Source organism: Cucumis melo, chromosome 9, assembly GCF_025177605.1.
Source record: "Cucumis melo cultivar AY chromosome 9, USDA_Cmelo_AY_1.0, whole genome shotgun sequence".
NCBI classification, from domain to species: domain Eukaryota; kingdom Viridiplantae; phylum Streptophyta; class Magnoliopsida; order Cucurbitales; family Cucurbitaceae; genus Cucumis; species Cucumis melo.
Window position 1 is genome coordinate 1181704 of NC_066865.1, and position 142403 is coordinate 1324106.

A 142403-nucleotide genomic window follows, 5' to 3' on the forward strand; every position below is an offset into this window, starting at 1 on the left:
TTTCTTTTTTTACAAACCTAAGGACAGAGCATCCAATGCCCTTTGACATCATATCTTTAATTTTGAACTTGTGATATGTGTGCTTTTCTTTCCCCTTTCTTTAATTTCCCTCAAATTTGGAACTGATTCTATTAATTTAACATTTATATTTCACCAAGCAGTTCTATATCATCGATAGAAGTTTTTTTATGATGATGAAAATTTGAACTCGAGACCTTTAGGTCTTCAAGTACATACAAATAAATGTTAGTTGAGCTAAAGCCCTCAATCACTTCGATTTTGAATTCTGTATCAAAGAGAACATTTAAGTTCGTAGCTAGTATTTGGGTAGTGAAAAAAAAGGTTTTTGTCCATACTAATCTTTCAACCAGCTCAAAAGGGTTAAACAAATAGTCATCAATAAAAGTGACTCTAATACAAAGATAATCAAACTTGTATTTTTTTTACTTGAGGTCGATGGTTCAAATTCTAATATCCACTTAGTTATACAAAAAACAATATGTCAGAAACTTGTATTATCTTCGGAAGGGGTAAAGAATTACAAATACAGTAAATATAGCAATATTCAAAATGAGTATAATTCAATAGTAATTAAGATGTATTTCTTTATTTGAAGTTAAAAGTTTAAAATTAGTAAATTCAACCTATTTTACTAAAAAAACTATGTGATCAAGAAGTTAATAGGACGTAGAATATAATAAAAGCACTTTTTATTATTTCACAAAAGAGAGAACCGAAATGTGGTTTAACATTGAACATTGTCACGGAAAGTATAACTTTGATTCTGTCATTAAAGTTATTGTTCGATGAAGATGGTAGAATCTATCATTCAATAGGAACAATTGCAAATATAGTAATTAGATTCAAAATATTAGTATATATAATAATATTTTTAAAAAAGTGCATCGAGCAAAGTTTATATTATTGATAGGCCATATTTGAGCGATACTATGTCGCTGATAGACTTTGTTATATTTACAATTTGTTTAAAATTTTGTTATAGTTTTTAGTTATTAATTATCTTAAAATTATTATTCATTATAATTACTGCAAAATAAATTAATATTGGATTATCCAAAGTTATAACCAAATGGATGATTTCTATCTAGCACTAAAAGAAATTCTGTATCTCCCAATGCCGTTTTAAACCGTCAGGAGATCTTGCGTTGGGAGATAGGGTCTCTCCCGACGCACAAACTGGTGCTTTAGGGAGGCACTATCTCCCGACGCATTATTTACTGCGTCAAGAGATCTAAGAAAACTCCAGACGCATTGCTATATGTGTTAGGAGTTCCCGGCTCACTCCCAACGTGGTAAGTAATGCGTCGGAAGATCGTGGCTAACTCCCGACACAGTTTTTATGCGTCGAGATTTAGCCTTTAATAAACCCTCATCTCTTCCCAGATCTTCAAGGAAGGGGAAGGGGTCAGATTTATGAAGAGGGGTGCTAGGGTTGCTTTGCTCGCCACCGTCACTGGCTGCTCTACTCGTCCCTGCCACTCCTTCTGTCTTCATCTCTATCTCTTGCTCCGTGGTACTTTTGGAGGTAATTTGAATGCAAATCCCTTTGGCTTCACTAGTTTTACTCATTTTGGAACATTTTCATCTTTTACATCTGTATTTGTTAACGCGCTCCCTTGTCTGTGATCTCTGTGTACTTTTTTTACTTTCTTGATGTCTGATTTATTTTTTAAAGGAAAGGAAGGTTCTCTAGAAAAGAATAAGCGAGTAGTACATAGAACCTGTTTTTGATTTTTTAACCATCAAACTTCTCAAGCAAGATAGATGTAGAGCAGTGAAAAAACTTGGGAAATAAGATGGGAGTTTTGGGTGAGTGCTAGAGAAATTTTAACATATTCGTATTTTATAAAAAAAAAAATAGAAGAACTTCTGATGCATAGAAACGCTTCCTCCCGACGTAGTACACGGCGTCGAGAGATCTTCCATTTCTCCCAATTCTGTATTTTATGCATAGGGAGATCCTCTCCCGACTCATTTTGCCCGACTCCCAACGCACATTTATGTGTTGGGAGATCCTCTCCCGACCCATTTTCGTACATATTCCAATGCTTTTGTACGTCGAAAGATCTGTAGTTTGTTGTAGTGCAGATTGATGATGTCCACATATAAGATACTATTATAACAAATTAGATTCGATGATATCAATAAGTTCAAGGGTAATCGTACTAAGTAACAAATTTAGAGATAATAATTAAAGGTATATCAACAATTTTTTATAAAAAAAATTGCAGATATGCAAAAAAAAATGAAAATATAGCAAAGTATATTGTGTTATATTTGTTTTTTTTTTCCTAAGCATTGTATATGCTAATATTTTGAATTTAATTACTATATTCAATTGTTCGAATGCTTAAAGTTGGAACGAGAGTTACAAATATCCGACTCCCTCAATCTTGAACAGCAAGTGAAAATATCTCCAAACTATGGATCAAAGGTATTAATTAAAATTACTTTGGGTGCTTTAGTAAAGATTAAGGACTAAGCATCCAATACCATTGACATCTTTTTTTTTCTTTTAACATGTGATTAATTATGGCCTATGGTTCCTTTTCTTCCCCCTTTTTTTTATTTTTTTATTCTCTAAATCTCTTTCAAATTTCACTCAATTTCACAAACTACTAAATGGGAGCGTTTGGTTGGCAATAAAAAAGCAGAGAATTGAGTTGTAGTAATTATACTGTATGTTTTGGAATTCTTTTTTAAAGCATAGAAATGGTAAAAAAAAATGTCTTAATTGTTACAAAATGAAAAACAATGAAACAACTAAAGAGAAGAATAGAAAAGAGAAGAGAAGACAACTGTAATATATATACAAATGATCTCTATAACTTCTATTTATAGGGTTGTGAGAATAATTGGTTACAAAATCAAACATAAATAGGGGACATAAATAGGAGACAAGAAAGTTATGAACATTAATGGAGAGGTTAATGGATAAATTTGTGATTTAAGAAGTTTATGGATATCTAATAATATTTAACTTTAATTTAGAATATTTATAATATAATATTAATAAAGTTTTTGTGATTGACAAAATAGAATTAAATTTGTTAAATTCACTTTTAAATAAACATGCTCATTTCACTTCTATTTTTAAAATGAAATCCAACTGACTTTTAGATTCTCCAAAAATCAAATAAAACTTTTAATTGGTATTGTAATTTTCAATTTTATCCTTTAAAAATAAGATTTATTTTCTATATCTTTATATCTATTTTTTCACCTAAATAAAAGTCTATGTTCTAATTTTCATGAGTGGAATGCATTAGTTTTTTAATATATATATATATATATATACCATATTCTTTTATAAAACTATTTTTCCTTAATATTTAAAAATGAATTTAACAAACAAAATATATAATTCTAAACATAACTATTTAAGATTAGGAATTATGAAAAATAAAAAGATAACTTTTCTAGAAACACAATGGTCGATGATTATCTTCAAAGCTATAAAACCTCATACTAAGAGTCCGTTTAGATTGACTTAAGAAAAAATATTTCTAAAAAAATTAATTTCTTTTAAAATAATTTATTTTATAAATTAAACACTTGAAAATGTAATTTAAACATATCATATATCTAAGCTTTATTTAATAGCCATTTAAATTTAAAATAAAAAATAATAATCTCTTTTAATAAATTGAGAAATTATTTAAATCATTGGGACAACTTGGATTTTGGTTAAAGCTATGACATGAGAAAAGCTCAAATGGTAAAGTTGAATTAAAATCGATTGTTTTCAAATATAGCAAAATGAACTAAAATATTTGTAAAATATTGCAAAAAGTTTAAAATATATCAATAATACACACTAATATATATTGAGGCTGCAAAAGTTTAAAATCTATCGATAATAGACACTATATACTGTAATATATTAAAATTAGTTTCTCTAATATATATATATATATATATATATATATATAGACACACTTAAGATTTTCAGCAATTTTGTTACTTACAATAATTTTTCAATTAATCAAAATCACCATTAAAGATAAATGATAAACCAATAGAGTTTTATTAGTGTCTATACATCGACAGAATATTTTCAGCAGCTTTGTCGTTTACAATAATTTTACTTAATTTATCATTATTTTGAATAATATCTTAATTTTTTTTAAGATAATTACTAATATAACATTTAGATTTAAAACATTACCATATATAACAACATTTTAAAATATTGCAAATATAGCAAAATCTTTCAAAATCTATTAACATAATGATAGAAGTCTATCACTATAAACCATGTTATGAATATTGGTCAATTACATATAAATCATAAGAATCTATCAACTACTTTTGTAATTTTTTTTAAAATGTTATCCTACATGGATTCCTAAAATTTGCTACCCATTTTAAATTACTTTTATATATATATATATATATATATATATATATATATATATATATATATATATATATATATATATATATATATATATATATGAAGAGGCAACTTAAGCAATTATAAAATTAGATATTAAAATTAATTTAAACTACCTCATAATAATATATCAAAACCAAACTAATATTTTAATTTAAAAACAAAATTGAGAAAAGAAGAGAAGATAAAAGGTGTTAACTCAAAAGAAAAAAAAAAAAGTACTTTCCCCTTAAGTCGTTTAGTTCAACTGACATCAATTTATATCAATTGACTAAGCAATTTGCGGGTAAAATCAACCTACCTCAAATTGTACTTTTAGAAAAGAAAAAAAAAAGAAAAAAGAAAAAAGAAAAAAAAAAAATAAACTTTTAAGAGTCTAAAATACCCTTCTAGGCAATGTATAAAAGACATAGGAATTCTTTATTTCCACATTATCTCATTTTAGATATCACCTTGAAGCAAACAAAAGGGCTTTCATATACCATTCCTTCTCATCCTCTTAATCCCCACATGGTCTAGTGACAAACCAACAAGAGAAGGTAGTGAAGACACATTTTCTATTTTATTTTTTTTTTCTTCTTTTTCTGAAAGAGCTGCATATATGTCATAATAACATGAAGTGAAGCTAATCGATATCAGTTATCTTTTTTTCATGTTATCGTGGAAGCTCCCGAAAATATTAGAAAATGTTGGAGATGGAACCTCTCGTTGAAGTATTAAGGTAGAAGTGTCTCTCCATTCTCTTGGATAGTACTCTAAAAACAAAACCAACGAGAGAAGATAGTCAAAACATGTTTTCTTCTTCTTACTTCTTCTTCTCTAAGATCTTCCCTAATAACATGAAGGGAAGCTAATTGATCTTCTTTTCATGTTATTGAGGAAGCTCTTGGATATATTAGAAAATGTTAGAGATGGAATCGCGTGGAGGAATTAAGATTGAATCTTAAACTCATATTTTATAATTTGTTTAATTACTAAAATATCTCTCATCTTCATCAAATGATTTGGTTTTCTCGTTGAAAAAAAGATGAAATATATGCAACGTATGTATGAACATATCTTATATCATATTATAATATCCAATTAAATAAAATAGGCTAGTTTGAATGATAACTAAACTCATTCAAACTAAAATGTAAGCATTTACGTTTTAGTTGGAGTGACATTTTGTTTCAATCCTAACATAAAAGTGGATTTTTTCTTTTGAGGAAATTAGGTTTCAAAATGTTAGCTTTGCCCTAAAATTAGAAGGGAAAAAGAGAATTTAGTAAGAACATGTTGGGATGGGTTTGTTTTTAAAATAATTAGATTAATGTTTCCCTTTTCATAAGATTTGGAGCATAGGATAAGGTCTTATATTTAATAATGCAATGGTGAGAAAACAACATTTTGAAAAAGGAATGGTGAGAAAATAACCAATTGAAGTTATTAAAATAACATTTTACCCAAAGTCTTAGGACATAAAACATACCTCAATTTATCAAGGAATATATGGTCTACAAAAAAGTTATAGGACAAATTCCTAGCTACCTTTTCTTTTTTATTTTTTAAAGCAAAAACTTCAAAAGGCTAAACCCTAAACCCTAAATACTCGTTATCGAGTTTCAATAGAGAGGATCATAGACTCAATATCTGGATACAACCAAAATATAAATTTCTATAAATGTCATCGTTAATAGAATATGAAGTTGTTAAATGAATATTTGAGTAAGAAAATATTTATTATTATTTTATTCAAAACTCGTATTTCAAGCAATATGAAACTCTCTTTTGTAAAAACGTACATTCACTCATGGGTTTGACCTCTAAGGGCACCCAAGTTCTGGAAGAGGTGAGGAGATAGGTAAATGTAGATTCACCAATATCTTCACGCACGAGCCGCCGCCGCCCGTCGCGTGTGGAGGGAAGGGGAGGAATAAAATGATAATATATTTTTGCTAAACGTTTTTCTTAATTATTTTTTTCCACAATCGAAACCGTTTCAAAATAAATGATATTTATTTCAAATCTGGGTACAACGATTTTGTTCTCTCCCAAAATTCTTTTCAGAGCATTAGAGTATCTACTTGAGTTTCGTGAATTCCGATTAGTTCCAGTGCAAAACTAATCGAAGAATGAGCTATTTTATCCTTGGGACGATAGGCTAGATAAATTGTTTTGCATAAAGGAGTAGAGTCGCAAAACATCTTAAAGAAAGCGAGATTCGCGACTCAACCATTCCTTAACCTATTTCTGCTTTGAAGTACGCGTTTTGACCACTAGACGTTTTGTCCACAAGGCATCTTGATCAGTCTGACGAGATGATCTATAGGCGAGGTGACAATCAGGTGTTTTGACTAGGCGAGCTGACCAGATCGCGAACTGATTACTAGGCATTTTGACCAAGCTACACAAGGTGATCACTAGGCGTTCTGACCAAGCAAGATACCATTGACCAGGCGAGATACAACTCGAATTGTAACAACCGAAGTTTTGTATATTTTGTTAATGTTTTCTACAATTTTACTATTTACAATAATTATACTTAAAATCAAACTAAATACACTTGGAAATTTGTGCAAGATATAAATAAATGTGAAATAAACTAAATTATATCTCTCTTTCTCAAAATTACAAATTTATCGTTGTCGTCACGTGAAAGTCAGGTGTATTTTCACTATGTCTAGATTTCAAGATCATATATAAAATAGCCCAAAAAAGTTTTCATATTTCACAAACAACACTTTTCTTTTGTCCGATTTTTTTAATAGCAATCTCGGTGCTATCTTTGCTGGGATAGATACGAACCAAAACAATGCAAAAATGTAAACTAGAACTCGGTGAAAATTCGATCCAACATAAGGACCTCCAGGACCAACATAAGAATTTTAGAATATAAGCTTATAAAATTACATTGTTTTCATTTTGTAGGTGTAGAGATTTTAGGGATTTTTCTTCTTTTCTTTTTTTTTTCAAAATTGACCAGAAACCTGATTTGAAATAAAGAATAGAAAAAGAATAAGTCATCTCTCTTCAAGAAGAAAAATTGACCAGCTAGTATGGGCTATTGTTAACTCCAATTAAAGTTGTTAAGTATGTAGTTAGCCATTAGTCTAACTAGTATAAGTTCCTTGGTGAATCTGTACAGTATCAAAGAATATTGTTCAGTAATGAGCTTTGTTTTGGTTTTATTTCAAGTCCTCTATGATACAATACTATTTGCAAGTAACACTTCTTAGGGTCAGTTTGGTTTGAGTGTCAAACTAAAATGAAACAATAACCATGTTATGTTATATTGAGAAATATAGAAAATCGAATCAAATCGTTATGAACACTTAACCGATGATTCAACTTGGGTTTAGTGGTTTTATGTTCGCCTGATGGCAAATAATAATATTGCACCTTGAAACGTTGAAACAATCGGTGGTTATTGGACTACAAAATGAAGGTGGACAATTCTACCATGTAAAATAAAACTTTGTATTTCCCTGAACAACCATATATAGAGAGAAATATAGTAGATCGAACCGAACAGAACCAAACCATTATGAACTCAAGACCAATATGATTTGAACCACTTGACCGATGGTTTAGTCAGTTTGGTTCGGTGGTTAGCTTGATCCAATGACCTCAAGTTTAATAGTTTAGGAAGCAATCCATGCCGATACGGCATCCATAAACAAAACTATCCAAGTACATGACACATTTTCTTCATCATGTGTAACCAATGAAAAGGTTAAAAAAAAAACAACATACGGGTAAAAACAAAGGAAATAACTACGATAAATACATAGTAAAATATTACCCTAACAATTATAAACGCAAGGAAAAAAGTGATTTTTAATGATTTTAAAAATCACTCCCAAACAATGTCGTTATAATACTCATAAAAGTATAACAAGCAAAAACAGACAAGGAGATTATAACAAGCAAAAGGGCTATGTAGAGAGTACCGGACGCGGTTTGTGCGCAATGAATGCTTCACGAAGCTCTTGATAGCCATTCCTGTAGTGCTCCAAAGAGAAACAGAGCTGCCTTATGGCTTCTCTTTTCCCTTCAGCCCCATCCTCTATCATACTCTTTTGCATTTTCACTTCTTCTTCCAATTCTGCGAGTCTCAATTTCAAATCATCAATTTCTTTGTTCTGCCTTTCAGATCCTTCAATCAACCTCGTCTTCTCTACTTGTAAATGTTTCAACTGACCCTCCAATTCATGGACATGAGATTCTCTGGATTCTTTATCAGCTAAAAGTGAAAGAACCACGGCGCTTGCCTCATCTTTCTCAGCCATTACCATATCATACTTTAGTTTTAGTTCGTCGTGGTTCCTATTCAAATCCGCTAAATTTTCGCTTCTTACGGAAAGTTCTTCCTTCAACTGACTAATCTCTCCTTGATACATTGACAATTGAGAGTAGTGGAGAGCTTTCGTTTCAGCTTTCTCAGCTTCAACTTGTCTGAGAATGTCAGTCTCCAACTGTTCTTTCTCAGCATGAAATCGTTCTTGTGAAACTTGAAAAGCAGTTTCTAATTCCTTGATTTGTTTGTGGTGGTCAGATTTTGTGATCTCCAGTTCATGTGTAAGCCTTGTGATCTTGTCATTTGAACTGTTGAGCATTTCTTTGCTGATTTCTAACTCTTTAATCAATCTCTCAATCTTTGAATCAGATAGTAAAATCCGAGTTTCCAATTGCTCAATTTGCTTCTTTTTCACTTGAAGTTCAGCTTCCATTACTTGCTTGTCTTTTTCAGCTGATTCAAGCTGGGCTTGCAATCCTTCCGATAGTAAAATTGCTGTTTCATTCTTCTCAACCTCACTCTTTAATCTTGTTACCTCATTTTCAGATGATTGAAGCTTTGCATTTGAAACTTTAAGTTCTTCCTCCATCTTAGCGATTTTGTCATGTAATTCATCATAATTTACCTTAACTTCCTCACCAACCCAAAATCCCCCTTTAATGTTTGGAAGCTCAGATTCAATTGCAAGAAGTTTTTTCTTCAGACCTTGGCCATCTCTTTCAGCACGTGAAACCACATAGTTATTGTCGACAGATGAGTTGAAAGATTCCGATTCAGAGTCCGATGAAGAAGAAGAAGAAGAAGATTCAGTTCCATCCTTCAGAGAAAGACTGGAGCTGCCACCACCTGAATCAAAAGAGATATCCAAACCTCTATTGCTCGACAAATTGAAACCCTGTTTTTGGTCGGAACTCAACTCCGGTGTGCCTTGAGGAGATCCACAATCAGAATAAACAGGCACCTGCAATTGTAGCTCCGGCGATAATACATTTTCAACCAATGATTGATACAACCGGGAGAACTCCTCAACTTGTGAATCCATATCAGCACTCTTGGGGAAACTATCGCTATTTTCTTTGATCGTCTTCAGCATCTGCTCAACACTCCGATTCATATCTGTATGAGAAAAGGCTTTCTGATTAATTTCATAGAGACTTTTACGTCTTCAAGCCTAAATGATTAATGACCCATCCGAAAACACATAAAAATTTAGCTCTGCTTATCAAAAAAGTATCAAGTGTGATAAAAATGAGAATTAGGAAATGTTAAGAATGTACTGAAAATGTATATAGTGCTTCCTTTTAACACAATAAATATAATAGTAGCTAACACAATGAATCATGTAAATCTATATGTTTCATCGTCCTCTATTTTATATTTTATTTATTCTTTATGTGTCCGTTTTATAACACAACAAATATGATCTTTTATAATTCATGGTCGAAAATGTATAAATATACAGTAGTGCACTTTGACAAAAAAAGAACGTTAGAATTCATTTGATTTTTAGGCGTGTCATTAATCATTTAGAGACTGAGAATGAATCATCCCATCCAATTTCTCAAATTTCATAATTTTGGGAAGTTATGCATGACCCAACTTATTACTTATTACGTTAGGGTTGAACAAGGAATCAGTAAACTCGATCATAAAAATTACTGACCTTCAAGACTATTTGAAAGCCATTTAGATCTGTTCTGAATGCCAGCCTCATCCCAAAATGGTTTCAGCTTCTTCAATTCCGGACTTTCCATTACGAACACGAGCACCGATCCAAAAATCTGCTCCAACGATTTCTTTCTAGATATATAGTCAAGTCAATCAATACAGCTAGAAATTCAGAGGTACTACCACACATCTGAAATGAGTTTCAACAAGAATATCTAAACTAAAAGAAAACTTCGCAGCTTAAAGTATTCACCGAAGCATTTAGTCCAAACCAACACACGAGGCAAACCAATCCTTGAAGCAAAGTATAAAAAAGAAAGCACATCAACAAAACCACACGTCTGAAATGAATTTCATGAAGAAGAACAAAACTAAAAGGAATCTCCAGAGCTTAAAACAATCATCGAAGCATCTACTCGAAAACAACGCACAAGGCAAATCAATCCTCGGAACAAATTATACAGTAGATAAGACAGTAGAATCAAATATGTAGAACCATCAACAGGATCACACATCCGAAATGAATTTCATCAAGAAGATCCAAATCAAAAGAAATTTTCGCAGCTTAAAACAGTTACAGAAGCATTTACTCCAAAAACAACACAGAAGGCGAACCAATCCTTACAAAAAATAGAGCACATCAACAAAACCACAACCTGAAATGAATTTCATCAAGGAAATATCCAAACCGAAAGAAATCTACACAGCTCAAAACCAAAACAACACATAAAACGAAAAAAATCCTTAGAACAAAATGGAGAAAGGGAAAGCAGAAGATGGAGTACCCTGATGTAGTTGGAAGTGGATGGAGGAGGTTCAGAGAGAGATCTGGAGATGAATTGGAAGAGAGAAAAGTTGAAAAGGGCGAGTGATTGATAGGAAGAGAGTGGGGGCAGATTGAGAGGGAAGAAACGTAGAGAGGACAACGAGAAAAGTTTTTGAAAGAGTAAGAACAGTAAAGACAGAGACTAAATGACACTTTTAATAATCAAAATGATAGAAATAACGATAACTACTAAGATTCCATTTTTCAAATTCTGCCTTCTTCTTATCTTGCCGCCCTTTTCCCTCTCTCCATATTCCCCCTCTATATCTACTATTTGTTAAATTAGTCTGAACATCGGTCGGTTGGGGTCGGTCTTCTTCATCAAAGTCAAACCAACACCAACTATGAATGATCGTTGGCTGATCGGTATAGATCGTTTCATATCGGTTTAAGACTTTAACTTTTCTTTAAAAGTATTGTCGGTTTAGATCTTTCTCCAACTGACACCGACAAAACCTCTCTTTATTTTCGATCGATTGTCTTATGTTAAGTCGTTTTTGGTTGGTTGACTCGGTTTTTTGCTCTATCATGCTCACCCCTACGTCAAATTACAAATTCAACAAATTACACAAACTACTCTTAAAGTATTGTGGTGGTTGCAATTACACCATCAAATTTTTAATTATAAAACTTAAACCTTTAAACTTAAATAACTGTTACAATTTCTACCGTTTTAATATTTGTATAAGTTTGAGAGCTCAATTCTTACGATTTAAAGTAAGTTTGAAGATATAACTGCAACTAACAATCTACTTTATGCTTACTATTAACTTTGAAGTTAGAGTTTTAAAATTTTCATTATACTTATCGTTAAAATGAGAAATATTTAATTTTGAATACATTACCAAATTTTTGGATACTAAAGTTTAAAGATAATTACAAATTTTACTATACAAAAGATCCAATTATTACAAATTAGTCTTTTAAAGATTAGACTAATACTATTTTTAGTCAAAGTGTTATTAAACTAATACAAATTAGTTTTTTTTCAAACATTAGATTATTATTTTTAAAGTTAAAAGTGAGATTAACTCAATTATTTTGATATAATTTCTAGTGGATTTTTATTATTACGATGAGTCCAATAAATGGACGTTTAAAACTAATTAATCATTCAATCTTAGATAAATATACTTTTTTTTCAACATAATTAAAAGTAATTACAAATTTGACCAAGCATACTTTATTTTTAGTACAAAAGCATAATGACAAATCATAGAGTAAAATTTTAAGAGATAAATAATTTACTTATTTAAAGAAATCAATAATTTACGATAATTGTTTCTTGTTTTATTTAAATTTGAAAATGAGAGAAATAGTGAAGGTGGGCGGGAAATGGGGTAGTTTTGAAAAAAGAGGGATATATGGGCCATTAATCCTCAATTATTTTACCTATTTTTTGGAGAACTGGGCCCACTCTACGATTTGGATTGGACCGTTTCTTCTTCTTCTTCTTTGTTTTTTCTTTTTCTTTTTCTTTTTCCTTTTTTTTTTTTTTTTTTTGTAAAAATGGACCGTCGACTTTGTTCTCTGCGCTAAAAGTATTTTCAATATTAAAATTTCCTCAACTTTACAAATATATCTTTTCGTAATCTTTAGTTTTACAAAAAAGAAAATGGATAATATCTATGCCTTTGGTGGATCCAATATTAATGAATATTTTATGAGATAGGTGTGTAAATATATCCAAAATTGCGTATCTCTTCACTCGTTCTAAAACTTAGGTGCTCTAAGGGCCCAAACCTATTGATATATAAAGGAACTTCTACGTTCCAAAGTAATCAATGTAAAAGAAATGCTTGAGATAATAAAATAATATTGTTTCACAAAATTTTCGTTCAATATATTTTAATATAGTTTATGTTGGAACTATATACAAAAAAAAAAAAAAGTAATATAGAAGACTAAGTTTATTTGGTTTTCTATAGGCCACTATATGCTACTTTTTTTTTTTTTTTTGGTACAATTTGGGGATGAGGTGATTTGAGTATGAAATCCTTTGTCTTCAAGAATATACATATGTCAATTAAGACGAGCCTCTACTAGCTATATGCTACCTCTATCAAGACTAAAAACTACAAAATTTTATAACCATGGTTGGGAGTGATTTGGTGTTTTGAATTATATAACAAATATTTTTTGTGGGAAAAAAATAACATGTTTGTCCCACACTAATCCATCCAATAGATACGATTGGTAAAAATATAAAGTGAGTTTCGAGTCTAAGCATAATTATCACCTAATGAGGTCATAATAAAAGTTTACAAACTACGAGAGTTAAAAACATGCATTTAATGGCATGAATCACCCTATCCATACTAGAGTCTGTTTGGATTGTCTATTGAAAAAAAATGTTTATTTAAGAATACATTTTTAAAAAAAACTTTTTCATAAAATGAGTTTAACGTCTAAACACTTACATGTTTGGTTTGACTTTTTTATAAACGTTAATATGAAAAATTGTATTTGATTTGTCTTATACTAACAATGTTTCTGCTTAGATCAAATTACCATAAAAGACTAATAAATATTATGAATTAATTTCTTAAAGAAATACACACATTTTGAACCTTTTTTTCATAAATATATTTTAAAATTAATTGTACGTTATCTTGAAATTATTAATTTTTTAGTTACTTGAAAATAAACATTAATTTCATTTTTTTGTATTAATGTTTTTGGACAATTCAATTTTAGAAACACAAATATCTTAAAATGTAAATACATAATCATAAAGAAAAATAATTGATTTCCAACAAGAAAATATAAATAAGATAAAATAATTTTTCCTAGAATATATAATATCAACTAGACAAGAAGATTTGCAATTCAATCACGTTCTTCATTCATCTTCGTTTCACGGACCGAACGATCATGTTCTTCATTGACATTCTTATGATTTCTTTCACAAATGTTTCAATCTCCTCTGTAACCGTATAATTTTAAAACTGACATTCGAGGCTTTGTATATAAACAACTTTAGCAAATCCCTATATTTGTATGTATACGAACACACATTAGAAAATATTCAAAATATTTTTAAAAAAACCAAAAAGAACGACGGAGTGAAAAATAGATAGCAAAAGGAATAAAAAAAATAGAAGAAGAAAAAATAGATATTTAGGAGGGATTTCTCGTTAAACACCAAATAAACATTTGTTATAAAATTTGGTTGAATGTGCTTTCCCTAAAAAGATTTATTTCATAATATCATTTTTCTAAAAATTATTTTAAATCAATGTCAAACACCTCAATTTATCTTAAAATAAATTATTTTAAAAATTAAACACTTTAGAAATCAATACAAACTTACTCTAAAAGATTTTATATTGCTAAAGTTGTTTATATACAAAGCCTCGAATGTCAGTTTTAAAATTATACGGTTACAAAGGAGATTGAAACTTTTCCCACGAGTGTTGCCATCCGTCAAGTTGGGGCGGGCCAAGTTCAAGTATGAAAAGGATATTTTATCTCTTTCTATATCAAAAAATCGATATTTTGACAAAATATATAAATTTAATTCTTCCTCGTCAAGTCCTGTTGTTCTGTTTTTCAAGAAACAACGATTTTCTTACGATTTAATTTTGAGATCGCTCCATTTTTACTTTCAAGATAGTTGAATTCATCGACCACGATGCAAAGATCTATATAATTTGGTCCCGACATCTCTATCTCTTCATTTGCATTTCACTCTTTCAAAACTTTCCTACATTATTCATCTTGGTGTGTCTTTCCTAATTTGTCCAAAGAATGGGAATCCACTCCATAATGACTTTCCATTTAGTCCTAACACCTACACCCCTTCACTTGCATTTGACTTTTACAAAAGTTTATAATTTTATTGTTTTTATAGCTAAAAAATAATAATTAGCCATACACAAACAAATAAAATTCACTCCTTCAAAGCTTTCTTACACCATCTTATGTCTCCCCCCCTAAATGGTTCAAAAATGGGTTAAATAATCTTCAACTTTTAATCAAGAACTCAATTTCTCTTTCCACTTAATCACCAAAACCACAAAACACCACCATTTTCTAGAGTGCACATTGTTTGGCTCACAATAATATAATAACTATACATCAAGTAAAGTGTGGATTGTTTTCCAAAATTTGGTTCATCATCTTCCTCGTCTATTTTTATAGCCTATATTTATTGGTTTAACCAACTAGAGCTAGGTTGCATAAATCTCGAAAAGCACAAAACAAACGGTTAGAAATTTTGTACTGAAATTGCACTAAAATTTACTTTCAAACCAACAGAATCGAACATATTAACTTGGAAGCAGAACACAAGTAATCCAACTCCGATATCAAACGTCTCTTCAATAATTTTGTTACGTTGATAAAAGAAAAGTTTATCGTTAGAAAGAGGAAATCCATTTATATTAAAAGTGAAAACTTTATCACTACACTCCCTACTCCATGACCAAATATGATTAGAATTACTCTACCTTTTAACATATTTTCTAAAAAGAGAGTAGAGGTTTGATGTAGAGAATTGAATAGGAACCCACATAGAGAAAGATACATGCATTACAAGGAAAGAAAGAAAAAAGAAGTTTGAGTGAAAGGAAAGAAAAAAAAAGAAGAATAATATCAAATAGCAAGGATCGGCAAAACTTTCACATAAAAAGAAAGTTTTAATTATTAGAAAATATTTACAAAATATAGCGAATTTTCAAATTCTATCATTTGATAAATATTAACGGACTTCTATCCATATCTATCGATATCACTAATAGAAGTTTATTATGACGAAGAGGTTTGAAATTTTGCTGTATTTAGCAAATGATCAAACTTTTGTTGTCTTTCTTTTTCTTTCTTTCTTTTGAAGGTTACAAGAAAAAGTGGGGGAAGAGATGGTTAAGCAAAGGGCCATGTGTGGAATGCTGCCCACTCATGGAGACAGCCAAACGTGGTCTTGCCAGCTCTCTTCCCTCTATTTCTTTTCTATAAATATGATCCTAATTATTTCCTCTTTTCTCATTTCAATTAATAATATTTGTCAACGATAAATAGAATAAAACTTATCGATGATTAAACTTTATCACGAATATACTTTTAGAGCTAAATCTAAATTTTATATAATATTTTGCATTAATTCTTATATTTGTAACTATTCTTTTAAATAATAAATGTTTTTGAAAAAATTACCTTTTTGATCTTTTACTTTAAATAATAAGTGCGTTTTTTTTTTTTTTTTGTTCTTTAAATTTTAAGAATATATCACTAAGATTTCAAAAGGTAACTTTTAGTTGATATCTTCAAATGTTTAAGAATATATTTTCTTTCTAAAATTTATTTTTTAATTTAAAATGACAACATATACTTGTTTAAAATAATTTAAAATGTTACATAATTCATCTCTTTCATAAAAATCAAACATATGTGTATTCTTCAAATTTTAAAAAATAGAAAATGTAAATTCTAAAACTTTTTTTGTTGGCCAATATGAGACCATCTTCTCTTTTAATCCAACCCAAACAGTTTTTTTTCTGTGTTGTTGGTTTGGATTGATATATATGTGATGTATATATATACTATATGTGGGCTGAGTTTATATTTCTTTTAACTAAATTTTTAATGCAACATCTAAATTAAATGATATAAATTTTTCATTTTCATTTAAAAAACTTCTATATATATATCAAAATTATTTGTTCTACTTTCTTCTTTATCTCGATTAGTACTTTTCTTCCTTTTTAAGTGGAACCATAATAAAGGTCGTTCGATTACGGTTCCCACTATGAGCTAAAATTAACATCTTAGCCACTCGTTCATCTCGTCCTTCTCAAAGTATATCTCGTATGATGTATACCTTTACTCAGCAACTTCTTTTTTTTTTTTTTCTGACAATAATGTAAACTTTAATTTGAAGTAGCTAGATAGGCCTAGCTAGTAATAGAAAAGGCACAAAAATTAGAGACACGAGAACAAGCTTTAGAGAGGTTCATGAAAAATAGCGATTGGATAGAGTTAAGCTATAATCGCAAACAACTCTATGTATAGATTTGAAGGAAATGATATTGGAGCTAAGTAGACTTTAAACAAAGAGGTCGTGACAAAATGAATCCCTAGGTAGCCAAACCAAGCCTAGGAATAAATACAACCTAGGGAAGTTCCATAGCCACACTTTGTGTGCGTCGTAGCGTTTAGGATCACTTTCCATGTTTGCTAGAGTTGGACACACTATACAATCATATGTTGCATGTGTTGTTCTGAATTTTATTTACTTTTTAGATATAAAGCGCGCAACTTTTAGCCAGCTAATGTTAACTTTTAAAACAAAGTTATAATAACTCACAACTAAATTAGTATATCTAATTTAAGCGTGTGGAATATTCATCTTTAAGGATAATTAAGCTCTCTCTATATTTAATTTCTTGGTCTATGAGAGAAATCAAGACTCTTATAGATTAAAAATCATTTGATCGATCATGAATACTTTTGTTATCAATTATCACAGTATATCTTTTTTCAAACGATGGTACATTTAGAAACCTACAAATTAATCAATAATTATAACAAACTCTTGCAGTATCGATCATTAAAAAATTTCAAATATGAACCTCTTCTGAATATACATTAAAGATAAAAGGCAGATATATACACATACCTAGGTATGTAGATGACATTTATATATGATATCTTAATAAATAGAAAGAAAGAAAAAAAAAATAAGTAAATGGCAAAAGGGGGAAAGAATCTACTAAAAGTTAGGACAAAGTATGGTTTTCCTTTGAGGTAGCAAAAGGGCTTAGTTCACTATTGGTATATATGACTTTAAAAGCTCAAGTCATGAGTAGCTATTGGGGAAAACAAAGGCAAAGCTACTTAATTGCATTATAATAATAATACTCCAATTATTGACCCTCCTTCCTCCTTTATATCTTTGCCCAATCCACACATATCCACTACCCTCTTTTTCTCTTCTCCTCACTTTATAATACCTTTCCACTACATTATTTGATCATAGTTTATCATATAATTAACAAATTTTTATTACTTTATCCATTGTCATTGAAATTTTTGTAGTTTAATTATAAGATTACGAAAATACTTGGGTCTATCACGAAAAACATCTATCTTTTGTTAGCCAACTTCAACTACCAACTCTAGCAACAACCATACTCCAGATCCAGACGACAAGTTTTTACATTCGAGATTTTAAATTATTAGTTTATGAAGCAATATAGTTGATCTTCATAGTAATTTGATGTTATAAATAAAAACACGTATAAAGTATTTGAAAAAAAATTAATCGATTTTAAAAATAAAAAATCCAAGTCAAACGAGCCTTGAAATTAATTTTTTTTTTTTTCATTTCTTATGTTTTGTTTAATTAAAATTTGGTTTGTGACATTCAATTTACAATAACTATGGCTTAACATTTACGTATTACATTTGCTTACATCAATGCGTGTGTGTTTTGTACTTTCTTTTGACATCAAAACTATAAATTAATTTATACAAACATTTATAGGTACCTAATGTTTAAAAAACCATAGTTTTTAATATGTATTTATAGAGATTATCTAACTTATATATAATGTTCATCCATGTCAACATAACAAAAAAATTATTATTATTATTATTCATTAGATTCTATTTATGGATTTTTTATAGAAGTTTTTATAATTTTAATTACAAACATAGAAATTAAGGTAAGTTTAAGTTAAACAATAATAGTGCTTAATGTCGAATTTATGCATGAGATCATTTATCCACTTGATAACTTGATCATGCTCGTGTGATAAATTATTAATAATCACAGAGATATTTCATGTTTTCTTAATTATGTTTATGATTAATCTAAGATTTGAGGTTCAAATTTTTGGTTTAATGTTGAAATATATAACTTATTGTAAAATTGATTTTTTCTTTTTTATTGAATCGTGTGCTTATATCACTTTTTTATAGAATATTGGATGCAAATCTATATTTAGAAATGGTTATTAGTTGAGCTATATGTTTATAGATAAAATAATATCGATTTTTTTATGCTTTGACCAAAGTTTATCTAATATAATGTAAGCGTCGTTAGTAAGAATATGACATAATCCAACTAGACTTAGGTCAATCCTACTGAAGAAGGTGTTACAGATGTGTTAAGATTGTTGAAATGCTCTTACCTAGGTCAATCCTAGATAAGTTAGATAATAAACTTATCATGGATCAATTTTAAAGCATGAAAACTCGTAAAGAACAATTATAACACGTATTAAATTAATTAATCTTTGAAGCTATTAATATTTTTTAATGTATTTATTATATGGTGTCCCCACTACACAAAATTTTTTGATCTGTCACTGTCTAAAATGATAAGGCTTTTTAATTATTGAAGAAGTAAGCTCATTTTTATTGTTAATCTCAATCGATCATATTTTGGAAGATCGACTTAAATAATTAATGAAATATACACTTTGTAAATTTGTTTATCTCAATCAATCCTTTTTTAGTTTGACTTATAAAATATGTAACATAATTTTCTATTGTGCAGTTGTATTACTTGTATTAGTCAAATATGAATATCTCTTGTAATATAATATAGTGTAATCCTTTCATTGCAAATGTCAACACTTTATCACAAACATTGATTTATAAGCATATATATATATATATATGGGTTTTTTTTGGGTGAAATTCATTAATTGAAATATTGTAAAGATATATTATATTATCATATTGTTTGAACAATAATAGAACGAATGAGAAGGCACCTTATGCTTTACAGATATTCAGAAATTATTTTTTAAAAAAATTATTATATTTATTCACTTATTATCATTATATATGGAAAATGAAAAAGTATAAAAAATTAAATAGTATCTGTTTTCTTTTTTGTTCTACTATTTAAAAAAATAACAGAAATTGTTGACGTCAAATTTTAACCTAAATTTGAATGGAGATTATATTTTATATTTTTTAAAAAAGAGAGTGCGCCTGCAAAAGAATGGAGAACCACACATCGGTGTGGGATAGGTCATACAAGCTTCGATGCAGGTCAAAAAGAGTTTGAAGGTTCTCAATCTAAGTTTTAGTCGATCATTTAAGCTTTTACCTTGCTTTTCTTCCGTCTCTTCTCGTCCCTTATCTTCTTTCTCTTCCATCTTCTAATTACTCTTTCCTGCTTTTCCTCGATTCGACACATCGGATAAAATTTGTGTGGACACTCAAGCATGTCCCACTCAATACCTCCTCCAAGGTTTGTCTGGGCTTCTTTCCTTACGACCTTAGTACTTTGAGCTTTAGACCAATGGGCTACCCCTAAAGGTTCGACCTTGATCTCATGGCTTAAACGAGATTGACTATGCTCATTTCATTCTCAATCCATATCTTTAATCTTCCCTTCTTTCTTAATTGACGTTTTTTCCCTTGATTCTAGATTTCATGGCAGATGATGGTTGTCAATTTAAGAATCACACCAAATTAGGAATTATTCTCTCATTAGTTGATTTTATAATTAATAAGGAAGAATGTCATTCTCATTCACTTATTTTACTTTATCTATAATGTTTCGTGGTCTTTTCAAATATAATAAAAAATTAGAAATATTTACACAAATAGCATAATATCACTAAAGTCCAAAATGGTTTATACACTTTTTATTTTGTTTGTGTATAAATGTGTTTTTGCCAGTTTTTGAAAATTCCCCAACCTCTAACCCTAAAGTCCTTTTTATTTTTATTATTATTATTGCTAAAAATTATTTTTTTCCAAAAATAAATAACCCATATGAGGTTTCTTTTCTTTTTTCTTTTTCTTATACAACTTTAGAAAAATATTCTAAAAAATAGTAAAATATTAAAACTATTTACAAAATATAACAAAATCAATCAAATTCTCTAAAGTTCTTTTAAATTTTTTTGCTATATTTTATAAATAGTTTTTTTTTTTCAATTCTTAATGATTCTCTTAAAAAAAAAGTTGAAATCACTTTGATTTTTCATACACCTTTCTCATTTTCATGGTTAATAAGTATTTAATTTTTAAAAATTAAGTTTAAGCTAAAATTCCAAAAACTAAGAAAGAAAAAAAAAATACTTAATTAAGTATTGATTTTGGTTTTAATTTTTAAAATTTGAAATTTATATTTACTTTCTCCCTAAACTCAAATATCATTGTAGTTTATTTTGGTTTACCCATAATTCATAAGGATGTGAGAGGAAATAAATACTTATTTCAAAAACCAAAATCTAAAATTTAAGACAATATTAATAATAAGTTCGTTTTTATTATTAAAACGAATAAATACTAACAAACGTTTTGATCTTTTACTTAATATAAAAAATGGAAATAAATAGACGTTTTAACCTCAAAATAAATATAATTGAATTGAAATAAGACTCATATAATTACGTTTAATATTCATTATCTAAATGTATTAAATTGGAATGAATTAATATAAAATAAAATAAAATATATTAGAAAAGGGGTTAGGTGAGAGTGGCAATTAAATTAAAAGATATTTTGTCAACTAATTTTTTAGAAAAATAGATTTTGTTTATCTTTTAATCCAAAATCCTTATCTTTAATACAAACAATAAATAAGACAAAGGAAAGGAAATGAATGGGGATATTGTCGGGGCCTGCAAAGTGGCCATAAACAAACAAAAACAAAACGAAATTTTCTTAAAACATGGGATCCCAATTTATTATTATTTTTTTTCTTTTCTTGAAAGAAAAAACCTTTAAATAATTTTTGCATTTATTTAATATTATTCCGAAAAATATTTATTTGGCTTTTTTTCTTTTCTACTATTTTGCTGATGTGTCTTCCACGTTCAAAATGTCCATATTATCTTATTTGATGAGTGGTTCCAAGAGAGGTGTGAAAGTGGTTTAATTTGGAGTTAGTTATTTTGTGGGGATGAACTCGATAAATGGAAAAACATAGCCAATCTATTAAAAAGAACAGAATCAAAGGAGAGTTCAATAGGTGCCGGGTTGGTTGAAAATACAAACAAACAATCCGATTTATGTATTTTTCTTCATGGTTGGACATCTACCATAGTTGATTTAATGGCAGTTTGGTTAAAAAACTGACTTCGATTAATTGATGTTGTGAAGCTCACGTTCTAAGTAGAGGGGCCGTACGTGGAGAGGGATTTCTAAAAGATGGAAGTTGAAAACTAATTTCAAGTGTAAGGATTAGGTGTTTTGAAGAAGTATGATTTTTGGCTAGGCAATGCAAGGAAGGGTAGTGTTGTGTCTTGAGTTAGGCAAGTTGAGAAGGGAAGATGACAATGAGTATTTAACCAATTTTCAAGTGATGAGCTAGGCAAGGAGGAGGCGATGAAGTGTTAAATCGGAATGATTAGTTAGCTAAATATGTGTTAAGCTTAGTTTAAATATGGATTAAGAAGGATATAAACTACCACGTGTGAGACACTAAGAAGAAGCTGGCAACTAAGATAAGTTTTAGGTTGACTAATTCAGTTTAGGATTAGTATAAATAGACCTTATGGCAACTAAGAAGTGTTAAAACTCTACCAAGAGAATATCAGGCGAGAAGAGGAGAACTTAGGTAATTAAGTTAGGCGTTAAGAAGGAATTATGAGGAAACGTATTTTTGAGTGATCCTTTCGAAGAGAAGGAGTTTTCTAAAGTTTTTCTCAATGTCATGTTATGTTTAGTATAATACATGGTGTAATTTTGTTTATGTTTTATATAAAAAGCATGATTGTTTGAAAGTTTGTCTACAAGTTAACCATGTGTTGAGTGGCGAGTAGGTGACTAGATGCATTGAGTAGTCTGCATTCGAGCTGAACTCCGAAGCAACTAGAATTGGGCTAGGGTCCGTAAAGATGCTGGTGGTGAAAAGAGAATCATCTCAATAGTCTATGCATTGAGAAGGTCCATTGTCTAGGCGAAAGAAATAAGTAGAAGCTAAAGTGGTGTTTATTGTTCTCGGTGTGCTAAGGTGTTTAGTTGTCTCTGTAAAATGATGTTATACATGTACTTGTATACTCCAAAAAGTTTTTCTTAAAATGTCACTCACTAAGCATTAGGCAAAAGATTTAAGTTCCCTTTCTTCAAGTACAGCAAAGCAATAAAGCCACTTAGAGAAGGCGAGCCAACTAACATAACGCTTGTACTATTAAAATAATTGTATTTTCCATTTCACTATATATATTTTTTAATAAATAAATAATAGAAAAAAGAAAAAAAAAATTATTATGAATAGTATAAAAATGAAACTGTCTAAAAAATGTAATAAAAAAATTTAAATGAATCATACAGAATTTAATGAATTTTATTATATTTTTGTAAATAAATTTTATATTTTACTATTTTTAGAAAGGATCACAACAGAATAAGTGGAATAATTAGAATTTCATACTATTTAGGAATTACAAGTCCTAATATTGCAAATCTGGATCTAAGATTGGTTTGTCCCAATTAAGTAATTCTGTTTTCACACAACTTTTCCAATGATAGAATTAAGTTAATAATAAATTAATTGATTTTTTTATTAAGAAAGAAAGGATGTTTTGTAATCATATTGTTATATGTTACATAGATCTTAATTTAATTTATATTTATTCTTTTCTTTTAGGATCAATTAAAGACAAGAAAGTTGGTAACTTAGTTTGGTGAAATCTACCTACATTTAGGTATAGTATACAATATAGGTATTTACCTGCAATACATGACTCACGTAGAACTTTAACTCACTAATCACCTAGACGTTTCTTAGATGTGAGACTTCTTCTTAAATGTACTTAGGTTTTATCTAAGTTCGATAATATTAGTGTTCTACACTTCGACTTTCGACAGTGTGTGAAACTCCTCTAGACGTTGTTATCTTCTCTCTTGAAGTCGGCGAACTTCCTCATTGATGAATTTTAGTACTATCCCTTGAGATGGAGAACTCTTTCTCTATAACTGAATCGTATGCTCCCCTTAAGATTGCGATTATCTTAAACATGTTGCACTCAAGGGATGAAGAACTCCGACAGTAGATTATAGTGACCAAAGAGAAAAAACATAATGATGAACAATTCGATCACAAAGTAGAAAATGCCTTGCTCAAATAACAAAAGCAATAATCTTAAAATATCACCATAATTCTCCTTTTAAAACTAAATTCGAGAAAGAAAACAAAATCCTCATTCAAATAAGACAAGTCACAACTCAATAAAGGAAAATATTGGATGAAATAAGAAAACTGACAGACCCAAGTAAGAAAATAAATTATTCTTAAAAAGAATAAACACTCGTCAAAAATAGATATCAAAACTATATTTAAGACATCTTCAAAACTATCACAAATGTTGATAAAAAATTATAAAAAGTTACAATCAAATCTTTTCAAAAAAAAATTATTAGTTTCTATTATTAAATTTAATATACAATTCAAACATTATACTTTTAAAAAAAATATATTTTTTAAAATTAAAAAGAAAATGAATTATTAGGACAACAAATCTTCCAAATATCTCTACAATGGTATAATATTGTCCATTTAAATACATTACATTTTGCTGGTAGTACCATCCCATCAGACTTAATATAAATAGAGATAGTTATCCTCACTTATATACCCAACATATTCTCATTATCTAACCGAAGTAGAACTTTGGTTTCACTACATAAACGATTACCAATAGCTCGATTTTCAATTAGAAAAAAAAAACTAAGACTTTGGCAATCAAATTCTTTAAACAAAATTACATCATCATTGGGATGAAATAACTCTCTTTCCTTTTCTTTAAAGGAAAAATTAATACAAATAACTCATCACTTCATTCAGTTGCATTAAATAATTTTTAACAACAGATTCTAGAATATTTTCCCCTGCAGCTGCACACACCGTAGACTCAAATACAAGCGACACTGATTGGTTTGGATGATTAAAATCTCAACCGTCCAATCCATCAAAGCCAAAGCAAAGACCGTCTAGTGTTTTCAACCATAGTGGAACTGAAAGTAAGAATAAAATATAAAGAATTAAATCTTGTAAGGTCCGACGAAACAAAAACACACAAAAACATTATAATGATTTCAAGGACTACTTCAACTACACACCCTCTCTCTCTCTCTCTCTCTCTCTATATATATATATATGTATATATAATACACTTTTACAATCATTACTTCCAATTCGTAAATATTTGAAGAACCGCCATGGGAGAGAAAGAAAACCTGGCGCCAAGTTCAGTGAACTCTGTTTCACTGCACAATCCGCCGCACTTCGTTCTCGTTCATGGCATAGGTGGAGGAGGTTGGTGCTGGTACAAAATCAGATGTTTAATGGAGAATTCTGGCTTTAAAGTCACTTGTATTGATCTCAAAGGCGCCGGAATCGATCTCTCCGATCCCAATTCCGTCATTAATTTCGATGATTACAATCAGCCTCTGCTCGATTTCATTTCTAGTTTGCCGGAAAACGAACAGGTAATTAATATTTTTATTATACGTTCGTCGTTTTTTATTCTTTTTGTAATTTCTTTTGAAAGTCTCTGTGTGGAATCGACCGTTCCGATCTGATTTCGGTCGTTAGTTTAGACAATTACAATAAGCCTCTGCTCGATTTCATCTCTAGTTTACTAGAAAAATGAACAGGTAATTATATTGTTATTATTATACATTCGTTGCTTCTTGTAATTTTTCGTTTTCTTCTTCGGAAAATCTCTGTGTTCTTCAATCGATTGCGATCGAGTGAAGTTCTGTTTGATTTAGAGATCGTTGAAAACTTTTGCAGATCATTCTGGTTGGACATAGCGCTGGAGGATTAAGTATTACTCAAGCGACGCTTAAGTTCGCGAAGAAAATCCGTTTGGCGGTGTATGTAGCGGCGACGATGCTGAGATTTGGATTCCAGACTGATCAAGATATTAAAGACGTAAGTAAATTCTTGTTCTCACTACTTTTAGTTCATGTTTAATTTTACGAATCGTAATTGAAGTAGAACTTGGTGTAGTTGTGCGGCGGCCGGACGACGAGGTTGTTGTGAAGCTCGTCGCCGGCGGCCGGTGTTGGTTCTGGCGATTATACGAGAGTGAAGAAAACGTGTGAATAGTTTTGGCCGTTAGTCGAACCGCTAAGCTCTTGCTCTCATCGCAGATGACATGAGGCAGAGAAAACGCCCCGCCCGCTGATTTTGCTAATTCATTCGGTTAAATTAGAAATTTAGTTACCAAAATTTAAAATTAGTCCCCATAATTTCAAATATTACAATATAGTCCTCAAAATGTAACGATTTCATAAACAATCTTTAAGATCCGATAAAATTATGTCACTAATTACAGAGATTAATTAAAATTTAATTTTCTTTGAAATGAAATTTAGAATTTAATTATCATAAAAAAGTCATTAATTATTTACCTCTTATTAGAAAAAAAGTCATTAGTCATTGATTAAGCATATTTGTTTTGTCTTTTTAATTAGGAAATGAAATAGAGACAGCCACCAGCCAGCTGGTTCATGTAAACTAAACTTTTCTTATAATTTTGATTAACAATTCCATTATATTAAACAATCCAGGTTGTAAGATTTAATTCTTACTTCATTTTTCTAAAAAGAAAAAACCATAAATTAAGAGACAATGTATCATAAAAAACTAAACCCTTCACACCTTAAAAGATCCAGCTATAACCAAACAATAACATTCATGAGGCTGAAGCTTAATTCCCACATAGTGACAAAGATGTATGAAGAAAAATTTGTCACCTATCGATTTATGATCGAAAACTTTATAAAAACTTTTAATTGCATAATTCAATTAGATGAATCACACACTATTTTTAAACATGCCGACATGGTATGCAATAAATTGCAACATATCTTGGTATTTAATATGTTTTTAAATAAACATCTAGAAAAAGAAATAATTCAACATTTTTAAAAAAGAAATAGGACAATTCGTTCCTCGACGAATGAAGTAGAAGGTCCAAGTTGTTTCAATTATTTTTGTTATAGTACGAAATAATTCAAAAGATTTTGTTTGAGTACTCTCCATAAAAGACTTAATGTTCAATGTTTAAAATTAAAAGATTATTTCAGTTACATTCACTTTGGCATCAACATAATTCAAAAACACTAATAACCAAAATTGTGTTAGATTTTTCATTACAAGAGGGAAAAAAAAAAAAAAGAAGAAGAAGTACATAAGTGATAGGTTGTGGTAATATAATTTAAAAAGTGGAGGTCGCTTGGATGGCGATTTTTATCCCGAAGTAGATTGGTACGGTGGAACCACAGCGGCAGCCAAGAGCGTGTCCCCCTCTCTTTGGTGATAAAAGTTCTTTTAGCTGCCGTAATTTTTTTGTGCTACACCCTACATTATGGATAAAAAGCTTTTCTATATAACTTTTTACAAATAAACTTACATTTTACTTCAAGAACATTTTCAAAAATAGAAAAAAAAAAAAGAATTAAAATATATACATAACCATACTTTCTTATAACATTCCATTAGAAGAATATTGTGTATATTTAAATAAAAATTAAGGATGTAATTAATTATTATGTTGTGGGTACAGTGGTACAGTGGAAGGAATATATATATATATATATATATATTTTTTTTTTTTGGTTATTATTGTGTACGAAATAAATAAAATAAAATAAAATAAAAAAGTCAAAATTAGGTTAGGAGAGTTGGAGTGTTTAAAAGTCCACAAAGTAATAGTGTTAGTGTGCTGAATAGGAGCCGACAAGTTTCACAAGTTCGCAGTTCTCACGTGTGCACTCAATTGTATTGTATGGATTTTATTATATCTTTTTTTTATTTATTATTATTATTATTATTATTATTCTCAGTTTATAAACCTATTATTATTATTTTTTTTTTTTTTTAATGATCAAAGGAAAATAATAAATACAAAGGCATTCTATTTCTAATTCCCTGTTGATTGGGCACAGGAATTCCTCCTGCTCTGCCCATGTGGCCCAATTTGATATGGACATATCTTTGTTTATTCAGCTCAATTTTCTTTCGTTTCCCTTATTATTCCTTTATTCAATATAAATAGTGTCCCACCTTTTTATTCCTTTCCCCATCAATGTCCCTCTCCCTGCTGATCCGCTTAAAATCTGTTGATGTGATTTTTCTAACATAGGGTTGGTTGTTTTAGTTACGGAGTGCAAATTATTTTATTATTTGAATATATAAAATAGAGAAAATGAGATAATGAGTAAAAAATAGTGAATAAGTTAATAAAAGAGTGATTTAGAAAATAATATTACTTATAATAGTTGGAGTTTCATATACAGAGTTAGTTATCGATTTCACCAACTTTAGGTTAGAAGTCCAAACAATTCTTCTAGCTTTTCTCTCTCTCTCTCTAATCTCTACCTACCAATTCGGTTTAGGGAAATGCTTCGAAAGGTTTTGGAAGCACAAAAGGAAGGAAAGAGGGAAGATTTTTTTTTACTAGATATGGGAAAATGAAAAGAAAAATGTCCACAACATTTCCTCACTTTATGTGATTGATTGAAGTTGAGCCGTTGAGAGAGAGAGTGAAAGGGAAGAGAGGGATAAGGTGAGAATTGGGATTCTTTTTTTCTTTTTCTTTTTCTTTTTTTTTTTTTTTTTTTTTTTATGGATAAAACCACTGCAATTGTAGATAGAGCCACGTGTCTAAGCAATAGAGGAGTAAAACTTTCCCATGTCTTAGTACACCCATGTAAACCTTCTCCCTATCTCAAACTAGACATTTCATAGACCTTACATAATTAGACATTTTCTATACCTTCAGACAATTATTAAATTACGTTGACTTTCAATAATCAATTAATGTGTGATCACAATAGTAGTATGAAAAATGTTGGTTACAAAGTCTTCCATAACTTATTCTAATTAAAGACACGACAATTGAATAGTAGAAATGAAGATATGTCAATCATTATTAAATTAAGTTCATTTCAATTATGATTTTTAACGTGTAGGGAGTGCCAGATTTATCAGAATATGGGGACATTTACAACCTAGAATTCGGACTAGGACCCCAACAACCTCCCACTACTGCTGTCATCAAAAGGGAATTCCAACGCAAAGTCGCCTATCACATGAGTCCCCATGAGGTACCCTAAACCCATTTTTTTCTCTCTTTTTCTTTTATAATCCAAAATGTTTTTCACACATCTCAGTTTTTGGAAATCTTTCAATCCAACCATATATAAACGTTTTAATTCTAGGCATTTATGAGGCCTAAGATCCAAAGAGAACTTTACTATACTAAACTTCTTAATATACATAATTATTTACATTTTAATCCTAAGGACGTGTTTAGAACATAGTTAAAACCATATGTGTTATCTAATCATCTATACTCAAACAGATCTACATCCGAAACATGCTATAAAACGAATTAATCAAGCACTTAGCCTTAGATGTTATATTATTATCTATCTTAGGATTCGACACTAGCTGCGATGCTACTGAGACCAGGGCCAATTCAAGCGTTAATGTCAGCACAGTTCAAAGAGGAGGAGGACAGGGAGGAGGCGGATAAGGTGAAACGAGTGTATATAAGAACAATGTACGATCGAGTAATAAAACCAGAGCAACAAGAAGCCATGATAAAGGGATGGCCACCCGAAATCGTATATGAAATGGATACTGATCACAGCCCTTTTTTCTCCAATCCATCTCTACTCTTTGGCTTGCTTATAAAAAGCTGTAGCCTAAATTAATGGATGGGGGGGGGGGGGGGGGGATGTAATTAACGAAACTTTTTTTTTTTCTTTTAATTTCTTTTTCTTCCTACTAAAGTATATGAACGAACACATATCTCATGCCATATTGATCATGTGATTTTTCAACAATAAAACCCCGATGCGATGATTATAATTAACTTGGTAATTGTTTAGAATTGCATTGCATTGCATTCGGTAGCAGTACATCGTGTTCGCTTGCAAAGCAAGGAACCAATTATAAAAGAGTGATTTTTATCCTTTTGAGTATGAATTAATGGATGAATTTCACACTGAAGTTTAGATAAGAAAGCAGAAAATATTTTCTTCTCATGCACTTCCTTGTTTTTTTTTTTTTTTTTTTTTTGGCTTTTGATCACTTTTTGAGAAATTTCTTTTGTGCTTTTTAGACTTTCTCTATGTATGATAGTATGAATGATATAATAAAACGAGGAAGGAAAAAAAGAAAAAGGTAATAATAATAATAAAAAGAGAGAGAGAGAGAGAGAGATAAAAAAGAAAAGAAAAGAAAAGAAAAATCAACTCTGAGATTTGATTACCGATTCGTCCATTGCAGCTATCTTTTGTTGCAGATCCGACTTGTCAGCTCCTACTAATTTATCTACTTGGCGACCATCTTTAAAGAACACGAACGTTGGCGTGGCTTTGATATCCCACGATGTACTCAGCTCCTGCATAAACCCCCCCCACCCCCTTACCCGACGTCAGTACACCGTAAGAAACTTCCATTCAACTCACCATCCAAAATTAAAACACTAAACTTTACAACTCCAAGACGACACAACAGAATTAATTAACTAAGCTAACTCGTTATCAGCTGTTATTTAATTTGGTAATCTTTTCAATTCTTTGTTTGTCATTTTTTTTTTTTTTGTGGTAATCTAAGCATAGCTCATCAACTACACACACATTAAATAGAAAAAAGTATAGTTGTTGATTGTAAATGTTTGAAATTATATATACGAATTTGAGAAATAACAATTAAAATCCAGTTCTTGGTATTATCATAATTTGTGTTTCTAGTTTTTTAAACAGATACTAAATTATAACTCGTTAAAAAAAATAAAGGTTTGATATATATATATATATATACAATTAAAAAAAATAGTTGTGCCAAACAAAACTAATAAACAATTAGAAAAATATCAAGAAAGAACTCTAAAACATGATCTTTTTTTAAAGAAACAAAAAACAAAACAAGGGATGAGAGTGGAAAAAATTGAAATAAAAAACCATACAAATGTTAAAATAAAAAAGAGTTAAGTACTGATGGACAAGAACAGCACCAATGGAGAGCTCTAGAAACATCAAGTTATATAAATAAACGAAGGATAACCAAAAGATGTTTTTACTTACGGCTAGCTCATCGACGTCAATGGCTAAAAATACCATGGAAGTATACTTATCAGCAAGCTCACAATATGCTGGAGTCATGGATTTACAAGGTCTACACCAATGTGCACTGAAGTTTGCAATAACCTGTTGGATAGTTTTTAAGATAAAACACTTTGTATGGTTTTCGTCTGAATTTGTTAAATGTCAAACGTGATGAACAAATGAACTAGAAATAATTTACTTGCCATCCTAACATACACGAAGGAAATAATACTTGGGGACAAACTTACAATCTTGCCATCTTGGGTTGCTTCCAAAAGCTTCGCCTCCCACTTCTCCATCGACGTAATGAGATGTACGTTTTTGCTATCAACATTCTGGACTTCACGGTAGTCTTCTTGGGCACTATTGAAAAGCTGCAAAATGTGGATGTAACTCACTTAGAAGATAGAAAAATTAATTGAGCAGGTTGAAACAGCATGATTTACCATTTTATCACATTGAAGATAATGACAAAGAACTCAAAAGGTATGGTTTAATTGTGCATCTAGTGAATACCACAACGTTCATGTTCACTACGTTCAATAATTTTCGAACTATGGGTATCAAGGATGGAGACTTGGACACGAACACTCCAATGCGACTATCCAAGGGTCAGACGTTAACATCATGTAAATAGGAAAGTGGAATAAATCAACACTGACCATTAGGAGACATGGACGAGTGGAGCTTCCAACAAAAAATTTCAGGTTTTCTCTATATATAAAGTCGTTTGATTTAGAAAAATCTATGTGAAAGAGAGAGTTCAGATATGATATTTAAAGAAAGAAAATTTGATTCTCTGACAATTTAGTGGACTTGCATGATTCTGAACAAGAATCCACAGAAGAAAAGTGTTATACTTTTCAAACCTCCACTTGTTTATGTGGACCCAAGATGACAATGAACTTGATGAATAAAAATAAAATGTACAAGAAACATGCCAGAGACTAGGGTGCTAGCAAACAAAATAAATCAGAAAGCACTACACCAGAAATTAATTCAATACGAAACCCTGAATTTATAAGCTGAGAGAGAGAAAATGAACTTCCAGAGAGGCCTACCTTAGTCCAGCAGTTTCCCATTGAAAATACAAGATCGAATCTCTGTCTGAAAAATTAAGATTGTTTCCAAACAGGACACCTGTTAAGTTGCATAATATATGTATCAGTCAAGAGTAAATGTAGGATTAGATATTAATTCATTTTCCATTAGAGCCTACAATCAGTTGCACTGGAAACTTGAAGTAAAAAATCTTACACTTCGTTCAAATTTTCACGAAACTCTATTTTGAACTTCTTTTTCCTTTTGCTTTGTGCAATTGTCATTTTTGTTCTAACCCTATACGATAAAAATGCTTTAGATAAGACGAGGAGGGCATAGGTAGATTTCCATTCATAAGTGGAGTTATCTACTTTCGCATTAAGATCCCAACCAATTTCTCACTGGTAAATTGACTACGAAGGCAAGGTAACATATCTTCGAACTCAAAACATATTGTCTTTTCCAAGCACAAGTAAAAAAAATAAAAATAAAATAAAAAGATGATCTAATCTAATGCAAGACCCTGAAATCCGAAACGTGAAAACATCGAGTTGCTAAGTCTTCTTACCATTCTTTTTGCTCACCGGTTTTAAACCGGGGAAAGTTAGGTCAACTCAATATTTTTTAGGACCGTGACCTTAAGACATGTGAAGTGAGGGTGAAAGGAGGAAGATGTCCTAGCAGTTAATGCATCGATTGTTGTCATTATAATAATTACAATTACTATCATTATCATTTTATGAGTTCAACAGAATCATGGAGTTAAATCTTCGATTTCTAGGGAGGTAACCAATTGAGCTAACCTTTCATAGGAGAAATGACATTTTTATCTCATGTCTAATTTTAAAATTTGAACCTTATAAGAAATAATTTCAAGTCAACTCTCCTTTTCATTCATGGAAACAAAAATATGGAACAGGGAATGGCAAATATAAATATCAATACAATATTTTTCTCCTAAAAGATATTGAAAAATAAAATAGTACCGTCTCTTTTATCAATAATAAAATGGTGATGAGAAACCGAAACCAATTGATCATCCGGAAACTGTTATTTCAATACTACTCCCATTGATTAAGGAGAAAACCATCAAATAAAATAAAATAGGTTAGTTTCTTCCATTCGTAAAGTGTGTTTTCAGAAACGATCGGTATTAAAAAAATAAATTGAAAGTTATCTTCCAAAATCACCAACAGTGATTACAATGTCAATCAATTAGTTCCTATAAATCATTCAAAGATGACCAAAACGGTCTCTCTTCGAAATTTACAGAGATTACTGGTGAATCAAAATACAAATACAATCACAGCCATGGCCGCATTGCATCGAAGCAGAGAATTATCATTTCACCTCAAGAAGCAAATCTCAGATGCAGATATTCAACAAAGAACAAAGAATCAGACACAAAAACAACACAAAAAGCTCCTAACCAACAAATAGAAAATAATGACCGCAAAAGAATCAACACATTCATGAATATTATGTTTAATCGAATCAATAATTTTCTATGATCTCCATATAAAGAAGCTCGACTACCAGAATCAAAAGACGTACAAGACATGGACAGGTCATGTTTACCTCGGGATAACGTTGATTCAGCATCTTGTACAACTCGTCATTGAAGCCGATCCTGAAATTTCAGGAGAATCAGCGCCAAGAGAAGGAAGAGGACGAAGAAGAAAACGAAAATTTCGAGGAAATGAGATCTAATTAAGGATGAAATGCATGGATTGAAGGAGAAAGAGGAATGTTAGAGCAGATAGGGAAATATCGAGAAGGACAAGCCAATTTTTGCGGCGAGGGATCAAAATAGAGATCCAACTTCCATTTGTCACGATCGGATCGGATGAATACAGCTGCTATCGATCATCAAATCAAACCTAACTTCCATTAAATCCAAAACTTTTGAGATTCTTCCATTTTTTTGGTTACAAATCTGTTATAAAGATGATATTTGAAAATTGAGATTAAATGCATTTGGGTAATGCAAAATTCTATTTATATACACAAAAACTGGCGGGAGAACTTTTTCTCTTTTAAAAAATAAATTCCTTTTTATTCTTTTTCTGCCACTATTTTATTTTATTTTATTTTATTTTGTTAAGTTTGTTTAATTTTAATCTAAATGTCTAATTTTACGTCTACTCTTAATAATTTTAAAAATGCATTTTACCCTTTTCAAAAATTATCATTGAAAATAAAAGAGAAAGCGGGCAGAGTGAAAAAAAAAAAAAAAAAAGATAGTTTCTTAATTATTATTTTTATTTTAAAATATGAAATAGTTTTATTTATGGCAAAATGATTGATTTATTTACAAAATGGCAAAAGAAATCGATTTAATCATTTTACTATTTTACTATATTTAAAAATATCATCTCAAACATTTTAATATCTTTCAAAACTCAAAAAATAAAAAATTGCATATTTTAAATCATACATATCAAATACATTTATGGGAATTTTTCAAAAAAAAAAAAATTGATAACCATTCACACTAGAATAAAATCATAAGAGAAAAAATTCATAAAAAATCTAAATTTATTACACTTCGATTTTAATCCTAAAAAGAAAATTACTTACCCTTGAAAACTCGATGACATAAAAATATATTTTTCTAATAATTAAATCTAAACTAATTTGGTGATTATAATTAAATTACAACGGCAAATACCTAATTAAATTACTGAACTTATTTTGTCAATTTTATTTGGATCAAGTTAGTATGGACACATACACAAACATAACATAGTAATAACATTGCAAGCTTTATTCAACTTTACTTGCCGGAATGATTCTTGTGAAAACTCTAAATATCCAAAGAAAATCTTTCACAAAATCAAGTGAGCTTCCAAAAATACAATAAACATACAGATTTTGGGATTCTTAAAATCAAATTGATTTTTCTAAATCAAAACAGGCTCCAAAGAACTACTACAAAGACGATGATATCGCAAAAACTCATCGTCCTTTCTCGAGTTTTTCGATCTCTTCTCGGTTCTTTCTCTCTGCCTCTTGAAGTTCTCTCTCTTCATCTTCCTTTTCCTCAATTTGGTCAAGATCATCAAATTCCTTAGTAGCAGCCATAGCTTTTACAACAGGGTCCCTTAGTTCAGATATCAGTCCACCACCTATTTTGTACTCTTCTTCGTTTCCAATTAGGAATAACCGCTGGTCGGGTCCCGATGCCATGGGAATGTCAACTGCCAGTAGCTTCATATCATACTGGAAAGAAAGATAATACCATATATTCAGACGGAGATTATTCCACTTATGTACACTGTAGAATATGCAATAAAATTTCTGGCTCAGTTTCAGATAATCATTATGGGTTGGTCGAGTGGTAGATAAAGGACATTGAGTTTAATAAAAGGCTAAGAGGGAATGGATTCAATCCATGGTAAACAACCACTTCAAATTTAATATCCTACGAGTTTCCTTGACACCCAGATGTTGCACTAGTTATCTCGTGAAGTTAATCGAGATCCACGTAACCTAGCCGAGAAGCAGATTCTACAAAACACAAAACTTGGAATCACAGGATTCACAACTTCCCAATCAATTTCAGAACGATCACTTGTCAAATACAATGGCCACATAGGTAAGTCAAATATATTACAAGTAACCTTGTCAGCTAAATATAGCTATTCCTATATTTTGTATATTTGTGTAGATTAGGATAATACAAGGTCGATACTCGATGGTGTGTTGAGAAGACTCTTTCTCACAATTCTATCCCTATATTTTGCATAATTGTCCCTCAATACCCTTCATAACTTTCAGTTCATGGCCAACAAACTCATTAAACCATATTTCAACACTCTGATCAACATATGTCAGCAGCTAATCTATGTCAACTAATTCACATAGCTACTTCAACTGCCTATCAAAGACCTAATGGGAAATCCAATTACAAAAAACGGGTGTTCTTCCAATGTGCATTCGCATAACCTCTTTGATGCATTATGAATTAAGTAATTAACAGGAATTCATTATAAGTTAACTAACAAACTTAAAGAGCTAGCTGTTGGAAAAATAATAAGGGGAAGCCAAAATAGACATTTCTCCACATGAAAAAAAAATCATAAATCCAGAAATTCAAGAAGAGTCAGCTTCATGTCAAGAAATAATACCAAAATGATTTTTAGATTAAAAAGAAAAATATACTTTCGTGATATTTAAACATAAAGAAAGTGGCAAGCAAAAAAGACAAACCTGGCCCTTCTTCTTTTTTACTTCAACGCTGACTAGACCCTTCCTTTCAGAACCTCTGATTGGAAAAATAAGAAAGCACCGCTTGCTCCTACGGTTTGGTCTGAAATTTTTCAGAGTGAACCCACCTCCTGACATAACATAAGCTCTCAAGTCTGATCCTGTAAGAGGGGCACCCATAACCTCAAGAATTCCTGCTGACGTATTGAGCTTTCTCATGGCCATTCTATAAACTCTATCAGGATTGACTGTGAATCTCGAGCGTAAATAGAGGCCCTTGAAATGAAAAAAGGGCAGATACCATTCAACATTGGCAATCCACAGAGAAGGCTACAATTTTTTTTTTTTTTCTTGCACCTAAGTAGGCCATAGTTCTTCATAAAGAAAAAAGTAACATTCAATTTTCACAAACAGGGTTGAGGAGAAAAGATTATGACAAACAGGAAAGCTAGGTCTCAACGGAAGCACAAATGGATTCAGGATTTATATAGAAACAAAAAATTTCTCTGCTCGTCTGTAAGCAGGTCTACCTTCAAATTCCTTGACTAAGAGCTTAAAACTAAAAATCACAGAAATCAAGGCTAAAGTAATTTTGAGATAGCATGTATGTACCTTCATGAAATCGTTAAGTTGTGAGCCTATGAGTGGACTAGCTAAGGCTACAAGTGTATTTTAATAGGAAATGAGAAGGTGATGTCATCTCATTCAAATAGTGAAAAGCCAAGCAAAACAACCTCAGGGCGTGTTGGGCCTACCGACTTCATACATTAGTTTTAAATAACTCAATTCCACCAACTTCAATGGTATTCATTGTTGAATTTTGCACATTCATTGAGAAACTCTATCTTTCGCTCTCTCCTTCCCTCTAATGTTTCCTAACCACAGACTAAATAACAAACATAGGCTGCCTAACTCCAATTAAACAACTCTACACACCAAACATATACTTCTTAACTCCAGAGACTCTAGAACTCAACCCAGCGCCCCAAGCACCCCCTAACAAACAAAGAGGCAAGAAATCTTGCTCTTCCAACAAAGGGAGCCAAACAAAAGTCCTCCAATCTAAACTAACCGGATAAGTAGAAGTTCATAGTACAACCTTACTTGAACAGGATTTATTCTATAGGTTTTACAACAGTGTCCTTTGAGCTCTAAAGTAGAGTAGTTCGTAGTAAACTTGTGTTCAACACTCCATTTAGAGACGTTGAGCCGTACAAGGTCACGACGGTACATTTTCTTTCCTTACTTATTTTCCATAACAGTCACAGAATAGAGAGTACTAAAAAATCCAAGAGAACCTAAGGGAAGAAAGAAAAGAAAAGGAAAAAGAGGCTCCTAAGCAGGAATAATTTCTATGCCAGTCCCATAATTCGTGATCTTAATCATATCTCTTCAGGGTACCCAAGGAACTTATCACCATATTTCCACTGATGACAAGAAAACAAACAAAAGCTAAACACAACTATCAGCAAGCCAAACAAAAGGATCAATAAATCCATTTTCTAAGAAAATGAAGGTAACACAGGGAAAAGAGATAATAGAGAAAACTCACAGTAAAAGCAACGATAGCTGAAGATAAAGCGAGAAATCCATACTTAGCCATGCCTTCAGAGAGCCCAACAAAGGTGTTGGCAATACCGAACATAATCCTCCAAAGCAATGCACAAATTAAAGCTGCTCCAAACCCCAATAGAACAAGATAATTTCTCTTGAAGAAAGCCTCAATCTGCAACCCGACGGCTTCCCGATACCTCGAAAATGCAGAACTAACAGCCGCAGCAGGCTTATCAATAACCTTCTTAGCGAAATTACCATTGATCTGACCCCCAAATCGAGGAATCTTAACAGAGAAGAATCTAAACCTAGAAGCAGAGCGATGGGCATTCAATTTAGTAACTAGAGAAGAATTTCCAGCTGTTAGCTTGGGAGAATAGAGGAATTGGGACAAACCAACATCGTAAGAGATGGGTTTGGAAGGGAATTTCGACTGGAAAGAGGGAGCTGAAGAGAAGGAATTTGCGATGAACGGATCTCGAAGAGGATTGGCATTGGAGTAGGTGATCGGATGATGAGTGAAATGAAGTCTGAGCCTGAGGGTAAGAAGACCCTCAAGAACCCTTTGAGAAGGTTTTGAGATTTTGGAAAGCATGAGAATTCGTAGAGAGAGTCAGGCAACGAGCATTTGAAGGAGAGTTTGTAGTGAACGAGTTCTTGAGTTCGGTCCAAGAAGAACTGGACACAGAGAAGGGAAGACGACCGCAGCGAACGCAAGAAAATGAAAAAAAGGAAATTCCTTTTCGGAGTCACCCAACCGGCCGGCCTCGAATTGGACCGACCGTTGGAACATGGTTCGGTTGGATCGGATCAATTCCTAACTCGGACCGTTCGTAAACCAACCGGACAAGAAATGATTACTTACTATTAAAACGTAGATACCAATATAGTTACTTGTCGGGGAAAGAAACTAAGTACTGATTGTGCAACCTGACCAATAACCCATCTAGGTTACCAATTTCTTACAACTCAATTTAATTTTATGGTGCAACATTTATCTTATTGAATTCTATAAGTGAATAATAATATTGAATTCCATAGGTTAATAATAATGTCCCATAAATTGAGGTATCATGAGTTTAATTGAACTATTTTAGAAAAAAAAATGTTTTAGAGAATGTTACCGTCTTACCACTAATTACATTAGTCTCCATTAATAAATTACAACAGTTAAAATTGATTCATAATAGTTAGGTTGATTCACATTTCCTTTTTTTTTTAAGATTGATTCACATCATGAGAAAATATAACTTTTGTCTGGGAATAGTAGAGTATTATTGAAATCATTTTGGATATGATCGATGAAAGTAACGTTAATGCAAAAGAATTGACTACTTAGATTGTTAATCTATTCTATAGATGCCAAAAAAATTGCAGATTTTGGTACTGACATTAGAAAAGAAACTCCATAGAAAAAGAGCTGTAATAAACTAGTTTGAACCATTTGCTATAATTTAAATAAAGCGAGAGAGAAAAGAGGAAGTCGTTCAGATCACAAGGGGTTAACCTTTTTGCCTTAAAAACCAAGATTCTTGATATATCCCCCATCATAATAGATCGATAAAACACTGCCAGAATTAATTTGAGGTTTAATACAAACAAAATATGATAATAAAGACTTGTTCAAGTGTCAAAATCGACCAAAAAAGAACTGCAATTGACAAAAACGAAATAACTAGCTGATCTTAGGCAGTTTGAGGTAGAAATGCTCTTCCAGGTTGACGATTAGCTAAAGGCCCATGGCATCCAAGAAGCTGAAAAGTTCAATTGCGACCTCATTAGTTGAAAATATAGGAAGGTAAATATAAAAGAGGGAAAATTAACCATGAAATCGTGCTGCAAAGTGATTAAAAAATAATAAGTTCCTATCAAGAAGAGTGTAAGAACAACTCTTCCAATGAGATATAAGAGTACAAGAACTATATCATGAGCAGCTCGACCAATCTCATAGTATAAATACATCCAAAAGTATGTATAATTATTTTTATCTGTAATGAACCAACAAATTTTGAGACATGATCTGGGGAAACGTCACCCTAAGCAACCCACCATTCAAACCAAATAAATCTCAGGCATTCATCCAAGAACTGTCAATGCTCTTCACATGGTTTTTAACGAGTCTAAATTCATGTAGTATAAAAAGAAAAGTAAAATCTCGTAGCCCTATAGCTAACCCTACATCCAATTTTGTGCTTGCAAAATGGAAAAAAAATTCCAAGACATATGACTGAATGTGATATAACGTACCTTGGCATTAACACCATCAGGAAGAATTTTGTTTTCTGCCTTGTAAGCCAGATAATCGGCCCGACTGAATTTAGTGAAACCCCTGAAAAAGAAATTTGAAGCAATAATCATTTAATCATAAGACTGCTAACATTTTAAGATTAAATTACTCTACAATAAATTGAGGCACTAAAAGAACATGAATGACCCACAAGAGCCTTTAGCTGAAGAAGAAGAAAAAAAATGAAAAGATCTTTCCAGGCATACCACTTCCTGCTGACAATGATCTTCTGGCGACCAGGGAATTTGAACTTGGCACGACGGAGGGCCTCCTGTGCATGTTGGCTGTTACTGTCCTTGCACCGAACTGAAAGAAGAACCTGACCAATGGCCACTCTTGCACAGGTTCCTTGTGGTTTGCCAAAAGCACCTCTCATACCGGTCTGGAGCCTATCAGCCCCAGCACATGAAAGCATCTTGTTAATTCGAAGAACATGGAAGGGGTGCACCCTGACTCTCAAATGGAATGCGTCCTTCCCAGCAAACTTTGCCATATACTTGTTGCAGGCAATCCTAGCAGCTTCCAAAGCTTCACTGGACACATTTTCTTTCTCCCAACTCACTAGGTGAACGCAAAATGGAAATTCATCCACACCCTTCTTTTTCATTCCAACGTCATAGATCCTGATCTTGGGATCGGGGACACCACGACAAAATCTGGATTTTGGATAAGGCTTGTTTTTAATTTGCCTGTAACACCTTGCAGGTCCTACAATAAAGTATACACAGAAAATGATTAACGTGCAACGACCTTGAATGTAAAGTAGAACCAGCGTGGATTTATCAAGATCAAATCAAAACAACTTAACGACAACAGTTAAGCAGAACTGCGGCTATTCATACAAGAACACAGAATAAATAATGAGGTTTGCACAGATTATCAACTCAAAAATACATGATTAAAACCACCAGTGGATTTAGTATAGACCCAAGGGCTCAAGCCCCTCAACATTATGCTCTTTATATAATATATATAAAAACTGAAATAATACTAATAATAATCGCTAACTCAATTGTAAAACTGTCACCAAGCCCCTCTCAACCCATTCAAGCCCCACACTCCACATTTTATTTTTGTAATTATAAAGCCCGTCAACAAAATTTATGGATCTGCCACTTATTAAAACCTTGCTAAACACACATCTATTTTCATAACTTGCAACATTCTGACTATCAACCCCAAACATTCTCCAGCGAGCATATGCATCCTGTTGTTAAATAATAAGCGCTCACAACTAAAGAGCAATTAAAGCAAAACAGTAACAATATCATATGCAGAGAAAAAAATTCCCAACCCGTTAATAGTAAAACGTGAAAACAAGAAAGGTGCAAGGTTTATTTCTTTAGAACCTGACTTACATAGATTCTAACACTACACAGCAATTAACCAGTTTGATACAAGAGAACGCATGGATTACAAATTAATACTTGTCAAATCATCGAAACGTGCATCATAATACAAATCCAGAACGAAACACAGATGTCAAAAGACTCAAAACCAATACATTAAAGAAAAATCTCATAAATAAAAGGCTAAAACACAATCTCTTCCAACTGGAACAAGCGGAAACCCATCCATTCCCAACAATAAATATTCCGTCGCTAAAAAATGGAGCTCGTCGCTTAATTTCAGCTTGCATCAAGAGAAACGACACACAATTTGTATCTATTGTATCTAACATCGAAGGTGAGAAATAAGCACAAAAATTGCATTGAATAACGTATTAGATGAAGAATCGAAAAGATTTACGTACTTCTCCCCATGGCGTGCACTCGTTTACCTCTCCCAGTCTTCTTCAACTTGACCTCGTCCGCTCCAGAAACCCTAATTCTTATCATATATATATATATATATTTATATATGAGAAGAGGACGAAGGGCCAACCGCCAATTTTTAGAGGCCCAGAAACATTTCCCAAAAATAACAGCCCAACCCAATTTTATTAAATAGTCTAAATTATTAGATTTTGATTGTAATAGTTTGTATTTAGGGCGTAGATTATTTTCGGTTTGGATTATAATAGTTTATATTTGGTGTATGAAACTATTTTAATTTGATAATTAAATAGTAAATATTATAATAAAAAATAAAAAATGGTGCATTTCAAATTGTTATTGTGTATCTAATTTGAAGTTTTGAAATAATATTTAATGTAGCTAATTGAAGACTTTCATTTGCTATAACAAGAAGAATCTTAAATAATCTTTGTCGCAAACGACTTTTAGTTTTAAAAATGTACATTTTTAGTCTTTAGCTTTATAAAAATAAACCCATTTGATTTATAAGTTTTCAAAATGTATCTTTTATATCCCATTTTTTAAAATAAATTTAGAAACTTCTAAAATTGTTTGTTTATTTAATTTTAAAAAAAAATTAATTACATGATATTTAAAATTAAAAATAAATAGTTGAATGTGATAAATTGTTTTTGTAATTTAAAAGGTCATACATCTATTTAAAATGAATGTATATACGACTTGAACCTAATTTTAAAATTTTATAGACTAAAAATAAACGTTTTGAAAACTCGATATTAAATTGTTTTATTTTTCAACCATGAAAACTAGAAATTTTTTTTTTCTAAAAATGTTCATATATATCATTTTAGCAATTTGTTGAATATTTTAACCTGTTGAGTTGTCATTTTAGAATTAGCTTTTGAATATCGTTTTTCAATTGTATTTTAGTAGTGAATTAGTTTTACACTTTTTAATGGTACGAACAATATTGGATTGTTTTGCATAAAGGACTAGATTTTATTTTGAATTCTTCTTTTTTTTTAAAAAAAAAAAGAGTGTCAAGATTAACTTGAAAAAAAATATTTTTCGTAAAACCACAATTGTTTTCCAAATTTGTAGTTTTTGTTATAATTTTGTTCAGTTTGTTTATATATTAAAAGTGTTTTATCGACGTCAAATTACTAAATAACGGTCATTGCTAAAATTAATGGAGGTGTTTATTGGAGTTGTCCGACAAGGCGAAATGTGACGATGTTTGGCTCTGAAGTTGGTTGTTGGTAGCAGTCGGAACAACACAGTAAAAGTTATATGACATTTGAAGTGTTTTGTTGGCAATTTTAATAACTATACAAATTATTGAGATACTAACCATTAAACACTAATGAATATTCTTCCCGACGTTGTTTGTAAGTTTTATATACTAAATAAAGGTTGTATTATAAAATCTTATGTATAAAACAACAACCATGTTGGCAATTATATGAAAGTCCAATGTAACTTTAGAAAATAAAACATACGTGGTAACAACTTTTAATAATATCAATTACTAGTTCAAATTGAGTCACGAATATTAAAGTCTATAAAAAACTTTACTAGGTTGTATAAATGTATCTTAAAACAAGAGATACAAGTTTTTATTTAAGAGTATACGTTAATATATTTTCAAATATTAGTTTTTTCAAATATATAACAAATCGACAAAATATGTATATTGTATAGAACAATTTTAAAAATGGAAAAAACCTATAAGACCACAATGTGAAATACAAAAAATGCCCCAATCAATACACGATTAATCGACCACATGCGTGTGTGTAGTTCTTCTTCTAAACGATCATGATACGTGATCGTATAAGAAATGATATACGATCTTGTAGGTAGTATTAACACCGACCACACGCACGCGTGTAATTCTTCATATAAACAACCATGTTACGCGATCATGTAGAAAATTATACATGATCGTGTAGGAAATGATACACGACAATGTAGTTATTTTTAACGATGAGAAAAATGTTTTGTATGATTCTTAGTCTAAACAATTATAATATGCGATTGTGTAGTTATTTTTAATGACGGAAAAAAAATGCTTCAAATGTAAACGATCGTGTTGATAATGCTAAACAATCGTGTTGACTAGGTAAGTGATCATTTGAATTATATCAAATAAAATCTGGAAGAGGAGCCAAAAAAATTTAGAAGATAATATGAATAAATCGCAAAAAATTAAAAGAAAAATAAGTGACGAATTGTCCGCGATATCAAGGGAAAATCTAGAATTTATGGAAAAATTCTACCAACTTCATAGGCTTTTTAATTTTGTTATTTGAGCCGTAAATATTTCGATGTTTTGTTATAATTATGAAAAAATTATCTTTCAAGTGGAATATAATGGATCAAAATATTTACAAAATACAATAAAACTTTAGAGCATATGCCTATCACACAATCTATAAATGAAATGGTCCATAGACTAATAGAAGCCAATCTATTAAAATCTTAAAAATTTATTATATTATAGAAATATATGTTCCCATTTGTGTTGAAATTTATTTTTTAATTTGTAAAATAAGTTTATGTATATAATTAATGTTAAAGCAAGGTTTCAAATAAAATCTAAACGATTTTTTTTCAAGCGTTTAGATTTAATCGTTGAATTTGGATAGTCGATCATTTAAATTTCGCTATCCAATTTTATTTTCACAGTTTTTTATACTTGACACATAATATTAAACAACCAAATAACAGTTTGATTTTCTTTTTTTAAATCTTTTATATTTGGTACAAACCAAATAACAATTAAAAAGAAAAATAAAAGAAAAGTTGTAGAAGAGAAAAAGACAATTGAAAAGAAAAGAAAAATTGCAGCATAAGAAGATAAAAAGACGATATAAAGGAAAATAAAATTTGCATAAGAAAAAAATGGAAAGGAAGAGCATACATAAAATTAGGGGTGTTCGCGGTTCAGTTCGAATCGGTTTGAAGCTAAAACTGCACCGAACTAAAAAATGCAAAAAAATCTTAATCGGAAACCGAACTGAACCGAACCGCTCGTCTATGTAAAATCGAATCAAAATTGAATCGTTTATGTATAAATATTATAATTGAAATCCTTGATAAACATTATACATAAATAAAAGTCATAGATTATATTATTTTGCAAAGTAATTAAGTTCGAGAGATAAAAGTTTACAACATTAAAGTTTGAAAGTCCATCAAAATAATTCCTACAAAGTTATACTTATTCCCTACCCTAAATTATAGTTAGATATTTAATAATAATAATAATAATAATAATAATAATAATAATAATTTTTTTGAATAAAGTAATTCGATTCGGTTTAATATCTTAAACTGAAACCACCTAAGAATGAGTTTCAATTTAACACAAATCGAATCGAATGGCATACATTCAATTTCGGTTCGGTTCGGTTTTCAACTATTTTTTGAACACCTTTATTTAAAGGGATAGTTGCAAATATAGCAATTATATTCAAAATAATTAAGTATATAGCAACATTTTAAAAAAATTGCAAATATAGCAAAATCTGTCAAAATCTATAAATGATAGAAGTCTATCACCGATAGACTTTGCTATATTTGCAATTTTTTTAAAAATATTGCTACATACTTAATAATTATTCTAAAAATTGTTACCTATTATAATTATCCTTATTTAAAATATTTAAAAAGAATAATGGACTTAATCAACCTTTTATTTTGTTACGTGAACCGTCGTATAGATATTTGGATGTTTTGTTATATTTATAAAAATTTTCTTTAATTTTCTTTATAATTATTTTCGTTTTTTTAAAACCATAAAATTCAAAATTTTAATATAAAGATATAACTTGCAAAATAAGTAATTTTCATATTTAAAAAAGAATTGTATTTACGAAAAGTGAGATGTAATAAAATTTGTTTTTAATGTTTTGTAAATAGTTCCTCAATATTTTGTATTTTCAAAGAATCCATATATATATTTATTCGTAGGAATTTCTCATATTTTTTTCCCATGAGCAAATGAGCAAATTGGTTGCTGCATTTTGTCTTCTTGGGCTGAATTTTGAAAATTTTTCTCGCTGTGCAATGTCCATGGCATCTTCTTCCTAAACATTTGGGCCTTCGTGTGAGTATCCAATCCACTGCACAATTTAGGGTTTAATCCGTTGCGTAAAACCTTCTCAGAAGAATCAGGTGATGATCCAATCCAATCAAATTCTTCAAATAGCGAACAATATTCTGCTATGAATCTATGATTCTCTATTTGTTTGATCGATATACCATTTTATAGTACAACCTTTAAAACTATCTGCTCACACCTTTAATTTCTTTCCCAATTCCAAGAATTCAAGATTCCGGATCGAAACCATCGAAAACAGCCATCCTCGATCGAATTCTTGTAGGACTCGTCTTCCAACTCTTCGACTGTTTGTTGTTCTAACCCAGGTAATTGTTAAAGATTTTCCCATCAAATCGATCATCTACTTATCCCAATTTGTTCCCCAATTTTCTTCTTGGATACCAATTTGATTGGATTCTCTATCAACTTGCATTAAACAAGGCCAATTAGAGACTGCCACCATTCGCGTTTTTTTCCGTATTGGAGGTCTAATAATTACTTAAACCAAAAATGTCGGGTGATCAGGAGGAACCCTCGGAAGTTGGAGTTGACCGAAATGGAAATAAAGAACTAGAACTTCATTCAGTGTTCTGGAATCAAGACTATAGTTGTTTTGCTGCTGGTACAAGTTGCGGCTTTCGTATTTACAATTGTGATCCTTTCAGAGAAACATTTAGACGTGAGCTGGGAATTGGTGGATTCAAAATTGTTGAGATGTTGTTTCGTTGCAACATTTTAGCACTTGTGGGGACTGGAACTAATTCTTTATATCCACCAAACAAAGTTTTGATATGGGATGATTATAAAAGTGAATGCATTGGTGAATTTTCATTTAGGTCTGAGGTTCGAGCTGTAAAACTGAAACGTGAACACTTTATTGTTGTTCTTGAGCATAAAATTTATGTTTACACGCTGAAGGATGTCAAGCTTCTTGATCAGATTGAGACTGTTGCTAATCCAAAGGGCCTATGTTGTCTTTCCCACCATGTAAATACATTTGTGCTGGCATGTCCCGGTGTTCAACGTGGGCAGGTGCATATCGAACATTTTGGGCTAAATATGAAGAAGCTATTCAATGCACATGATTCTCATATTGCATGTATGACGCTGACAATGGATGGTCTACTTCTTGCAACTGCTAGCACTAAGGGTACTTTGATAAGAATTTTCAATACATTGGATGGAACGCTCTTGCAAGAGGTATTGTACTGTTAGACCCTAAACTTAAGTATTCTGATCCGACTTTGGTTTCCATTTCTATCATTATGCACACTATAATCTGAATCATGACTCCAAATTGAGCTCACAATTAACCATCTAAGAACTAGGATCACTTGACTAACAAATTGTTGTTTATGTTGGATATATTATTGATAGTGAGAAAAAGTAAAGACTCGGTATATGCAATCACATAATAATCGTTGTTTTATTTTTATTTTTTAAATGTTAATTGCACAATGTAAACAGATTTAGAGTCTAAAGGACACTACGGGTCGGGTTTTTCTTTCCATTATGAAACAAAAATTGACCATTAAGAATACCTTTCTTCTACCTTGTTTTTAAGTCCTATGTTTAAGTTCCGACTCTGTTCTGCTTTATTTTATTGCTCAAGTCTTACAGCTTCTGTCTTTAGTGTCTTGTGGTTAGTTGTTTATGCTTTACTTATGTAGTATCATTTTGTATCTCCAAGCACTATTTTGATTTCTTTAATGAAAAGTGTTGTATCCTTTTCCAAAAAAAGAATACTGTTCTTCTATGTTGTGCATATTGCAATAGTGTAAGATCCACTAGTTTTAGGATAGAGGAATGGCTTCATTTTCACTTTTTGGTGATACTTTTTTTGGGATAGTTATGAAGGGTTTTAATGCACCTTTTCATGTTTCTCACTGCACTGTACCTCTGTTTAGGTACGAAGGGGAGTGGATAGAGCAGAAATCTTCAGTCTTGCTCTTTCCCCAAATGTCCAATGGTTGGCAGCAGCAAGTGATAAAGGGACTGTTCATGTTTTCAGCCTTAGAGTTAGAGTGGCTGGCCCGGATTCATCTTCTGATACAAATGTAATTCAGGGGCCAACACCGTTCCAGCAAAATTCTTCTAATTCCATTGACACTCTTGTTCCTTTGAATACCGGTTCAAACCCTAGTTCGTCATTGTCATTCATGAGAGGTAAGGTAATTTATTTATCAGTTGTATTAAGGATTTTGAATGGTTATGATTAAACTCCCTGATATGGTTTGAAGCTTAATATTGTAGTTTAAGAGTAGTTTCTGTGTAGTCTACGTGCGTATCTGATATTTCAAACAGAACAATAAGTTTAGGAAGTTCTAAATTTGTGATGTCAGAATGGTTAAAGACTCTAGGAGGACGAATTGAGTGAATTAATTAAAATTTTCGTTGTCTGGAAAATGATTAAAGAAGAGACGATCTCTTTCAGGAGGCAATATCCTCTTTAATATTAGGGGTCATTTGGCCCATGGAGAGGAATTAATAAATTTGAAGTTAATATGTTGGAGTTAGAGGTGCATAAATGTGAAAAGTATAGAAAGAGAGGAAGATGAAGTTACTTGATAAATATGAAAAGTAGAGAACTGGGAGATGAAATTACTCGATATATGTGCAAATTTTAATAGCGTTTATTGATGTTAAGTTAATTAACACCAAATTAGGAGGCTTTATGATCTCATGGAATGTTTTTACTAATCTTTCACAACTTTCAGGGGTCCTACCAAGATACTTCAGTTCAGAATGGTCATTTGCTCAGTTCCATTTGCCGGAGGTGACTCAGTTTATTGCAGCATTCGGACCTCAAAACACTATTATTATTGTTGGCATGGATGGGAGGTAAGAATCAATTGAGAATATATCTGACCGTTTCACACCTGCCCTTGTTTCTCATTCGATAGTGTATGATAGAAACTTTACTTTGCATCCCAGATGCATGTTGGCAACTACTTGTTTAAACTAGTCAGGTTTAAATTTTTAGATATATAAACTTTCCTGTTTATTATTCTATTTTAATTCTCACATCTTAAACTCTGCATGAAAGGGTCAATTTATGACATATCTGTGAGTGACAATAAAATGGTTAAAATCACCTGTATCATTTTCAAAATCACTTTTAAAATGCTTATTAACCATACAAAATCAATTTGAATAGTATTAAACGTTTTGAATTGATTTTGAGTAATTAAAGGAGTGTTTCGATATTTTAAACCTGAAATAAGTTTATTTCAAAATCACTTCCTAACATACATTTCGTAGTTTCTTTAAAACTTTATAGTATTTGTCTCATCAAGGGTGTGCACATGAAGTTAAGAGGTTGAATCCGTCTTCTTATTACATTATAAATACAAAAATGAATATCCGTGCGTAGACTAAATTAGAATTGAAAACAAATTGATTTTGTATGTATATGACAACAAGATTTATATCAAATAATTCTGATGTCCATGAAGAATCTAATACTTTTATGATCAATAATACTTTTATTATTATTTTTTTGTCAGTTTCTACAAGTGTAGTTTTGATCCAGTGCGAGGAGGGCAAATGTTGCAGCAAGTATGCGTCCAGTTCTTGAAAATGGAAATAGGTGCGGATCGAATTGATCTGTAATAGGCTATAAACCCTAATTGATTCTCATTCCCTTGTGAATACAAACACTTCGATGATACCTGTCAATAGGTCTAGGGTTTACGTAATTTTTGATGAATAATCATTTGGAGGTGCTGCATTTTTTCTTTTGATCTTCTTATTTGTTTACATAATTTTCCTCCTCTTGTAGAAATCTTTGTCATTTTGAAATTTGTGAATAAAAGTTTCTAATTCTTTTGCTGCTGCTTTTTTTTTTCTTCATCAATGTTACTGTTAAACTTGTACAGTTTATCCTCTCTGGTCCTACCCAAGAATTAGCTACTAATATATCTTTCACAATGAAGTCTACATAGACAGTAACGATGTTTAATTATAAAGATTAGCTACCCTATTAGTTGGGTAGCTGACTTCCTTTTGGAAGAACAACAGGATTTCTTATCCTTAATAGATGAGCAGTTGTCACCTACGTGAAACTTTTTCTTATTTGTAATTGAAAGTCGAGATGACTGGACTTGATTTGCACTAGAATGCTTTGATTCTTTTATTAATCCTTTTTATTTTTATTCTTTGGATTTCAGTGTGGTTGAAAAAGTGTGATTCCTTAAATAAGCTTAGGAGTGCTCGATCTATTAGTAAACTTAATGTATTCGAGACAGTTGTAAGATGAAGTTTTTAGAAAAAATGAAATTCTTCGATAATCTAAAAAGTAGAAAAGGATGAAAAGGTGAAATTATTCGACAAACATATAAAAACTTCAACAATAACTCAAGAGGATCAAACTGATAATTACAACTTATATATATACACACACACGCATGCACACTCACAAAAAATTCAAACCGAGAGTGTATACCTTAATTGAACCTTTTTGATGAAAAATGTATACTTTAGCCAAGTTACACAAGTAAAAAAAAAAATAAAATACTACGTTATTTTGTTAGTGCATATTTTATATAGAATCAAAATTTAGTGTATAAAAGTAAGTTTAAAATATGAAGGAGTAAATATGATAATATATTCCATAAAAGTATAATCGATAAGAAATAGATAGGAAGGCAAATATATCGCAGCAAGATTTAGATTATAATATTTTTTCTTTCACATGTAAAGATAACAAAACCTATCAAAGGCAATGAGAAAAGGAACTGCCAGACATAAGAGAACACATAAATACGATAGAACATTATGTGGTAATAGTGGAAAGCCTTATTTATGAGTACACAAACTCCTTGTGAGCTTACAAATGTCAACTTATTGTCTAGTAGGGTCATGGATTTAGCAATAATTGATATACACTCCTTTTGAAATTGAAGATTTGAATCTTCATCATATCCATTTCGAAACCTTGACTATCTTATAGCTTCGATTTCACAGTCTTGTCTTCAAAAACCAACACCACTTTTCCAACCGCTTCTCTGTTCTTTATGGCATAAAAGGCATGGTTGGCCTGCAAAAGTAAATCAAATGAATAATTCAATTTGGATGCCCTGCATGAGATAATCCATCACTGAACACGAAAGGCAACGAATTCCACTATTCAGTTTACGAACGAGATACATTTACTTATGTTGATATGCAAGCAACTCGAGGACCTTGACAATCAACAGCATGACAAATTCTCAAATTTAATGAGTGGGAAGATTTCGACCGTTTTAAGAAAATAAGTAGTGTATTCATTCACTAGTAACTTATCAACAGTATCAAAGCACACTTGATGATGTTAATAAAAGATGATTAGTGGAAACCCAATTCCACATGGAGAAATATGAACATGGATCAAGGCTTACTCACCTCTAATGGGCTATAAATGTGAGAAATGTGAACACGGATCGATCCAGTCGATAACCACGATAATAGCTGATTCATAGACTCTTCAAGAACTCGAGGTCTATGTATGGCATAGCTGCCCCAATAAAGTCCATGAACTGTCCAATTCTGTTCATATCAGATAAAAAGATTGAACACGGTAAAGTAAATGGTAATTGAAGGAAAAACTAGTAACGAAAAAGCCTATTTACCAAAAGAGGTTACCTTAACAAGAGAGATATTCGTGGGAATAACAGGGATCTCCCCGCTGGCAAACCCGATCACGAGAATGTTTGCACTCCAGTTTAGAAGTTTCATTGAATCTTTTGTCAACTTTCCTCCAACTGGGTCATACAAAACATCAACCCCTTTAAGTTTTCTTTCCTTGAGGAAGGCTCTCACATTTTCAATGACATTTTGATGATTCAAGTCTACTACATGGTCAACTCCCAAGGACTTGAGATACTCTACCTTTTTAGCTCCCCTGAAAGATAATGGAAGGGTAGATATCAATATATGCTCTCAAAACTCAAGTGTAATAAACATTGAACTGTATAGAATCTTGTGCAGTAGAGGAAATAGAGTAGGGGTGTTCACAGTTCTGTACCGAACCAAACCAAGCAAATATTCAACTCGGTTTGGCATTTAGCTATATATATACACACAATTCAGTTCGGTTTTGATTTAAAATAATACAAACAGTTCAGTTCAATTTTCAATCTTATATAAAGTATAATAAACAATTTCAGGTTTGACTTTCAAATCTAAATTGAATGGGACCGAAAACTTCGATTTCCTTAAAAATTTAAAACAAACCGAACCAAACATCAACACTTCAATAAAAACTGAATTTTCGGACCAATTCGGTCAGGCTTGGTCCGTTCTAGTGTTCACCCCTAAAATAGAGGACCAGGAAATAACAACTAACTTTTTGGCAGAGTTGATGGTTGATTTATGAAATAATTGATTACCTAGCAACGGCAATAACAACTGCACCGCAGACCTTCCCGATTTGAATGGCAGCTAGCCCAACACCTCCAGCTGCCCCAAGAACCAACAGTACCTAAAATTTCCATGTTAAAATCATGAACTATTGCATTACTGAAGTTAACAGATGATACACAATCCACAAGTCCAGATATTTACGAACACAACAATCTGAGAATCAAATAGTTACAAGAAAGAAACTGAATGGCATATTGAATCATAGGCAGTAGTGGAGAGAACAATGCTGCCGTATGGTTAATGAACTTAAGCCAAAAGAGAAAATTGTTCCTCTAATATGAAAGCACGCCTAAAAAAGAGGTCAGGAGTTCAATTCATGATGATCACTTACTTAGGTTTTAATATCTTATGAGTTTTCTTGACACGTGAATAATGTAGCATCATGCAGGTTGTTCCGTAATTTTAGTCGAGGTGAGCAAAGGTGGTCCAAAAATACTCATGGATTCCAAAGTAAAAGGGAGTTCCAATCACTCTTGTAGTCTTCTATGCTCATACTTGTGGAGTTAAAGTCTGATATACTTGGCTGATGTTTTATTTTCCAAACAAAAAGACTATCAATCTCTACTTTTGCACACATATTCTTTTAGTCTTCATCTCTTCAATTTCTCAAAATACTCATCGTTGTCCATATTTTGAACAAACAAGCAATGGAGAATTTGTAAGAGATTGCTCACAATCTGGGAGAAGAACAATAACGAATCTGGCACAGTAGAGACATATCTACACTTTCGTGGTCCAATACGAAAAAGATGTTCAGTAATACCATAATCTTTAGAGTGTTTGCTTTAGAAGCAGAAAAATGGTGCAAAGAAATTTGTTCACAAGATGGAATTTTGTCTTCCGACCAAAAATTTGAGGACTCCATTACAAGTAGATTGCTTTCTTCAATTTCTTATTTAATTTTTTTGTTTTAGTTAAGATTGCTGTACTAAATCCAATACACAAATACAAATTTGATTCCATTGTTATAGAGATGAATGAATCCACGTAAGATGTCAACAAATCGACACATCTCAACCAGAGAGAAGAATACCTGTCCAGGAGCCAACTTGGCTCTATGTACAAGAGCAACATGCGAGGTCCCGAACGCAACCGGAAGTGCGCCGGCGGCCACCAGATCGCATCCATCAGGTACTCGGAATCTTCAGTTTGTTTGAGAAAATAAGTTAAAACAGAAAAGAGAGATGCTTCAGTGCAAATTCGTGGCTGTCGTAATGAATGAAAGATTAGGAAACCAATGGCGGAAAGAAACATACAATCGCGACTCCTCGGCAACGATGAATTGAGCAAAAGAACCGTCGCCAGCAAAGGAACAAACCCGATCTCCGACTCTGAATTTGGAAACTTTAGAGCCAACAGCAACGACGATTCCAGAGTAATCAGAACCAGGGATGAAAGGAAGAGGAAGTTTCTCTTGGTATTTTCCAAGAATCTGAAGGTAATTGGCGTAATTTAAACTTGTAGCTTTAATCTGAACTCTGACCGACGTTGGAGAATCCAATTGCGGAATCGGATGGTTTTTACTCAATACTACTGGTGAATTCTCATCGCTTGGCGACGATATTGTTGGATCTCCGAGCTTCCTGCAAACCAGCGCTTCCATTTTTACTTAGCTCAATATTTCGCCCTCAAACCCCAAGCTAATTCCTATGTGTTTGATTGATGATGATTCAGTTCTGGTCGTTTTCAGAGAGATAAAATGCGCCATTAGACGATAAAAATTTATAGGGCACGTATTTCAAGTATTTTGGCTGGATCGGGTCGAACCATTTACGCTGGATGTTTGGGCACGTGCTTTCTCCTTCTCTTTCCCCTGCTCTGTTCTTCTTTGATTCAAGTGCAGGCAGCAATGGTGGTTCAAGGATTCAGAGTAACTATGGTTTTGCGCAACGACGCTCCTCAATCTCTCGTGTTCCTCTTTCTGTTTCCACTGCTGCTGCTTCTTCTTCATCCTCCTTCGTCGGTGGTTCCGGTGCTGAATATTCTGGTAATTTACTTGGCTGCTTCCTTCCTTCCTTCTTGCATTCGATATTTGTAAATATGCATTCTACAAGTACACTCGTTGATTCAGTTTTCTTACTCTCTGTATGCTTTCTGTATTGTTCGTGAATCACCATATCTGCAGAATTGTGGAGAATTTTAGGGTTTAGGGTTTACTACTGTTTATGATCTTTTCTGGGGAATTTCACCGACTTAACTTGAAATCGTTTTCAGAACAAAATTTGTTAATCTTTATCAAAGAATTTCTATCATTATTAGCGTTTCTTTCCTGTCTCTCGTTCCTCTCCGCGCTCCCCTCTCCCACCTATGTCTTCTTCCACCGGCAATAGCTACTTTCTCCTGGTCTCCGGCGACCCTCCCACTGCCGGCACCTACCAATCTGAAATGAGTGGCGGAATCCCTACCTTTTCGACACCAGAATGGCGCCATCGTATTTGGAGAAGAATTTTGCACCCATTCACGGATGTCTTTATGATTGATGACCTGCTCTCACAACCGTAGAAATATAATTTTCTGCTTTCGTCACTACTGCAATTTTTATCCCTATATGTTATAGAAAAAAATTCATACTGCATTAGTTGCTGGATTTCATATATCTGTGGAGGTGGGTCATCAACCTTAAAGTCGCTTATGAAAGGTCATCTTACAAAAAACTCGATAGGAAAAGTGAAAATGAGAGAGAAAGTGAGAGGAAAAATAGGGAGGCATAGGAACCAAAGTAAGAGCCAGAGTGAGAGTTTGAGCAAAACAACATGCCAAAACAAGGTTAAAAGGTTTTTTATGACACCTGCAAAAGAAACTACGTCACATTTATCTTGTTTTCTAGGTCATCTGTATTAAAACTGATGTTTTGTTCTTTTATGACTGGTAGATAGAGTAGGATTTTGGGTTTTGCTAATGTTCTATGGGTGATTTCTTTGGATCTACAGAGCAAGTGTATGACTCCAAAGCTAAAAAGAGGAGGAAAATAGCTGGTATAGATCAAGAAGAATTGTTGGAGCCTATAAGTTTGGCTGATCCTGATAGCTGCTTCTGTAAGTTTAATGATTTGGAAGTACATTACAAAGTTTATGATCCAGAACTACAAGGGGACTCCTTATCTCAGACTCGAACTCCAATGTCGACGTCTGATCCATCATCTCTGCCAATAACTTCAATTCCTCATCAAACCAAGAAGATTGGTCTTCCTATGATTCTCTTGCATGGCTTTGGAGCTTCTGTTTTCTCATGGAATTTGGTGATGAAGCCTTTAGCTGATATCACTGGTTCCAAAGTTCTGGCATTTGATCGACCAGCCTTTGGATTGACATCAAGAGTGGATTATTCGGGGAATTCTTCTGCTGGTACAAAGGATAGAAAACCTCTAAATCCATACAGCATGGCGTTTTCAGTCCTCGCTACTCTTTATTTCATCGGTTTCTTAGGAGCTGAAAAGGCAATATTAGTTGGGTATGCATATATGATATATTTCTCTTTACTTCTCTGGGTGTATCTGGTGGGAACCCATGAATTTCGTTGACCTATCCTACGAATACTCCATTTTTGGCATAGTTCTAATGACACCTTTTGGATAGTGGATTCTATCATATAACTTGATGCCTGCCTATTTGAGCTTTCATCTTTTTAAGATTTATTACTCTTAACCATAGGATCTTTAAGATGTGAGATGTTACTCATCAGAAAAGGAAAAAGGGATGTGAGATCATGTCTCCAAACAAGTGTTTTCACCTAGGCTTATACTGTCATGAACATATGTGTGAAACTGGCTTAAACTTCTTGTTTTTCACTTAAACTAAAGACTCAGCTTGAAAAAAGAGCCAGAGCAACAGTGGAGAGCTAATACAAATTATCTTGGATATCAGTTAGAAAACTCTTGATGGAACCAACCTGGAATGAAGTTTTGACACCTATTCATGAATTATAAACTATGGAAGTTTTGCATATCTTTGTGAATGTTGAGATCTTTGTAACCAATAATGGAAATTGTTATCATCCTAGGCACTCAGCAGGTTCGCTTGTAGCAGTAAATTCATATTTCCAAGATCCACAAAGTGTTGCTGCTTTAATCCTTGTTGCCCCAGCAATTGTAGCTCCTTTAGGAGGTAGATTGCCCCGGGACAACCCGGTCCAAGAGAATGTCTCCAATTTAAATGTTGTAGGGAATCCAGTAATTCAGCTGTTCAACATTCTGTCAGCGGCGGCTAAGTTCATCGTGCAGTCAATAATGTTGATGATGAAAAGAATTCTTGAATTTGTTGATTTCTTGTACATAAAAGTTCTGTCAGCTTTTCTTCGTTCAACCTTGATTCTAACGTTGGTAAAGTATTTCTTATCGTTATTTGCTAAAGATTCTTCATGTTCAATTCCTTTTCTTTATTAGCATCTGGGCATATTAGTTTTATAAACATTCTGGTGTGTCCAGGTACGGATGATTATAGATAAAGCTGGTATTGTTGCTATCAAGAAAGCTTGGTACGATGCTGCTCGAGTAAATGAGCATGTTTTACATGGCTATACAAAGGTAAGCATTTTGGGTAGATTTTCTTTGGTTCCATTTGATAACTATTTAGTTTTTTTAAATTAAGCTTATAAGCATAAGATTTCTTTGTTTTGTTATCACTTTTAATGATGTTTTTCATTTTTCAAAATCTAAGCCAAGCGTTGAAAACTTCTAAGAAGAAAAAAATTAAAAACTTTTTTTTGTTTTCCAAATTTGGCTATGAATTTCAGTGATTTGGATGAAAATTATTTAAAAGAAGTTGTAAGAAAACCAACACAACTTTCAAAAACAAAAAACCAAATGGTTATCGAATGAAGCTTTCATCTTTTCGTTTTTCGTTTTTAACTTGAGAAGGCTATCTCATGGTAAAATTGCAGCCATTGAGGACAAAAAACTGGGACAAGGCACTTGTGGAATTTGTTGCAGCCATGCTTACGGATAGGGCTTCCCCACCACTTTCGAGAAGACTTCATGAAATTTCCTGTCCTGGTAAGTTTAAATAATAGTATGAACTCTTTATATTCTCCCAACAGTACGTTGCCTGAATTTGTTTTTGGATCATCAGTGCTTCAAATATTTTGCAATCTTTCAATCTAGAATATGCTTCACATCATCTTCTATATTCTCTTTTTAACTGCTAGTGGATGATAATAATATTGATGAAGTAAACTTAAGAGGTGTTTGTAGTATTGAGTTGATTTATGATATTAGAGTTAATATGTTGGGGATGTAAACAAAATAGAGAACAAGGGTAAGATAAAGTTTTTCAATAAACGTGCAAACTTTAGTAGTGTTTATTATTGAAATTGAGTCATTGAACAAATATATTCAAGAGGATAATAACCTTTAATTGATCATTCAAAACTCCCATCAAAATATACGCTTATATATGAATGAAAGATCCTTAATCTCATAACTGAAGAACTAATGTGCTATATTAATTGTAGATGATTAAAGTGAAGAGTTTTGAAACGTATCAACATAAAAGATTGAGAAAAATACTGGTTTGGTCTCTAACTTTTTAATCTAGTTTTTACTTGGTTCTTTAGTTCTTAGGTTTCAAAATTTTACACTTTTATGCCTTTAGTTTTTGAGTTTGATTTCAGTTTAGTCCCTAGACACCATTATTATAATCAAGGGAAAATTGCACTATTCAAACTCTATGCTTAAATGAGACACACCATCTAGACACCACTCTTACGAAATTTCATTTTCACAAGCTATTAGAAGATTTGTCCTCTTCTTTTTTCCTTACTAGTGATCAACAGTTGAAGGTGAAACTTATTGTCATTCATAAGCTTAACCTGTGCAGTAGTCTATACATTTGTAACTATAAACTCTTAACTAAGAAGGCATCTTATACTAACGAAGCCTACTGTTTTGGTAACCGGTCTCAGTTCTTATCATCACTGGCGATAGCGACAACCTCGTGCCTTCTTGGAATGCTGTGAAACTTTCTGAAGCCATACCAGGATCTCATTTGGAGGTGATCAAACATTGTGGTCACCTACCTCATGAAGAAAAGGTAGACGAGTTTGTATCAATTGTTCAGAAGTTCTTATACAGAACTTTTGTTGATTCACATGAACAGTGATTTAAACAATTCCAAGGCCTCCATATTATTATTAGATTTGTTCAAAACTTGGGAGTTTTTAAGCATTTAATTTGAGAAAATTTGCTTCTTGATTTGAATGATGGTCCTATTCTTATTATTATTGTGGTGGTGAAGAAATGGTTGAACCTTTTTGGTGAGTAAGTTGTTATTTTGAAGGTCCTACGAAAAGGGATTGTGTGAGAGAATAGATAGCCTTAAGAAAAAAGAGTTTCGGTGTTGCTTATGTTCTTCTTGTTCTTATTTGATTTGTTTTTGGTTGTTTGTTTGGTGGAATAGTTGCAAATATAGTAATTATATTCATAATAATTAAATATGTAGCAACATTTTAAAAATGTTACAACAAAATCTGTCAAAGTCTATCACGGACAGACTATGTTACAAGCATTGGTCTATCACTGATAGACCATATTAGTCAACAACCAATCTCATCAATATTTTGTTTAAGCTATTTTGGCGTTTAGACAAATATTTCATACTTGATCCAAAACAAATGCTTAAATTTTAAATGTGTGTTTAGCAATCCACTTAATTCAATTGATACCATTATCCAACATATATAGAGGCAGTGGTAAATATAATAATTAGAATTAAAGAATTAGCAAATAAAACACAATATAAAATGATACATTTTATCTCTACAAAGAATCTTTTAGTGATAGATAGATTTTGTTATATTTACCATTTTTTACTAATGTTACCATACACTTAATTATTAATCATAATCATATAAGTAGTGCTTATTGTAATTAAACATTCTTTTTAAAAGAATTAGAATAGTTTAGGGATGATCATAGGAAGAAAAAACTTTTTAAATATAGAAGAATCAATCAAACTATTTGTGTAGTTAAAATTTTATATTTTTCTTACGGTTTAAACAAATACTTATAAAATACTATCAGTGATAGTAATTGATATAAGTGTAAACGTTATGATACAAGTCTATCATTGATAGATGATGAATGCTTTTTTTCTTTGTTTCCGTAAATGATTTAGCATTTTTCTACGGGTTGAAATTTCTAAAAAGACAAAAAGAAGAAAATCAAAATTAATGAACTAAAATGTTAATAGTTAGGTTTAAATCTTATTTTGATCCATATATTTTGTTCCTTAAACTTTTAAAAACATGTGTTTTAGTCACTAAACTTTTAAAAATGGTCTTTTTTAGTCGTTGCCGTAAATTCCGTCATTAAGATTCTATCAACTGTTTAATTGAATAATGCAATAATTTTTATATTCGGTTGATTAGGTTGTCAAATAATATAATCACTCTTAATAAATCGAAAAACTCAAAAAGTCACTTTGACTTCATGATTTTGGTTGTCACTGTTTTGGTTCTAATTCATATGCTAAATGCAATTTATGCACATGCAGATTTTACTACGTCAAGTTTGGGATATTTTTGTGATTCATCGATGTGTTTTTTCTCACGATTCTTTCTTCTTTTTTATTTTTTGTTTTATGATATGTCGTAACTACCTTGTTTTTCTAGTTTATTTTACCTTGTTAAAAATGTTAACATCCATATGATAGTTCTATTTTTTTTAATCGAATAAATGCCCTTACTCTCTTTACTCTGATTTGCTTCAAGATTCCGATTTGAAAAAAATAAATAAAGAGTGACCCACACGTTATCATTATTGGGTTGAGTTATGGTAACCCAACACTTGTTTGGGGGAAGAGTTATTATAAGGGATAGTTGCAAATGTAACAATTATATTCAAAATAATTAAGTATATAGCAACATTTTAAAAAAATTGCAAATATAGCAAAATCTGTCAAAATCTATCAATGATAGTAGTCTATCACCGATAGACCATGTAGCAAATGTTGGTCTATCAACTATAAGAGTCTATCAATGATAGAAGTGTATCACTGATAGATTTTGCTATATTTGCAATTTTTTTAAAATATTGCTACATACTTAATAGTTATTCTAAAAATTGCTACATATTATAATTACTCTTATTATAACCCCTGATCCCTCTCTCTCCTTCTTCTTTAACTTTTTTCAACTCCTATAACCCTATCTTTTCAACTTCCCTATAAAATTACATTTTTAAATCTTTTCTTCAAACACATCTTATCATAAAAATACACTTTTAAACTCTTCTCTCAAACACATCTTATCGTGTAAAACCAGTTTTATCATAACACTAACCCTCTATAACGCAATCTTTTTCTCAAACTATCCCTTAAGTTTCGAAGAAAAAAGAACAAACTGTTTTTTAATTTAGATTTATTTCTCGTTAATTATGTTTTTGTATTAGGATAAAAAAGTAATAAATTGACCATATATTTTTTTTTTATTTTATCAGTTTAATTAATAAGATGAATATCCAGTAATTTCAGGTATAAAAGTCTCATCATCCTTCTCTTAAATAATCGATGAAATTCGAACGATACGAAAGTGAATTCTTTTTTTTTTTTAAGTTTGAGGAGAATATTTTGACCAAAAACTTATGAAGCAAAAATAAGATTTTAACCTAATATTTAAATAACTCGAAAACGACACCGAACAAAAACGAATGGCCGAGAGGAAACTTCATGAAAAAGAGGGAAGCAAAATCAAAATCAAAATCAAAATCAAAATCAACGGGTAAAAGTAAGAGCTCTGACTTTATCTTTGATTATTGTTAAACAATTTCCCGAAAGCTAATCATGTCAACTCCACATGGCATTCAGATCCTCAGAACTTTTTAGATGCCATTTTCACCATTTTCCCACTGCATTTCTCGCCACAAACAACCTACCCAAGATAGCAAGAACTCCAGTTTCCAATCCCCGGTCAGGTAAATTTCAAGATCCTTTGATGATTTTATTTTTTATTGTTTTTTTTTTTTCTGTAATGTATTTCGGATTTTGACAGGTTCTTTCTGAAATGGTGTAGAATACATTGATAAGGGAGGTTTGAGAGGAAAGTGGAGCTTAAGGAAGGTGATAATGGCGCCGAGGAAGAAGTTACAAGGTGTCGATGATGAGTTGCAGAAGTTGCTTGATGCTAATATGGATGGTGTGGCCGCTAGACGCCGTGCGCGGGAGGCGTTTAAAGGAATTCAGCTGGGAATTGATCATATTCTGTTCAAGGTATTTTGGTATTTTGATTCTTTATTGGATTCGTGTTCGTGTATGTTATTAATGTGTTTGTCGATTTTGGATGATTTGATATGTTGTGTTATTTGTCTGTTTTTAGTTTATGGAAATTGGACTTTCGATTGGATTTCAATGACTTTTATAGTTTTTCGTTTTCAGACACCAAGCGACGGATTGAAGATGGAAGAGGTAATATCTGAAAATTGAATGCATCTTGTTGTTTTTCAATTTGTTTATCATTTTGCACAATGTGCAAGATCTAGACTTGTCTAGATAGAAGTATTGACTTTCATGGAGAAAAAATGGGAAGAAAACAAGGGCATACAGAAAATCAAGCATAAAAAACAAGGAATCCCTTTAGAGGCAGAGACTCAAACCTCAAAATAGAGGGTATAGAGTAGGGAAATTATTTTAAATGACAAAACTTCTTAAAAGTATTTACAATATAACAAAATATCACAATCTATTTGAGATAGACCACGATGGACCAAGATAGTCTACTATTTGTGTCTATCACATCTATTTTGGTCTATTGCGGTTCACCGTATATAAACGTGATATCTTGCTATATTTTGTAAATATTTTGGTTTATTTTGCTATATTTGAAAATAGCCCTATCGAATAAATGTAGAAAGTCTTTAAAATCGAAGCTCAAGTGGAAATGTGGAATCCAACAAAGGAACATCACTAGGATCCCTCTCTCTCTAAGCGTAAACACTCTGCTATTCCATTCTTCCCAAATCACCCACAGTATAGCACCTACCCCAGCAAGCCATAAAAACTGTTCTTTCTTTTGAAAGGGTGGATGGAGGAGGAACTCTCGGATCAGATTGAAGGTCTAAAATAAAAGTCTGGCGTATCTGAATTAGATACATTCTTGAGTAGTTAAAAGATTTCAAAACCTTAATTGTTTGGTCTTTTGGGTTGTTCTTCCAGATGTATTAATAGATAGTTGTAATGCGATTCATTTGGCTGTGGAAGAGAAGTCAACTGCAATACAATTTTATCTATATTAATAGAAGTCTTCATATTGTGTCAACTGTCAAATAAAGAAAAAGATACCAAGAATTATGTGCTTTGAGGATAATAAACTATTTTTCAAAGCTGCTCTGTTAAATGAGTTATGAATGAAAGCTTTAACACCCTTCTGTACTTCCTTGGAAGTCTATGCAATCTTGTTTTGATGTTTTCAACCTAAGACGATCAATCTTTTTGGACAGACATATGAAGTTAACTCCAGAGGACTGAGTATATTCTCAAAAAGTTGGATTCCAGAGACTGTCCGTCCTAAAGCAATGGTGTATTATTGTCATGGCTATGGAGACACCTGCACATTTTTCTTTGAAGGCACGTGGCTTCGGTCAAGTAGTAGAAATGGCCTAGTTTGAAATTTTGTATACCATAATAGATATTGATTTTTTTTCGGTGCTGTGTTTCAGGAATTGCAAGAAAGTTAGCAATGTCAGGTTATGGCGTATTTTCTATGGATTATCCAGGATTTGGTCTTTCAGAAGGTCTCCATGGTTTTATTCCAAGCTTTGACAGAATTGTAGATGATGTCATTGAACGTTACTCCAAGGTGAAAGGTGCGTTAACGTACCAAATTTTGTTGTCAGCTAATCTGAAAATGTTTATAGTAGTTAGGAAGATGTGAAACTTCCTTGGGATGAATCTTTAAGGAATGATATTTTGCTTCATTCTTTAATGTAAGTCAAAATTATATTTGTTTCTCCTGCTGTCTAGTTAAAGAAAAAAAAAAAAAAAAGGATCCAACATATCCTCCAAGGTTTTTATTTTTGTTTCTTTAAAAAAAGTTTTTAATTTTTAAAATTAACAACTTTGTTTTTGTGGAGAATACCATCTTTAGGTACTGCCTCAGTAAAATATTTGTTTTATGTTACTTATGTCTCAACAGAATTCATTAAAGAAAATAAAAAAGTTTTTCAATGAATCCTTTATTTGAAATTTATTTACTTGATTCCAAGGGCAGAGAACCCGGCGTTTAGTGCTCTCCCAAGTTTTCTCTTTGGGCAGTCTTTGGGGGGAGCTGTGGCTCTCAAGGTACATCTAAAACAACCTCGATCGTGGAGTGGTGCAGTTCTTGTTGCGCCAATGTGCAAGGTACCTCTCTGAAAATACTTTTAGAATACTTTCTTTGTTGGTTAGGACCCCAATGAACTCAAAAGTCCTTTCTAGATTGCAGATGATATGGTTCCACCATGGGCACTTGCACAAGTATTGATCGGAATCTCTAAATTCCTTCCAAAGTACAAGTTGGTTCCACAGAAAGATTTGGCGGAGTTAGCTTTTAGGGACTTGAAGTATAGAGAACTGGTATGCCACTTCAGCATAATGCTTATTTGAACAAAATGGTGGTATTAAAAATAACAAATGCATCTTTTTTGGTTGATGAGAAAACATTAATCAAATTTCATTTATGGAATGAAATGCATGTTTGTTCACGGGGGGATTTTTCTTTGGGGTGTTTGGCCTACCAACTTCGTAAGTTTGTGTTAAATATCTCAACTTCAATTGTAAACAATATCGAAGCTTGCACATTTTTCGAGAAACTCCATCTTTTTCTCTTTCTCTATTTTGCATGTTTATCAAGGAATTTCATCTTACAACTCTATACCCTAAACACAGACTTTAACTTCGATATATTAACTCTAAGCTTCAAAACACCTCCTAGAAGTTCATATAGAACTATTCGTTCTATTTTCTAAGTGAAGTTTTTATTAGTAGATATATTTATTATTATTTTTTGTCACATTTCTATGGATACAGACAGCATATAATGTTATTGCATACAAAGATAAACCACGCTTGCAGACTGCAGTAGAGATGTTGAAAACCACACAAGAAATAGAACGCAGATTGAAAGAAGTAAGCAATGCTCACAACCTTTTAATTATGATATGTCTTCTTGCTCTCATATTTTGCTCCACTGGTCTTCATCGCACTTTTTTTTTTTTCTTTTTCATTTTGTTGTTTAGACATAGATTTCAGATGCTCCTCAGAATCTTTCTTCCTGTTTTCTATTGAAACTTCAAAATAGTAAACTCTAACTATTGACACCTTCATTTCCTAAAAGTGATAATGATCAGGCATGTAATGCTGCAAGGCTTATATTGGTGCGGGTTAATGTAAGGAAGGTGTATATATGTATCTACGCGCAAGGCCAGTAAATATGCTTAAGCCTCAGTCATGCGATGTAATTAAATTTGTAGAGTATCTTGTATTGACCACTTTAAGGCCATTAAAACATTTTCCAGGCCTATCAGCTCGATGGTTTTGCTTGTTTATGACATGCCTCTTTTAACTTTTCGTATTGAACAGAAGACGTCCACTCTCTAGTTTTAGGTTTCTCAACATCTTTCTTGTTTCCCATATTGGGTGCTACAAGGGCTAATGCTTCGGATGTATTACAGGCGCCCAATGTAGGGAACAAAAAGATTTGAGAGTCAGAGACAGTAGAGGGAGAATAGGAGGAAATAGAAATTTGAGAGAAGATCGAAAAGGATGTAGGGACCTAGAGGGTGGTAAAGTACTATCTTTAACCTGAGGAAGGGTTAGTGGGTTTTGGCAAGTTGTGAAAGCTTGGGTAAATGGGTGAAAACAACGTCATATTGTCATGAACTTGATAAGCAACAGATTTACACATGTGGTTAAGACAAGTTTATTGTACCATGGAGCAGTATTCCTTAATATGCCACTTGTTTCTTATGTTCCAAGAGGGATCTCCTACCAGATTTTTCTTTTATTATTATTTTCTTGTCCACTTGGTTTTTCTGTTTCGAGAGGATCTGCTACCAGATTTTCTATTATTATAATTTTAATGAATAATCAAAGTATCATTGACAAAGAAGGAAGGAACACAAGGACATATACAAAAACAAAAACAAAGGCTACAAAAATGAAGTCAAATTGTAAAAAGAGGCTCAACCAAGTAAAATGAAGCATAAGGATAATTACAAAAAGCTTTCTTCATTCAGGCCTAAAATGAAATGTGGATACTTACAAGTTACCACACATCGCTCGGAGCTCTCTAGATTCTATTATTCCCTCCCCATGAAACATTAACACACAGCCCATCTTGCCATAAAAACCTACCCTTATCAAAAAAGGGGAGATAAAGAAGAAACTCCTTGTCTCCTCATAGTCCCTAGTTATGACCAAACAAAAGCCAAACACCTCCAACAAAGCAGCTCCAAACTGCTCAAAGCAAAATATAGTAGCAGATATCCTTGCCATTGAGATAGTTTGTCTTGAACCATATCTCTCTTTCCGAAAGCAACATTATAGTTGTTCGGGCAATGATCAGAAATAGTTTTAGTACAACCTTACTTGAACAAGAAATGTTCTATAGACGATTGTGCCATAGAGTTCTGAGGAGAGAGAGTTTTAGTAAGAGTACTCATGTCGCTGTTTTTTTTGTCCATTTTAGTTCTAACTGCCTTTGTGACCGGTGAGAGAGCCTTGTTGTTGATTCCATGGTGTTTATACACTCTTTTGTACTTTTACTGGCTAGAGAGCTTCAATGAAAATTTTGGTCTCTTGTTGGAAAAAGACTGTTCTATCACTGAATGCAATTCAATTTCTTATTTATCTAATTCTGGCTTTTATTGCAAATTCAAGTATATAAAACACAATTTGGTGAACAATTCAGTTTATTGAGATGTTTTCTAGATTTCCCTGCCATTATTGATCCTGCATGGGGAGGCTGATACCGTAACCGACCCATCTGTGAGCAAGGTGTTGTACGAGAAAGCGAGCAGTTCAGATAAGAAAATAAAACTTTACAAAGATGCATACCATTCTCTTTTAGAAGGTGAACCAGATGAAGTGATACTCGAGGTATTTAATGACATCTTCACTTGGCTGGATGAGCGCTGCAAGTAACTGTTTCGGTAACCGACTTATCATCGTTTTTTGTGTATGATTTGGTGGGGAAAGGGAAGGGGCAGAAAAAGGCGTGAAAAAGAGTTCAGAAATTATGCTATGGGCTTTTCAGCGTCAGGAAACTGTTGAAGTAATGTATTATTAATGAACTATGAAGTGAACAGGTAGATGCTTTGAAATTAGTCATTGTTTTTGTTTATGGCTTAATAAATCTCAATTCATTTGGGTGAAAGTTGGAGGGGAAATGATTACAACAACCATCCACAAGCTGTTGATTGCCTCTCTCTTTTTTTTTTTCCTATTTAATCATTGGTCTCCACATTTTTATAAATTCAGTAATCTCTTTCAAAAATGTTTTTGCAATCCTAGTTCATTTAGAAAAAAAACGTTTTCCAAATGTTTATTTATTTAATATTTATAATACGGTTGGGTTATATAAGTTATTTTGAGGTGTGAAAAATCAAGATCATGTTTGATACCCATTTAAACTTCATTTGGTAAACATTTTGTTTTAAAAAATAAAGCATATGAATCATACTTTTACCTTCAAATTTTTTTTCTTTGTTATCTATCTTTTACCTATGGTTTAAAAAATCGAGTCAAAATTTGAAAACTAATAAGGGCATCTTTTAAAAACTCGTCTTTTATTTTTTAAATTTGACTAAGAATTCAATAAGATGCCAATCCTGGTTAAAAATAGGGAAAAAATAGACTTAATTTTTAAAACTAAAAAACAAAATGGTTCTACAAGGTTTTAGATTTCCTCCTACCTCTAAATATTTTAGTTTCTAGAATTTGTCTAAAGATTTAGATATTTTACCAAAGAATACAAAAATCGAGAAATAGACATAAAATGAGTACCAAACATGTTTGGACTAAGTTTTTAGGCTCAAAATTGATATGTAGTCCATTGACGTTGAATTATGGGCTGACGAGAAGAATGACAAAATTAGAGATTTATTTATGAACTGACTAAATAGCAAAGTAGAAAATTTTTAAATAAAAATTGGGAGAGCAATATCTTAAATGCCCAAATGACATTTATGATTCCTAAATACAGTTGTTTGCTAAATTTTCAATACTTTATAATTAAATATTACTTTTGCACCCACACTAGAATAATCTACTTTCCCCAAAACAGAAAAAAACCATCAAATCTTCGTTCGTTCGTTTGAGTCTTCGTCAAATCTCCTTCACTTTGTCACTTCGTCTATTCACATCTTCAAATCTTCGTCCTATTAGTTTCGTCCGTTTGCATTTGTCACTTCACTTTGAGTTCGCTTTTGTCCGTTTCCTTTTGCCTTCCTTCACTTCCAGTATGAAGAACCAATGTTCGTCCGTTCGCTTCCTTCCATATTCTCGTTCATTCATTTGCTTCCATTCGAAACATCTTCAAAGGGGATTTCTGTCATCATTTCAAAGGGGATTTCTGTCATCATTTCAAAGGGGTTTCAACGTTTTCTACTGTTTGTATGCAGATCACAACCATCATACTTCAATGTTTTCTGCCGTTCGCTGTTTCCTTCAAAGGGGATTCAAACTCCTCAAATTTTTGTGAGTTATTCAAATTTCCTTCAAAGAAAATTAGGTGAGTTCCTTTCGTCCCGTACCTTCAAATCTTCATGAGTGAGAATAATTAGCAAAATTGGAAAAATTATTCAAAATGTATGAAAATAATTAATTGAAAAATATTGTGCTAAAATATTATTGAATTGGCAATATTTAATTTTCAGCACAATTGTAGGACAATTGGAGAATCAATTTGAATCATCACTACCATTGTATCTTAAATTATTGTTTCATAAATAATACAAAATAATGTTTAAAATTTGAATTAAAACTAATACTTTAGAATGGGATATATATTAGAAATATATCAAATATTATCTTTGGCATAATATTAAAGATTCAAACTAACAATCTAAAATTAGTAAAATTTGAATTAAAATCAACATGTAAAATTAGGGTGAGATATATATCAAATACTACTTTTGGCATAATTTTAGAGACTCAAACTAACGATCTAAAATTGACATGTAAAATTTGGATTTAAAAATAATGTCAAAATTTTGAATTAAAACTAACGGTTTAAGGTGGAAAATAATGTTAAAATATCAAATATGTATTATGTATTATTTACGTATATTTTTTGATAAATAATTTAAAGAATAAAAAATAAAAAATAGTTCAATTTATGTTTTGAGTTATTTTAGGGATACAAGTTAAATTTTGAATTCAAATTGACAATTTTACGGGATGATATAAAATGTACATTGAAATTGTTATTAAAAATTTGTAATTTTTACTATTTAATAATTTTTTTATAAATAATTAGGGATGCTGGTTCAATATTCTACTACAATATAATATTTTTTGATTTAATTAAAATTTACCAAAAGTGATTGTGTTTACAAATACATTGTATTTGTACTATGTGATATTTTATTTAATTTTTTGACCTCAACAAATATACTCGAGCTAAAAAAATTGAAAAAGAAAATCTGGCTGTTGGTTTTGTCATAAATCAAAATAATTTTGGGATTTGCTATTTTTCCTTTTTCTATCCAAAATTTTGCTATTTTGATGGTTTTGTCGCGTTGAACCAAAGAAGCAAGTTGGCCCAACCTAAGCCAATTTTGGTGGGCTTGGCCTGTTCAATTATTATTATTCTTAAAAGTAATTATAGTGAATAAGAATTTTAGGGATAATAATCAAGTATATACCAATATTTAAAAAAATTACAAATATAGGAGTGATAAGCTTCTGTTAAACAATTTTAACGATTTGGATGGAATTCAAAATATGTTTTGACTTAATCTCACTCAATAAGAACACATCCATTGTTTCTTTTACAATATGTGAGGTGAAGGAATCGAATCTCTAACTTCGAAGTTGACTGTCCAAACATATATGTAATGACGACTATGCTCATTTTGACAAAATTAAAACACACCTTGGTTTACATAAATTTGTGATAAGTAAGAATTGACGAGCAAGCTAGCCATTCTGATACAATTATTTAGTATATTTTATATGTAATGTACATACTCGATTTTTTTTTCACTTTCATTATATAATAAGCTAATTCTCAGATTGAACTTTTTATAGAATTTGAAGAGCCTTAGCTTGTAAATTTCTATCACACGTGCAAATTTGATGTTGTTTAATTAATCTCATTTCAAAGAAAAAGTTATACATACATATATACATATATACATATATATATATATATATATATATATATATATATATATATATATATATATACACACGAGAGAAGATTTGATTCAAATATTATTGGGTGATATGAAATAATGTAAAGTTCCCAATTGCAGATATCCATTAGTTCTGAAATTTATGAATGAAGTGGTTCACCCACTTGGGTTATTTTGTGGTTGTGGCTATACAAAACATCTTTTTGAAAAACTTTGGTTGTCTCCTTCATTTCCATCTTATATATATCAAAGTTTATATGATCAAATATGATTTTTAAAGGTTGAAAAAAAAAAAATCTCTTTTCAACTCCAAAATCTATTCAAATCTTGCACAGTTCTTTTGATATACAAAGTTGAGGCTTTTAGATTTTCTTTTCAATGGATAATAAACTTTCAATATATTATAAAGTAGAGAAAAAGTAGAGAAAAAGATATATTATAAAGTCAACTCCACATGGTTTAAGTCAACTCATTTAGAAATCAAAATAAGAAGTATTAATTATTGAAAAATAAATGTAACGATAATGTATAGTCAAACAATTTTTTTTTTATAACAAATTGTCGAATATATAAAACAAACCTTCAAATTAGTATGTATAAGATAGAAACCGTTTTAACCTCATGTCTTGTTTTGATTTTAAGTATAGTAGAGCATAGTAGATTCAAACCTCATACTTCTTCATAGTTGTTAATACATTTATGTTTATGTCAATTTATGATTGCTTAGTTTTGACCTCTACTTTGACATGCATTTTTAGAATTAATACATTAAAATAGGTTAAAAGAAATTAATAAACTCTAACTAAAAGTAAATACGTAAAGTTTAAACAACAAAGAAATCAACGTTACAATCTACGTGATTTATCAATTACCTTCACGAATAGAGGAAAAGAGAGTAATTTATTATTAAAAAGAAATATTATAAAAACGTTTCTAGAGATAGAGAATTTATATAGTCGTTTCTAGATTAGAGAGTTTTATACCTAATGAAATTCCTTGTGCTTCAACATTTTGGTATAGAATAATGGAATGAGTGGTAGTGCTTGGGTTGGGTTGGCTTATCAAATACAGAAATGTGTATGTTGAAATTAAAAGAGAAACTAATGAGATCAATAGGGTTTGTTTTGATTTGACAGTTAGAAATTTTGTTTGGTAGGTCCATGCAAACCCTACATTTCTCCACCTTTGCTTTCACCAAACTTCACCATTAATGATTTTTGGTATTTACACTCATATTTTGTCTTTAATATTAATGAATAATGCACTACCAACCCAAAATATAATGAAAATTAACTTAGAGTTCCATTAAAACGTGTGAAACTTACATTATATTTCTAAATTTGTTAGAGACCTGCTAAGCCTAAAATAAAAGAAATCGATTTGGCAAAAACAAAAACCGAATGAATATGAGTTCCTTTGTCTAGTATAATTCTCAAATTCTTTGATAAGAAGTTCCACAAATTATTTGCACCTCTCCCTACAGATGAATATGAATTTCTAACTCGAACTCGTCCAGAGGTTCATATGGAATTAATTGAGTTCCACTACTTAACATTTGAAGAATAAGGAAGTCTTTATTCAATGAGTTGGGGCACAGGCTGGAACTTAGGAACTACTATGCGAAGGCTCGGACAGGCTAGGCTGCTATCTCTCTCAACCTTGGAACTAGTTAAGTGGACTACGATAGATCTAAACTTTTTTCTTTTGTGCAATTTAAATAAATATTATACAATCTCTCATTACTCAATCTCTTTAACTATCTAAAAAACCATTCAATCTCTTAAATTAAACTTCATTATTTTGTAGGTTTCTTTTTAAGAGGTATTACTCACTAGTAATGCAAGAGGCCCAATGAGATTTATAAATTAAATTATTAGGACGATGTAATTTCAAAATTGAAATAATTGGAAGAAAATTTACACAAATGAAGAAGTATGCATGAGTCCTAGAAGCATCCAAAGAAATATATATATATATATATATATATATATATATATATATATATTTATTTATTTATTTATTTATTGTATTATTCTTTTTGAAAGTTAGAAATGTATTGAATGATTGTAATTAAAAAGATAGTGCTAACATATTGATATTATTTGATATAGTTGCCGCATCACACCTCGCTTTCCACTATCAAATGCTACATTTTTCTATTTTCTATTTTCTTTTTTTCTCTTTTTTTTTTCTCTCTTCCTAAAATTATTATTTCAACTTTAATAATAGTTAAAAGCGTGTAGAAAAAATTAAGGATGTGTTTGAATTACCTTTTAAAGTGTTCAAATTTTTTAAAAGAGGTGTTTGGATAGCTTTTCATAATGCATTTTTAAAAAATGAGATTGAAAAACAAAATTATGTATATAGACACTTATAAAAATATCTAACCAAATAGGTAAGTATTTAAATTTTAAACTTATTTTAAATAAAATGTTTAAAAGAAAATGTATTCTTGAAAAACATTTACTTTCCATAGATATATAATCCAAAATGCACTCTAAATTTAGAGCCATTTATTAGCTCAAGCTTTTGGTTGAATTGGATCTTCTAATTCGAAACCGTATTAGATTATCAATCAATCTAATTTTTTTAGGTTAGTATTAATTTACTAATATTTAAGAAGTATAATACAAAACTAAGATTATACAAATTAAGAAGAAAGTAGGAAAATGAGGGTATAGACTTCAAAATGAGACTATATAACCTATCTTATAAGAGATATAAGGTTTCAATTTTTAATTTTTGATCGAATCTTAACCTTATTTTAGGGAGGTTTCTAAAAAATAGAAAAAAATGACAAAATATTTACGCTCTATAAAACAATACTACTAAAAGACAAAAGTTATTAAACTTGATTTTGATTTTTCTATGAAGTGTAAATATTCTGTCAAATGTTCTATTTTTGACCATTTTTTTATTTTCATTGAATCGAATATCCACTTAAATTTTAATAATCATGGTAACCATATTAAATTAGATAACATGAAATTTCTTGTTGAGATGCTTAGAATCTTACGTTGGAAAACTTTTTATAATATAAATGAACTATTTCTCTCACTGTCAATTAGTTTTGAGAAAAAATTTCATACCATAAACCAGAATATAAAAGTCTTTAAAGCCCAAATAGGTGCTTTGTTCAGTAAAATGTAATTGAGATTTGCTAAATTAGATTGATGAACCCAAGGAGACATCATCTTCAAGATCCTGGAGCATGTTGAAAAAAGTTATGAACCCCTAATATTACATCCCACGTTAAAAAAATCAAAGAAATTAATACATCTATTTGATAAAAAGTCGAACACACTCTCCATTACTATTACCATTATTATTACTATCTATTGTAGAGTTTAATTAATATGGCTCCCATATTCATAACTAGTATAAATAATGGATGTGATGTCATTATTGGTCAAAAGGATTCTAGATGACCTTTTTTCTTCTTTCCTTTTTTATGGAAACCATGTTTGATTTTGTATATATATAATATGTTTGATCAACATCAACAATCTATTATTAATTGAACATCTATGATCTCTAGCTCAAGAATCATATCTAAGATATATTCTCTACCCTTTTGTATATATGAAAATGGGAGCCAAATAAACATCAATCCAACCCAACCAATTCATACACCAAATCTTGTTGATTTCATTGACAAGCTAATGGGGTGCTTTGAAAGCTCAGTCTCTCTAAATTTCTTCAACACTTTATATATATATATATATACATATATATATATATATATATATATACATATATGTATATATTTTGTACAAATTCTAAAACAACCCTTCATTGTTATGTTTATGCCCAAAACTTGAAGTTGAACAACACTTGGACTCCACATTATTAAATACCTTTTTTTTTTCAACTTCCTCTTCTTCCTCCTCTTCTTTAATAATGACATTTCTTTGTTACACGTTAATTAGAAATCAGAAAAGTACATTTCAAATATGGTCAATACACACAAGAAAACATGTGTTTCACTAAATGGTGGTGTATGTGTTTGTGTGTTTTGTCTAAGGAAACTCTATTCATCAAATCAATCATGTTGCCTCTCTTTTGTTTTTGTTTATTTCTCCATTTGGCTCCTTGTTTCTTTTGATTCTCCAATTCCATGTTTGAAAAGTCATTAACAAAAAAGTGTTTATTCATCTCGTCCGTTCTTTTTTTAGTGAGAGAAAACCAACGATGTTACGTTGACTGTGCTATATTTAGGTAACTACGTCATAACTTATATAATTACAATTTGAGAGATTTAACTTATTTTTGTTTTTTAATCAATATTACTATTTCTTCTTTTAAAATAATTAACACGTTGAATGAAATAACTATATATAATATAACGTAAAGTAATACAATTATTAGATTACAATTTAAGCTAACGTAATTCAAATTTTTTTAAGTATAAATTGATTTTTTAAATTTATTATTTACTATAATGATATTACGTGTCGAGGTTGCGTTGATTATTAAAGGCAAACATTATCAAAATATATCCTAATAGATAAAGTATTCTACTTTTTACCATATTTATGTTTACATTATTTTTGGATTTAGCCATATATAGCATATCTAAATCTCAATATGATATCTTCCTATACCAATTGTTAGATTAGAAAGGTAAAAGGATGATCAATAAAAACAAATGGATTTGGAAAAGTAAACAAAGCCCAAAAACCCACTTGCCCAAAGTTTTGATAATATCATTTCATAGGTTTCTACATAATATAGGAAAATATATATTAATATATGTATCTCTCTCTACATCAACCATAATTATCTCTAAATTTTTTTATTGATCAAAATTTTTAATTTTAAGAACATTTTTAATTTATAAGACCCAAAGAATAACTTTTCATGTAAAAATCTTTAATATTTTCTTCTAAAATTGGAAGAGAGGAATGAAGAAGGAGTGCATATCAAAATATCTCAACTAGATTGATATATTCTTAATATTTTTTTGTCATATCCCACCAACTATTTTTTTTTTAATACACTTAGGTTATTGAAGAAAAACTATATTCCTTGTTAATTAATGAAGGTTTAAATATGGTTTGTGGAAATTAAAAAGAAAAGAAAAGGTAATATATTACTTTCAAAATATTTAATCTCATTTATGGATTTTCAAATTTTAATTTAGTCTATATATTACTTTTTTTTTTTTAAATATTAGTTTTAGGGTTATTTTCAAATATAGCAAAATATCATAATCTATCGTACATCGATCAAGATACACTACTATTTGTATCTATATATATATCATGATATATACAGATATTAGTCTATCTTAATCTCTCATGGTATTTTGTTATATTTATAAATATTTTTAAAAATTTTGTAATTTTAAAAATAAAATTTTGTTAATTTTATTCTTATATTATGTTAGAGTTTTACAAATAGTAATCAAAATAGTGCTTATAGTCACTTTCAAAAGTCTATAAATAAAAATAAATATTTGAACATAAAAAGGTAAAATAGAACAAAATTTAAGGAAAATACACAAACACACTCAAACATTTTAAGAGTACATTAACCAACTTAAACTAAAATCGAAAATATAAAATCAAAATAGAATTTATTTACGTGTCTCTATATATTAGTTTGGATTAGGAAAGTAAAATAGAGAACGTAATGTAATGTATTGGTTACCTAGCACATCGATAAAAATGAATGAACTATCCATTTCCTAATCTAGCTCTAGCTACACTTTTGAAATTATTTCCCTATAAAAGAACAAGAGAGAAAAAATAAAAAGGGAAGAAATTGTAATTAATTTCACTTGTAAAAGCCAAAAAAATAGGGGTGGAAGATACTATATATGGAAATTGGAAAATGGAAAGATAATGGACCATATCTTATCCTTAATTTTTTTTTTCATTTGATTGATTAGCCATGAATGCAACTAAATAGCCTTATGCACTCACTATGTATCCATCCAATATACTAGCATGAATATCATTTCCATTTACATATGGGGAAATAATCCAAAATGTTAACCAAAAAAAGAAATAGTGACCAAACCCTAACCCTAATTTTTTTCTTCATATTTTGGAATTTAGATTTCTTACGATAGATTTTGAAGCAAATATACAACTTATTAATAAAAAATTTCTTAGTATAGATATGTAAATGCCCAAATTTAAAGAGATAATAGATTACAGGAGACATAGTAGTATTCTCTCATGGAAGGGTTGTTCCTCAATACAAACACGTGAGATTAGTCCGCGATGAACATGACTTGTCAAAACATGAGCTATAGAATTACTACACTGCGCTTCACTGTGAGATCTATTCTTTCTATGGAAAGCTTCAGATATCATAAAAAAAAAAGCTTTGGACCTCGTTATTTAAATTGTAACTACCCCAAATGTAGGAGAGGGAAATGTCCGAATGACAGGGGTCTTAAGGATATGAAAGTATATATGATCAATATTTAAAATGTAACGATTCCGAGGTTAGGAGTGGATATGTTCAAATGAGAGAAATCTTAAAGAGATATGAAAGTATGATCAAGAAAGACACAAAAGAATTGAAAGTTACTATCCTATATTGACCATGCTCCTTCCTTTGTTAGTATACTATAACATAGCTACCCTCCAACAATAGAAGATAAAAAATTCAAAATAAGAATAATAAAAGAGAGGCTAGAAGATATACCTAAAATTGTAGGTATGCATGCATGCATGCATACATACATACATATATATACATACATACATACATATACATACATACACACATACATACACACATACATACACACATACATACACACATACATACACACATATATACATACATACATATATACATATATATATATATACACACACACACATATAGATATCCATGATGGGTACAATCTACAATGGTTTGCTCATTGCTGCTAGATTTTGGATTTTTGTGTGCGTTGGTGACAAACCAATATGTAACAAACGGGTCAAACAAATATTACCCTTAAATTCTTAGTCAAAAAGTCCCATCATTGAATCTATGAATATATAGTCTATTCTCTTGCTTTACACATTAATTACTTTTCACATAGAAAAAAAAATAGGGTCTTTCTTTTTTTTCTTTAGAAGATTATCCTTTATCTAAATTTTTGTCTCGGATTGAAACAAATTACGAAAAGTCATTTCTGTCTAGAGATTATGCAACATTTTTCACAAATTTTATGAACGAAAGAAGTAATTATTTTCATATTTATCATTCTTTACCTAATTAATTCCGACCTACTTATTAGACGATAATAATTTCTGGAAATTTTATATTTTCGAATTGTATTTTTATAGAAAAAGAATATTGCACGTCGTAACCATTAGTACATTCAAATAATTGGGCTTATTAGTTCTTGTTGACACGTAGAGATCTAGTTAATGTAAGTGAATTAATCATCTAAATTTTTAATATCTTTCGTAATTATGGAAAAAAAAACCCGAAAGATCAATCTTGGATCTCCATTAAATATAAGTATAATTTATTTTTAAAATAATAAAAAAACTAAATCACATTTAATAAAACATGTTAAGGAATTTAAAAAATTAAAAAGATTTTAATTATTATTATGATTATTAATTATACATTTTTTAGTAGGAAGTGTGAGCAATAATGAAAGATCTTTTGAGGTTTGTGAGTCCTTGTAAAAGATTATGATGTGAACTTTTTTTTCAAAGCAAAACCATAGACTAATTTTTTGATTAATTTATTTTTCATTAATGATTTAAAAGATACATTGCCATTATTTTCAACCATGATTGATTAATTAAACCTGCAAGCTTTTTATTGTCAAAGTGTCTAAGATTACATTTAATTTCTTAATTTTTTTAATGAATCGTCAAAGGGTGTTGATTGTCTTGGAGATTAATTAAAAATTCATAGAAATCTAGTTCTAAAAATTATTAAATTAATATATATATATATATATGAAGACATGAAAAAACTATTTAATATAATTATTGTGTACACATTTTTTTTTACTATATACTTTTTTTTAATTGTGTGTTTTCATGCTTATACTTTTCATTTTTTAAATTTTGTTCTTGTACTTTAATTGAGTGTCAAAAAAAGAGAATTGTGTTGAGAGGTGGTCAACTACACAACATATTAATTAATGTTATGTTAATTACGATATATTTCTAAATTCCATATATATATATATATACACACACACACACTATACCTCTCATTTATATGACAGGAACCTTGGAATACTATTTTCACAATGGTTTTAGAAAATATAATACTAAATATGTATATTTTTCATTTGCATTTTTGGTCCTCTCTAGGTTAATTTGAAGTTGTTAGTAATTTCTAAAATAATAGTTGACAGGTATAATGTTATTAGAGAAGAAAAAAGAGAATAAAGACTTTTCAAATAATTTAGAATATGTGAATGAATCAAATGAGTTTTTTTTTTTTCCTTTTAAAAAAAGTTTAATTGAATATTTTCACTTTTTTTTTTTTATATTGTGAATTAATATTTTATCCAGTTCAATTATGAAATTAATTTAAAAATGTAAAAAAACCGATGGTAAATATTTTCCTTTCTTCAATTATATTAAACATTCTTTAACTTTTATTCCTTCTGAAAAATTAGTTCTTAAGTTTTCTCCTTTTCTAAACCATTTAGATTGTATAAATGGTAATGTTTATATAATCTCATTTTTCAAAAATAGAAAATATAAAATAAAATGGTCCAACACAACCAAAACAATAATTTAACTATTAGAAAAATAATATCAAATCTAATGAAAACAAATTACACATGAATAGTAAAACCGAACAAATCAATAACAACAAAAAATGTCGTGTTAATCAATAAAATACGATTTGGGTAATCTATAATTTCGATCGACGTGGCTATGGTATGTATATTGTCTTTAAAGAAGATATACCTTCCACTTGCACTCGGTATTTTTGACATTCCACCCTCATAATACAATTTTCTTACGTAATTAAGTTATTTAATTAATATGGAAAACTAAATCTAAGATTTATTCAAATTATAAGAACATACTAAACTTGAATGAATGGAAAGTATAAAGACTTAAACTTGATCAAACTTCAAAAAATAAGAAACAAAATGACATTTCAATGTTATAATAATTATGTTTACGCGTGAACTCGACTCTAAAGTATCATAATCGAAAAAGTATATATATATATTTCTATCAAAGCCTAATTTTGAATAAATAACAAAAAAGGAAGATCTAGTCCCATGAATGTGATATATGTTTAACACTTGGAAGCCTGAAAGTAGGTCTTTAATTAATTAAACTAAATTAAAACACAATCACATCAAACTATATATCACACAATGTTGTTATTGATTAGACATTAATTAAGCACACAATACTTTACACTAATTCCTAATCTTTTATAATTAAATTCAAAAACTAGCTAGATTAGTATTATCACTTGAATATAAAAAATTCAACCAAAACCTATATATATATATATATATATATATATAATATGAATTATTATTCTATGAAGTTATTATTTTCAATCTAATGATTATTTAGAGAATCTGAAATAATTTTATAGACATAAAAATAATAATAATATTGAATTGAGATATGGGAGTACTTGTGATTATATTATTATTATTATGATTTATAATTTATAAAAGTTTGTAATGATTGTTACAGGCACTTTAAAGAACACTGAACGGTCAGATATTAAAATCTTCTTTTTGTGGAATTAAAGAGGAAAAAATATTATCTAGGCGTGAAGCTAAAGCACTTATAATAAATTATAATATCTATTAGTTGTCTTCATTATATATGTTTTATTAATTAATCATTTAATTAATTGAAAGAAAAATATTAATTAATAATAACAATAATAATAGGGAAGTGGTGGAGGGGAAAAAGGTGGTGGGGAGAGGGTTGGTATATGGTGGCGCATATTAATTATTTATTTATTTATTTATTAATTTGAGATCTTTAATTTTACTTAATTTCTTTATGTGATAATGATTTTCCTATCATTATTAAAATTTTTCATTTTATCATTCTCCTTTTAATTAATCTACCCTTTCAATTTTATTTTCTTCTTTCATTTATTTTATACTATGATTATTATTCGAATATGCTTATACAGATATATCTATTAAAAATGATAAAAGTAACTGTAGTAGTAGAAATCTATCATTGATTGTTATTTGTTAAAAGTGTTTCTCCTATTAGGGATAATGGATTTTGAATCAAAGACGTTTTAGATTACTAAGTATTGTATGCTAGTTGATTAGGGATGTTCGCTTTTTGTTTATCGTTTTTTATTTAGTAACATTTATACAAGAGAATTTCAACGTTATTTTCTACTTTTAGTATCTATGTGTTTTTCAATCATGAATTAAGATATAGGAACTTTCATATACCATGATTTCTTAAAACCATGGTCCCATACTACTTGTGTGAATTAATTAACTATATATATATATATATACATACATGATTAGTCTATATGCTTTTGTGAGCTTTATTTTAATCATAATAATAATCTACCAAACATTTCAATAATAAAACAACCAAGGCTAACATATTTTCAAAATTTTCCAACTTTTTTCAAAAATTACATTTTTACTTTTGAAATTTATTTGGCTAGAGTAAGTCATTGGCTAAGAAATTCAATAAACAAAAAGAAAACCTTAGATTTAGCCCTTCAAAAAAAAAAAAAAAAAATTCCAACTACTTCTGTATTATTTATAGTTTTAATTTGTGTGTGTGTGTGTGTATATATATATTTAATGGGAATAAAAAAAAAAAAAAAGATAATGGATGATATTAAAAAGGAAAAAGAGTGATATCCCATGTGAATTAAAAGGAGTCAAAGCACTAAACATCAAGTTGTTGTTATTATATAATATTTTGTTTTATTTTTTTTCTTCTCTTATTATTATATAATTTTTTTTTTTATTAATAGCAAATCTGAGTTTAATAATAAAAGTCTTTTGAGTTAGTTATTTATATAAAAAGGAAAGAAAAAGAAAAAAGAAACCCTACTTGGAGTGTTCGAACACTTCTTTCCACTTTACGAATTTAATCGCCACTAAAATCCGCTCGTGCAAGTTTTTAGCTTTTTATTTTACTTACTTATTTATTTGTTATTATTATTATTATTATTATTTTATTTTAATTAAGTGTGTGTACAATCCCAATCATTATCACTTACTTAGATAGTGACTTTGTTAATTTAACCATCGCCTGTCTTCTTCTTCCACGCTGGACTTCCAATTTACACGTCGACAAAACACATATATCAACCCGTGACATTAACGTTAGTATATCCTACTCTATTCATTGTTAATCTTGAAGCACAATAAAATGATAATTAGGGATGAAAATATTTTCCATGCTCCCATTGTAGAAGAAATTTTCTTAGGAACCGATCGACCAAAATCAACGAAAAATGTTTCATCATAACACATTTAAGAGTAAAGCGAGGTTTATAAAATTTGCTTAATAATAAATTTATTAATTTAATTATGAGAGTGGTATGTACTAGGATCGTACGAAAAAAATCTCTAGAAACAAATAATTTTACTAGCACCAAACATGTATTTATATCATTATATCAACTTGAAGAGGTCTGAAGTTCCATCCCCTCATCCCGTATATTGTAAAAAAAATTCCAAAAGAAAGAACAGCTACTAAAGATGTGTGTGTATTTGACTTGTGAGTTTTCTTTACAATACGTGGAGTGAAAATAAGATCGATGGTAAAAGTTTTAATTTCTTTCATACATACGCTATATATAATTAAATGCCATGACATTAAAAAAAAGAAAGTCAAAAACACTATTTCCAAATCTTCGGAACGATTATATATATATATATATATATATTTTAAAGTCATAATGGAAGAGATAAAAATATCACCATCATCAATACTACCGACGCCATTGTCTCGAATTGGTTCGATTACAAGCACACTTAAAAAGAGACTTTAGTGTAAAATAAGATTTTGTTTTATAATCTTAATTCTATTACTTATTTTAATATATAGTTTAGAATTTCAACACATCAAAAAGTAAGAGAGGACTTTTTTTTTTTCTATGGGTCATTTGCATGTATAAAATCTCACTCTCATTTTCAAAACTTTCCTACCAAAAGTTAGTAAATGTGAGGTTCAATGGGGCAACATTCCCACTCAATATCTTTAGATCTTTTAAACAATATTATAAAATTTATCTATAAAGACTTTATATTAAATTACTTTCCACTTAACAACAGCTCATATGTGTTTTATTTACTAATTAAATTTTAATGGAGAATTTCAAGATATATATATGTATTATAAAAATTAGTTTTTTGTTTTTCATTACCATATTTATTATATTACTGAAATGGACAGCATCTCAAGATTTTTCCTTTTTTGGATATGGTCTTCAAATATTATTGTATATTAAGCTCTGTCAACCATAGATATTAAATTTTGGTATCTATTTGATTTTTGAAAATTAAATATATCGTTGGTTCATCTTGAATAGTAAACGAATTTAATTATAATTAAACCCATTTAAAGTTTAGAAATGTATTAAATATATGAATATGAACGTTTAGAGATTTATTATACACATATTAAAATTGAAAAATAGATAAAGAGAGCTTAATTAATTTAACGGTAATTGGCCGACGACATGAGTTTCCATGCTAAATATAAGAGGTTCGATCTTCATTCTTGCAATTGTTGTGATACAAAAAAATGGAAGGACATAACTTTGACACAAACATATTAAAGTGCATCCAAAAATGTAGTTAAGTGTATGTTAAGAATTATTTTGGACCAAAAGAGTCATCGAGCTCAAGAGAGCAGAAAGTTAGGGTTAAGACTAGAATAACAATAATAATGTGTTAGAGACACAGAAGCGCGAGAAACGTACCAAGGGAGACCAAAAGAAGAGAGAAAAATTGGCCCAAAGTGCCCGCTTCAACTTCAAAACTAAAGTTGAGGTCACTTCTATCTAGATGAATCAAAGGTCCCTCTTGAACACGAAAGCCAAGGTTAAGGATGAGACCACTTCGAGCCAAGCATTCCAAAGTGCCCACATTGCAGCTAAGGATATATTGAGGCTACAAACACCTTTAAGGTCGAGTCTACTTCTATCCATGCTCCTCTGAGCTTACCTGCCTCGATTTCTACCACTAACTTATTCTCTTTTGATGTCGGCAACACTCTTAATTAGTTCCTTCCTGTGGTAGACCCTAATTAACATCTCCAAATTCTTTTTTTAGATTAGGAACTTTAAGGGTGTATATATTTATAGCTTACTTTGACCATTTCCTAGTGATTGACTTAAATAAGATATATAATGTTTCTTCGAATCAAATCTACAAATTTATGTTAAAAAAACACACATAAATAACATAAGAGTCTCCTAACACACAACGCAGCCTACATTTTGTCATCTACCATGTAATGTATATTGTTTTTTAAAATTAGATAGTGGGACATGAAAGATAATCAAAGAATAATGTGCTGCAGAAAAAGAGCATCCCTTTGGAAAGAAAAGATCAGAAGAAAATGCATCATCTTTTTTGTCTATTGCTTTTTATGTTAATGTTTTTTATTTACAATGTTTTTGTCTTGGAGCATGTAAAAGTCACAGACACCCTTTTTGGGGAAACTGTCTAAGAGGGCTTCAATAACTTCCAAACTCCAAAGTGGTGCAATTTGAGGCCAATTAAGAAGCTGCTGCCTTTAACCTATATGTTTCTAACTCACCTTTTGCCCCCATTTTTCTTAAATATTTATATCTACGTAGTCAAACTCTAGACTTCGATTCACTATTTCTTTCTACTCAAGTCTAATATTAAAACGAGCATAGTTCAACTGACATACAATATGTGTTAACAACTAAGAGATCTGTGTTGGAATCTTTCATTCTCTTGTACTTAAATAAGACTAATAATAAATAATAATTAAAAAACAAGCTTGCCTCTATTTAATATTGCTCAAAATATAACATTACAATCAAGCTTCATATTCTCCCACATCTCTCTTTCTTTTCACAGTGGCAAAAATAGAAAGAGAGACCAAAAGGGAAAACAAAAACAAAAACAAAGATCACAAAAAAACAAAACGAGTGAAAAATATGACTAAATCTCCCTCTCGTCTCAAAAAGAACCTATAAGCTAGAGAATTTATTAAGGAAAAGTACTTGAATCTATTATGCATCGCACCCATCTTTTTCAGCTATCCAATCATTTTTTTTTTCTTTTTTAGTATATGATTGGAGCGAGCTACATAAAAAGATGAGATGGATCCAGGTACTACTTTGTTAATTCAAAGGCTTCAAACAAACTTGAACGCCGTATTTAGGTTTTATAGTGAGGACGACAACAGGTGCATGCCGATAATTATCAGAGATCGTGAAACTAAACTTGGAGATGAGCATAGCCAGAATAATCTTAGTTTCCATAAGAGCAAAAGATTGTCCGATGCAATTACGAGGGCCAGAAGCAAAAGGAATGAAACCACCCGAAGTAAAAGGTTTGGAATTTGCAAATCTTTCCGGATTGAACTCATTTGCATCTTTGCCCCATAATTCTTCACTATGATGAATGGCTAAAAGAGGAATCCATATTGATAATCCTTTCGGAATCTCTAAATCTCCAAGTTTTATATCTTCAAATGCCATTCTTGGAAGAATACTTGCCGGTGGATATAGTCTTAACGACTCATTTATCACCATACTCAACTGTAAATAAGAACAAAAAGTAATTATTATATATAACAAAACATCTCGAGATGCATAACTTAGACAACATTCAACAAAAAAAAAAAAAAAGAAGAAGAAGAAGTTTGTAAAAGAAAAAGATGAAAGTTGCACCTAATGATTGTTGATATATAATTAAGTATATGCATAATCATTTTATTAAATTGTAATAAGAAAACTATATGATTAATTAAATAAACTCAATTAAATTCATAAAAATGGTAAGAGATTGACCATGTGTTTTATGAATTTTAATGTCATTTCATGGCCAATTAAAGTGGCTGTAACAATCATTAGTTTTAGGTAAGTGGAATTTTTGGGATTTTAATTAAACTTTTTTCCTATAAAATTTGTGAAAAATCAGTTGAAGAAAAAGACATTTATAAGTGGTGTGCCATGAAGTAAGCCATATTAGAATGAACTAAGGTCCCACCCACAACCTCTTTTCTTTCTTTTTCTTTTTTTCCATAAGTTAATTATTTAGACTTTAATTATTAGTAGTTATTTTGATTTTTAGTTTTTCAAAATTAATAACATCATTTTTTTATTATCCGTTTTATAACAATATTTTTAAAAAATAAGTTAAGGTTAAAAAAACTCTTCAAAAGTGTTTAAAAAAAAATATAAAAACTTATTTTTATATTTTAAATTTGGTTAAAATTCAATTCTTTTATTTAAAAAATATAAAAACTATAATAAAAAATTAGAAGAAAATAATTTTAATTAAAAAAACTAAAAAAATGTTCACAAAAACAATACATTATTCCTTAAATGGAAAATAATGATTATTTAGAAGCAATATATATAGTTGCTCTTAATCTCATATCTATTTTTTTTTTTTAATTTTTTGCATAGTAAAAGATATTATGATAAAATTTTATTGAGGTACCATGTAAAAAAAATGAATACAACTCGAGATTGTGTGAAGTTTCTTTTCCTTTTTAAATTATAAAATTCTTTAAAAAAATCTTCTATCTTAATTGAAAAGACCGTTTATGTTCCTTTCAGACACCGGATTTTATCGAAACTTAGTGGATTTATCCCAACTCTTTTTAGGATATTGAACAATTATCTTCGATTAAAAATTCTTTTAGCATAGTATCATACTTATATAAAAATATCATATAAAATACTAACAACAAGAGATAAAAAAACAGCAATGAAATTGAAATCTCGACATTTTTCTTACCAGAGAAAGTTTGGAAAGATGATGAAACGAGGGGGTTTCCGAACCACATACTGCCATAACTTCGGCTCGAACCTTGTCTTGCCAAGTAGGGTTAGTGGCTAATAACATGACAGTCCAAGTGAGTAAAAGGGCAGTGGTTTCATGGCCAGCAAAGAAGAAGGTTTTGCATTCATCCATTATAATTTGCAAATTCAAACTCAAACCATTATTTCCATCCAATTTTTTCTTTTGCATTTCATTTAATAACATTCCTAATAAATCATTTCCATATGAACTGCTTCTCCCAATTTCCACACAATCCTTTCTGCTTTGTATTATTTCCATTAATAATTCCTCCACTTTCCCTTTCAATGCCTTTATCTCTCTGTTGTATTTACTTGGAAAAAACCTGCAAAGTAAACACTACCCATTATCAAAATTTGACTCTAAATTAAAATTATCACACTAATGTTTGAATTTAAAACTATTTTCTTAAGTAGGAATCGAATTAAACGTGTTATTTTTAAACAAAATCTTACAATATTTCGATCATTGGAATTATACTTAGAGTACATCTTTTTGTAGTGCAGTCCAACTTAGAACTACACTCCTTAATAAAAACTTTAAAATCTTTCTCAATTAAAAAAGTTTAGTACATGATAATTTGTAACTTACAATTAGATACATAATAGACCAAATCCCTAATAGACACTATATTCCTAACAACTGGGTGATAGACAATTTTCAAATCTCATAATCTATCTATGGCAAAATTTGTTATATTTGAAATTCTTTTAAAATATTGATATTCTAAAAATTACATTATCCTAAAGAAAAGTGCTAACTTAAAGACAATTTGATAACTCTTAAAAAAGACTATGTTGAGCCTAAATAGAGTTAGTTCTTAGGAATGGGCTTCAATACATGGGCTAAAAAGGAGGGTAAAAAGACGAAAATGCCCTTGAAGCCTCCCATTGCAAAAATATTTTCATTAAATAATATTAGTTGTAGCCATATTTTATAATGAAAAAGAAAATAGAGGAGAGAGAAGAGATAAATATATTAAGAGATTTTTTTTTTTTTTAGAAAAAGAAAAAAGAGTCATTACCGGCTACCGGGAAAACAGAGGTGGCGGCTGGCCTGAGCACAAAGATGCTGTAAAACAGTAAGTAAATGAAAGATTTGTTTTCCCTTTTCAAAACTACTCTCGAACTCCGTTCTCGAAATTATATCAGCCGTAAGTCTTGTCATATACTCGCCGATTTCAAATTCCGATCTCCCCGACTTTACCTCCTTTTCTATTGATTCAAGCATCTCCTTTGTACACTCCACCATATACCCTGCGTAACTCTTCACAACCAAAAACAAACACACACACTAAAATTCAAAACCCAAACTTTTTTTGTTTTTTTTTTTGAAAGAAATGATTCATATTCTCAATCACACTTGCTTTAACGAACCTTAAGTCGATCCCCGACGAAAGCTGGCGCGACGATATGTCGTTGATGGAACCAATTTTGACCGTTCGCCATTAAAAGACCTCGTCCTATAAAATGCTTAGAGCCTTGTTGTTGTAGCCATGATTTCCCGGAAACCGTGCTGTATTTTGATAAAAGCTCTTTTATCAAATCGGTTTCGGTTAAACACATTCTTGGCTCAATCCCATTCCAAAATATAAACCTCTTCCCTGCAAATTATTTTGAATGTAACTAACCATATCACAATGTAATTAAATTTATTTCAGTGTTTGTGATGTTACGTTGAATCAGTAGATTTAGTGATATAATTTGTAAGGAGGTGTGTTAATGAACGTACCGAATTGGGAGGACCAGGCGAGGAAATGAGGGAGGAGACGGGGGACGAGGTCGTGAGAGATGGAGGGCATGTCGGAGGAGGTAGATTTGGAGAGGAGGGAGGCGACGTCGAGGATGTTACCGAGGAGAGGACGGGGTTTAGGGCCATGAACACCTTGCTTGGCCATCTTTTGCTTGATGCGTCTAGGAGTTAACAAGTAGCAAGAAACGGTGTCGTATAGTAAAGAGAAGATGAAGAACGACGTCGTTAAGAGAGCTAGAGTTGTGAGAAGGAGTGGCAACATGATGGGCATTAATATTGGGTAGAAAGAAAAGAACAAAAGGAAAGAAAGGAAGAAAGAAAGAAAGAAAGAAAGAAAGAAAAAGGTTAAGAAATTGGAAAAGGGAGAGAATTGGAGAAAGAAAGGAGAATTACATGCACATATAAATTGTGAGCACATCATCCCTTATGTGAACTTTGCTGCATGGGCCCTACTTCCTCCAAACAGTTTTCTCCTTTAAAAAATCATTATTTTTTTAAAAATTTTATTATTTCATATTTTGGCTTTTAAATTTTGAAAATCTTTAAACTTTCGATCATAAACTATGAGTTGAGTTGAGCATCAGGGGAGATTTTGTGATTCGAATACCTCATTCTCGATTATACTAAAAAGATAGAGTTTAAAATTTTTTTAATTAAGTTTTATAATAATAGAGTTTTTGTGGTAAAATTCCATAATCCAATAAATACGTATTGAAAATCTAACTTTCTATTTTTTTTGTCAAATATATTGAGGTTACTATATATATATATATAAGTTTGTAAGTTTAAATTAAATCTATTATAGTTATTCTTAAAATAAGATGATAGATATACAACATTTTATTTTTTTTAATATTAAAATACTTTGAGGTTGAACTCTAGACAAAAAAAAAAAAAAAAAAAAAAAACTACAAATTTGGTGGTTTTAAATATTTTAGAGTTATATGCTTTTTAATATTTTGTAAACTTCAAAAGAAAACGTGTAATAACGTTTGATCTGTTTTGTTTTACTTTGCATTTATAAATATTTTTTAAAAAGATATTATAATACAAATTTGGAGGGTGGGATTTGAATCTGAAATCTCTTGCTTTCAGGTGCATACACAGTTGTCAGTTGAATTGAGTTCGTATTTATATTATTTTTTATACTATGTTTTAGAGTTAAAAAATATTTTTATATGTCGACAATGTTAATTTCAAAAGTTTCAAACCATTATATAATTTGAAAGAAATTAAAAATATTCTTATGGAACACATAAACCATTGACATACTTTTATTAATAACCATTCTGGTTTGTCTACAACTCATTACCTCCCTCTTTCATGTTCCTTTTTCTACTTTAATCTATGATCTAATACTTTTATATTTTCTCTATTTTTCTCCTCTCTTAATAATATACGTCTAGTTAATTGTTTGACATTTGTTTATCTCTTACAACAGTGAATTGAAGGTAATTAGCTAAATTATAAAATAAGAATAATTGATTGTTTTATATGTGGGTAGCAAAGGTTGTAAGTTAGTAGTTGAGAGTGCGTGTTAACAGTCAAATTATATAAATATATTATTTTTATATTTTGTTAATTATTTATTATTTAGGTAAGTAATTTTGAGTTTTTATTTTGATGAGATTTTGTGGAATTCTAAGGATTGATACGTATATAATTTTTAATCTTTTTTTTTTATATATAAAAAAGAATTATAGGACTAAGGGTTTTAGTGTAAATTTTAAAAGTTGAATATATTTTTAAAACGAGTTAACATTTTTGTGTTCGTATATACCAACAATAATAACCATGGCGATTTTATTTACTTAAATGATATATTTGAAAAACATTAAAAGTCTGAAGTTATTTTTTAAACATAATACTAAGCATTTTTTAAACTTTTGAAAGTTCGAAAGTATCTTCGACACAAAATATAAAAGTGTAGGAGTATTGTCTACAATTTAACTTTCTTACTTAAATTAAACTATCATAATTATGATGTTTGTCAGATATTTTAATGTACAAATAAGATAATTGATATGACTTTCTATCTTAGACGTGTAAGTTTAATCTCACGTATCCACAGTTGCTGTACTAAAAAAACTAAATTTTGAAAAAAAGAGCAATTATATAATTTAAATTTAATATAATAGTATTAATAACAATTGAAAATATATTAAAAAGTAAATAAAATTACAGCAAAACGAGCGTAGCTAAGTTGACGTAGCATTTGTACTATGTATTATCTTCGTAATCAAATGTTCGAATCTTCACCGTACATATTGTTAAAATAATAATAAAAAATAAACAAAATAAATTAAATTACTAGTCTAGAATATTTGAATTTAAAAATGGAATAATACAAAATTGTTGAACAGAAAAAAAAATGTAAAAATTGGTAGAAAAAGAAAACGTTGGTCACACGAACATTACATTTTGACATTTCTATAAGGTTTGACCCAATACTTTCCATTTGAAGAAAATCAAATCCAACAAATTTTCTTGTGACCAAATAGAATAATTTAATTCCAATTCCCACATTTTTAATATAACTCTTCATTATTCAATCTGTTATTATTTTATTTTTTAAAAAATAACTTTCTTTTAGGTTATTAAATCATTCACTATCATTTTCGTGAAAAAGGTTCCGATCTTTCACAATTTTTTTTATTAATCTATCAAAATTTATCATTAATAGGATTTGTGATTTTATAAATATTTTTAATAGATTTTTTATTTTCAATAATTTTCCTTTATCGATTTAGAATTTGTTGTAAACGTCAAACTATCCAACCCGTTTAATAATTATTTGATTTTTTAAAAAATTTAATCATATAAACATTACTTCTATATCTTGATTTATATATATAGTTAAACAGTATGTTTCCAAAAATCAAAGGAAGGTTTTAAGATTAGAGGAAAAAAAAACATATTTTTTGACGATTTATTTCTCTTATATTTTTTTTTCTAAGAATTCAAATATTTATATACGTGAATTCAAATATTTATATAGAAAATGTTAAAATATGGATACGAAATAGTTATCAAACACCGATCTATTTGACCTAGTTTTTAGGGTTTTGGCTGTATGAATTTGTAAAAAAGTGACCGTATTTTTTTTTGTCCTCCAAAATAATAAAAGAAAAATGTTCCTAAAAGTTTCTATTCATAAAAAAGTCACATTTGTTTAAATCTAGAGCTAATCTTTCAAAGGTTTTTTGTTTTTTGTTTGATTAATTTTGTTTTTAATTCCAAATAAATGAATTAGAAGTTTGTAATAACTCTAAGTCGGCTTACCATTGGATTTTGTTTTTCTAATTCTTCTAATTGGAGATTCTTAATATTAAATATAAAATTTGAATCTTCAATAACAAAAAAGGAAACGTTTTCATACAAATACAATAAAAAGAAATTGCAAAAATCACTTGAATTGTATGTATAATGGGACTTTTCAATTTACTTTAAATTGTAAAAAATATTGAACAAATTAAAAGATAAAATTTAAACATGAAACGATTAGGGGTTTATTTTTTCTTTTTCAAAATAAAAACTTCTGGCATCTTATCAATAAAATGAATTAAGAGGTCAAAGTTTCAATCTACAACTACATACCTAAAAATTAATTTCTTATAAACTTTTTTGACATCCAAATGTTGTAGGGATCAAACATGTTGTTCCACGAAAATAGTCAAGGTACATGTAAACTGACTTGCAATATAAAAAAATAATAATAATAATAAGTGGGCGAGATGAGAAAATGTTGTCATCCATTTTATACTATGAATTGAAGACACAAAACTCTTAGAAATATTTTAATCTTGAATTTTTCACTTATTTTAAAATATTTATTTATATTAGAAAATATTAGATAAATAGATGTCTATTATTCATTAAGCTTAGTGTCCATATAGCCATTTGTCACTCTCCCTCTCGTCCAAATCCTATGTCATGTGTTTGAAGATGTTAACACTTAGTGACCATTGTATTCTACCTCTTGCATGCCAAATTGTCTATAAATAATAACATTCAGGGATATACATTGGTGAATTTTCCAAATAAATTAGAGTGAGATTTGACTATTATTTTCTAATTTCTTAATTTTTTATTTATTATTTATTTAATTTATATATTATATTATATTATATTTTCTTGATTTTTGTGTTCCGGTTGTGCCTCATTTTTACAATAATTTATGTGTTTTTAAGCGTTTGTTTTTTTGGTATCTCATGCTTGTCTTGCAAGCCAAAGGAGAGGTTTCTTTGAGGGTTCTATTATCTACTAGAGTATGAGATTCATTTTAGTCTGGCCGAGCAGATATGTCTTAACTAACTGACATGTACTCAAGTTAGCAAGTACTATCTAATTATCCATTTAATTAAGTTGACAACCTATTGCATAGTACTCCTTTTAGCTAGATGATAATCGACATATAAATTTGGTATATATTAATCTTCATTGACAACATCTCCAGAATATGTTATATATCCTCGTAAGAATTAAGAAGTGTGTCAATAGAATAAAATGTTTAATAAACTAATTTGATATTTTAGAAAAAGATAATTCTTACTCTTCTTCAAATATATATATCTATTTTTTACCAATATACTAATCAACATTTATGTAAAAGTAATTAAGACCTTGACATTTTAAAGTAATTAAGACCTTGATAGTTTATATCAACCTTTTAAATCATGAACATATTTTGAATCATGATTTATTTTGACATTGACATTGAATCATGATTTATTTTGACATTGACAAGAGAATGGACTCAAATTGTAATTTCCACTTATTAACTTTGAATATTGAATTTCCCTTTTAAGATTGGCTAATAATGCATTCTTTCAATATTCCATTTTTGTTTAATTTGAAGAATTAAAGTAATAGATTGAAGTCATTATTTTATAATAGTCCACAATAGGAAACAAAAATTGTATATTGACTATTAATATAGTATATAAATGTCTAAGCCAACAATAAATGATTTAAGACACATGAAAACTCTTAATTTATTATATCTACACTATCTAGATTTGTAAATGGCACCTACTAAATAATATTTTTATTCAAGCTACTTGATACCGTCACAAATATTCTAATCAAACTCCAAGTAATGTCGAAGAATTTGTAAATACGATAGAATTCTGATTTAATTTTTGAAATGTATTTTTGATAGACCATATTATCATTTTTACTTTTGAACGAGATGGACCATATTGTTAGTAGAATGCATAAGTAATTAGAGTCTACTCTCGATAAATATTGCTATACTTAACAATTTTTTTATTAAAGTTACTATATTCTTAATAATTATCCTTAGAATTGTTAACCAAAAAGAGGTATTTTCCTTAATAAAGATAAATTGAAATTTATAAAAGAAAATTGTAGAATGTAAAACTTAGTGAAAAGAATCTGTATTCACAGTCTATTCTATGATATGGAACCAAGAATCTGTATCTATCAGTATAATGATAATAATTTATCTTGGTCTATTACAGAAATATTGTGATATATCGTTATATTTGTAAATATTTTAAAAGTTTTGTTTTTTAAAATAATTTATTATCATTATTATATTAAAAAGAAAACAGAAAAAAAAACTTCAAACATTTTTGGCCATTACTCACCTAGAAGGAGGACTTCATAGAGAAGCAAAGGTTTAAAAAATTCTGATATTTTGACCAAAGTTTCTTAAAATCTGCATGACAAAAAGGGCTGTTGTTACTAATATTTTAGAGATAAACTCTATTAAAAAAAATTAGTACAAAATCTATTTTTTAAAACTACAAAAAGAAAAAGATAAAAAAAAATTATCACTTGACCAATAAAAGTATAGGATTAAAATAATTTCACAGGTTTCAAAGTATTTGTAATGACTATGGACTTTTGATCAAATTTTCATGATTATTATAAAACTAAAAAGTGTCAAACTTATTATTATTGACCACAAAAAATTATACAAGCTTAGAAAAATCAATTATTTATCATATAAGATTCTCTCTTTCAATATCAATATGCATTTGGATATTCATTTTGGCTCATAAAGTTTCACTTTTTAAATTAAAACATGACAAAAAAGAAAAAAATTATAATCCACGTCTCGTTTTATTGGCAATTTACAATTTATAATTTTGTCTACATATTTTGAGTGGTAATTTATAATTTTTAAATTTGACTCAAATTCATAAGTATTAGGATTGATCAAAGATGGCTAATAAGATTAACCCATACCAATACCAAATACTTTATAAGATGAACTGTTATTTTATATGAAAAGCTTTGAAAATAAATAATAAATAAATAAATAGATAACAAAATTTTTAAACGTGTGATATAACAAGAAGCAAGTAACTTAGATTCGTTTAATACCTACGTTGTTTCTGTTTTCTATTTTTAAAAATTATGTTTGTTTCCTCCCAATTTTTTTTTCTTAGAGATTTCTTGAACAAACTACTTAAAAACTACTTTTCTTTTAGTTCCCAAATTTTTGACTTCGTTTATAAAAGCACTTCTAAATAATAGGTAGCAGAACTATTAAGTCGTGTTCAAAAGTTATCAATTGATGTTGAAAACACACCAACACATTTATGTTTTGTTTTCAAATGAAATTACTATGCCTGCACTAGAAGTAAATACATTACATAATCAGTTCGTTCAAAGTTCAAACTTAGAATCACTTTTTGATCTGAAGTCACTTCAGTTCCATTTTTAATCATAAAGAGCTAATTTTTTTAACTGACTGAAAAAAAGAGTAACTAAATTCTCAAAATTCCAATGTTATCACGTCCTGTTTTACAAAATTTAGCCAACACATAAAGTCAAAAGCCACCCTACTTGTAAATATATATAGGATGGAAATTAATAAAGATATTGGGAGTAAGAAAAAGAACACCTAATATTTAACCTACAAGCATGATGACAATACAAGTCTATTGTAAACCTGAACAATGGATCTACTATAACAATGCTTCTATATTGGTAATCATAAACTTTCATTCCTCTGTTCATTGTCAATGCTCGAAGTTTTAGCTATCGGTTTCATTGCCTTCTTTGTATACTCTGACACGATCATTTTCTGCTTCATTGTCAAGTATTTCACGATCTGAAGTTACCGGCTTGGTTTTGTTATCTGGGCTTTTGTCCACTGGTTTATGATCCTCCGAGGAGCTGACTATAGCAGAAGCTTCTACACCTTCAGCTAGTTGAAGTTGAGATACTACTTGTTCAGTCCCTTCACTTAGTTCTTGTTCCTGATTGAGAACGATATCAACATTTCCACTTTCTCGATCACTGACTTCTTGCATTCTGCTCCTCTCGCTAATTTGATCTCCGTCTGAAGATCTCTGACTCAATGACGCCGATACCTCTTCACTGGTTTCTTCATGTTCAGTATTCTCAATCTTCAATTCGTGAATTGGAAGGGGAGCGACGTCTTCCATGCTAACACTAGGACTACTAATTTCAATAACTTTGGAGTCCTCAGTTTCATGAGATTCTGTGACGTTATCGGTAATTACTTCTCGTGAGGAAACAGGAAAAGACTGGAAAGTATCCCAGTCATCCTCGTCTTCATCCTCATCTTCTTCGCTGACAATAGCGGGATTGTTTTCAATGCTGCACTCAGCCGTGTGTGAAGAGGAATCTTGCTCTCTATTCACCTTTATCAATGGTGCTTTTATCTCCAGTATTGGTGTTGAGAGATTCTTCTGAGTTGGATGTTGATCTTGTGTCACAGAAGCACGAATAACCCCCTAGAACCAGACAATTATTACTTTGTTAGTCAAATTAGTATTGCTACAAGAAAATGCCAACTGGGTGAAATCTGTCTCTCATGAAATATCTAAATATGGTGAAACATTTGTTCCAATACTTTTAAGTGCATAGATCAAGTTCAAATCTTTAGAAGCATACGAAAGTATGCACCTTATTCATAAATGAAATTTGTGGATACCCTAATTGAGGAAGCAGATTAATCCAACTGATAATTAGACTGCCCTTTCAGAAAAGACCCACAATGCATCTTTTGATAGTCTTTGCATAATTCAGGAATTGACAAATTAAAAAAAGAAAAAATGTAAAGTAATAGAGAATCAAGAAAAAGATTACGTGGTTCATTAATAATGTGTTAAGTTCACTAACATGGCCTCTAAGTTTAGAATGTTTATATATAGATTTCTCTAAACCTCCACACTTGACTGTTCATAGCACCAAATAAAAATTCAAGGTATTCCAGTAAATATTTTGACAGTGAAAGCTGAGATGACATTTAAACTAGATGTTGTCCCATTTTCTTAATCTGTGCGTATCGGGCACAACTTGGTGCATGTTGACTAATTTCAGGATACAGTTTTTTACCCTACTATATTTGGCTGCCAAGAAAACTCATAAGATACTAAATCCTAGGTAGGTAGCCACTATGGTTCAAATCAACATCCTAAGCCCTTTGTTATCTTTCATGGCCCTTATTTGACCACAAGGTGTCTAAGCCAACCATGCCTTTTCTTTTTCTCATAACTACAAATTGTGTAAGTGCGTCCATACAAAAAATGTTTGTGAAAAAAAAAAACTCAAGACATTACCTGCAGTTGTTGCCGATGCATCACTGGCATTGACAATATGACATCCTTGAAAATAACAGCAGAGGCAGGTATCTGAGCAAGATGAGAAACAAGCTTTATCGCTGTACTCTTCAATTCTTCAAGTTCCTGTCATTTAAGTAAATTTAATAAATCAAAGAAGAAAGAATCTTTAAGCTCGATCATCAGACTTGGTTGACACAGTTTCCTTACCCTAGAGCCTGAAGATGCAGAGAAAACCATGACGACGGCTTCTAAAAGCAGATTCATAAACGTTTTCTGGCATTCACCGACATTGGACACTGTTTGTAGGAGCACTAAGAATCTCAAGCACTCAACCGCAACCGCTATTGATTCTTTAGTTATTGGTTTCTGCTACGTATAAAAATTAAAGAGCTCACATCAATGAGTGTGGGATCTAGTCAATTATGAAAGATAAACCGGTGCTAGAAAAGACACATACTATAATAAATTTTAGTACATTGTAGTTTTGAACAATACTCTGATTTGAATTTTAAACCACCAAGTTTAAAAATTGAACTTTCACCCTAACTGTGATGTAAACCAGAAAATGACAAATTTCAATTTCCATTACACACCTCAGGTGATAATGAACCCAAAAAAAAGTTAGCAGTAACACTATGAAATGAAAAATACGCATCAGTTATGTACTATTGGCTTTTTAAACTCCAAATAATATTTCTAGTGCAACTAGAAATGCTGAAGATTTGGGGAAAGTACAAGAATGTTACTCAACCCCAAACCCTTAAAATTAAGGCTTACTTTTTTTCTTTTTTAAAGAGGCTTTGATAATTGAGACTTAAGCTCAAAGTACCAGAGTATTATACTAAAAGCAAAGAACTAGGGGGAGTCCAGTTAAAGGCTCAAATAGAATTTATACTTGGGCAAACAAAAGATGGGAATCTAAAAACAAATTCTAACCGCATAAGGAACCAGTTCGAACCTAAAACTTTCTTGCCCAAGTCTTCAAAATGACAGGAGAAAGAGAGATGCCAAGGAGATCCAACCAGATGCTTCAAATCTGTCTTGCCAAAATAATCCAACACCCAGAGGAAGCTCGAAGAAGTATTTAACGGCTGAAGAATCAAATTAGTATAAGATCACAATCGGCAACTTTTGACTTTAGATGATCTGGAATTACACAAGCTTGTTGACAAGAACGAGTAGAATTAGGCAAATTTTCAGAATTCTAATCTTCCTCACATTGAAACAGGACATTAAGATCTGTTTCTAAGGACTCAAAATGTTTCCGCCTCCCAAAATCAGTTATCTTATCAAAATGCTCCACTTCCTCACTACTAACGTTGAAAGGAGATTCGAAAGAAGACTCGTCCTTATTTCTAAAGGGAATGAGAGGGATTTTGCTCGGAGAGCCCCTCAAAATTTAACCTTCGAGTTGGGCAAGAAGACCTCGGAGTACTTAAACTATGTTTGGTGTGAGAATTGCGAGAATCTAACTTTGTAGAGCGGATTGGAGCTTGAAGTTGGGTGCACTAACTTCCAGTAAATCTGGATTAGTCTCTAGAAACAGCTTGGATCTGCTGGAATGAACTGAGGACGGGCGCGATTTACCACTAGCAATTCAGGTACTTGTTCTTCAACTATCTAGGCTTTTAGGGACCATTTGGCCAAAATCTTTTTTGAGTTTTTCTTTCAAATGAAGTACTTTTTGAAAGGGCTCGAAGAAGTGAGGGAAGATCTTAGAACAATTTTTCCTTTTTGATTTTGCTCTGGAGCCAAAATTTGCTGAGGAACAAAGCGAAGAGGAAGAGAAAGAAACCCAGAAGAGGAGTTGAAAGGAATGTACAATTTATTAATTTTAAGGCTTACTTGAAACTATAATTTTGGAATTGTAATTCTTGGAATGGAAACTTAAGTTTGAGTTCATAGACATCATTAGAAATATATATATACACACATATACATGGCGTGTGAGTTTGTGAAATAAAGTACCTTTAGCACCATATCAATCGTCGCCAAAACATCTCCAATGAGCTCCCCAACAAAAAACAGAAGGAAAACTTTTTCTTCGTTATTTGTGTATTTTTGGGTCATTCCTTTTAGTACTTGCAATCCAATTGCCTGAACCTGAGGAACACAAGCTTCCATCATACAATTTTCTTCCAGTGTTACTTTGTCAAATGTTTCAAAAATTCACTTTGGATAATATTTACCTGAAAATTTGAATCGTGAAGTACGTTTCTGATGCATTCAGTCCCATATTTGAAAACAGAAAAACATACTTTCTCAATCTCGACATCTGCTTCAAGGCACCCAGCAAGATAAACAAGCTTTCCAAGTGAAATAATTTGCTCGAGAGAAAAAGCAAGCTTTACTTGCAGTAGTCTCTGGAGCTTGGAGCTTTTGTTCTTAACCAAATGAATGCCCTCAACACAATTGTTGCATAAATCCACAACCAAATTCATACAAGTTCCAAGAAGTATTTTCATACGAAGACTATCCTCGCCAAGCTTGGTTCTATCTGCAACACGAATACTTTTACATTTAAATAAACTATTTCATAAGAACTCTCCAATTCACGTTAAGAGCCTTTATGTGGTAAAATCTAAAAACAAAGTTTAATCCATCAAACACAAAAAAAACACTAGGAACAAGGGAACAACAGGTACATAATTGTCAATTCAATCAGGTATTTGCTGAAAAATCCTCACTCAGTACATGCAGAAGATAATAACGTAATATGATATAAGAAAAGATAAGAATACGTAAAGGAAGTTAAAAAATTATTTTTGGGATACATTCATCATATACTAATATCGACTTTGGGATGCATGTTAAAAAAAATATTTACAATTGCAGTTTTCTAAAATCTAAACCATTGTGGTGATTCTCTCTCTCAGTTCAAAGGGATAGGCTTCCTTTACGTATTCTTATCTTTTCCTATATTATATTACCTTGGATAAATCTTTACATTCACCTAGGTAAAATATTTATCTATCTTTAGTATTATTCAAACCATTGAAAATTTTAAACAGTGCTTTTTATTGATTAAACTTAAAAGTACATTCTACTGATCTTTAAAATTTTAACCACAATATGATTTCTTACCAATTACTTTTCGTCAACCCTAAGCAGTTGAAACAACATGCCAAAGACACTAGAACAGACAAATGCATGTCTTCCTGCACATGTCAGGTCGTTAATTAAGAGACTGAACCTGCCCAAGCTTACAATCTAAGTCTCTCCCCCTCAGCACTTTCTTACTTAACACTGCATGTGCTATTCGTGTCTTAACTCTTATAATGCGATTCTACCATGTTTTTCAATTGAAAATTTTTACTAGAAGAATTGTAATATAGAACGTTTCTCCCAGAAATATAAAGCAATTACAAACAAAATAATCCAAAATTGGATAAATAAAATGGTTCGTTTCTCCCAGAAAAATAAAGCAATTACAAACAAAATAATCCAAAATGGAATAAATAAAATGGTTTTTTAAACGACACTTTAAACATCAATGCAACTAAAGATAGGAGAAGAAGCACCAAGTGATGGGGCCAACAAACAACAAAGGAGAATAATTTCTAATGATAATCACAAAATTATTACAAGGAGAAAGGACACAACTCATTTGTACCTAAGTTGGACATGGAAATACTTTGACATCCTTTGCAACCAGTTACTATTTCCAAAAGCTTACCTTGGATAAGTTTCTCTAGTATATGGCCAAAAGACCTAATAAAATCATTTACTTTAGATAAGCAGAGTTCAGTTGACGTGTCCCTAAAGTATTTGAGTCCAACTGAGAAAAAGGCCAGCAGCAAAGATAGAATTTGTTTCTGCATGCCAAAAGAAACGCAATTCAAGCAAAGTATATGATAATATTGTAAATATCCTAAAGGTTATGATATCCTCATTAAATATATTCCTACCATAAAGCAGCTTATTTCTGAAAACATAAATTAAATAAAGACTTGACCAGAGAAATGTAGTATTTAATGAACAGATCCTACACCACATATTGACTTACCCACCTTGAATTCAAAGCGCTCCATGAGTACCTTAACTGTAACAAATAGTGATGATACCAAATCCTCCCAATTTGGATGATGATCTAGCTGTCTAAAGTTCATACTGGACAACAAGAGGATGAAACGTATCATCAGCCTGGAAGCACAGATAAATCTATTTACATTTTAATAAGCATTATAGTGTACTATTTCATATCACCTCTGATACATTCGAAAAAGAAAAGCCAGACATAATTCCAATGCCAGATAAGCAAAACCCTCCTCTTGAAGAAAATTTTCTGAGCAGTTCTGAACAATCTGATTAAAGAAAGCCACAAAAACATTGGCATTACTAGCCCTTACAGCATTTTAAAGTCACCATTACTAAAGGTTTTACAACTTACAAACCTAAATTAAGGACTCTTATCGTTCATTAACAACCTTTCAAGAAATAGTTTGATAGGTCTGCAAGATAAAAATTGACTAGGCAGAAGATAAAGCAAGAACAATGCACATATATTACATACTGTTTTTACTACATCAATTTCAACTGTCCTGGACTTGATTATTTTACTAATTTTAAAAAATATTACTCATCAGGTAACTACAGCTCTGGACTGGACAGCAATAATCGATCAAGGGAAGAAAACGGACAGCACAGACGAACTTGAAAAAGCATAATGATCTTTACCTGGGACAGCACAGATGCTGCAAGAGAATTCCAAGAGATATCCAAGAATGTGTAATATGAGAAAACCTACAGAAGATAATCAGTACATTAAAACCAATTCATAGTTATACAATCATAAACAAATCTTACATGGAGCTGAAGAATCTTAGTAATAGAAATGAAAATCTACATGTAATCAACAGCACAGGACAAGAAAGTCAATGCATACAAATTATAGTAGCATCATCTAGTAAAAACCCAACAGTGAAATCCTCGTTCATCATTGTTTAAAAAAGAAAAAAGAACAGTTAAGAGCACAACAATTGCTACTCCATGCCGAGTAATCAAACCATCTCATAAGTACAGAAAAAAAAGAAGAAAAACAGCATAGTTAACATTCAAAATACAAAGGAGACAAACAGATGCATTCCATATTAAAATAGCCACATCATTAATATATTTTGGTTTAAAATTAGTCTAGTCATCATCCTAGTCACCATTCCGTTAAGTCACTAACGGCTCTATTGTCTCAAAGACTAAAATTGAGCATTATTTAAATCTCAAGGGAAAAGGTGTACGATTTTTAAACATAGGGACCAAATAGAAACTAGGACCAAAACCTAGAGACCAAAAATGTATTTTTCCCTTAATTTTATTAGATGGATAAAAGGAATAAGTATAAAATGCACCTGAAGAAGTTCTATGGAGATATCAACCGTAAAATATCCTGCACTACAGAACTTTACAGTTGACAAAGATTGGAGCACTGGTAGTACAATTTCATAGAGTTTTAGTTCTATAGAATTGGTGGTTTCCTTAGGAGATTCCTCAACAACACTTGTTGTGGTAGAAGATATTGATATGTTCTCTTTCCCAGGATGTTGATGTCCACGAAACAAAGAAAAAAGAGCAAAGCTCCACAGAAATTGATATTCATCACATTCCAGTTCAACCATGCTGTATCCAGATAAAAAGTTGTTTTCCGATGCATTATTAATAGACGAGCTTGCAATCCCATCAAGGTTCACTGGAAGTGCATCCAGTGCAATGGCCTGCAAAATAACTGGCCAGGATTCTTCTAGTGAAGATTGTAACTTTGATATAACAAGAGGTGATTCAATTCCATCGAGAAACGGATTCCACTGCAAGAAATTTGCACAAAAGATGAGATGAAAAAGAGAAAAAGTAAAAAATAAAAACAGCAAATAGTAAACTAATTTATATTCTACTCACTCTTTTCTTGGGATGGAAGAATAAGCAGGTATGGCTGTAATCCATTAGAACCCCAATCCAATGCTTCCCCAATACAGCTGAAGTTTTTGAAAACCACGGTAACAGTGCTAGATACTCGTGTGGAACTTCACTCTGATGTCTCCTCAAAAGTGCATATGTGTAACATTTGAGAGAGGCATGTGCAGCCAGAAGTCTAACCTTAATCTATATTTCATAGTTTGCAGATTCTTAGTAACAAATATTATTGATTAAAAAGTAGTTTTTATTTCTTTCCATATTTTCATGCAAGTAAATATTTTAGTCTCTAAATTTTATATAATAATTTAGTTCCCATACTTTTAAATTTGTAATCATTTACTCCACTAACTTTAATATACAACAGTTTAGTCTCTAATGTAAAAAATCTCATCAAAATGAAATGTCAAATTAAATATGGAACAATTTAGTCTTTCAGTTTATAAGCACATCTAGTCTCTAATTAATCTATTTATCTACATATGCAAAAAGGGTCATTTAATTTAACAATATTTTTCATGATAAGAACCAAATTAAGATAACATTTTTTTATTTGAATATAGTATATTGACTAAATTGGAATAAATTTAATGTTACAAGGACTAAATTTTTACGCACAAAAGCTCGAGAACTGGATCATCGCATTAATGAAGTATGGGACCAAAAGTTTTTTTAACCAATATTTTATAAGAAGGTATTTCTTGCTACGTTCAGAGGAAAGAAAGCAAAGAACAAAGGAATATACCTTGCATGAGACCCATTCAGCGAAAGAAGGATAATAGAGTTCCTTGAAGTCATTCAATAGCCGTGATATTAATGAAAAGATGCGCTTTACAGCAACTTGATCACCATCAATTATTCCACTTGTGAGGATCTACACATGAATGAGAGCATGTTAACTCAACATAAGGTGAATCTCGAATAAGATGAAGTTTTAAATGTTCTAACCTTAGTGGCCAGCAGTAATCCTGCCTCCAAAAGAATAGGGCCAGAGGATGCATCTAAGGCAGACCGAACTGCAGATACTAATTGGGCCTATAATTCAAATTAGAAACAAAACTTCAGCTGATCAATGAATAACCAACCACATCATGAAAAAATCATTCATTAATGTTAATGGCAATGATAGACAGCATCTGCTAATTTTGAAATAGGCCAAATATGTGTGTGCACGGAGGCATGTACATATAGAGAGAAAAGACTGAAACAGATAGAGGAGAACCACCTGATATTGCTCCAATAGAAGGTGATCAGGAAGCTCGGGATCAGCTATGTGTTGAAACTACATTCACAAAACACAAGATACGCAACACTCTTAAAACAAGAAATCACAAAGAATTAATAAATTTCATTGGCTGTACATGTAAATTTGTAAACGTACCTTATCAATAATCAAACTTAGGAGTCCAACACCAATTGGCTTCATACTTTCAAATTGAATTGTGCTAATCTATGACCAAGAAATCAACTATGAGACCTACTTGAGACAAAATCTAATTAAAATAATCATATAAACGTAACCTCATATTTAGTACCTGATAAGCAAGTGAAATAAGCTCTTGCACATGAAGTACTAGCCAATCACCAGAGGAGGGCCCCTTAGCCAATTCATTCCTTGCTAAATAAAGGTCAAAATGTGCTGCATCCTTTCCAACCGCACCAGGTAGATGACCGAGACACCTGTAAAACAATCACATTTTGATTTTAATTTGGCAAAAAAAAAAAAAAAAACTGAGATGTAGTAATCACAAAAAGCACAGCCGAGGGGGAGCCTCCCTCCCAAACAAACATCTAACAACACAGCGTCCCCTTTTGAAGGATTTGAGCTACGCATCAAGTGTAACTAGCATGAGGTGACAAAAATCACCAAAGGAAAAGGATTTATCTTCGAATGTTTTGTTCTTTCAAAAGCTCCCACACAAGTAAGAGATGTAATTAATTTCAGTGAAAATATATTTAAAATTTCTAATAGAATTGATGAAGCATCTCTAGTTGTATAAGTGAAAAAGCATATACAGAAAGATCAAAACAAACAAATTTTCCTTTCATTTCTTTTCAATCCTGAAGACATCCATTCTCCACTATTATTGTGTAACGTCACTAGCTTCTGAAAGTGTCATAGGCACTTCGACAGCAAAAGAAATAAAAGGAGGATTCCACAGAAAGATTTTGAAACAAGTAATATTTGAAAAAGTCAAAGGTTAAGAATGTATGCTTCGTTCATGCCAACTTATTTCTTTTTTTGACAAGGAAACATAGATTTCACTGATAGTAAAAGGGACAATTAAGAGAGCTTACGTACAACTTCGTCAAACAGAAGAAATACCAAAGGAACACAAGCATTAATATAATGAAGTTACATGAAGCAGAATAATCAACAAAGGACAATGAAACAACATTATAATGTGCAGAGAAAAGCACTCTGTTAAGGTACCACAAGTACCTTTTCTTTCTATTGAGATTTTCAGAGAAATATAACAAACTTACAGCACGAACTTAGAAAAAACAATCCCAACGATCATTCACCCTCCAAAAGAAACAGAACACTAACAAAAAATACAAACCACAAATCCATACGACAATGACTGAAACCCAGAAAACAACAAGAATAAAACGAAGAACAAACAAAGAACGAAAGAACCTGGAAATCCTCAGTCTTCCTACCCCACGAGGAGGAAACCAGCCCAACCTTTCTCCACTACCAAATGGACGTACCCTTCTGCTCCCTCCTCTCACCTTTTTAATTCCCACTACTAACTAACTCATGGTCCCCACCAAAATGGTCCCCAACTTCCTTGCTCTCCTCCCCACTTTCACGTGTAGTATCCTCATTTCCCACATGGTTTTTCTTATTCCTTCTATTATAGGTGAATAAAAACCAGATGCATCCGATTCTATCTCAAATGGCAAATTGAAATCAGGCATAGCCAATACTAGAAAGGTCGTCATTGCCATCTTGAGTTTTTCAAAAGTTGTGTTAGCCTCTTCATTCCACTTGTACGCCCTTGTTTTCAAGAGTTGAGTGAGGGAGCTGCCACAATGCCATAGTTCTGCACAAATCTGCAGTAGTAACCAGTGAGCCCCAAAAATCCTCTAATCTCTCGAACATTCTTGGGAATCAGTCATTCCTTTATTGATCTTATCTTTTCAGGATCCACCTCAATTCCTTTTTCCGAAATGAAGTGGCCTAAGTAGCTAATTCTTGGCTTGGCAAAGCTACACTTATCCAGATTAGCATATAATTCAATTTCCCTCAGCAACTCCAGCACTACTTCCAGATGTTGCACATGTTCCTCCACCCCTTTACTATAGACTAGGATATTATCAAAGAAAACGAGTACGAACCTTCTCGTGTAGGGTTTGAACACCTGGTTCATCAGAGCTTGAAAGGTCGATGGAGCATTGGTCAAGCCGAATGGCATCACCAGAAATTCATAGTGGCCTTCATGGGTGTGGAAGGCAGTTTTCTCGATGTCTTCAAGGCACATTCTAATCTAGTGGTATCCAACCTTAAGGTCTATCTTTGAGAATACATTCGCTCCATTTAGTTCGTTGAAAAGCTCTTCAATCACCGAAATTGGAAACTTATCCGGAATGGTTACATTGTTCAACGCTCTATAGTCTACACAGAATCTCCAGCTCCCATCTTTCTTTTTCACTAACAAAATTGGGCTGGAATAAGGACTTGTGCTTGGTCTGATCCCAGAGGCAAGCATTTCATCCTCCAATCTCTCCATCTCCTCCTTCTGATGGTGTACATATCTGTATGGTCGCACATTAACAAGATCCGTCCCTTTCTTCAGATAAATATGATGGTCGATCCCTCTTTGCGGTGGTATCTCCTCGATCATTCAAACACATCAGCATATCTGTCAATTAGGACGGCTATATGGTTCTCCTCTATCAACATTGGCTCTCTCACCTCCTCTATTTCCACTGTTATCTCCCCTTCCATAGCCCTGCATTCCACCAAAAACCCCTGGTCATCAGCTTCCCAGGTCTCCATAATGTTTTTTAGGCTAATTCAAGTTTTCATGAGACTCGAATCCCCATGATTGTCACCTTCTTCTCCTGATCATAGAATGTCAACACTAAGTTTTTCCGGTCAACCTCAGTAACTCCTAATGAATGCAACCACTGCATTCCTAAGATCACATCCACTCCTCCAAGTTCCAAGGGTAGGAAGCTGTCAGTTATCTTCCATTCCCCAAGCCAAACTTCGACATCTCCACACACCCTTTTATTGCAATGCCCGAGCCCAGGATTACTCCATAGTTGGGCGTCTCATTCAGTGGCAAACTTAGTTTCTTCACCAACTTCTTAGCGATAAAGTTGTGGGCACCCCACAATCCACCAGGATAACTATCTCTTCCTCCCCTATCTTCCCCTTAACCTTCATGGTTCTCGGGTTTGTCAGGCCTACCACCGAATTTATTGATAATTCGATGTTCAGGTTTTCTACATTCTGCACTTCAATTAGTTTCATCTCTGTTTCGTCGTTGAAATATTCTTCCTCCACAATTTCCAGCTCCTCCCCATTCTCCTTCACCAATAACATATGCAATTCCTTGTTCTCTTTTGGCCTTACACCTGTGCCCTGCGTGATACTTCTCCCCACATCTAAAACACGGTCCCTTTTTCCTTCTTACTTGGAACTCAACGTCTGTTAGTCGTTTGGTAGGACCTTCTCGGCAGTTATCCCCAGCTGCAAACTCTCTCAGAGTAATCGTTCAAATTTGGCCAACCGCTTGTCGCCGTGGTGTCACTTGCACTTGCCATATTTGCATTGCGCGTGTGATGTGTTTTATGTGAAGGTTTGCTATCATAAGCACTACTCAACCCACATTCTCTCTGAACCATATCTCGATTCTCTATTTTCAAAGCCAACTTCATCATTTGGGTCAGCCCAACTGATTCCAATGTCTCCACCTCCGATTTCAGCCATGGGCTCAGCCCATTCATGAACGTCTCTTCCAACACAACGGTTTGTAGGAATGCTACTGGGACCAACAAATTATCAAATCGATTCCTATATTCCTCCACCGTAGTCTCTTACTTAATGGTGAAGAATCTTTCCACCAATGTGCCGTCTAAGATGGACCGAAATCTCACCAGCATCTTTTGTTTCAAGTCGTCCCATCCCTTGAAAGCTTCCCGCTCCTCCTAGGATCTATACCAATGTAACACAAGCCCGTCAAAGTTATGTATCTTGAAGTATCGATCCGCCCGAAATAGCCAAGAATCAAGATCAGTTCCATTGAACACGGGCATTTCCACCTTTTTGAACTTACTACGATCTATTGAACACCCCTCATCAGCTTTCTCTTCTTCCTTCAATTCCGTGGACACAGTCGTGATGATTGGTTCATCGCTCTTAGTTTTGCTCGAAGAGCCCTCGACCACTTGCTTCCCCAACGAATCATCCCGAATGATCCCCTCTATGTATTTCAATATCACTTGCTGCTGTTGATATTGCTTATTGATCTACGCATTCATCTCAGCTATGTTCTTCGGCAGCAATACTATATTCTCCTCCATCACCAGGAGCTTCAGAATCCCCTATTCTACCATATCCAGTCTCTTTTCCACTTTCTTAGCTATGATCGAACGTTACCCAGGTGATAGGCTTTGATACCAAATGTTAAGGTACCACAAGTACCTATTCTTTCTATTGAGATTTTCAAAGAAATATAACAAACTTACAGCACAAACTTAGAAATAACGATCCCAACGATCATTCACCCTTCAAAAGAAATAGAACAATAACAAGAAATACAAACCACAAATCCATACGACAATGACTGAAACCAGAAAACAACAAGAATAAAATGAAGAACAAACAAAGAACGAAAGAACCTGGAAATCCTCTGTTTTCCTACCCCGTGAGGAGGAAACCAGCCCAACCTTTCTCCATTACCAAATGAACATACCCTTCTGCTCCCTCCTCTCACCTTTTTAATTCCCACTTCCACGTGTAGCCTCCTCATTTCCCACATTGTTTTTCTTATTCCTTCTATTATAGGTGAATAAAATCGGGGGCCTAGCACACTCCAGCTTAGGCAAATGTCTTGAATAGAATATTCTGCATGGACTAGAGATAAAGATGACCAAGAAGAAGCTAGGAGCCGTGTTAAGGTGAGATGGTCTGACCAAGCAAGAAAACCTGGGGGGCTTATGTGAGCAAGTCCGGTAGCCCTTCTCAACCACCTGGGGATCCCAACCCGACTACACTAGGAGCTAGTGCCCAGACAAGTATATCTCAGTCCTTTAATCTTATTAATGTTGATGGGAAAAACCTCTAGATCCTGGACTTGGGCGCCACAGATTTGACAAGTTTTTCTGAGAAGTTTATGTCCTACACTCCATGTGCTGGGAATGAGAATATAAGAATTGCAGATGGCTCCTTGGCTCCCACTGCTGAGAAGGGGAGGATTTCTCTTTTTGAAGGGTTAACCTTACACATCGTGTTGCATGTGCGCCGAGCTTCCTATAATCTTCTGTTTTTTTTTTCAGAACTTGAGCTCGATGAGATGATTGGCACTACCCAGCACAATAAGGGACTCTACCTTCTTGATGACGATGCCTCCTTTAGTAGCATTTCTAGGACTAGTCTTTTAACTTCATACCTTACTACTTCTGAAAAAGACGATACGTTGTGCCATTTTCGTGTAGGTCACCCCAACTTTTAGTATATGAAGCACTTATTTCCTCATCTTGTTTCTAAAGTTGAAGTTTCTTTTTTAGCTTGCGATGTGTGCATTAGGGCTACATAGTATCGAGTCTCTTTTCCTTCCCAACCATACGAGCCAGCCCAACTTTTCACTCTTGTTCATAGTGATGTTTGGGGACCATCCAAGGTCACTACCTCCTTTGGAAAATGGTGGTTTGCGGCCTTTATTAATGACCATACCCATCTTACTTGAGTTTTCCTTATCTCCGACAAATCCGAAGTCACTTCCACATTCTGAGACTTCTATCACACTGTAGAAACACATTCAATACAAAGATTGCAATCCTACAAAGTGATAATGGTCGTGAGTTTCAAAACCACACCTTTAAAGAGTTTTTGTCGTCTAAAGGAATTGTTCACCAAAGTTCATGTGCTTACACCCCCAACAAAATGGAGTTGCCAAATGAAAGAACCGCCAACTTTTGGAAGTTACCCATTCCCTTCCTTCCTATCTATGAGGAAATGTCGTTCTCACTACGGCTCATCTCATCAAACAAATGCATTCCCCTATCCTACACCTCCAAACACTCTTTAACTGTCTCAAGGATCCTCCCTCTCCATCCATCTCATCTTTGATGTTCCCCTTGGTGCTCGGGTGCACAACCTATGTTCATAGCCTCGAGCCAACAAATTGCGGATATACTCACAAATGGGCTCCTCAGACAGAACTTTGATTCATGTGTTAGCAAGTTAGGTCTTTCTGACATTTACGTCCCAACTTAAGGGGGAGTGTTAGAAATAGTGGGCCTTAGTCATGTTGAAAGCACAAGAGTAGTTTAGATTTACTTTGCCCTAATTTTTTTATTATTTTAATTAGACTCATTTTGCCTATAAATATTTCCCCTTTGTACCTTTAATATAATCAGAAAATAACAAGAAACATCAATACTGTGGTTTGTCTCCCCTCTACTAGGGGTTCCACGTAGACCTTGTGTTTTTACTTCGTCTCTGTTTTTCAATAATCTCAAATACAATAATGAAAGATACTGAAAATAAGAACATAAATCTACATAATATACAAGAGTAAACAAAATAGTGAAGGAAAAATGGCATTGATCCTTCCTGTGTCGCTTTTAAGGATCATACCACTTAGCATAACGCATAAACAAACATTTCTCTTTTGAAAGAATCATTCAAATAAAATATAAAAAAGGTTGACTGCGCTGTGTGCATCAAAAATTGTAGCTGAAGATGGGAAAAGATTTAAGGCACATACTCGGCAGCAAAAACTCTGGTTCGATATCTAAGGTGTTTATCCCTCTGAATTATAATATTGGAAGACTCTAGAGCATGTCCAGGTATTGGAACTCTCTTGTGACCAGAAACCATATTCTCATTATCATCTCCAGTGTTCAACTTTATGTCACCGTCCAGAGCATTTGAAGGATCATTTTCTGAGTTGGAATTATACTCAATATTTCTCCTTGTTGATGTAGCAAGAACCTGAACAATTCAGTAGTTAAATCAGGTACATCATGTATCGAGAATTGTTGAAAAATAATACATTTATAACGACCAACATCCAAGAACATGCCAAATTGACCTAAACTTGAAGAAACAATGTAATTTTTTATCACGCTGCTATTAAAAGCTTAACAGTACAACGGAAAAAGAGAACCCATTATTTGAACAATGGCCTTAACTGGGGGATGTAAATAAGTCCATTACTTCACTGGTATCGAATAGAAGACGATAAAAGAAGAACATCACATGAATGTGAGCAAGTAAAAGAACTTACAAGATTTCGACATATTGTTATCCAGTGAGAGGGACATGAAGGGCACGATGCATAGAGTAAGCGCATGATTGTAGTACGCACCATATTTGCAATGCTACAAAAGTCACATAGCCATAGTCAGGAATAAAAGATGTCTCTAACATTTCATATCTATTTTACAGCATTCATATTCTATATTCTACATTCTATATGCAAAAGTCACATAACAATAGTCAGGAATAAAATGCGTTGACTACACATGATATTTGATCCTCATCATCAGGCTCCATATAATCAACAATTCACCATTAGCTTCACTTCCATTCCATCCCCAATAAACAAGTCTTAATCTTTCTTCATCCATGAAAGTCACTGCTCTTTTTTGAGGTCACCCATTGAATAGATGCCCTTGCTTCCATCAACGAAAACATTTACCTAATTTGGGTCTTGCATAAATGTTTTGGTTCCCTATCTTGTTTACCCAGTTCTTGAGTCTTTATTCTTTCTTCTTTTGTATTGGAATCAGATGTGCTGCCCACTTGAATTTGTCTATTTGCTTCTGTTCCTTTGATAAGTGTTAAATGGTTTTATCCACAAAATCCTTTTAGCTAATGCCATCTGTTTTCTTTATCCAGTTTTTGCTCTGTGTTTGTTAGCATTGTAATAGCCTCAGCAAGTAGACTTACGGATTGAAGGTCCATTTGATCCTGGATTTCATCTTGTAGACCATCAACAAATCGTGCAATTTTGTAGTTTTCATTTTCAGCCAAATTGGTCTGTGCAGAGTCTGTAGAATTCCTCTGTATAGTCTGCTACCAAACGGTTTCCTTGCTTGCCTCTTTTGTATTGTTGGTATGGCATCTGTTCATAATTAGCTAGAAGGAATCAAGCTTTCATCACATTAATCATTTTCTGCCGGTTCCTTATACGTCTTTTGCCAGCTGATCTACTTACTTGAACTTGTTCAAACCGAGCTGGGTGCAAGACTTCAATTTGAAAGTAACCAACTTGACTTTATTTTTAGGGGTATTCATATAGTTGAAAAGCTCAAACACTCATAACCCAATCAAAAAATGCCTCCATATTTATTTTCCCACTAAACATCGGCAAGTCAATCTTGATTTTATAATCTTGCTAATGTTTTTCATGCCCATGGCATCACCTCCTTTCAAATTGCCTCTCATTCGGAAATTGATGAAAAAGGTTTTCTTCATGCTACTTGTATCTGAATCTTGATCTTCTTGGAAGTAGTCTTGGTTTCTTGGCATATTAATCACTGCACAGATCCTTTCCTGAGAAGGCCAACAATTCCTAATTTCCAATTATAGTTTCGTACACTCTTTTATTGATTTTCATGGTCAATCCCTCTGTTTCTTGCAGTGTTTTGTTCCCCTTCTAACCTTCGTGGTTGTGCTATGGTTAATTGCTCCAGCTGCTACACCATGGTGCCTAAGAGTCTGGATCATCAAAACTGCATGGAGTCTGGAATTGGTGCCTAAGAGTCTAGATCGTCTCCTCTGGCATTGGCAGTATGCGAGGGCATGTGGAGTTGTGTTCAACGGGAGTTTGATAATAGGATTGTTGGTCAGAGGGTTATTCATGCCCTCATTTATCTGGCTTTCAAAGAGAGGCCATCTTTTGGAGTTGTGGTGTGTGTAGTCTCGAGGGATATTTGGGGAAAGATGAACAATAGAATATTCAAAAGTAGGGATAGGGGCCTTTATGAGGTTTCATCCTTAGTGAGATTTCATGTGTCGTTTTGAAGATAGTGAGATTTCATGTGTCGTTTTGGGCTTCAGTATCGAAGCTTTTTTGTGATTATTTCTCTTGCAATCCCTCCTTTTAGAAGGGGTATTTTGGTGGCTTGTTTTTTCATATCACCTTGTATTCTTTTACACCAAAGCTTTAGCTGAACTTAAACACCAACTAAGCTTGAGTATATGGTTTGAGCTTAAGTCTCGTTTATCATCATTAATCTAGGTTTGTTTCCTTTTCAAAAAAACACATGGACACGAAACAAAGATACTGCAAGAATTGGATCCTTGATAACAATCTCAACCGAAAGCAAACCACAAATGTTATTTTGGACCTCTATTTCTACCTTGGAACAATGTCGACAATTAAGAGTTTGTGAATAGAAGCTAACCAAACCACCAAATTCAAAGACTGATTTCTTCTCATAAATCGAAGGTAAATTCTTAAAGCCAATCAAACCTCCGTAACTTCCAAAAAAAATTGTGGTCTTCCACTTGGTGGCTACCCAAAGAAAGTCGGCAAAAGGGTGGGAGCTCATCTAGATTCCAGTTTTTCGAATTTGGATTCATCTAAAAGCTATGAAGCACAAACACGGATATGAAGACATGATAAGGATACAATAGAATATAACAATTCGTCAATTTCTAAGAAACTAACATACGTATACATCTAGAATACATCGTATTTTTTATATATTTTCTTTATATATATAAATTGAACACAAAGATACATGTGTAATTCACAAAAGCAAACAATACCAAATTAATAACATAAAGATACTTAATTCAATTCTTCAACAATGGAGGAGGTTGCATTTGTGGAAGGATTTTGATGATTGGCATTGGCTTGAGGATGAAGATGTCATATTACCTAACTAGCAAGTTAAAATTAAAGGAGATTTCAAAAGTTCAGAAAGAGATAGAGGTCAAAAACGGAAAATAGAGACAGCAGGGCGGAGACTACGGGAGTGACGGTTGAAGATGATGGTGGGAGGGGCGGATTGCATCTGCGACAGGAAAGGTTGGTGAATGAGGGCTCAATCTCTAATGAAAAGGATAGACCTAGGTGCTTGACGTAAGAGGGTAGAGAGATATTTAGGCAAGGTTGCCATTAGCAAACCGAGACCAGCAAAGATGAAGGATGAGCTAAGGCAGCAAACGAAAACTGGCAAATGGAAGGCAGCAAACTGACCGACAGTAGCATCTAGGCTTAGGTCAAAAAGTAAGGGAACGGTTGGGGGAGGTTAAATGTGTATAACAAAACAATTCATTGAACAAAATGCACAAAGAAGCGAAGTTTCTTTTCAATCAGATGGTCTTTTAACAGATTTAAGTCGTTTTTCTGCTCATCCCTTGCATATGTAACCTGCCTGTTCAACAAACTGAAGTAGATGTATTGGGACTAAACAGCAGAGGGAAAACAAGAATTCGTACTTAGAACAAAACCATAAAAAAGTTGACACTCAAAGTTTAGGCAACGTGAAGAAATTCAGTCACAGCTTACTCTGAATCAGTTTCTTCATCCAACATATGAAACAAGCTCTCTTCTATTTGCTCATCAATGATGGGAACCTAATAAGAACACATGATCTCAGACATAAACTTCATGAGGGAAGCAAGCCAACCATTAAAAAATAGGAAAATAGGTAAAGAAAACAGGAAAAAAAACGTACTGGATCTTTTTCAATAAGATGCCGAAGTGTAGATACAGCAAGATGTCTTAGTGTTGGCTGCAGTCTCAAAAGAAAAAATTGTGTGAATGAGAGAGAAACTAACTTTATCGAGTCTTAAATTTCATTTATGGAATTGGGGGTGTGTGTGTGTGTGTGTGTGTGTGGGGTGGGGGGGGGGGGGGGGGGGGGGGGGGGGAAGACTATTTAGGAGTTAGAATCTTAGAAAGGTAATTTGGAAGCACACTTCTTAATCAAGTGGGTCAAAACCTGTTTAGAGGCTAATGTTGGAAGAAGAACTTGCAAGTGGGAGTGCACAGAAACGGCTTGCGGGGCAAACAAAACAAGTTGTTGAGTAAATCGGACACTCCTGCAGCAATAGCATGTGACAGACTATCATTGCCAACAAAAGGGTAACCTTGAGAAGGAAAAGAAAACTACTTTTTTCTTGCCAATACAAGGCTAGAACCAAAATACAACATAGCGACTAAAGTCCTGTAACGGATAATAGCCATACTAGTAGATTATACCAGACAGGTGAAGAACTGAAACAAAAATAATTTGGACAACATATTAGTCATGCATTAAACTTTCTTCTCCAATGATGTGGGCATGTGGGGGTGGGGTGGGGAGAAAAGAAATGAGAAAATCAGCTTACTCAAGCATGATTGATGCTTCTTGCCAAGAGCTTATCTCTGCAACAACTGACTGAAAGTAACACCCATTACAGAAAAGAATTTATTAGTCCTGATAGAAAGTTTATAAATAAATAAAGGCCATTCCGTATAGCCCTAGTTCGATCAGCAAGGTATTTCGATGGCTAATTATATTTGTAGAAGCTGTTGAATTTCTGATAAAAGACTAACTTTCAGGACTAGTAAGAATATTTTTAGAGTGGTGTTGGTTCCTTTTTTTTATCCTCAGCTTAAACATGTCCATCAATTGCATCTTTTGAGCTGGCTATGAGTACGATTTTCAAAGACAAGAATGAACAATATGAAACTGTTTGGAGGAGAGCGGAGTTTCCCGCGTCCTTTTGTATGCTACCTTTCTTTTATGTTCTTTTTTCTTTTTTTTAAAGGAAACAAGTCTCTTTGTTCATATAAAGAAGTACATGAGGGTCTTTTTCTTTTATGTTCTATAAATTTAATATGTAGATCTTGATCCTCTTTGGTGGGGGATTAGCTTTTCTCCATTCTTTTCTTAGTTTAAGCCTTCAACCAATAAATATTCCAGCTTCAAATTAAATGAAATGTGTCCAACTAAACTTGGTCAATAGAGTTGAAACACTAGCATAATACCTTACAACGTGAAAAGAAAATGCTTCCTGGGGCCAGCTCAGGACCAAGAACAGCAACAATAGCATTTATTAGGCGACCGACTCCTTGCTGATGTTCAACTAATCCATTCTCCTCTGATAGAAGGATATCCAGTGCTAGCCCAAGAGTTGCCTAAAAGAGATAGGGACCAAATTTGTATGGAAGAAAATATCAGAAAATTTAGAATAATGCAGAAAACAAAATCCGGAAAATGGAAACAATGGCAAGCTGCATCAATAAAATAAATAGATTAATGTCCAAGTATCCCCGAGTGGGAGTTGAGAGGATTCTCCGAAGAGAATTCAAATACCAGAAATTTTATATTTCTTCGAATACGTAGACAATATCAGAAATTTAGTATAGTATAATCAAACAGGAGTGTGAGAAGAATCTAATCAAGTATGATATAGCTAGCTAGTTAATTGTTGAAATGCTCATAATTCCCAACTGGTTCCATAACGACAGTAGCCATTATACTAGAGGAATCAAGATAGTCATTTTGTAACTGTCCAAGTGCTGTTTGAACAGCCTGTGAATCAATGGCATAATCTGCAGCATTCTGCAAATAAATAGCTACAGTTTTTCCCCATAAGAATCCAGCTTTCATCAGTTTTCATCCACTTCTTAGAATCAAGGACACAGTAGTACGACCTATAGATTATATCCTGTTCAAGTAAGGTCGTCAACTCCAATTATCATTTTTGTTTTATCCCCTCTCACTAGGAAATACATTCTGATTTCTGAAATGTATTTTTTAAAATATTTCAATTGGTACCCACCAACACCAAACGAGAAGCCCTCAAAGAAAAAAGAACAAAAAATTACGAGAAATAGTCTCATGAAATAAAACCAAAAAGATAAGACGTGACTCCAGATGGTATGAAAACCATTAATAAATTAAAAGTAGAAAATACTTTAGTCAAAGAAAATCTGGAGAGAAACATCACGTCCAAATCCCAAATCCTTGCATATGATCCTCTACACCCAAATACAAAAATAATTTATATATATCTGCATCTATATATATATACAAGACAACGAAAGGCTGACGAAAGAGATTTCCCCCAAAGGACCCCCCCACCCCAAAATAAAAATTCTCAAAAACAAGAATGCTGGTGTTTCTAGTGTTGTGTAGAAAATAGTTTAGTCAAAGAAAATCTGGAGAGAAAAAGAGTCCAAATCCCAAATCCTTGCATATGATCCTCTACACCCAAATACAAAAAGAATTTATATATATCCGAATCGATATACATATACATATACATATAAGACACAACAAAAGGCTGATGAAAGAGAATTCCCCCAAAGGACCCCCGCCCTACAAATAAAAATTCTCAAAAACGAGAATGCTAGTGTTTCTAGTCTTGTGTACGGTTTTGGGTTTGCTTGTTTCCTTAATCTTGCTTCTCTTTGCTTTCTTTCTTCCTTATCCTTGTAAAGTTTGTATTCTTGAGCATTTGTAGTCTCTTTCCATTTAATCAATGCAAAAATTTTATTTCTTGTTTAGAAAACAAAAACCTAACCATGTGTGCAAGATCCTCTAAAAGCTCAAAACTCTCTCCCATAATGTATGAAAAAATAAATAATATCTATCAAGTTTGTAGGAGATTACTTCAAATGAACTATTATGAACAAGACTACAAAGTAGCTGCTCCTTAAACCATGAGTAGTGAACTTCGCAGTAGTTTCTTTTTTAACAAAAACAAACCTCTTCAGTAGTGAGCAACCCTATTTGACAGTTAGTTTGTCATCAAATTTAGGACTTTCAGGACTGTTTGGAGGACCATCTTGTGTGGCTTAAAATGTTGTTTCTTATGTCATTTGTGTCCATCTATAATAAAGGTTCTTGATAGCTTTATCAAGATGTTCCTCTTTTTCTTGATCTTCACGCTAGGATCTCAGGTTCAAATACTTGATATTCTTATTGGAAAAAACTTACTATCGTTTTCCATAATGAAAAACTAAACTTCATAAAAACAAGTTCGAAGTTATGAAAAATAAATTGGAGCCCTCAACAAATGAAGCAAAAAAGTTGAAGAAAAAGTGCCCAACAAAAATACAAAAATTACAAGCGCACCAAAAGGCTAAAAGGCTGAGAGCACAGATAAAGTATAAGAAAGATAAGGTTTAAAAAGGAAGATTTCAAATTTTAAAAATGTTCAATCATAAGTCCAGGACCTGAACTTGGGATACATAGGACAAGCCAGCAGCTTCGATGGTCAAAAGAAGTCCATGCAAAGACCATGTCTGCAAACTGGTAATTGAACTCCGAGCCAGCATAGATATTGAATTTACTGTTCCCGTAACTAATGTCGATAGAGCCATCCCTCCTGCACTGAAAGTAAAGGAAAATGCATAGGTGAGAGGATTTTTTTTTTTACAAGAAACATTTCATTGTATGAATGAAATAATGGGGAGACCCTTACACATATAGGTGATTACAACAGAGATTTGAGATTTCAAAATGAAGATTTAAAAGGGTGCCTATTCTTGCACCAACACAACGTTGTAGAAAGAACCAACTCCACAAATTTACCAAAAGAGGAAAAAGAATCTCGAGAAAAACGTTTATTACGCTTACCCCACAAAGTCCAAAAGAAAGCTCGTAAAATGGCCAACCAAAACATCTTCTTCAAACCATGAAAAGGATGTCCCACCAAGAGATAAGCAAGAATGTCAAAAATATTATTTGCACTGACCACTGACCAGCCAAAACCAAAAGCGTCCAACACAATTTGCCAGAAACAAGCAGCAAAAGAACAGATGCAAAAAAGATGAGCAGCAGCTTCAGAATGACCTTCGCACATCCAACACCAAGATGGCGAGATAGACATATATGGAAAGGGCATACGATGTTCCAAATTCAAAAGTGATAACAATAACTCCAAAACCAAGATCCCACAAGAAAATTTGGGGAAAAGGTCCAACCGAATTGCAAAATATAATTCCTCGACAAAAGGCTCAAAAAAATCATCGGAAAGAGATTTAACAGAAATTCAAGAGGAAGGAAAGATACCCAGATCCAAGAATCAGGTGCATGATGGAATTTAACAGAAAACAACAAGTGGGACAAAGAAGCCCATTCAAGAGTCTCTAAATCATTAGGGTTACGACGAAGGAGGCACCATCTTGAAGGGTATGTTGAGAACCTCACATTTGAAAAAATCGAGGGACCTCGTGATGTTTATAACATAAAAAGGTTACTCCGTGGAACCCCATGTTATCTAATGCCCATGAACCAAAGCCCATTCAAAATAATGTAATTCTTCAGGATGATCCTATACCACAAGGCATTAGGCTCCCATAAAGAAATGCCACGACCCCTTCCTTGTGTAATCTCACCGTTCATTTTTTATTAATAAGAAACAACTTCAGTGGTACAATGAAAATATTCTCCCAAATCATTATGTTTCCAAAATTTATTTCCTATCAAAGAACTAAAAATTAGCACAATAAAGAGATCAATGATTCAATTAGATGGAACGCAATTAGTATGCTCAATATGAAACTGTTGATTCAAGATATTATTCAATTTTAAAAGCCAATAAAGGATAAAAAGAATAACTTGTGGGGAATTAAAGGATATTTTAACTATCAACCTTCTATGTATGCAACCAAGTGCAAAAGCAATTGATCCAGCACAAGTAGAGTCTGTCATTCCAGTTAGGTCACCAAGCAGCGATCTGATCTGCGTGATAACACAAAAGATGGATAAAAGGAAGATTTAAATGAAAATTGATGACAAATATAAATTGAAAAAGCAGAAAAATGCCCCTTTCTAGCATAATCTTTAATACACAGAAAAAAGTTTGTGTGAATTGGAAAAGAGAATACCATTCTTGCAGTAAAAACATCATTCCCAAGACGAGCCAATAACCCAAGACCTTCAGCAGCAGCTCTACGTTGTGCTGCACAAATGTCTCCAGCAGCCATAATACTCTGTTCAAATCAAAATTTCTAAGAGGCAACAAGAAGTAACAAGCAAAAGAATCCTGAATAATCGAGGAAAAACAACATAACCAAAAAAGTTTACCTGAAAAATACCCTGAGCAGAACTTAAAATCTCAAGGCTTACAGGTGGCACACGGAAAGAAAGAAGCGCCTAACAAAATTTATTGGTTCATTTGTCAATCTCACCGTCTCAAAAGGCCACGTCAAAAAATAAGAGAACATAATCATTACCTTGAAACCTGCAAGCAGCCCCACGCATATATTAGTGACACTAGCAGCATGCCACGGCTGTTTCTTTCCGGTTTTCAGACACTGCTCTATTACTCCAAGAAGAGACAGCATTCCACTACTGTCCTGATTTTATTTATACAATCATGTTAATAACATGAGGAAACGCCATATTTTGGAAACATGTTTAAAGAACCAAACGAATCATGACATTTCAAACCTGACAAGCAAAGATAACGCCAAAGCACAGAAGCATCTCGTTCACCAATTTTTTGTTTATTGTCTCTGGCTTCACGTTCAAAGTAAATTCTCAGTGTAAAACAAAGGCCAAAAAAGGAAGAATAATGGAGGGGATATCACGAAACAAAAACTTAAGAAGAAAAAGCCCCCATCATTTCAAGCTAACAGGATTTCCAACCAACTAAAGGTTAAAAAAAAAACCCATCGTCAAGGTTGATAAGAAAAATATAGTAAATTTACAGATCTCCTGAATTCATGGTTTCTTCAATGCATTCATACTAGTAGCTTTCCTTTACAACGAAAGAAAGAAAGAAAAGGAAAAAAGATCAACACCACTTAGTAAAGCACCTCAAAAGAATTAAGTTTTACGCAATCCCACTTAGAAATGTTGGCTCTTCGATGTACAACTTGCACACACACACTTTTTGTTATTGGGGTATGTTGGAAGATTTTGTAAAATAGGATGTCAAAAGATATTTCATATGACTTGTCACAGCAATGGTGGAAATAGGATTCCAACAAGAAGATCCTTTGAAGGATTCCTAGAATACTAGTAATTTAGCAATGTCATCAGGAAAAATGGTAACGGACTTCTCGACCATATCATTGGTGGAAGCTATCTTAGGCTTCTGAAAATTTGTTAAAGAATTGCATACAAACTTCAAACGTTCAATGCTTGTGTTCTTGAGAAGAGAAATTCTAAAAATTTTAAGAGTTCTTCAAAGAATTACATTGAGTTACCAAACCAACGTCCTTACTATTGATAGAACTTTTACTGAAGATAAAGTCAACTGTCATCTCGAAGCCAACCCTTTTTCTTGTCATCTTTTGGACCCTCAGCCACATGATCACCCATATCGGTACTAAGCAAATAAAACTAAATTGTTCGACGCCAATCATGGTAATTAGATCCATAATCTTTCATGCTAAAGGAATTACATTAGATCCTACCATATGCTTCATCTCATCCATTATGAACCAACCCTCACAGTTGAAATGAAAATAAATCATAATTGAAAGCAGGGTGAAACACACCAAAGAGAAAAAAAGCCACAGACGAACCAAAAATTAGGATTTGAGACGAACCCAACTGACGGCAGCTAAAACAGACCTCACAGAATTGCCACGCCCCTCTCTAAAGCATCCATTTTGCAAGAGGCTTTTATTTGAATTGTTGACAAGAATTTTAATGCTCCCATTCAAGAAGTTTCCCCACCGTCTTCTTTCCCACTTTAGTTTCTGCCTCAAAATCATTAGATTACTGCACTAAGCTTGTACCGCTGTCAAAGAGGCCCGATGTGGGCATTCAGCTACTTGATGGGGACCTTTGCACAAAATGTAGGAAATGGGCTTTGTCTGATTCGAACTTAATTGGAATGATCCCCAAGGAGGACTTGTACTTGGGATTTGAGGTTTCTTGTCGTTTCTAAAGTTCCTTAGGGGATTAGGCTTGGAGGCCTTGTTCCTAGGATTTTATGTCAACACGTTTTACTTTTGGGGGGCTTGATTACCACTATAGTCTAACACTCTCTCTGATCCAACAAGAGCAAAGGAAATATCTTGGACTTTCTATTCGTGTAATTTAGTCCTGGCCCACAAGTTGGTCCTACAAAACAGGAAACTTTATCTTTCTCGAGCATGTCTTGAATGTCCAACATAACAGTTGAGAACTGTTTAATGTAGTCTTGCATAGTTCCCGTATGTCTAAACTTGCACAATTTCCTTCTCGCAATAAATCCAACGTTCTCAAGGAAGAATTGAGCCCTCAATTCTTTCTTAAGGTCTTTCCAAGTATCAATGGTGCATGAGTCGTTCTGGATGTCATTCACCTTGAACCTCCACCAGAGCTTCGCATCTTCATACGAATGCATGGAGGCTATTGTCACCTTAGTTTCTTCAAAGACAGTTCCACTTGCATTAAAGATTGTTACATATCGAATATGAAATTTCAATCTCTTTAGAATCGTGGTTCCCACTGAAGGCCTTAGGTTTCGAGATCTTGAATTTGCTTCAAAATATATGCTTGATACAAAGTCTGATTTCCCCTTGCTTGCATCGTTAATTCACTTGCGTCTTCATCTCGGCTTTTTTAGCTTTTAATGGCCTATATGGTTACTCTAAAGTTGTCTGCTAGATCATTGAACAACTTTAGCTTTGTCTTTTAGGACAAAGCCTGTGGAGCTACTCCCACACTCGAAACTACTCGGTTAAGTATCTTTCTATTATAGCGAACCAACCCTCAATGTTAACTCAGTTATTGGTAGGCCATCTATTTAGGCATTCACAGCATCTAATCCTCCCACTTTGTCATCCAACCCATCCAATCGGGCTTGGAGGTATCCCACTTCATCTAGCAATTCTCTCAGATACAAGAATTATTGTTCAATCTCAATCAATCACTCATGTTGCAACTTTGACAGTTGTTTCGTTGCTGACATGATTGTGCTACTATAGCCAAGGAGCTAACCTATCTCTAATACCACTTGTCACAATCACAACCTTTCGTATACAAGACGTGAGATTGTGCGGCACCTGTTTTAATCCGACGACTAGGTCAGTCGTACTAAATCTGAAAGTCACAGACAAACCTGCTTATGACGTAGCCTCTACTCACGTTTCTAGAGAAAATGGTTTTATAAAACGTGAGAGAGAAAAAAGCATTGAAAACATCAATAAAGGAAGCATCGAAGACTGGCAATTGCAAGAAAGCTTAGTTTGCAAATAGTACAACAAGGCTTAGTTGGAGGTATGACTAGTGGGTTCCCACTGCAATACATTTTAGACAATTTCAAATGTGACAAGCTAGCATATGCAATATATCAAGCGGTCACATGAAAGCAAAACAAACATAAAACTGAAAGCGACATGCTAAACTAAGTACAAAGCATAAACATAAGGTGGTTGAGGATGGTTTGGGCATGCAACCATAGGCAAACTCACCCTGGACGAGCATCCTCAAGACACTCACTCCTCCTTAATTAGGGGTGACACTCGAACTCAATGACCCAAATGCAAACCCGAACTTTGTGAAAAACACAAACCATAACTTTGTGAGAAAAAAATGCCCTTCCCAGAATAGTGCGCAAAACCACCCCTTCCACCCCACCCCAACAAAAACAACCAACCAAACCACACAGAAATACACCTAAACAAACAAAACATACAACAAAGAAAGAAAGAAAAAAGACCAAAACTAAAGATATACGAAAGAATTGGATATGGTTTTAAAATAGCCATTTTTTCTTGATGGTACTACACCTAAAAGATCGAGATGTAAATCTTTTGGAACAACGAGCCAGAGTCCAAGCCAGATCGCCACCAAAAGATTTACATCCCCTTTATGTTCAAATATATAAAAGTAATTATATCCCAACAAATCGATATGGCCAAGATGAGATACAAACCCTAACATAGCCATAAAGAAAACACTAAAACCCTAGAAGGGGATCTAATATAATGTACTTTGTATTTTTGGAGAATATACTCATATCATTTATTCAGAATAAAGATACATATATATAGGCAAATACAAAATCCTAATCTAGAGAATGTACAGCTACAATAAAGGATAACTATACATAATAATATAAATACATATAATAACAGTAATTACCTGAGCAAAATTTGAAATTTCTTCTTCCCATATCGTTGGAACAAGCCCATCTTTTCCTCCTTGAAAAGCACGAAGCTCATCCTCAAATGAATCCCTACATGAACAAATAAAAGGGCGAACTCTCTTTTAAGGACAGCCCTACTCTTTCTTTCTTTTTTTCCTCTTTCCTTTGCTCTTTTCTTTTTTCTTTTGTGTGCATTTGAAAGTACAGCTAGAAGGTAAAATCATACAAGAAGGCAAAGTCCACTATCGTGTGAAGAATTCAACCTAAACAAATTTGTAAGAAAATATACAGTGGACCTAAATCTCAAAAAGTTCGAAGTACGTAGTTTAGGTTGAATTAATAATTATCTAGATCACCAGAAATTAATAATTATCACCTTCCAGGAATCCAAGGACCCAACCATGCATCTCGTCTATCAAGTAATAACCTCAAGCACGAGCTTTCTTCACATCCAGAGGCATCTCTTTCGATTTAACCGAAAAAGCAGGAGCATGCGATCACATCAATAACACTGAAAGAAAATTTAAAACTAAAGTAGAAAAGTGATAATACCACCATCAAATGAAGGCGCTCGCTACCTGAAAGGGCTTGTGCATAACTGAATAATCTGAGAGTGGTCATTTTTATACACCATCGGATCAGGAAGAGACTGATAAGCAATTAATGTTCTTATGATCAAGATGTTTAATGCAGGTCTCGAACTGGCAAGATCCTTGGTTGCTAATATTGAAATAAGGGATAGGGCTCTGCTTTCCATTCAATTGCAAGAATATTCAGGTACAAAGCTAAAGCATGCTTTTGCATGAAATTGAAGAAAACATATTCTCAAATCCTTACTAAAAAAATATTTTAAAAATAACTAAACAAACCAACCTGCTCAAGTAAACAATCACTGGTTGAAGAAAAACCCCAGCACTTGTGACATCTGGAGAAATAAAGCATCTAATAAATGCTGTGAGCGCATCAATGGCAGCAGACCAAACACTGCAAAAAAAAATTAGAACACTAACTAGGTAGATATAACTAGATTATTCTTTTAACAGAGTTCTCCATAAATAATAATTTGGATAATTGTTTTAAATGGTAAAAAAGTTGAGAATATTTACAAAATAGCAAACTGACACTATTTATCAATGATAGAAAGCGATAGATACTAATAGGCATCTATCAGTGTCTATCACTATCTATCGTGAGTGAAATTTTGCTATATTCGTAAATAATTAGGTTCATTTTGCTCAACTTGAAAACATTCAAATGTACAGACATTGGAAAATATAATGTGGATAGTTAAATGTGAGAATAAGTAGCTAATTTAGCTGCGATTTGATCGTAGGATAGGTTAATGAGGCTGAGCTCGCTCAACACTCGGCTTATTTGAGAGGGTTTCTAATGTGAATGATATAATTTCATTTTGTACAAAAATAAAGTACACTAGTATATCACTTAAGAACAACAAAGCCACCAATAAAAATAAAAATAAAAATAAACTTTAAAAAGATCCTTAACCAAAGAAAAGTTTGTTTCTGGTTTTTTTTTTATATCAAAAATTAATTAATTAAAATTTTTAAAAATTAAAAGCAATAGTTATTTTTTAATAAACTGATTTTTTTAGCAAGAGATAACATTTCAATGAAGTGATGAAAAGAGACTAATGCTTAAAAATATACTCCAAAAGGTGTGAAAAAGAAGAAAAAACAGCAATCAACATCATAATCAAAACAAAATGAAAGTTAATACAAAAATTTTGAAGCAGTGCATTTAGTTTTTTTTTGGGATTTTCGTATTGTCTTGAGACATCGTATGTCATTAGGTCGTTTCTTATTTAAGTTGGGTATTCCTTTATTTACTTTCTGTTTTAGGTGATACCCTTTATTCTTTGGTAACCTTGTAGTTTTACAGCTTTAGTTACTAAGCTGGTCTTTTTTTTTTTTTTTGGAAAAGGAAACAGCCTCATTTTTGATAAACAATGAGACAAAAGCTCATAGTGCAAGAGGATTATACTAAGCTGGTTATTAGTTACTTTAGTAAAAATCCTTGTTTTTCCCCTAGGTTTGCCCCCTCACTAGAAATTTAGTGGGGAAGATAGCTATGTTTGCTTAGTAGGAATGTTTTTACAGATATTTGGGAATATTAGGATAACTATGTTTATTTCGCATGATTTGTACTTGTAACAGGAAAATACATAACAGCAGATGTCCCACGTGAGTACTGATATTTGCCATTGCTATACAATAAATTATGGTCTTTTAGCATGGAGAACTAAATTTTGCAAATTAGCTTACCATATCCTAGAAGTCAAATCCCCAGTTTGATGGATTTCATGTTCCATGTTTCCAGAAAAAAACGCAGCCCATAAGGAAAGAATATCAAAAACCTGGTCTTCAAGTTCCTTTACCACCAAGAAATGCAACTCAGATATTAGTTACGAAAACAAACAAAGAAACTTGGCAATCATTTTGTACCTCCTTAGGCATACAAGCTAATAATGATGATAAAAGCAACCATCCAGCTTCGTTTTCTACGGTGGTAGCAACAGGATTTCGGGAGGGATCTGTCAGCATTTTCTTTGACACTTCAAGCACTGATCTAGGAAATCTGGTTATGAGAATGGGAATTGAGGATGATATTACCTTGTTAGTGTAAGAAGTACCATACAAAATGCTATAAATGTTAACAGTATTTCGAAGGCTCGAATTTGAAGAAATGTTAACAGAAACGTCAATAAATATGCTAGGACAACAACTCCACATGAAGAAGTGTTTTGTGCACAAGCAAGAGTATCTTTTCCAAACAAAGATCCAATATGACACCAGAAACTTATAGAGAGAAAGACGCCTTTTCACTCATATACAAACGTGTGGCAAACAGAGTCTCAAGGCAGAAAACAGGCCTGCATTCTCTTTTTCTTTTCTTCTTCTTTTTTTTCGCCTTTTTTTAATAAGAAATGAGAAATCGGCAATTTGATTAAAAGTTGAAGAAACAGCTCCAATAGACTTTGAACGGAAATGAAAGAGAAGCTACCTAGATGGATAACCAAGAGGTAGTTTGGGAGATACAGACACTAAAGCTGCCAATACAGCAGTTTGACCATGCAAAGAATCAAGCTCCAATTGCAAATTGTAATTCTGCAGTCAGAGATAAAGCCAATCAGCAATCACCAACCATATGACAAACAAAGAAATTGGTTCCTAATGTACATGGAATTAGAATGGAAAGACAATTTGCATGGATAGCAAAATATAAGACAAATCAGTCTGCTTTATTGAAGCTTTGACAAATTCAAGAAGATGTTTTCAACTTAGAAGCTTGTGAGCTTCCTTCTATCTTCATCGTTTTATAACTCAAGGACGATTTTAAGGCAGAGGGAAATGATGCAGCATGTTCTAGGCCCTTGCTCTCACTTTAGTCCTCTAACTATAGCTAACTAGCTGTACCCCTCTATAGTACATACTGAAGCATATTGCCTTTGTTAGAAGAAATAATAGAAAATGACAATGAGTCAGTCGCAAAAGGAAAAGTAAACTAACACGCAAGGAAAATAGATAGAACGAAACCACGAGGACTAGAGGTTATCGTGAGCAAGCAGCCACATGCAACTGGTTGTAAATGAGCATAGTTATGAAGGTCAGCACCCAATAAAAATTGGCAACTTCAAAGGACTCAAAGATGCATGATATATTTTTTGAAAAAATTATAGTTTTGGTTTGTAAGGTTTAATTTAGATTACATTTGGATCCATGAGTTTTCAAACTAGCGATTTTACCATTTCGAGTTTGCATTTGGAAGCATTCTTGGTCACTCAATCAGTTTTCCAGTTGATTACTAGAGAAAAGAAACTGACGTGGCATCTATTTTTAAATTTAAACTGTTTTGTTTAATTTTTAATCATTACACAAAAACATTTTTTGTTATTTGTCCTTCTTCTTCCATCTTCTACCTTCACCATCAATGGCAATCGTAGTTTGTCGTCTATATCGTCCACAACTGACATTTTTTTTAAACGGAAACGAGACTAACAGTCAAGTACCAAGAGCTAAAGGAAAAATGAAAATACAACAGTGAGAAAGGCACAATAAGAACAACAAAAAAGACAAAAGGGCCAACCCACAGAAAAAATTTAAAATAAAATAAAGATGCTGAAACAATTTTTTTTCTTTTCTTCTTCTCTTCCCCTTTATCACAGTTTTCAGATCTAAAATTTCAAAAAAAAAAAAAACAAAACAAAACAAAACAAAAACCAAAAACATTTTTATTATTTTTCATTTTGACTTCTCACTTATTTTCCCGTTCTACCTTCATCATCAATACTAGAAGGTGACCATCAATGGCAGCCACTATCTGCCATCCGTTCTTTGTCGGCATTTAACTCTTTTCCTCTTTTTTTTTTCTTTTTGAAAGAAAACAAGACATTTCACAGATAAAATGAAAGAGATACACTCAAAATACAGTAAAACAAAAGATCAATTACAACAATGACGGACAAATACAACCAATAGTAGCACTAAAAAAGAAATAGAAGCTCTTTGTTATAAATTAAGTAAAGAGTAAGAAATATTAGATGACCAGCAAAAAGAGAGCGAGTGACTATTTCTTTCTTTTCTTTTTCTCTTTCCACTCGGGAAACCTTTTTCCCTTTCTTCCCCTTGTTTGAAAAAAAAAATGAAATGATTTTCAAATCTAAAATGATTCACAAAACAAAACGGAATCTGCATTCAACTCAGACATATGGGTTCATTCCAAATCTGATATGAATTTTTGTATTGGAAATGTAGGCAAGAAGGGGAGAAAGTAGAAGGGGAAAGAGATAAAGAGAGATGAAAAAAGGTAGGAGAATAAAGAAGAAAAAGAGAAAAATAAAAGAAAGGAAAGAGACAGTCGCTGGCACCAGGCAGGGCAGTGACAATTGATGGTGAAGGAAGATGAAAAGAGGAACGATCCGTTAATCGTTAATGAGAAACTGACGAAAAGACCAAGAATCCTACCAAATGAACAAGTTTCGAATAGAGGCACACAAAAAATTGAGAGGGAAAATAGAAAGTAAACCTGTAAATTAATGATGCAAAGAGACAAGTAAATTATTAAAATTAAAGTTGTGGTCAGTGGAGAATTGAATAGTTAACAGAACCTATCTGGAAAAAAAGGTGAGAATATGGAAAAGAAATAGTTCCACCTTTTCAAACGAAACATTCTCTCTTAGAGCTGTTAGCATGGTTACTCCATAAGAAAATAACCCACCAACACAGTTAGGATCAACCTCTGTCAATGTGCGCAATGATAGAGCGGCTTCAATGCGTACCTGAAACGAAACGTGCATACTTCAGAACCAAAAGAAAAGAGACCAGTGTTTTTTTTTTTTCTTTTTTGAAAATGAAACAAGTCTCACTATTATTAATATTGAAAAATAGAGAGACTAAGGTTCAATGTACATGAGGGTTATACAAAGAGCGGGGGGAATCAACAGGCGTACTCGAGCATCTCAACTAGGTTGACACCCCCTTAGCGCCCCCATAATATCCAAGAAGCGAAAGTAAAAACCCTTATACTAGGCTCCTATTCTCAATACAAGATAAAAATAGACTAGTGTTCAATGATAGAAGAAATTAAAACCAAAAAGATAACTCCAACGCGCACACACAGAAAAGTTTAAAAATAATTATAAATAAATAAATAAACCTCCAAAAACACAGCCAAAACAAACATATTAGAGGAAAACAAACAACCATGGGAGGTAAAAACCAAAACGAAAAATTTAATAAATCTCAATAAAAGCGACCCAGCTAGCTAAAAAAGAACAAGAAAAACGTCTTGCAGTATTACATGCAGTTGCCTATTAAATTATAATCAACTAGCCAACAATAATATTTATGGATAATGAAAGCTAAATAATGATTATACTGAAAAATAGCTAAGTCGTAAATGGCAAAACAATATGCTATAAAAAGAAATTCATAGAATCAGCTCAAAAAGGTGTAATCAGACTAAAACTTTCTGCCAAATGATGCAATGTTATAATATATATGAGTAAATATAAGAGTTTTAGTCTTTTATCTTTAATTGTCATTTTACTATTCTTAGTTAGGACTTTCATGTATGCCTAAATATATTGAACTCTAATGTAACATCCCAAATTTCTAGGGAACTTTTATTAATTATCTTAAATTATTTGGGTGTTATCTTAAGAAATGGAGCTAAAATTGAATTATTGGGTTAAGATAATTCATGTTGAAATTCATGAAATTTTAAAATAATTGATTTGTTGGAAAAGATTTGGTTAACTAAAAGAATAGAGGATTTGAGTTGACATGGGATCTTGAAAGAAAAGTTGATTTTGGTGGAATTGGAATTAATTAAGAATTTGGATTTCTCGTGGAATATGATATCAATTATTTGGTTTTGTATAAATAATTAATATGGAAAAGTAAAGTTAATTATATGATTATAATTGTTGGAAAATAAGATGAGTTAATGAAGAGAGAGATGGTCGATCTTTGATTGGTAGGGAAGAGATAAAGGAATAATATATATGTAATTGTATTATATATATTATGAAAGGAAAATGAAATAATAATGATAAGTATTATTATTATTAATGGTTATAAATGCCTAGGGTTTCGTGCATTTAAGGAAAAAAAAAAGAAAAAGAAAGGGTTCATCTACTTCCCTAAGAAACCATAGCAGCCGGCCTTCACTGTGCAACCCCGTCCGACCGCAGCCATCGACGTCGCTTAGCTCCTCCATCTGTGCAGTCGGTCCACCGTTGCCCTTTCAAATATCAATTAAGGTTCTAAAGTTGAGTTTATTTTTGGAATTAATTTGGGTTTTTCTTATTTTTGGAGTTAATTTGGGTTTTTCTTATTGAAGCCAAGTGGAGACCTTTTGGATTTAATTTGTGGACCTTCCTCCAAGTTGGAAATTAGTTTGCAACCTCCCCTTGGGTAAGCAAATTGGAGAATAAAGTTAGATTGTAATTGATATTTTTATAGATACAATTATTAATTAAATTCATTATATCTAGGTTGGATTAAACTCTAAGCTTAAGGTAAGTGATTCTTCTATTGGATATCCTTGAGTTGGACACTCAAAAGTAAATAATTATCTTTTCTAGTTATGGTACCATATAAGCATGCTATTGTATAATAGATGTACATTAGGAAACTTTGGACAATGACATTATGCTAAAGCCTATTGGTTGATGAATGCATGCTAAGATTAGCAGTGATTGTTAACTCTCCTAGTAGGCTATATACATCTTACATTTTGTGTTCCTTATGGATCACTACCTACGCCTTGAATTGTGTTCCTTTGGGATCACTACTTACGCTATGTATTGTGTTCCCTCAGGTTCACTACCTATGTTATGACTTATGATTTGTGATCCTTCAGGGTCATTACCTATGTCATGTCATCATTCGTAATGAGTTCAACAACTCACCCAAAAGGCCTTGGTAGGGGGATTACTTACTGAGTATATTGTATGTACTTACCCTTTCCATGTTTAACTTTCCAGGCAAAGGTAAGGGGAACGGCAAGCTAGCGAGCGACAAGAAGGATCCGAAACTGACCAAATGGGAACGGCTTAATTTATGCTTCCGTCATTGTTTTTAAAAAGTTAAGATAATTAGATTAGTAATGACCTCAACTTGGTTTTGAAAAATTCAGGTCGTTACATCTCATATATAAATTACATTGAAATCTTCGGTATTTTGGTCCCACAATGATGCAAACCAATATAGTTTACTGAGCAGGAGTTACCTAAACTAATCGAATATCACCAAAGTTTCAAGAAAATCAAGGAAAGAAAAATAGGTGTAGCATCGCTAAGCAAATAAAGAATTTAAATAAGGTAAGTGTAGAAACAGAATGTTCAAACTGGAAACTACAAACAATATCAAGAACTTACAAGTTGTGAAGAATGAGAAACGGCAGCAATAACCGTGCTGTCAAGTACTTCCTTAAACTCGGATGGAACCTGCATATAAATAATTAAGCAATGTCTAACCAATTTCTTTCCTTTTTTTTTTATTTTTTGAAGTCAACCAACTTCTTGTTGGGCACAAGAAAAATCCTAATTCATAATCCCAAAGAGCATTAGCCTCTTTTCATTTCATCAATAAAAAGTTCATTTCCTTTTTTTAAACAGAAACAAATCTCTTTATTAGTAGGTAAAAAGAGACATGTGCTCAAAGTATAAGAGGATTATACAAGAGCTGTCAAAAGTACTAGAGATCAACAGTCGCACCCAGACATCTCAACTAGGTTGACACCCCCTTAGCGACCTCATCATATCCAAAAGAACAAAAGCAAAAAGGAAAACAAACTCAATACTAAGCCATAATAATAGATCTTCACTAGGTCATGACTAATAAAGAGTTTAGTACAATGAAAAGTAACCAGAAGAAAGAAAGGAGAGTAAAAACAGAATAGTAGCAACACAAAAACAGAAATCAGACTGGAAAAATAAAAGCTCTCCAATTTAAGTTGAGGTCTTGAATGTTGTAGCTTCTGAAAAGTTTTGAGAGGGTGCAGTGTGCACCAGAAGGAGGAATTTCTGTGTGCTATTTCAAAACAATCAAAGCAACCCATTGATTTATCATGGACGACTCTTTGGTTCCTTTCAAACCAAATTTCAGTCAAGATAGATTTATTTTCCCAAAGTAGTGTAGCTTCTTTATTCAAACTGAAACCTCTTAACAAAATCCTCAGAGTACATAGCAGAGAGACTGGGCTAAGTAGCTAAAACTTGTAAACCTGAGATGAGGTTTAATTTTTTTTTAAAACTGAGACAAACTTTTCATTGATACAACGAAAAAATAGGCTAAAGCTCAAAAGATACAAACTCTATGAAAGAGAGACAGTAAAAACATATTGGAAATACACTTTTTTTTTTAAGGAAACCGGCCTCTTTATTAATATTAATAAAGCTCAAAGTATAAAGAATAGTACAAAGAAAGAGATAAAGAGACCAAAGGATCAGTAGGTGCACCCAGACATCTCAACTAGGTCGACACCCCCTTAACACCCTCATCATATCCGACACAAAAGAGAAAATAAGCACAAAATGGACAGCAATAGAAATACAACCCAATACAAAAACTTTGGAAATACACATGAAATTAAGTAAATAAAAATGCCAAGTTATCGATCAAGATTCAAATGCTAAGATGGGTAAATAAAGGTAGTTGAATTGAATCAAATGTCTTGAATAGAGAAATACCCAAACTGCTTGGATAAAGAATACTGTGAGGAAGCCTTTAAACGAGCACATTCAAAATGATCTAGCACTTGTCTTGGAGAACTCTTATGATTTGGCTCAAATCATGTTTTTGTCTTTTAAAGGAAACATGTCTCTTTGTCAATAAATATAATGAGACGAAAGTTGTACAAGAGGATTATATCATGACCACAAGTCTAAGAATCAACAAAAACACCTAGACATCTCAACTAGTTTGATACCTCTTAGCGCCCTCATCATCTACTACAAACAATCGCAAAAAGTACTATTTTGAGGCTAACACACAGCCCATACAGCAGAGTCAACTAATACAACAATACAGCAGGAACTATCCTTACTAGTACAAGCTTAACCAAAAAAATATATGAAAAAACCAGTAAAGAACAAAAAGGACGATCAAAGGCTCAAATCATGTTCTCTTTGTAAGAAACAATTTCATAAATAATACGAAATTGCAAAGAGGGGATGAGAGAATCCCTACACAAACAAAAATTATGCTCCTACAACTAGCGCAAATAGTATATGAATGTTCTGTTTGTAAGAAACAATTTCATGAATAATATGAAATTGCAAAGAGGGGATGAGAGACGCCCCACACAAAGAAAAATTACAAACAAGATGCTCCTACTCCCCTTATCAGTAGAAACAATTTCATTTTTTTGAAAAGGAAATGCATCTCTTTATCAGATAGTAATAATAAAGACACAAAGTTCTAAGTACACGAGGGGTATACAAGAGCAGTGAAAAATGGAAACTTCGGATCAGGACGAAACAATTTCATTAAAAGTCATTGCTCCTTTTCTTTCATAGAAAACGCAATCGTTCAAAAATAAAATTGTACCTTACCTCTCCCAAAGTTTTCAGAGTATAAGACAAAGTACGCAAGCAAGCAATCTTCATTGAAGGGCTAGCATCTTCAGATTGCAGCTGTCAAATTTCCAGAAAAATTGTCCCATTATAATTATAATAAGTACACAGTCAATAGGATATTTGATTTAGATGAAAACTTCAAACTACTTTGTATTCGCAGCACCAAAACTAAACTACATTCAAAGAAATTTAGCAACCTGATTTCCAAGAAAAACCAAGAAGTTTCTTTGGGTGGGTTCTGTCATTTGATCAGTAATGCCAACCCTAAGAATATAGAGCACACAAGCCTACAGCAAACAGAAATAAAAGAAGTCAGTAACATAGACAAAATGGAGAAAGATTCAAACGAATTGAGTAAGTTGAATAATACAAAAGAGCTTCTACTTATAAGAAGCTAAGCTGGTAAACCCAAAGGAGCTGTTTGGTGCAGAGGTTTAGAATCTTAAGCCTGGAAACATTAAGCCTATGGGTAGGCTGAGAGGTCTAGGTAGACAGGGTTTAAGAAAACTGTGTTTGGAGCGCAAAGTTCCTCTGGGAATGAAGCGCAAATTTTAAAATCTTGAGTTTGTGAAACACTTTCTTGTATTTAACCATTGGTTAGATTTTATATTAGTTCGAATTTTCCATCTTACTTATTTTAATATAATTAAATTTAAAAATAAACTAAAAAAGTTAGAAAAATATTTGGCTTTTTTAATTTTGAATAGAGATTTAACTAAAATTATGATTTTATTTGATTTATTGTTTAATAGTTTAAAGTTTTTTTCGTTTATTTTCTTGTAGTTGTTTTGCATTGTTTTGTTTTGTCTCGTTGTATTTCGTACTTTCTCCTTTCCATTATATCAATGAAATATTATATTTCCTCTTTTGAAAAGAATAATAATAATAATAATTTGATATTTTTATTTCACTTAGTTTAAATAAAATTGCTAACTTCAAATTTAAATAAATCCTTTTTTATATCCATGAGTGTCTGGGCCAGCTTACACACATTTTAACTAATCTCATGGGACAACCCACCTGACCCTACAACATTTGGGTGTCAAGGAAATTTTTAGGAAATTAATTCCTAGGTAGGTAGCCACCATTGATTGAACCCATGACCTCTTAGTTAGTTATTGTCTATTGAGACCAAATATCATGTAGACACAAGATCCGTGAACTGTCAAACAAATTCAATCTTTTTAGGTCTTGCTTCTTTCTACAGGAAGTTCATACGTAATTGGAAATTTTCAGGGACAAGAAAAGGACTTCTTTTCATATATATATATATATATATATGTAGAGAGAGAAAGAGAAAAAATCAGCCCACGAAAACAAGATCCCAACTACAATAAGGGACTCCTGCTATAGAAAATAAAACTTATAATATAGTTACAAAAGGTCTCATTGAAGCCTAAAGAAAAACATAAAATCTAACGAAAGACCACCCATCACTAGGATCTCTATCAAACCCTCTTTCTTTGGAAAGAAACGAAAATTTTCATTAAGTTAATGAAAAGCGATATAGTCTAAAAAATACAAAGAGAAAACAACCTAAGTATCACTTGGACATCTCAACTAAGACATCTCAACTAGGTTTACACCCCCTTAATACCTTCATCACTTCTAAGAACAGACTGACAAGCAAACAAAGCAAGCCAAAAATTACAGGATATACTCAACAACAATCTCTATCCAACCTCTTAAACACACAATTATTCCATTCTACCCAAAGATTCACAAAATAGCACAGACCCCAGCGAGCCATAAAAATCATCCCTTCTCGCGAAAGGGTCGGAGGATAAACTCCTTGATCATATTTTCTAACCCTTTGTTCCACAAGCGAAAAACCTAAAGTTTGGAAAAAACTCGCACCAGAAGGCTCTCACAAACTTGCATCTCCAGAGAATGTAATCCAAGTTTTCCTCTGCTTTCCAACGAGGAATACAGCAAAACAAGCCAACTAAAGAGGACGTGTTCTTCATAATGCGATCCAAAGTATTACCTTTTCCATGTAAGACCCGCCAAGAAAAGAACTTAACTTTTCAAGGGGTCTTAATCCTCCAAAGTGAACTTAGTTCAATGTTGATTGACATGATCTTTCTCCCTAGAGGTAGTAACTCTGATCCTCACCCCACAATTATTATACTCAAAGTGCAAAGAAGACTAACTCACCTAAGGAAGAAAGACCCGTCAGCCTAAAAGAAAGAGCTACACAAGAATCCTTCCCTCCAAAGGATCAAGACTCCACACCCTAAAATCTTTCCTCCCAGTCTGAAAACAATTGCCTCAATCAAGGACAATATTGAGGTCACATCCATTGCTTCTCTATTGAACAAATGGCAACGGAACCCAAACAAAATGGAAACAGAACTTCCTAACCAGACTAAGAAGTCCGACATGTGTTTTTAAAGGATGAGAGGTGAAAAAGACACAACACAGTGGGCGTGCTGCTGAGACCTCAAAATTTTGTTGTCCTTGTTATAGTAGTAAGTTGACTTCTCTGATAAATTGTTGATGTCCATTGCCAAAGAGAGAAAATCTGGGGTAGAGAAAACTTCCACCTGGGAGTACAATGTAGCCCAAGTCGAAAAGTAATAATTATGTATGGTATATAAAGTAAAGTTTGGCAATTACCAATGAATGGGCATCCACAGAAGTATCTACACGAAGTACATCCATAACCTGCAGTGCAAAATCTTGGAGTCCAGTATCTGGATGCAGATATCTGAGACGAATGGCCTACAAGACATTTTATGGTGTAAATAGATTCAATAAATATAAGTATAATTAACAAATACAAATTATCTGTAATCAAAATTAAACAGAGGAGAAAGTAAAACCATCATTATCAGTGCAAAATAAGACAGCAAAGTAATTCAACTGAAACCTACAGTAAAAGGAATCTAGACTCTTAGGCATTATATATTTAGTTAGTGTTAGTTAAGGGGTTTAAGGGTAATCTGATAGATAGGAAGTTACTGGCAGTTATTCTACATGGGTGACTACTACTAGGATGGTTACTACTTGTTATAAATAGAGAGAGTGTAAGTGACTAGAGAGGAGGTTATTCTGTGGAGTGATCTAAGGCTTGGGTGAGTACACTCAAGAGGGAGGTTCCAAGGGCCTTATCTTGTATTCTTTATAGTTATATTTCATTATATTGAGATCTTATTCTTCTTAGGAAGATACCTATAAGATTCATGGCAAAACATCAAAAAAGAGCAACAAATCATACTAGATGAGAAGCCGTGAGATGTGAACACGTGTGAAAAGTAAGTAAAGAGCATACTTGAATAAGAGACATAAAGCTTCATAGCATCTAAGAACTCAACTATTATGAAATAGTCTTCCAATACCACAACATCATTCAAAAGTTATAATATCCAAACAGAAGTGAAGGGGACAGGAAAATAAAACTAGTATAATAGGTAATAGTAAGCACAAACCTGCAAAAAGAACACCCAAGATAATGTAAGGCTAACACGAATTTCCTTCAACCGTGGTGCATTTGCTGCAATGTAATTCATATGCAAAACAGGCAATGAAGTATAAAGTAAACTCTTTTCATAAAAACTGAGAGCTCAATATCTTCATCTACTGAATGGGCAAAAACTAATGAGAAAAACAGCCATGGACTGTACAGAGAAGAAATACTTGCAATAGTGAAATGGGTCCTTGACAAAGATTATAAAAAAAGTTATATGGGAGCTTAGTCATGGGTGCCTTTCTCCATTATGTAAAATGAAAGGGACTCCAACTAAGTTTCATTAAAAGTAATTAGGGACTCCCTTTACAAAAGGGGACTCCAACTATTTGAAATCAAGCCCAAAAGAACAATTACAAAAAGGTCTTCGAAGTTGAAACCCAACGAGGAATATGGAAACTAAAAGGGGACTAAAGCTCCCTAGAACTCCTCCCCACTCCTCTAAACACCCTATAATTCCAATCACCTCAAAAAACCCGTAAAACCATACACCCCAACAAGCCAGAGGAACCGGCCTTCTTCCCCAAAAGGCAGAAGAGGAACTCCTCGATCATAGGTCTAATATCTCTATGACGAACGCTCATCATACCAAACATCTGGAAGGAATCCCAAACACCACTTGCAAAGTCACAGCACCAAAGAATATGATCAAAATCTTCTTCCATCTTTCACTAAAGAGTAAAACAAAAAGGCCCAACAAGTAAAGGCAACTTCCTAACAAGCCTGTACACCGTGTTAACACGGCCATGAGGAACCTACCAAGGAAAGAACCTTACCTTTCTAGGGATCTTAATCCTCCAAAGCACCAAAAAGACAGACTCACCTAAAGGGGAGGGATCAACAAGCATTCAATAAAACACTTGCACGAGAACCCTTCCAAAGTATTGACGTTTCAAAATTTGGTGTCCCATCTCTCTAATCTAAAGCGATGAACATGAAAAGCAATAACCAACAAGCAAGCCACACAACATATAAATAAATAACCGCCATACCTTTACTAAATGGCAAAGATAGATGTCGATGCAAACCGCCTTCTAGTTTCTTTGCTGGAGGGAATGGACCTTTTCCCCTTGGTTGAACCTAGTAGGACATGAGTTGATTAAATTTTTAAAGACTAATAGTTACACATATGAGATAACTTGGTCAGAGAAAGCAAAAAGAATGCTACATAACAAATAACTTATATACCTGAGCTTCAGGATTCATTCCAAGAGCCAGTAACAAACCCAAAGCTTCAGCAAATGCATCCCGAACAGATGCAATTGGATCCTCCAGTGCCTTTTGATTCAACCAAACCATTAGGGAAGATAATTAGAACAATGTACATCTGGAAGATTGGAACATACTGGTAGTATATAATCTAAAGGATGGAGAACTTTTCATTGATAATTCTGAAGTTACATGAGGGAGTAAAAAAAACCCATTTAAAAAAAGACTTAAAAGGGCTCCAATTTGGAATAGGTTGAGTGGGCTATGTTGATTATTTCCTTTTTTGTATTATATTTTACAGAATTAGTTGTATTATATTTGCCAGATTTATTTTTTCCTTCTTTGTAATGAGTTATTCTTCTACTTAAGAAAACTCTTCTCTCTTTGTGAAATACAAGAATATATTATTTTGGTAGCAATGTTTGGAGCGTGGATTAAGAAAATGAGGTATAAGGGTTACGTTAATCCCCATATTGGTGGTGATTCAATAGTCAGGTGGTGTCAATTTTGGGACCATACACTGCCAGCCACCGACAAACTAATTGAACCAATACTAAATAGTCTACACCCAAATTGTCGAAGTTGGGATGGCCTAAGGAAACCCTAGTATCTATATAAGCGAAAATGGCGGTGCCTTTGCTGTCGAAGAAGATCGTGAATAAGAGGACAAAGAAGTTCAAGAGGCCTCAGAGTGATCGAAAGATCTTCATCAAGGAAAATTGAAGAAGAACCGAGGGTATTGATTCTAGAGTGAGAAGAAAGTTTAAAGGACGCACATTGATGCCAAATATTGGTACAGTACCGACAAGAAGACCTGTCACTACCTGCCTAATGGGATCAAGAAGTTCATTGTTCATAATGTCAAGGAGCTCAAACTGTTGATGATGCACAACAGGATATACTGTGCCGAGATTGCTCATGATGTTTCAATAGAGAATAGGAAAGAGATTCTAGAGAGGGCAGCTCAACTTGATGTTGCAGTTACCAACAAGCTTGCTAGGTTGCACAGCCAAGAAGATGAATGAACAATTTAGGTCCTTAAATGCCAGTTTTCTTCATGCTACAATAAGACTTCGTTATTATATATCCTTTTTTGGTTCAGAAAAATAGTTTACCCAAACACAAACTATTATAAGGTCACAAATTGAATAACCAAAGACTACCATAACCAACCCAGATCCCAAACAATCTTAACTAATTTCCTGTATTTTTTATTTAAGTATCAAAAACAAAAGGCCAATTTAAGGATAAGGAGTAAACAAGTCCCATTGAATGAGACTAACTAAGTCCCAACATATTAAATATTAAGAAAACACAATTTGAAAAAGAAATTAAAGATAATTACAAAATAAAGAAGATAATAAACACGATGTTTTATATCTAGCTTCAAGAATAAAATGACTACCTTAACACAAAAAGAGGCTGAACTATCAAGTTCTCCAACCCCCAACCCTGGTCCTCCAATGTTGGCAAATGCCTTCAGACATCTTGCAGCTGCTATTCTAACAATGAATGATTTATCACCAATCCCCACACGAGTAATCAGACGAAATGCTTCAGTGTACGCTGAAGCAGCTGCAGTACCCCCCGATCCTTCTAAAGCATTCTGAAGCAAATGCAGAGCTTCTTGTCTCACAAAATCCTAATATTTGGCACACAAATAATCCTTAAGTAATAGATAACTAAACATAAATAAAAGGGGAGATACTTCAAACAAAACCAAACCATTTTTGAGTTGTCGTTTGAAATGAACAAAAAGATAGCCTCACAACTCGTATAATCCGTAATAAACAAAAAAAGAGTGTGATCCTAGGACTAAATTTAAAAGTCAATGGATGTGAACAAATTTATTCCAAAAACTACTAAGAAGAGGCTCCTCAGTGCCTTCCAATTCAACCTAAACAAAAATTCAATGTGGCAGTTGAAAATAACAGAGGCATGTAGAATGGTTGTCTTTGTTATAACTAAGTAACGGGAGTACCCCAAAAAATTGAGGAAATCCCCAATTATTACTCCTAAAATGCTTTATGAAGTAGGACAAAAATGATAATTAATATTATGGTGTATTAAACGAAAACTCTTCGCCTGACAGCTTCAACTCTACAAATTTTGATGATTTTATGTGAGAGAAAAATTACGAGAGACAAGTACTTATTATCCCAAAAAAACTTCAAATAAATAACTAAATATTTAGTTAATAATTAATAAATAAATACACAAATAAAAGAAAAACAGGCTCGTGTACTTATAACCACAAGTTTGTGAGTATATACTAGAAAAATATCATGTTAAAGACAGGTGACAATGAGAATTAATGAGAACCTCATTAAATCTTATAAGCTTTGCAGCAATAATGGTCGTCTCAAGCAAACCAGAAGTGATTCTTCTCCCAAAGTGCTGATATAATTCTCCCAAGCATTGGGCAATGCCTATAAAGATCAGATGTAATAGAACATCACATGTTAGGCAAAGAAAAAGTTAAGATTCTCTACTCTAAGGATATGAAGCATAAATCTGGTATGGCTTAATGACACCAGCAGGTATTCTCATGGAAAACTTTCAAGTAAAGATTAAAGGAAATTTTCTTTCAAGGAAACGAGATTAAGAAGCCCAAATACAAGAAGAAATTTGCTATTATGTCTACTAATATAAATTAAGAATGAAAATACTAATATATCTTTTTGAGAATAGATAACTACAGAAATAAAAGGATATACAAGATTAACGGATCAAAATTGCAAAGAATATCTAATTATATTAAATTGATCTCTTTAGAAAATAATAGCCCTCAAATAATGTAGTCTGAAGATGGTTAGGTGAATCTGCATTTTTTCCTTTAAATAATTCTTTTATTAATAAAAATTAAAACAAATAAACAAAACAAAACAGACATTTTAAAATTAAAATTTTATAGATCAAAATATAGGATAAAACTACTCTGAAAAAATAGCAAGGCAGTCCTTCCAAAAGGCAAGAAATACAAATAACATTTTTAATGAAGAATAAATAATATACTTAAGGAGAGACTTTTCTTTTTCTTCTTTTTTTTTTTTTCTTCACTGTTAGAATCACTATGGGGTGAGGGATTGAACCTCCGACCTTTAGGAACAAAGGTCGTGTCAATACCATTGAGCCAATCTCACTATGGTAGTTTCCGTTTTTATTTTGTGCAACACTTTACTAACATAAACCATACACCCTTGAACACGTGCACATGAAACAAACTCCTAATGGTGATTATCTAAGATTAATCAAGTGCAAGCTTCTGTAACAAACCAGCAAGCTTATGAGGTTCATTCCTTTTCCCATCAGACAGAAACCCTTGAAGACTACTAACTCGTGAATATACTGAAATTGTATCTCCTTTGGATATAATTCTTGCCATTACTACTGATGCGAGATGACGCACTGGTCGTCTAGCACCAAGAATGAGTAGAGAATAGAGTGCTTCCTCGCATTTTCTTTGCCACAACAGTATAGATTCCTGAAATTGCAACGTTCATTTCAAACATTAAATAATAGATCTTGCCAAAAACATGAATGAAATAAATTTATTTTGAAAGAAAAAAGACTCCAGACAACATTTTAATTATAAAATATTAGGATAGGACTTGACAGAGACATTAAAAATGTTTGAATACCGCCCTTTCCAGTTAAGGAAGATACTGTAATGATAGCATATGACTTGACAGAAACTAAAAATGTTTGATTGAATCCTTTTCAGTTAAGGAAGATACAAAAACTAATTATTAGAGGACTCTGATGTTAACTATGGAAAAACTCACTTTCAGTAGATAAACTCTTGTATCATTAGCATGGAAATGGTGAACTAAATTTAATTGAATCCGTGCTATTGGAGGAATTTATAGGGTCTGTTTCAAAGAAGTAGCAGTGCACTGAAGTTAATCTTATCACATACTTTTGTTTGGTGTTTGCCTGGAGTTTCTTATCACATAATTATCCACCAAACTTGCATGCTTTTGAACTTCAATTAAAAAACAAAAACAAAAAACTGCTTGTTAGGATATGATTTTCTGTGCTTCTCTCATTTTAGTCATTGTATTTTATCTTTTTATCATTCCTTTCAAGTAATTTGCTATTCATCGTAAACAAAACACATGGCTGTATTTTTTTCTTTAAATATCTATGAAGGTCAATAGTCATTGTGCTCCGTGTTGAGCATTGGTCTCATTTTCTATTATTGTCCCCTTTCTTATTTTTTTGAATGAAAACAATAACTTTCATTGAGAAAAGAATAAAAAAAAATATACATGCTGACGTGCGTACAAA

The 142403-nt window shown here is 32.0% G+C and overlaps 11 protein-coding genes, 1 long non-coding RNA gene and 1 pseudogene across 25 annotated transcripts in view; 6 read left to right on the top strand and 7 right to left on the bottom strand.

Annotated features, from left to right (window-relative positions):
- The first annotated feature begins 4860 nt into the window (after positions 1–4860).
- LOC107991674 (uncharacterized) lies at positions 4861–7125 on the top strand. The gene is made up of 3 exons (XR_001763890.2): positions 4861–4956; positions 5057–5138; positions 6696–7125. It is a non-coding gene; the product is annotated as an uncharacterized LOC107991674 (long non-coding RNA).
- Positions 7126–8031: 906 nt separating this feature from the next.
- On the bottom strand, positions 8032–11327 carry LOC103498608 (protein NETWORKED 4A). Its single transcript, XM_008461268.3, has 3 exons — positions 11150–11327; positions 10360–10496; positions 8032–9812 (listed from the first exon to the last, which is right to left on the bottom strand). Exons 2-3 carry the CDS (start codon positions 10448–10450, stop codon positions 8335–8337), a joined length of 1569 nt encoding a protein of 522 aa, XP_008459490.1. The 5' UTR covers positions 10451–10496; positions 11150–11327; the 3' UTR covers positions 8032–8334.
- Positions 11328–25175: 13848 nt separating this feature from the next.
- LOC103498605 (methylesterase 17) lies at positions 25176–29993 on the top strand. Its single transcript, XM_008461261.3, has 4 exons — positions 25176–25590; positions 25898–26038; positions 29086–29220; positions 29554–29993. The coding sequence occupies exons 1-4, from the start codon at positions 25321–25323 to the stop codon at positions 29830–29832; spliced, it is 825 nt and encodes a 274-aa protein (XP_008459483.1). The 5' UTR covers positions 25176–25320; the 3' UTR covers positions 29833–29993.
- LOC103498606 (thioredoxin H-type) lies at positions 27161–34229 on the bottom strand. 3 transcript variants are annotated; one of them, XM_051090165.1, is made up of 7 exons: positions 33850–34127; positions 32488–32568; positions 32292–32370; positions 31479–31604; positions 31210–31332; positions 30393–30524; positions 27161–27472 (listed from the first exon to the last, which is right to left on the bottom strand). In XM_051090165.1, the coding sequence occupies exons 3-7, from the start codon at positions 32310–32312 to the stop codon at positions 27443–27445; spliced, it is 432 nt and encodes a 143-aa protein (XP_050946122.1). In that variant the 5' UTR covers positions 32313–32370; positions 32488–32568; positions 33850–34127; the 3' UTR covers positions 27161–27442. The 3 variants fall into 3 exon arrangements, with proteins under 3 accessions (XP_050946122.1, XP_008459484.1, XP_050946123.1); XM_008461262.3 differs by lacking the exon at positions 32488–32568 and having other exon boundaries at positions 33850–34229; XM_051090166.1 differs by lacking the exons at positions 32292–32370; positions 32488–32568; positions 33850–34127 and adding an exon at positions 31677–31899 and having other exon boundaries at positions 27174–27472.
- Positions 34230–35017: 788 nt separating this feature from the next.
- Positions 35018–38743, bottom strand: LOC103498604 (uncharacterized). The gene is made up of 3 exons (XM_008461260.3): positions 38033–38743; positions 36484–36756; positions 35018–35493 (listed from the first exon to the last, which is right to left on the bottom strand). The coding sequence occupies exons 1-3, from the start codon at positions 38627–38629 to the stop codon at positions 35230–35232; spliced, it is 1134 nt and encodes a 377-aa protein (XP_008459482.1). The 5' UTR covers positions 38630–38743; the 3' UTR covers positions 35018–35229.
- A 799-nt stretch (positions 38744–39542) lies between these two features.
- On the bottom strand, positions 39543–42163 carry LOC103498603 (60S ribosomal protein L10-like). 2 transcript variants are annotated; one of them, XM_008461259.3, is made up of 4 exons: positions 42075–42163; positions 40528–41029; positions 40282–40363; positions 39543–39788 (listed from the first exon to the last, which is right to left on the bottom strand). In XM_008461259.3, the coding sequence occupies exons 1-4, from the start codon at positions 42157–42159 to the stop codon at positions 39720–39722; spliced, it is 738 nt and encodes a 245-aa protein (XP_008459481.1). In that variant the 5' UTR covers positions 42160–42163; the 3' UTR covers positions 39543–39719. The 2 variants fall into 2 exon arrangements, with proteins under 2 accessions (XP_008459481.1, XP_050946125.1); XM_051090168.1 differs by having other exon boundaries at positions 40531–41029; positions 42075–42151.
- Positions 42164–46066: 3903 nt separating this feature from the next.
- On the top strand, positions 46067–50021 carry LOC103498602 (autophagy-related protein 18c). 5 transcript variants are annotated; one of them, XM_051090170.1, is made up of 6 exons: positions 46067–46257; positions 46408–46509; positions 46625–47383; positions 48091–48349; positions 48901–49024; positions 49690–50021. In XM_051090170.1, the coding sequence occupies exons 3-6, from the start codon at positions 46694–46696 to the stop codon at positions 49793–49795; spliced, it is 1179 nt and encodes a 392-aa protein (XP_050946127.1). In that variant the 5' UTR covers positions 46067–46257; positions 46408–46509; positions 46625–46693; the 3' UTR covers positions 49796–50021. The 5 variants fall into 5 exon arrangements, 4 of the variants coding, with proteins under 4 accessions (XP_050946127.1, XP_016902394.1, XP_050946126.1 ...); XM_017046905.2 differs by having other exon boundaries at positions 46408–47383; XM_008461258.2 differs by lacking the exon at positions 46067–46257 and having other exon boundaries at positions 46264–46509.
- A 908-nt stretch (positions 50022–50929) lies between these two features.
- Positions 50930–54188, bottom strand: LOC103498600 (uncharacterized). Its single transcript, XM_008461255.3, has 6 exons — positions 53842–54188; positions 53619–53727; positions 52552–52643; positions 51806–52064; positions 51566–51709; positions 50930–51221 (listed from the first exon to the last, which is right to left on the bottom strand). The coding sequence occupies exons 1-6, from the start codon at positions 54186–54188 to the stop codon at positions 51129–51131; spliced, it is 1044 nt and encodes a 347-aa protein (XP_008459477.1). The 3' UTR covers positions 50930–51128.
- A 176-nt stretch (positions 54189–54364) lies between these two features.
- Positions 54365–58778, top strand: LOC103498601 (uncharacterized). The gene is made up of 6 exons (XM_008461256.3): positions 54365–54572; positions 55516–56035; positions 56585–56903; positions 57009–57107; positions 57464–57575; positions 58484–58778. Exons 1-6 carry the CDS (start codon positions 54365–54367, stop codon positions 58678–58680), a joined length of 1455 nt encoding a protein of 484 aa, XP_008459478.1. The 3' UTR covers positions 58681–58778.
- A 2507-nt stretch (positions 58779–61285) lies between these two features.
- Positions 61286–66925, top strand: LOC103498599 (caffeoylshikimate esterase). 4 transcript variants are annotated; one of them, XM_051090172.1, is made up of 10 exons: positions 61286–61303; positions 61384–61490; positions 61589–61785; positions 61951–61980; positions 63012–63138; positions 63231–63377; positions 63782–63912; positions 63988–64125; positions 64579–64677; positions 66481–66925. In XM_051090172.1, exons 3-10 carry the CDS (start codon positions 61642–61644, stop codon positions 66691–66693), a joined length of 1029 nt encoding a protein of 342 aa, XP_050946129.1. In that variant the 5' UTR covers positions 61286–61303; positions 61384–61490; positions 61589–61641; the 3' UTR covers positions 66694–66925. The 4 variants fall into 4 exon arrangements, with proteins under 4 accessions (XP_050946129.1, XP_008459475.1, XP_008459473.1 ...); XM_008461253.3 differs by lacking the exons at positions 61286–61303; positions 66481–66925 and adding an exon at positions 64886–65096 and having other exon boundaries at positions 61325–61490; XM_008461251.3 differs by lacking the exon at positions 61286–61303 and having other exon boundaries at positions 61327–61490.
- A 16910-nt stretch (positions 66926–83835) lies between these two features.
- Positions 83836–88011, bottom strand: LOC103498598 (cytokinin hydroxylase-like). Its single transcript, XM_008461250.2, has 5 exons — positions 87616–88011; positions 87261–87487; positions 86909–87150; positions 85822–86209; positions 83836–84614 (listed from the first exon to the last, which is right to left on the bottom strand). The coding sequence occupies exons 1-5, from the start codon at positions 87905–87907 to the stop codon at positions 84195–84197; spliced, it is 1569 nt and encodes a 522-aa protein (XP_008459472.1). The 5' UTR covers positions 87908–88011; the 3' UTR covers positions 83836–84194.
- A 6362-nt stretch (positions 88012–94373) lies between these two features.
- The window catches only part of LOC103498597 (protein SWEETIE), a 53479-nt gene continuing 5449 nt past the window's right edge, over positions 94374–142403 (bottom strand). For 2 of the 4 annotated variants that reach the window (XM_008461247.3, XM_051090174.1), the window contains 47 exons: positions 141390–141597; positions 140436–140542; positions 139519–139755; positions 138093–138182; positions 137897–137984; positions 136867–136931; positions 136055–136159; positions 133633–133722; positions 133412–133492; positions 131234–131302; positions 128504–128629; positions 126355–126458; positions 125796–125928; positions 125616–125722; positions 124207–124317; positions 123912–124079; positions 123710–123796; positions 123330–123423; positions 119697–119765; positions 119480–119602; positions 119331–119399; positions 119132–119236; positions 118897–118985; positions 117476–117632; positions 115280–115429; positions 114637–114686; positions 114249–114348; positions 113982–114038; positions 113813–113880; positions 110576–110669; positions 110054–110280; positions 103643–103787; positions 103489–103557; positions 103333–103389; positions 103056–103142; positions 102853–102981; positions 102093–102296; positions 101549–102001; positions 100881–100946; positions 100410–100507; positions 100214–100313; positions 99817–100018; positions 98393–98700; positions 98172–98306; positions 96411–96569; positions 96201–96326; positions 94374–95372 (listed from right to left, as the gene is read on the bottom strand). In XM_008461247.3, coding sequence (XP_008459469.1) covers positions 94647–95372; positions 96201–96326; positions 96411–96569; positions 98172–98306; positions 98393–98700; positions 99817–100018; positions 100214–100313; positions 100410–100507; positions 100881–100946; positions 101549–102001; positions 102093–102296; positions 102853–102981; positions 103056–103142; positions 103333–103389; positions 103489–103557; positions 103643–103787; positions 110054–110280; positions 110576–110669; positions 113813–113880; positions 113982–114038; positions 114249–114348; positions 114637–114686; positions 115280–115429; positions 117476–117632; positions 118897–118985; positions 119132–119236; positions 119331–119399; positions 119480–119602; positions 119697–119765; positions 123330–123423; positions 123710–123796; positions 123912–124079; positions 124207–124317; positions 125616–125722; positions 125796–125928; positions 126355–126458; positions 128504–128629; positions 131234–131302; positions 133412–133492; positions 133633–133722; positions 136055–136159; positions 136867–136931; positions 137897–137984; positions 138093–138182; positions 139519–139755; positions 140436–140542; positions 141390–141597 — 6492 coding nt within the window. In that variant the 3' untranslated portion in view covers positions 94374–94646. Of the gene's footprint in view, positions 95373–96200; positions 96327–96410; positions 96570–97161; positions 97295–98171; positions 98307–98392; positions 98701–99816; positions 100019–100213; positions 100314–100409; positions 100508–100880; positions 100947–101548; positions 102002–102092; positions 102297–102852; positions 102982–103055; positions 103143–103332; positions 103390–103488; positions 103558–103642; positions 103788–110053; positions 110281–110575; positions 110670–113812; positions 113881–113981; positions 114039–114248; positions 114349–114636; positions 114687–115279; positions 115430–117475; positions 117633–118896; positions 118986–119131; positions 119237–119330; positions 119400–119479; positions 119603–119696; positions 119766–123329; positions 123424–123709; positions 123797–123911; positions 124080–124206; positions 124318–125615; positions 125723–125795; positions 125929–126354; positions 126459–128503; positions 128630–131233; positions 131303–133411; positions 133493–133632; positions 133723–136054; positions 136160–136866; positions 136932–137896; positions 137985–138092; positions 138183–139518; positions 139756–140435; positions 140543–141389; positions 141598–142403 lie in introns of those variants that run through there. The other 2 variants (XM_008461248.3, XM_008461249.3) reach the window with 2 other exon arrangements.
- On the top strand, positions 138711–139138 carry LOC103498596 (60S ribosomal protein L32-1-like; annotated as a pseudogene).

Excerpts from the sequence above, each read along its gene's own strand:
- LOC103498608 (XM_008461268.3), bottom strand. The coding sequence starts at position 10,450 with ATGGAAAGTCCGGAATTGAAGAAGCTGAAACCATTTTGGGATGAGGCT. Across the intron at positions 9,813-10,359 it reads GCTTTCAAATAGTCTTGAAG|ATATGAATCGGAGTGTTGAG; the intron begins GTCAGTAATTTT and ends TTTCTCATACAG.
- LOC103498605 (XM_008461261.3), top strand. The coding sequence starts at position 25,321 with ATGGGAGAGAAAGAAAACCTGGCGCCAAGTTCAGTGAACTCTGTTTCA. Across the intron at positions 25,591-25,897 it reads GTTTGCCGGAAAACGAACAG|ATCATTCTGGTTGGACATAG; the intron begins GTAATTAATATT and ends AAACTTTTGCAG. Across the intron at positions 29,221-29,553 it reads ATCACATGAGTCCCCATGAG|GATTCGACACTAGCTGCGAT; the intron begins GTACCCTAAACC and ends TATCTATCTTAG.
- LOC103498606 (XM_008461262.3), bottom strand. The coding sequence starts at position 32,312 with ATGGGAAACTGCTGGACTAAG. Across the intron at positions 31,605-32,291 it reads TGGGAAACTGCTGGACTAAG|CTTTTCAATAGTGCCCAAGA; the intron begins GTAGGCCTCTCT and ends CACATTTTGCAG. Across the intron at positions 31,333-31,478 it reads CAACCCAAGATGGCAAGATT|GTTATTGCAAACTTCAGTGC; the intron begins GTAAGTTTGTCC and ends ACTATCCAACAG.
- LOC103498604 (XM_008461260.3), bottom strand. The coding sequence starts at position 38,629 with ATGCTTTCCAAAATCTCAAAACCTTCTCAAAGGGTTCTTGAGGGTCTT. Across the intron at positions 36,757-38,032 it reads CAGCTATCGTTGCTTTTACT|GGCCTCTATTTACGCTCGAG; the intron begins GTGAGTTTTCTC and ends TTTCATTTCAAG. Across the intron at positions 35,494-36,483 it reads TAAAAAAGAAGAAGGGCCAG|TATGATATGAAGCTACTGGC; the intron begins GTTTGTCTTTTT and ends CTTTCTTTCCAG.
- LOC103498603 (XM_008461259.3), bottom strand. The coding sequence starts at position 42,159 with ATGATAAGAATTAGGGTTTCTGGAGCGGACGAGGTCAAGTTGAAGAAG. Across the intron at positions 41,030-42,074 it reads AGTGCACGCCATGGGGAGAA|GACCTGCAAGGTGTTACAGG; the intron begins GTACGTAAATCT and ends ACTTTATTGTAG. Across the intron at positions 40,364-40,527 it reads ATCATTGTCAGCAGGAAGTG|GGGTTTCACTAAATTCAGTC; the intron begins GTATGCCTGGAA and ends TTTCTTTTTCAG.
- LOC103498602 (XM_051090169.1), top strand. The coding sequence starts at position 46,694 with ATGTCGGGTGATCAGGAGGAACCCTCGGAAGTTGGAGTTGACCGAAAT. Across the intron at positions 47,384-48,090 it reads ATGGAACGCTCTTGCAAGAG|GTACGAAGGGGAGTGGATAG; the intron begins GTATTGTACTGT and ends ACCTCTGTTTAG. Across the intron at positions 49,025-49,689 it reads ATTGTTGGCATGGATGGGAG|TTTCTACAAGTGTAGTTTTG; the intron begins GTAAGAATCAAT and ends TTTTTTTGTCAG.
- LOC103498600 (XM_008461255.3), bottom strand. The coding sequence starts at position 54,188 with ATGGAAGCGCTGGTTTGCAGGAAGCTCGGAGATCCAACAATATCGTCG. Across the intron at positions 53,728-53,841 it reads GTTGCCGAGGAGTCGCGATT|ATTCCGAGTACCTGATGGAT; the intron begins GTATGTTTCTTT and ends AACAAACTGAAG. Across the intron at positions 52,065-52,551 it reads GTTGTTATTGCCGTTGCTAG|GGGAGCTAAAAAGGTAGAGT; the intron begins GTAATCAATTAT and ends ATTATCTTTCAG.
- LOC103498601 (XM_008461256.3), top strand. The coding sequence starts at position 54,365 with ATGTTTGGGCACGTGCTTTCTCCTTCTCTTTCCCCTGCTCTGTTCTTC. Across the intron at positions 56,904-57,008 it reads CAACCTTGATTCTAACGTTG|GTACGGATGATTATAGATAA; the intron begins GTAAAGTATTTC and ends TGGTGTGTCCAG. Across the intron at positions 57,108-57,463 it reads TTTTACATGGCTATACAAAG|CCATTGAGGACAAAAAACTG; the intron begins GTAAGCATTTTG and ends GTAAAATTGCAG.
- LOC103498599 (XM_008461251.3), top strand. The coding sequence starts at position 61,373 with ATGGCATTCAGATCCTCAGAACTTTTTAGATGCCATTTTCACCATTTT. Across the intron at positions 63,378-63,781 it reads ACGTTACTCCAAGGTGAAAG|AGAACCCGGCGTTTAGTGCT; the intron begins GTGCGTTAACGT and ends TTCCAAGGGCAG. Across the intron at positions 64,126-64,578 it reads ACTTGAAGTATAGAGAACTG|ACAGCATATAATGTTATTGC; the intron begins GTATGCCACTTC and ends CTATGGATACAG.
- LOC103498598 (XM_008461250.2), bottom strand. The coding sequence starts at position 87,907 with ATGCCCATCATGTTGCCACTCCTTCTCACAACTCTAGCTCTCTTAACG. Across the intron at positions 87,488-87,615 it reads CGCCTGGTCCTCCCAATTCG|GGAAGAGGTTTATATTTTGG; the intron begins GTACGTTCATTA and ends AATAATTTGCAG. Across the intron at positions 84,615-85,821 it reads ATCTTTCCAAACTTTCTCTG|TTGAGTATGGTGATAAATGA; the intron begins GTAAGAAAAATG and ends TCTTATTTACAG.